The sequence below is a fragment of the Cornus florida genome, unplaced genomic scaffold, assembly GCF_030987335.1.
Source record: "Cornus florida cultivar Cherokee Brave unplaced genomic scaffold, ASM3098733v1 CherokeeBrave_3.0.0_Hap2_Chr08, whole genome shotgun sequence".
In the NCBI taxonomy this organism is placed as follows: domain Eukaryota; kingdom Viridiplantae; phylum Streptophyta; class Magnoliopsida; order Cornales; family Cornaceae; genus Cornus; species Cornus florida.
The window spans coordinates 12,987,298-13,091,968 of record NW_026775578.1 but is presented as its reverse complement, the minus strand read 5'-3'; the positions used below and the strand labels follow the sequence as shown (position 1 = coordinate 13,091,968).

Genomic DNA, 104,671 nt, shown 5'->3' with positions numbered 1-104,671 from the left:
CCAACCAGCATGGGTGTCTTCCATCCTCCAAGCGTCTTAGGAATCACTTCGTGACATTCTCCCCCACCCAAATCCTGCGACGTCCTCGTCGCAGTGCGGCGCTTCACTACTGCGTCCACTCCCTTCCAAAGTCTGCCTCCATGCGGTATGCTCGCCTTCCCACCATCGCTTCCTTGTGCAGCTCCCTGCACTGCACTCGCCCAATGATAGGCCTCGGACCAAGGGGACGTCCACTCCTCAAGGACGTGACTCTTCTCCGTCATGCAGCCTCCGCGGCATCCCGAGCAAGCAATGGCCTTCTGCCGACTTGATGCTCGCCCTTCACCATGGTTTGCATCACCCAAGGACTAAGCACGAACTTTGGTGCGCGCGGCCCTCCGGCCCTTCAATGCGCAACTTCAACGGACGCCTCTTCCTGGGGAGATGGAGGCTCTCCCCCCCAACTGCATTGATTCCTCCACATCGACGCAACTTCAATGCACCGTCTTCATTCTCTGACCCCTCCCGGACCGACAAGGGGGCACCCCACCGTGCTTTACCCCAAGTCCTGCTCTGATACCATTTGTCACGGGCCTAGAGATTTGGCGCAGTGGCACGGCCCGTGCGGCACCAAGGCGTTGCTTCAGCTCGCGCAAGCGCCCTGGTCAGCCACCACGACCTGCCCTCCCAAGGATACATGCTGACTGGTTTCGGCCTGCCATGGCCTCGTCAGGGGAACGGCTCCAGCTCCCGACCAGTTTGTGCAGGGATGGCCAACTCCCTTCTTCATAGTCAAGTCCAAGACTAGCGACAAGCACCTCGAACTGAACCGAGTCGACCTGCCTGAACTCTGAAGAGGTACCATCCTGTGCTCCTGCACGCCCCTTCCCTGGAACCATTCCCAGTCAAACTCTGCTCTTTGCCAACCAGCATGGGTGTCTTCCATCCTCCAAGCGTCTTAGGAATCACTTCGTGACATAAAGCTTACTAAAACAAGCACTATGAAAAGGCAAAAACCAGAAGTTGGGCTCCACCTCAGCTTCTCCAATGAGATTTCTTAGCTCGTCTACATGGACTTTGAGATTCGTTTGACTCTCTTCCAGTTTGGCTTTGACAAAACGAAGACTCGTCGAGCCGACGCACTGGTGCAATGCGTGGACGCTTTGAGAAAGTTGAAATTTAGATAGAGTATATAGCAGCTCTTGTAGGTTGCAAGAAAATATCTACCATGATGGAACAAGACAATCCAATGAAGGTCTCTATGATTCTGGCTGTGGCAATTAAATTCACTTGGAGTACCAAAATTCTTAAGACCCAAGATTAGTACTGCCCCAATTGTTGCTGAAACCCCACCTGCATGTCCATACATACGGCTACGTCGTAAAAAGCTGGTGAAAATGAAGAAGGAAGAAGAGACATGAACCTAATTTGCATGAATTTTTCAAAAAGAAAGCAACCCAATAATCCATAGACTGTTCTTAACACAGTGCTCTGAGCTTTGACATTGGCAACCTTAAATGTAGCTTCTCGTGCTGATGCGAAGCTAATGGCTACTGGCAGTCCTGACCAATACCCATTTTCCTTGTAATACAGCAAACCAAAAACACAGCAAGTCCTACAGAAAGTGAGCATTTAAAGGCTGGTGTGAGCCTTTTCTTGCCTATGTGAATCATCGCCCAATTGCTCCAAATTCCCCTGAAGAACCCCCCTGCCATTTTTAAGTGAGTGATCAATTGAGAAGTGGCTGTTGTCTTGTTCTGAAGGAGTTTGAAGCAAAATAAGAAGAAAAAAGAGGGTAAATCTCTCTGGGTTGGAGGAATGGTCTGAAGGGTACTTAGTAAAGAATTCATCACATTGTTTTCATTTGATAGAGGCAGAGTTAATGAATCAAAAGGCAAACGGCTCTTGATATGATTAAGGGTTTGGTCAATTCTGGTGTAGAGTGAGTAGAGTCCAGCAATATTCCAACTGAATTGAAGAAGAATTATTGGTTAAAGTAATGTTCATACCTCTTAAATTTACCGAAAAAAAAATGTTCATACCTCTTAAAGGTATCTCTAGATCTGCAATCTATCTCCTGGGTTCAGGCAATAATGTCTCAAGAATTTGTAATTGGCGAATTTCGTTATCAAAACAAGTCCAATCGAGTTGTAATTTTAAGTTCAAGTTCGAGATCGGAAGCAGAATTGAAGAGTTGTTCATGATTGATTAATAGTTTGATAACTTCGAAAAAGGTAAGAACAATACCTAAGAAGTTTAGTTAGAAGGTAAGGACACTTACATGCATTGCATGTTTAAAAAAATATAAGCATTTTCGAATTTTTTCTAAGTGTAAAAGTCTTCGGTTCAGGTCTGGCCAACTTGAACAAGTTCAAGAACAGCTGAACCGATTCAAGTGTTAAAGTTTCGTTTTTAAAATAACACAATGGCCAACTTAAACCGGTTCAAAGGTGGCTGAACCGGTTCAAGTTCTACAGCAATTTTTGGTAATTTTGTTTCCTACTATGTTTTTACTTCCTATTATGTATAGAAGTTTTCCTAAGAGCTTATGTACGATATTGACTCGTTTTCCAAGTGCAATTAAGGTTTCAAAAGTTTATAAAAACATATTTTCTCACTTAGGGTTAGGTGGCTTTTTGCATTAAAATTTTGATTTTCATTAAGAACATTTTTGTGAGATTTTTAAGAATAGACACACTATATAAACACGAGTGACTTTAGGGTGGTGTTCAAATCTTGATCGTGTTTAAGTCTATTAAAGATTGCATCTACAACGATCAGAGAAAACAGATTTTACTTCTTCTACAACAAATTCAGATTTGAAAAAGAACAATTTCCAATCACGTACGCTTTAAAGGGATCAAGGCACTTGCAGAGTATTGTTGATCTACCAACAATCCTTCTACAAAGTTCGAAGCACAAGCCTAAAGTCGAAAGCTGTTGGACGGAAAGTCGCAAAGTCAGGGATGTTCAACATATTGAGTCGTGGTAAAGTGATAGAGTTTGAATCTGAGTCAAAATTTGGTGTACTTTGCTTCATACATAGTGGATCATTTTATGCTTGGGATAGTGCACAAAACCTCGAGGTTTTCCAATTGATTTTCTCGCTAAAATCCTGTGTCACTCTAACTTTACTTTCTCATTATTTTATGTGTGATTGTTAATTAACCGGTAATTTTAATAAAATAAAAATTGGATAAAGAAACACGTGCTTAATCCCTATCTAAAACAATTTTTAAAACTCAATTTTTCACAACCTATTCCGTTGTACATGTCACAATCGGTATTAGAGTCAATCTCTATACATTGAGTTGATCCTAATGGAAAGAGGGTGGATCTAATCAACGTGGTCCTTTATTTGAATGAGACAATTACAACTTTTGGAAATAAAATATGAGTGCTTATTTACAAAATTCAGAAGGTAAAATCTAAGGTATTGTACATAATCCAAAAAAATCCCAAAACTAAGAACAATCAAACCATGCTACTCGGTTAGGATTACATCAATTCCTTAAGATAGAATTTAGCTACTCATGGAGAGGAAGGATGTCTTCATTATTGTTGTAGAAAACCAACAAAAATTCCTTAGGATTTTCTTCTTCAATCTTCAATGGTGTTCCCAAACCCTAAGCCGCTAAGAAATTTCTCTTGCCGCCTCCATTTTATTTTATTTTATTTTATTTCCTTCTAATTGGTACTCACACACACATGCCTCCATTGAGGTTCGAACCCCTGACCTCCTTTTGGGAAGTAGGGGCCTGGTACCGCTAGGCCACAGGCTTGTTGGTCCTCCTCCACCTTTCTACTGGACATCTCCCTCTATATATATATATATGTTGTAGGGTTTCTTCCCAAATAAGGGAAATAGAAAAAGCCCGGCAAAAGAAAGAAGTCCAAGCAGTCTTCTATATTTTCGTCTGTTTTGATCTATTTGAAGTACTAATCTAGAAATTTCTATTAGACAAAAAAACAATAGGCTTCGAGCCTTCTTTCCATAGCCACTAAGTTTACCCAATTTCGAGTAAAAAGTTATGTCTAAAATACTAAAGCAAATTCAGAATTTCCTGCTCAAGTTGTTTCCTTATTTGAATATAAAAGCTTTATTTCTTCATGCAATGACCCAAAACGAAATTTTGTTTGTTGTAAACTCTTTTAAAAATCTTCCAGAATTATCCTTGAATGATCTTGGTCATTAGATTACCTTGGATACTTTACCTCTTGCGGTCTCCATCCATTAATTGAACTTAAAAGACCATAAAAGCAATGGAATTGACTGGATTTCTAGAGGTTACTTGAAAAAGACAAAAATCAAGAAAATAGCAGAAGTACTACCATGTATCACTAAGGAGTTATAAAATGCAAGTTTAAGTGATTGAATATGCAACATTTAGCGCTTCTCATCATCTCATCCTTATGGGGTGGAAGGAGTTGTTTTTTTTTTTTTTTTTTTTACTGGCAAAAAAAACAGCCGGCATCTACAAACACATGTACAAAGGCAAACAAATCAAGAAGAAAGACAATAAAAACTGAAGAACAGGCCTCCAATTTGTTGAGAAACAAGCCAAAACACACCAATGGACCACCCAGGGAGAAGAGCAGTAACGGGAGTGACCCAAAGGTCAGGCCATTATCAAGGCAACAGCTCAATTGCTACATTCACAAGGCGCCGCCAACTGGGGAAAAAACCACCCAAACCCAGCACAAAAAGGCGGGGACACCAAAACCCGACATAGATCAGAGATCTAGCCGAAAACAAAACACCAGATCCATACTGTTGAGCCAAAAAAAAGTCAAACAGGAGCAGATCTAACAAAATAATAGCAAAACGGCGTGAAACTCACCCACCAAGCAAAATAATTACACTACGCTGAGTTTATTGAGAAAGCTGTGAGGTGTGACTTCCCAACATTCAATTGAGTTTCTCTCTCATTAGGTAGTAATTTACAGCTGTCAATCCTTCTCTTTTTAAGCATGGGGATTTCTATTTGAGTTAGGCCATGGTCCGATTGGTTCCATTATCATTTTAAGTATTCATATATAGTGAATGAACATAAATGTAATTTTGTTTGGGTCATATTATATTGTTTTTATATATAGTGTGAATAAATATAATGCCATGTTTGACCGCACCGATTATACCTGAATTTGAGACTGGAAAAATTTTAATGCAAATTTTAAACTAATTTCCTTCCATTCCAAATCACAGACACATATTAGGTGCTTCCAAACACATGTAAATTTGAAAATGGAAACCTTTGTTTACAGTACTTTTCCACCATTCCTATTGCATGTTTCAATATATCATGGAAGTTTTTGTCAATCAAAATATTAGGTGACATCTTGATGGAGCTTTCCCAAAATCTCATGAAACCCTTTCTACCATGCCTGCATTCTTCTAAGAATTATCATACATGTCAATGTGGCCTCAATGAGGTAATATATATATATATATATATATATATATATATATATATATTGGAAATATAGGTTTCTATTCAGTTTTCATATATCTACCACCACGATCGAAAAAAAAAAAATCCTACTATGGTCATAACCAGGACATGTTGCCCTGCTCTTGTGTTGCTGTTACTGTCCATATTCCGATGCTATACTAAAACAGAGCCGAAGTGAAGAAATGGTACCTCCCAAGCCTCGTTGTATTTTTTCTTGCCCATTTCCTTTCAACAGGTATGATAACCTCTTACCAACTAAATTTACCACAATATCAGCCTTTGGACAGAACTACCAACAAAATTATGGTGCAGCTATTGTAAATTACGAGGTCTTGAGATTTCATCTCATTAAATACATATGTTTAACAGATATTACCTACAATACTTCACATCTGAAGTTCCTTCAACTCATAGCCATAGCAGGCTCGGAGAAATTAACCTTACAAAACATCTCATCCAATTGTTATGGGGGTTTGTGCTCAAGGATGAACTGAAATTACAAAATTAGTACAGCTTTTACTACTATACAAAAGCAGATTGTATAACACATACACAATACCTTCAAGAACAAAGGTACAAGAGAAATGAGAAGGGTTTTTCCACTTATACCTTGTAGGGTTAATCCAGATAGCTTTCCGGATCATATACTTCAGCAATAAAAGCAATCAGAACACACAAGATTAGGATGCCTAACATGGCGGTTCTCAACAACTGGTCATAGTTACCATTCAAGAGCATATCTGTTAGACACGTTGAATGAGGTGGGGGCAGGTCCTCACCACTATTACTATCTGAATCAGTTTCTGTTCTGTTGGTCTCCTCAATTTGAGTTTGAAGCTGTTGCATCTCTCTGTTGTTGAGGTTTGAACATTTCATGCATGTGCATGTGGCACCAAGATATGATGGGAGTGTCTGAAGGTACTCGCTGACAACCTTCTGGTACATCTCCCCTTCGATTTTCAACTTTTGCTGAGTGACAGGTTTCAGATCCTGAGGAGGAGCCACAAAATAATTTGTACATACAGGGAGATCCAAGCTTTAAGATGAAATTCAAGAGTTGCATGTCTTTCAATAGTTGTAATATGAAAATTAAACAGGAAAGCAAACAGGTAAAACATTTACTCCTCAGAGTAAATAGCTTACTTGAATGAAAGTTTGTGCAATAACTCGAACAACAGGAGGAAGCCGTATAACAAACAAACAGCCAAGACGATTTGGAAAGTGATCTTGAAGAAGAGTAGAACAGGATCTCATTACTTGCATGGGAAATCTTAAAGGGGACAACCCTTCACAATCCACCAAAACAGTAATTTGAGGATTTTTGGAGTCAACTAAATGCAGAACCCCGTGCTCTACCTGAGATACTGCAATTGTAACCCTTCATTGGTTAATTTTTTTTTCGTAGGATAAAAACTGACAGAGCAATTAAAACACAACTAAAAACTCTTCTTTTTTTCAACTACTTTTTTTTTTTCCTTCTTTTTACTGGGACAAGGGTGTCTGGAGGAAGTGGATAAATCACTTGAGATTTAAACCCATATTGCCAATGATGAAAAATAGTTTGTCTTCTCAGTTTGAATTCCACATTCAGTATCCACATACAGTTTTTTATTGAAGATAGCAGCAGGAAATGTTCCATTGCAATGAGAATTAGATGTAATCAATTAAACTAACCGCATTGATAACATAGTTGATGTCCCTTGCAATAACTGTCCTTTCAATTTCTATACTAGTAGTAATATATAAAGGCAAGACAATTCTGAGTATTTGATGCCAAGACAAGTCGGATATGTCAAGCATGGTGATTTTCTTTATGGCCATACAATGGAGTTCATTCTAATGTTCCAATCAGTATATAATGAGATAATATGAAATAAATTGCAGCCTTGTAATTGGATGTTTCAAGTTTTCCACCGATGCTCCCACATTTCTTTGATCAAAGTTGTTGGATTGATGATTATGATGCGACTAAATATAGACATTAGGACCTTTTTTATTTTTTTGTAATTCATTGAAGGTAAGGCCTTATTTTTAAATGACTGGGGGCTATACAATAATAAACAAAGAATTTATTAAAAGGGAAAAATGGCATACCAACAGCTTGAGCAAAGCGAGGTCTGTCATGTGATGGCAAGGCAATGCAAGCAAGCCCAAGGCGAACAATAAGGCATGGTCGATGTTGCACATCGAATCCATGCCAAAAGACCATATCTGACCACATCTCAAGTTCTTGTCTTGAAAGAATGTTGTAAGTCTCCCTCCAACGGATTGTCTTTTTCACTGATGACAGCAAGCATGAAAAATCACCATTCGCAGCAGTATAAAATCTATGGAGTTCATCCTCATTAATTCTGCATAAACACAATTATGTCATGCTCCGCTGCAACAAAAGAAGCCAAGAAATTCAAAGATAAATACAATATCTACAAAAGTAAAAAGTGGAACCTAAATCGCTGCTGCATGGTTACTATGCACAAAAAGTTCCCAATGAAAAATAAGCATACTTAGCAAGCAGATTGCAAAAAGAATTCCACACTGAATTTATCTCAAATAATGCTAAATTCAGGAAATAGCTAGAAGTGAAGAAAGATGGAATATGGATAAGTCGTCAAAACCTAATAAATATTTGAAGGAAAATGAGAGAAAAGACATGCAGAAGCTGCAAATGTGAGGGCCTGACATGATTCGAGTAATTGATGGTCAAAGCACAACCAAGCTTCAAACCTATCGTAGTGTTGTTACTTATATTTATTTTTTAGTCAAGCAATTATTTTCGGTAAACCCTGAGTTCCCATTCAGTTGGTTATCCATTATGAAGTTCAAGATGTAGTGCCAACATTTGCAATAGCTTCTACTTCTATTAAAAATTAGCACAATTGCATAAGTACAATTTCTGACTGGTCAACCTAGAAGCTTCTACTTGAACAGAAGTTTTTGCCAGTAAGTGATGGTCCAATTTTAATATTCCATCAAAAAAATCTACTGTCACAGAAATGATTTGTCTAAATTCTTGAAGAATCTGGTACTTTTAGAAGCTAGTGAAAATTCAATGTTTCTCTCATTGTCATAATGGTGGAAAAAAAAAATACCTTTCCCAACTAATCAATAATCAAGTGTAACTCATATTTTAGTGAGAAATGAACATTTAGGCAGACTTGGATAAGCTGAAAATTAAGTATTGAAAGATTTTAGTGCTTGATTAGTTGGTTTTGAGATTTTAAGCAGCTGAATTTGTAGAACTAAAAACTGCAAGTGGCATGCTTTTCTTGGCTCCTGTGCACAAGTTCAAATTTGGATTGTCTTCTTTTCCCCTCCCTCTGCTTCTTGGGTATTTGTTTCATTTCCGCAAAAGCAATCACAAATACCGTATGACGAGTCATTGCCCATCCATATGGGAAAGTAAAGGCGTAAAACTGATTTTAGTGAGAATGTTCCGCGAAAGAAAAGAACAAATGCCACTTATGGAGTGTAATTCTTTTCTAAAATTTAGATTAAACTCTGAAACCAATATCACTGAACAAATTTAACATTCAGTAAAAAGGCATGTTGCACCACCAAGAGTTGTAGCCTAGTACTTCCTCACCATCTAAAGTAGAAGGTTGAGGGTTCAACTACCCAAAATGGCAAAGTGGGTGTGTGAGTCTTAATTAGGGGGAAAAAACAAAAGGGTCTATCGTACTTAAAATTCAGATTCTTTTTGCATGAATTTTATTTTACCCCAATAATTGATTGTGTGTAATCAATCAAATTCACTTAATAGAGGAACCATAGAAAATTATGAGCTTAAAACTCAGTTTGGGTTAAGAAAATGCCTTAGTAACCTTAGCGGAATCACTGATTGGCATCTAAGCGATAAAGGGTGATATGTAAGGCTTGCAAAGCCAGGGGAAAGTAGGGGAGGACAACAAAGAATAGCCTAGTATTATTAAATATATGCATTACAAGATGGGAGAAAGTGATGTAAAAGATAGATGCCCAAGATCTAAATAATAGAAGTGGACATTATAGAATAAAATAACAGATCTTAAAGATATTTAAGATAAAGATGGAAAATATAATGAAGGAGAAGAAAGCAAAGGACGGAATAAGATGACTGTGTACTCAGCAGAGTAGCAAAAGAAGACCAAAGAGAATTCGATTAAAACAATGTTCATCATAAAAAAGTCTTGATGTTAAAATTGATGAGGTTCAAATGATAGTTTCTGCAACACCAGAGAGTGCAAGAATGCGAGGGAAATCTGTTAGAATAATGAAACTTCTGAAAGATATATGTTAAAGGGAAGAAGAGAAAAAGGAGAATAAAATACATACATAAAGTTGCCAGGTAAAAAAAGGTAATTAGAGACAAAGAATTGGACCAAAAGTTTGATGAAACAAAAATTTAGAAAATGTTGATGAAATTAAGGAAAAAGGAGAAGTGTTTTTTCTGATTAATATTGGGCGACCCAAGCTAGCGCATGACACTTACTAATGGAGGGACTTGAACCAAAGACTTCATCTCATACCACTGTTAGAATACCAATTGCTCCAAGAGCTTAAAGTTAACTTAAGCCTTTATAATCTCTAACCTCATTATGCGCAGTCCAAACTAGAAAATCCATAAGAAAAAATTGAAGTCTCAATTTGACTTTGTGCCTGGGACATCGACAAGGGAAGTCCACTTTCTAATTGGACAATTGATTGAGAAGTGATGGAAAGCTTAAAGAAAAGAATAAGACCTTCATATACTTCTAACGACTTAGAGATAGTATCTGATAGGGTCCCTGAAAAATATTATTATGATTTCAACAAATAAATAAATAATTAGTATCAATTATCAACTGAATACCTGATGCAATAAAATCAAGTGATACAGAGAATTACATAATGCTTCTATCTAGATTAACTAGAAACTTTTTTGCTACATTAACATGTTTTTCATGAACTTCTCTATCACTATATGATTAGAGCTCTTTATAGTGCTTGCATCATGCGTATAAATATATATATATATATATATATATATATACACTTTCATGACTTCATTTTGTTTAATAGTTTTCTTTGACAATAGCTATCAACAGACCAAATGTAACAGCCCTCCCTATCCAGACACAATATTGTCCGCTTTTGGCTCCCCTGTACCAGAGGCTTCCCAGGGGTCACCCATCCTGGTACTACTCTAGAGTAAGCACGCTTAATTCCGAAGTTTTGATGGGTTCATGGCCATCACGGCTTTAAAACACGTTGTGTCATAGAAGGGTAATGAACCTACATATAACACTTCACATTTCCACAACTAGGCGATGTGGGACATGTGAGTACACGTAGCTCGCACCAAAGCCTTGCCTCTCACAGGCCTGCTCCCGCCCACCGAGCCTCACAATTCCACCTCCCTTGGGGGCCCGACGTCCCCGTCGGCACACTTCCGGCTGGGTAAGGCTCTGATACCATTTATAACAGCCCTCACCCTATCCTGACACAATATTGTCCATTTTTTGCTCCCTAGACCAAAGACTTCCCAGGGGTCTTGGTACTACTCCAGAGCAAGCACGCTTAACTCCGAAGTTTTGATAGGTTCATGGTCATCACGGCTTTAAAATGCATTGTGTTATAGAAGGGTGATGAACCTACATATAACACTTCACATTTCCACACCTAGACGATGTGGGACTTGTGAGCACACGTAACTCGCACCAAAGCCTTGCCTCTCACAGACCTGCTCCCGTCCACCGAGCCTCACAACAAATTTCTTAACACAATGCCTTTATGGAGTAATTGTTGAATTACCTTTCTGGCAGACTTATTCCCAGAATTTTCAGCTCTGCATAGAGTTGAAGTAACCAATTTCCAGATGATAGACTTTGGGGAGCTTCATCGGGAATCCTGCAAAGCACATGAAATCAGTAGAAGTAACCAGCTAAGCAAAAAAAAATATGATAAAAGACACCCGATTACCCATACATAAAAGATGACACAAAAAACCTCCGGAGGATAGAGGAGTTAGCATAGAGCATTTTGGCACAACCCAAAGCTATTGTGTCCAATGCCTAAGAGCTTTAAGCCTCTATCGTGGACTAACCTGACACACATGGTTAGGGGTGATTGCAAGTGAGTTTGAGTATGACTAGTCATGAAGATGAAAGCACGGATTAAAAAGCGGATCAGGTGAGGAGTGGATTCGTTGACTAGCAGCAACAATGTTTGAGGAGAGTGTTAGGCGTGAGTTTGGGTCATAGCTAAATGACAATTCTTGGATGTAGAGTCTCCTAACCTAGGTTTGCAAACTATTCTTTTGGTAATGGATTTGATATGCCTAAACTAGGTCACATGGTTTTACCTGTTGAAGTTTTTCACTTAAACTTTTCGTATGGTTGCTTTATTATGATTATTGTTGTTTTTACAATCTTTCTATGTTTGAAAAATCAGTCAGATTTCATAAAGGAACAATTGAGCATTGCGGCATTCAAATCATTAACTACAATAATTAATTTCAAATTTCAAATCCGGTTATTGACACTTAAGGTTTAGTAAGACCCATTCACTACCCTCTAGGTCTAATTGGGTATAGCATACTGTGACGTATCAAAGCCTTGGGTAGCGGTCGGATTTCTTCAAGACACAATGGGGTCCAGAACGCAACTCTCTTGAGTCTTGATATGTCCAGCCCAATGAAAAATGCTGATAACAACACTGTTGTAGCATTGAAAATTATAATTTTTATATGCAGTGCCTATTCTGGACCATTATCTCTAACCAACATGCAACCTCTTCTACTTCTTGCATTTTACTAAAATGGGTGGTTATTTCATTCAGGGAAAAAAAAAAAAAGGGTGGTTATTTATAAACTTTGACATTTAGTGGAAGAAATCCCAAATTCATTGCCCATCACCAATTCTCTATCCATTCTTAAGATGCAAGCAAATTTCTGAAATCCATTTCGCGTACCTTGCATCTAGAGTGGACTCTATAGAAGTTATATCTGTCTGCAACTCTGAAAATTCACAATAATCATTGATGTCATTAATATCTTCAATATCATGTGAGGTGTCGCTGCCACAGCCTGATTGATCAAAGAAAGCGGTGGCAATAGAAAGGACTAATAATGGCCTCGATAATACCTGGCAACATAGAAATACTCCATCAAGAGTATGCAGAATATTACATTTAAAAAAAGAAAAAGTAACAAAAGACAGTTGAAAGGTATCTTTTTCAATCAAGTAACATATTTTATAATTATTTTTGATAAAATATAAAAGTAAACTTAGCAGAAAGATAGTGCATACCATGCAACTCACAAGAACCCATATAGCATTGATTGATTCATCGCCGAGGTGATATAAAAGAATAATGCAAGTCTAGCAATCAAAAGCTGACTGTATTGGTTGTTGAAATAACAGCAAAAGGATCTAACTGTTTCTTTTTACTTCCTCTCTAATAAAAAGTGATTAGTTGTACACCTACTGTATTCTAATAATTGAAAGAACCACTTAACAGGATAAAAATTGAAAGCACCACTTCCATCACAACCCTTGAGTTTCAGATTCAAAATTATAATAAAATCTTTTTACAAAAAAAGAATCAATAACAAGCCTTATGTACCCACTGATGCTACTTTGGATTTAAAAAAAAAAAAATGAGGACAGATAGGCGCATGGACAGGCTGGCAAAGGCCTCGCCTTCTCCTCCACAAAAAACTCCCCCCCAACTCCCAATAAAAAATGAAAAATCGTGTAGGTCTCTTTAAACAATATACATATAGCTTGTAGATACCCTCAAAAAATTAGGACTTGCTCCCCCTCCGCTCAAAATATTATGCAAAAGCTTACATGAGTCCTAGATAAATATAGAGTCCCTTTAAGGGCTACAAGACAACTAAAGTTACTCAGCCTTGGTTTGTGATTGTATAGGTTGGAGGCTCGCTCAAATCACTTGGGTGATAAATGAGACATGGTTGATCATATTTCTCAATTAGGAGAAATATTTATTGAGCTCAGCCCCAACTTGACTCAATAAGGAGGCTCACCTTGAACTATAAAAATCACCTGCTTTCAACAACAGTTATACGACAGTATGACTTATTTGCATTGGCTAATTTATTAAATGCAACACATGTTATGAGCGGAAATGAAGACGTGTGGAATAAACTAAATGCGTGTGTCATGTCAGAAGGTACATCAAACGTAATAGTATTTTAATTCAATAAGAAATAACCTGCATGCCTTTAACCAAACCCTTGAAAGGAGCCCAACTTTGAATCCACTTCAATGGTGGATAGCAAAACATTTGCAATGCCTGAAGACTACACCACAGAATTGGGCATCTAGCCTTTGAGAATCTCCGTAATGCCTCTAAGGCAGCGACCTTGAGTAAAAACAATGTTGCATGAGCAGTCCCCCTTCTGAATTTTCCATGGTTGAAAGAGCATACAAGCCTCAAAGATCTCTGTGAGAAAGAATTGGGGCCAGAAGCAACCGAACAACTTTTAGACACATTTTTACTAGTTGTAATACTTGTAACACGGGAGTTGCTTCTTGAACCAGTACTCTGAAATGAGTCTTCCATCGAGAACAAGTGCTAAACGGTAAGTTTGTATTAATGAATGAACTGCAAGATAATTTTAGGAAAAAGAGAAATGTTCCACCCAAATTATTACTTAAAACTGCTGGAGCACTCGATCTCTTATAAAGCGGTAGTATACAAATGAATATTACACGTGCTTAGAACAACTATTAGGACAATAACAGTATCTGTTCTAATTTCATGAAATGAAGCTCCAAGCCTCCAAGGAACAACAACCTGCAAAAAGCATAAATAAATTCAGCATTTGTTGGGAAAAGGCTTTGTTGAGTTGAATTGAGTTTGAGCTAATTATAAGCCAAGTTTAACATGTAGCATAGGACCTTTGACAACAGCCTACTATGGTAAAAACATATTTCCTTTTGTTTACATAGTGTTTGTCCTGCAACCACAAGGATGCTGGGACAGGTGACTCTGTACAAACCAAATGTTATAATAAATACTGTGGGTCAAATTAATTACAATACTAATGCACAAGCAATGACCCCTGAAAGATGCTATAAAGGTAGCATTTAATATCAATACCATAGAATGCATACTTTTATACAACAAAATAACAACATTTTGTGGTAAGATGTGAGAAGATACTGTCGGCACGTGATCTAATAGAAAGTATAACAAGCAGCATATGTATGCTTTTTATGCATGAACTAATTTGACATGGAGAAGTCCAGACTACTATAAGCTCAATAGATGATCATAACAACCTTCACAATCAGATGATGCAGTGTGTGTGTGTGTGTGTGTGTGTGTCATGAATTCAATTGAGTTATGATCAAGTTAGTTTCTGGTGCGGGAAATGTCTGCACCTGACTCATAGGTACGATGTTTTAATTTGCAAAGCCCGTATAAAGTTTGCACAGTAATTATGCGATAATCAGTAAATAACCCAGCATGCACATTGACAAAACTCACCACCTGTAAACGATCTGTTAGAAAAAAATTCTACTAAGTTTTCGAAGTAGAATGCAAGTCAACCTCAATAAACAAGTTCCTTAACCAATTATTAGGTAAAATATATTTATCCTTCAGTTTTTTTTTTTTTTTGGTAGGATAAAATTAAAATGTCCCCTATATTCCTATAATATTCCCATTCTAGGCATCTTACCGAAACACACCCTATTTCCAACATATTAATGGTCTATACTTGCCGAAGGATCTGCTACCCTGTTTGCTTGGTGATAGTTGAAAATAAGATATGGCATGCCAAACTTTCAGCTTTTTGCATGCATAAATGATTTGAATCACTATATATATATATATATATATATATATATATATAAACGAAATGGCCATAACCATTGAATAACTGAGCAGTTTATATAATGTCACATTACTCATTCTTCTCTCTTTATATATAGACATATATAGTATATGCAATGGCACAAAAAATTCTAGCCCTCCAAAATTCTGAAAGCAATGCTGTCTAGGTGGAGAATTTCCTCATTAAAAATGCAAACTAATCAAATTCAAAGTCTTTGAGTTTCGATATCAGCATCCGAACACCTAAATCTAAACCTTATCCTAGTTCAAATCAGGTAAAAAAAAAAAAAGTGTAGGTTTTATTTAATCTGTACACACATTTATGCATATTGTTTGTTTATCGTTTTGGAAGTGCTTTTCTTGCTTCCGAAATCTAAAATCAAGGCAGAATTTGCTTGCACTAACCAGAGATATGATTTTCACTTTGAAAATCCTACAACAACTATTAAACTTGAAAAAGAAATGAAACAAATCCTCAAATGAAAGTGTTTAAGATGGAAATGAAGTAATCAGAGACGACCAGCATATAGTTAAAATTGAACAAGAAATGTTCAATTCTCACCTCAATTAGATGATCAAGAATCTTGAAAGCATCGAAGAATCTGATCGACTTGCTCGAATCGCAATTGGAAGAGAATTTCAATGTCAATGTTTCATGGAAAGCATCTGGTCATATGAGTGTCCCCAAAACGGAAGAGAGAGAGAGCGAGAGAGAATTATGAGAGAGAGAAGAAGACCCGCCACGTGATATTGGGCCATTGGCACCGTCTATTGACTCAGAGTCTGGGATTTGAACAGTAGGAGTATTTTAGTATGATTAATACATACACCTACTAATACGAACAATAATATAAGTATTTAAATGCCCGAATGCATAGCCGCGTTGCACTATATTGTGAAACTGATACACGTATTCTAAAATATATCTAAAATATATATATGGAGGGAAAAATCTCCCTCTAGTCAAAGATGTCCACGTCACTGCAATACGAAAGGAACCTACATGAAAGGAAAGTTAAACAGAAGAAAAGTCTGGCATAGAAAGAATTATAGAAGGAAAAAACTCTATATGTAAAGAATGATATATGAAATAAATGAGAGGACAAGCAAGGCGAGTCCTATCATAATTCTACCATCTTTTTGTATAATTCTTGCTTATTATTTTATGAATTGTATTATTTCTTTTATAGAGAGAAATTTTGCACTTACAATATATATATATATATATATATATATATAAGTACTTAAATAATAACTTATAAATATAATCATTATGTAATGAGTTGTTCGGGTGTGTATTGAATGATCTTGAGTTAATAAATGAATATTGAAAACTACAAGCAACTAGTTTGTGATGGTATTACCAAATAGATATGTTTTGTCAGCATGCAGCAGATAATTTTGGACTTAAATAAATGAACTCATTGTGACATTAGTACGTAGAGAGTGCGTACAAGTAGCGTTAGTCTCACTTGATTTCAAGTCAATGTGTCATTTTGCTTGAATTGTTAATTTTGTGGGTCTCTGAGGACACGTCTACGAGATTTTTTCTTTTTGTCACTAGGCTATATTCTTTGATGGTTTGTAAGATGCGCTAATTAGCTAATAAACCTTCAAAGCTTTGGATATTATATGTTTTAGTGACTCTTCCAACGTTCAATCGTAACCATTTTGCTTCTGTATTTTATTGGAGTGCTTTCTTACCAGCTACAGATTCAATTATTTGTTTATTTTTTTCGTGGACCACAAACTTGGGATACTTGAGGCTGTTGGGCCAATTAAAGGTAGATAGCTAGGCTATATTAAGCCCAATTCAACCTAAAAGATCATAAGCATACCCAGAAGTGTTTTATCCTTTAACCCGTGGACGGTGCATGCTCGAGCCCACTTGACAGTCTACTCCCCCAGCACCACTGTGCAATAATTTCAAGCGTACACATGCACAGACGAGTAAGTATTGAGTGAGTCACCATTTCATTAGCATACTCATCCAATCACAATACATAAACCATTCATTGAACGAGTCCCACTTCAAATACAAAAACAAAAACTTCACACAAGTACATAAAATGCTGAATCTCACGGCTCACCCAATATCACTTTACTTTTTAATAAATGCCCCTTAATTTTTGTCTTCTTTCAAAAAGAATTTAAAAAGTGTGTCAATTATATCTTACTTTTGAAGTATAATAATGTCATTTAGAGTCTTGATTACCTGCCACCAACAAATGGTCTTGATGTTATATATATATATATATATATATATGAAATCAATCCTCAAACACCAACAGTAGCCCTGTAATGAAGTCAATCCTCAGACCCTGTTGGCCTTATTCATCAATAATAAGCAACGCATGCTGAAAAGAAATCACACCACTATAGATGAATTGCCTATAACACATCGATTGACTTTATAAAGGTGACTTCGTTTGATAACATATCATGCAAGTCATTTCAAATTATATTCTTCCATCACATATACAACTTTTTGGTAGCATATTGCCCAAAATGGGTTAAATAACTGGAAGCCAAAGCTGAGCTAATACAGGGTCACAAGAATCTGCATCTATAAACACAATATACTGACTCAGCAATGTAAAAAGAATGAAAAACAAAAAAAAAAAAATGATCAAAACAAATAAACACAAGACAATGCATCTATAAATACAAAATATGTACTACAAGTCTACAATACACCAATGACCCAATAACCCAATTAAAATATTAATTAAAATTGGGTTGGACAGAGATTAATCACAGGAGCCGTTAAGTATACCAATAATCAATAGTTTCCAAGATCCTTTAAAAATAATAATAATAATAATAATAATTTAAAAAAAGAAAAAGAAAAAGAAAGAATTTAATTTATTGACAACTTCAGCATATTAATGGAGTACAAGTCATTGCATTAGAGTCAAAGTGCTTTTGAGTACCAGCATCATGATGAAGACAGTCAGCTTCCAGTATCACTTTATGAGAAAAATAGAGGATGCCTTGAAAAAGAAAAAATTGTATAAGCAAAATGCACAAAGAAATCGTCTAGACAGTAACAAAGCAACCTTAATAGAGCCGACCCAAAATTTGGGAAACTGTCTGTTGAACTTAGTTTATATCATGTGAACGACAATGCTCCTTTTGGCTGCTAGAAGATAAGAGGAAACGAAGAAAGAATGTAAAGACTACAATTTATCCTTCTCTCTACCACAACTTTTATGACAGCAAAATGGAGAAAACTCAAAGCTTACATTATTTATTTTATTTCTTAATGTAATTTTAGCATCTATATGTATCATCAAACAACTACAAGTATGAGGAAACAAAATAACAGCAAAAAGACAACAATCGCAGCATTTTATAAAATTACATCCCATGCCGACTGCATGCTTCAAGCACTCGACAGAAAATAATGTAAGACTCCGAAATCCATCATATATGGATGCAATGATAACTGAAGAGAAATCAACCCACAATGAGGAGAACACGGATTCCTGATGTTATCACTTCACCAAACAATGGCATAGGATACCGTGCACCATTAACAAACATTCCATGTTTTTCAACTTCGGTTATGATTGCTAAACACATATAAGTGAATTTTTGTCCTTTAAGCTAGAAAAAAAAAAAAGAACATTTATCGACCATCTTCGATATCCACTTCCAAATTTGCACCAGCTCATACTCAAGATGAGGAGATCACAGGCTCTAATCCATCTACTCTTACTATGGCTTCTGCTTTCAGTGTTTCACCATTATTGCATCATTCTAATCAAGGTTCAAGCTACAGACTCAGGCAAGCCACTACTCTTACTTCCCCATTAACTACATAGTTCTTTTGTCCTTCCATTTTTTTTTTTTTTTTTTGGTATGTAGTAACTACACAGTTTCACTCTAGAATACACAAAATCTTCAATTTAAACTTTGTGTTTTTTTATCTTCTTTTAAATTAAGTCTCAACCGTATTTTATATCATCTTTTATTCCCCTACCCGACCGTCCACCCCCCCCCCCCCCCCCCCCCCCAAAAAAAAAAAAAAAAACGCAAGAATAAAAGTTCTAATTAAGCTTACCTTCTCGAATTGCTATCATAGTTGATTTCAAGCTCAGCCCTGTGCAACACAGGCCAAGGCCGACCACCACATACATTCTAAATACTTGGGTAAGTATAAAGAGCACTGTTTCCCTTTCTTATTCCCATAATCACTGCTCTTTCATAAGATGTAAATGGCTTGATACCTGGATGCAAATTTAACCAAATAGATAACATCATGCAGGCTGAAAGGAAGAAGATTCATAAAGCCCCATCTGGACCTAACCCAGTCGGAAATCATCGCCCACCATCAAGGACATGAATTAAAGAATGCAATTGCTCAGCCTAATATGTGGGACAGATTACCTCAAAGTTGATGGAGTTTAGACATATTTATGTAAGGTGGGAATTTTTATGTTTAGGGTAGTATTTTGAACAATAATACAATACATTCAAAGGAATCCACCGGTTCTAAGCAGACTCGTGGAGCTGCAGCTTCGATTATCGTAGAATAAGAGGAACTGTCTTGGGAATTTTTGGTTTGAATGAGGCTTTAAATACTAAATGTCTAAAACTATTGTTCATAAAAACGTCTAAATGGCCCATAAGATGTCTTGTGAAACAAAGTATATTTCCCAGCTACCAACATTTCAAGCAGTAAAGTAGTCAATCTGTTACTAGCAAAAGCATATTTCACTTAGGCTTCATATAGATACGTATACAGAATTCAATATAAGATGAGTTTTACGCAATGCAGCAACTTTGGAAAGACCGGAATCAACTCCTGTCCTTCACCTTCTCAAACCTCCCCCTGTTTGCGGAAATAGTTACCTTCCTCAGATAAGCCACAATAGACGGGCTGTAGAGAGAATAACGTTAACACCAAGTACCAGCAGACCAGAGCTGCTAGGTTCAGGCATCCTTGCAGACTTTGCTGCAATATTTTTCCAGACAATATGTATTTATCCTTAATTCCCTCCCTGCTTTTTTGCCATTTCATGCTAGTTTATGATTCTATAATTTCTAATTTCAGATGATGAATATGGAGCAGATGATTAGATATACAACATTCATTGGGAACTACACAAAACTAAGTACTGCATTTTCATACCACATGCTTCTGCTCTGATCGCTTACTAGTTACTCCTCCTAGGCCCAGAATAATCTGGGAGCTGTTTGCTACCACAAGAAGCATATGCCTCCTCCAGAACATCCTCATCCTGTGAGAAACCTTGAATCAATTTTTAAAAAGGAAAAGCTTTTCTTTTTCCTCGATAAGTAAAGGGAAAAGAATTTATATAACCTCAAAAACTGGAGATCCCAAATTTAGTGTTATTATACTTGGATTGGGATCTAATAATTTGATGGTGCTCTATTTTTAAAATGGTAAAAAATCAGGTCCAGGAGTTAGTGAAGATCTTCTCACCTACATCTTTTAATCTATAAAAACTATAAATCCAATCCACATATACTTTTTGACTATTTGCTCATGAGTTGAGACAATTATCTATTCTACCATTTCCATTACACGCAACAAAATCGGTCAATTGTTGTTAATACAAAAATAAAAGTTAGTTGTGCTGAAAAGCCTTTTTTTTTTTATGGTATCAAAGTAAAACATCCTCCTTTGATATGAATGGGGTGGTGAAAATACCCACGTGCCTTCCACCATTGGTAGAGGTATGATAGGCACAAGCACATAAACAAATATGTGAAAAGCATTTGTATCCATATACTGTTCAATCTATCTTCGAGATGAATGATCCTGCCTACCATTAGCGTCAATGATTAATTGCAATCATGACAATATCTGATTCAGAAACAAGTTAGCCTGAGACAGTGGAACCACTTCCTGACCATGCTCCCACAAAGTTGAACATCCAGTCACGATCATGCTGTAGCGAACACAACTCTGACTCTTATGAAAATAACTATTTACTTGGTCTTCCTATATGCATCACTAATTTTGACAATAACAAAGGGATGCATGCAAGGTAAATCTCAACTGTATCAGGATCATCCGGAGAATTCCAGATTGGCTACATGCTTTGAACCTTCCATTGCAAATTCCCACTATTAGTACACCTTTGTCTCAGCCTGGTGAATTTAAAGATGCAACCATCACAGCTTTTGAAATGAAAACAAAGGTAAGAGTTCAAAAAAGTTGTACTCTCCAAATAGAAAGGATGGTACAACACAGGAATTATTCAACTACAATGGTTCCTTCTACCATATGAACAGGTTTCATGTTTATGGAGCATGAGAAGAGTTCTTGATTTTCGTTGACATGGATAATAGAATGAGAAAACAAATAGTTAACTCTGGATAAATATAGGAACAACAACTTCAAATTTACCTAGGCTTTAGTCTCTTCATCTGAGCCATATTCAGAATCAGATGTAGAAGTGAAGTCTGAACCTGCTCTACAAGCAATGCCTTACTCAATTTTTTCTTCTTCTTTGAACCGCCTAAACCTGTTTCAGTTACCATTCTTGTCAGTAAGGCACCTTCTGAAGCAGATGAAAAACAATGAGCATAAACTCTGATATATTACACCAACCTATCACCAGGCCAAGCTGGCAGAGAAGCTGAATGTTTTGCACATCCCACACTAATGCTGCCACTTCGATTCTCTCTCACAACAGGCTTTGATAAAATTAATACATACTATCCAATTTCAACCTCAAAATAATGGTGCATAATATTGATTATAAATTTCATTGCCTCAAAGAGAGATTGAAGGATCTCTAGTTTGATCACCCACAATCATTAAGATTTGTTAGCTACGTTTAAAGTCTTTTTGGAAGAGAAGAAACAAGGTAACAAAATCCAACTACTTGGGAAGATGACTAAACAATACTATAGAAAATCCAGCTCTAACATCCACACTCTCAATACAAGCACATCCACTAAAAATATTCTGCACAATTTGCATAACTTAATACTGTATCCAACCTGTTTATTTAATTAGTAAGACGGGAATATATATATATATATATATATATTGAGAGGTCAGACAAAAAAATGGTAAAAAAAAAAAAAAAAAAAAAAAAAAAAAAAAAAAAAAAAAAAAACCATCACATGTTTGATGTCTTTTTCTTGTTTCATCTGTTTAACATTACTCCCCATGCTTCAGAAGAATGAAAGGCAAGAAACCATTTGAGATTGAACATTTCCAAAGACCTGGAATATTATAAGATAATGCAATTTTAACTATTAAGTAGATAACAGAAAACTATAGACAAAGTAGATCAACAATGAGGTTCCAATGTCCTTACCATACCACTGACCTTAGCACTTCATATTTAAGCTCAGGAGCAAATCCCAAACTAAAGGTACCCCCAAAAAACTAAAAAAAACAACAAAAAAACAAAAAACAAATCAATCGCTATGAGTCAAAAGTTTGAAAAGTTGTGATTAGCAAGGATGAAAATTTGTCTTAGAAATTTATCTTTTTTGGGACATAGTAAGTGATAAACTGATCATAATAGCTACCCTTACATTTCATTGCCCAAATGCCACATTCAAGACAACACAAAGTCATTGGGAGGACGAAGGGAAACAGGAACCTCATGCTCTTCTGGTCCCACACGGTGTTTTGGCACTTTAATCTCAAGAACTGTTCCACCTTTATCGAAGTATGCTTCTAGCTTGGCATCATCTGGAATTCGGGTGGCAAGCGGGATTTCTCTTTTAAATTCTCCAGGAGGGCAGTGCTCAGGAGATGGATCACTGAGCTTAAACGTTCTATCATTTCTCTGGACAAAGGGCATGCATGCTGTGCTCACGGATGATATCTTCACAACACCATGAGTGAGATTGTTCCACCAATGAACTTTTACCCTTTCAGGATCAGCAAAAGGCAAGGTGATAATGATTAAATATCCTTCTTCATCCTCATAGACAGTTTTTGCTGCTGTAACAGGCCCATATACATTCCTCATTACCCCACTAAACTCACTCATCCAAGGTGGTTCAATGGGGTGGATCTCCATTTCTTGAAGTCTATCAGAATGTGGATTAATGGGCAGACAACAATCTTCATCATTCCCATGTGGGAAGAGGTCCTTCCTCCTCTTGTTGCAAACAGGTAAGAGATCTATTCCACTGCCATTTACCTGGTTAGATGGCAGTGTTGACAAGTTCAAACCAGACCCATTAAGCAATTTCCTTGAAGGGTTATGCGGATTACCCTTTAATGGAGGAAGTGGTCTCTCAAGCTCAAAATCCGTGTTCGGAAGGTTTCTCCATGACGAAAAGTCCCTTGCTTCAGGGGAGAGAGAGAAATTAAGATCTCTGCCAGTAAGTTCCATCCATTTCTTTTGTTCTTCCTCATCAATAGCCATAAGATTTGGTGACGGAACAAGCTCAATCCCATGCACACACTGAGGATTAGAAAGGCCCCTGTAATGTTTCCGCTGCATTCTATGCGATCGAACAAAACCCTTGTCAACACTAAACGGAAATGGACGCTCGCCCTGGCGTGAGTGCCCATTCATGTAACTCCTCAACTGCATCTTACCCAAGGCATTCTCAGGCCTCTCTTTGAATACCCACATATACATATTCTCCATATCATGCTGAACCAAGAAAACATCGAGCTGGAGATCCGACTTATCAAAGCCACAGACCCCATTGCTATCCCGAATTATGTTGCACTTTGACTTCTCTTTCAAAACAGGCTTGAAGTAGAAACTAAAGAAAAACCAAGCCCCCCATACACTATCCAACCTCTTAGCACATTTCCGCCCAATCTTAGTAATATTCAGTAGTGTTTCCGATTCGTTAATTTGATGTCCAAGGCCAACCTCTAGCATATCATAGCTGTCATGGTTCCACAGCTGTGGTGGCCCTGGCGGAGGACTTCTCTCCGCCGATAGCGGAAGATTAATATCAGGTGGCCGAGAAAGGATGACCTGCCTATTCATGTCTCGATCCGATTCCTCGTGAGAAGTGGCAATCGAATCCATAGATAAGAATGTTGATGGATGATATTTCTCAATCGTTAGGGTTGTGAGTAAATCTTCCCCCATTTCTGCTCTAATTTACTATGTGGTTCTCTGCTACTACGAAATTTCAGACCCACCAACATAAAAAATAAAAAAATAAAAAGCACCTTCTCAAATCCCCATATAAATAAATCCCCGAAACATATACTGAATTAACCCCTAAATCAATCACCCCATAAAGGACTCATGTAGCAAAAACGCTTTAGAGGGGAAATAAGGACTTCAAGATCAGAATGTTTCAATTCCTAAATAGAAAAATAGTGAAATTTGAAATAACCCTAGATATATATATGTACAGTAAGAAGAGAATGGCTGAAGAAACGGAAAAAATAAATAAATAAATAAAAATTGAAAAGAGCTACAAAATCTGAAACTATGGAAGAGAAGAAGAAAGTGGATGGATAAAGAGGGTATCTCAGAGATTTACCTTTTGAAGATTGGTTTCGAATCCACAGAGACAGAAGATCTTCACAAGCAATCCTCTCCAATAATCTATCACCTCACCTCTACAGTCCAGAGAAAAATTGAGGACGAAATAAACGGTGACGGATTCTGTTAAATACACCGTCTGATTAAACGGATTTTTTGCGGGAATACTGACGGTAACGCCACAAACAATCTGATAAGAACTCCTCGGGAACACTGAAGAATACTGAAACAGTAATACCCTATATTTTGCCAAAATTGTGAAGCTGTCCTACTTGTTTTTTAGCACTTAACTCCCTATGGTACAGGAGATAAATAGTTGCCTTTTTTTTTGTTTCTCTCTCACAATTAGTATTTTTTTAAAGAAATAATAACACAGTTGTCTTCCAAAAATATTTCATACTTTATAGTTATTTAAACATACTATATCAGTACCTATGAAGCACGGACACTCCTCCCAAGAATCCCGTATCGGTGTCAAACATTTTTCGAACACCGACACCCGTATCCGAGACTCGGACACGTGTCCGACACTTCTGTGAAGTGTCCAGAAATTATTTTTTATTAGACACGGCTCGAACACGAGGAGGACACGGGGCGGCTCGAACACGAGGAGGACACGGGGTGGACACGGCTCGGATACTCTAGGGACACGGCGGGGTATATTTTGTAATTTTTTTTTAAAGATAAATGGGGTACCTAATGTAATTTACTAATTTTAAAAGTTTAAAAGTAAAATTTTGAAAAAATAAAAAAACAACTACAAACAACATAGTATTACACAGAAAATTTATTTTCTCTCACTTCCTCTCTCAGTCTCTCCTCTTCTTCAATTATCTCTCTACATGAACAAGACTTTTTTTTTTCATTTATTTTCTATTTTGTCTTGTCTATATTTTTCTTATAGCAAAGATGAAATTATAAAAATTGGTCATGTTATTTGTTATTGTTTTATTTACAATTTTGTATTTATATATACCTGTTCTAGTAATTATATTTTGAATATATAATTATATATATATATATATATATATATAATTTTATAGGCGTATCCCCGTCGTGTTCGTATCTTATTTTTTTAAAATTTGTCGTGTTACCGTATCCGTGTCGTATCGTACTCGTATTTCGTGTCCGTGTCCGTGATAAGTACACTATTATTATTATTATTATTATTATTATTTTGACAAAAATATTACACGTCAAGTTAGAGAAGAGGAGAAGAGTGTAAGACAACTCAATCACTCGGCACTTTCATTTTAATCCTCTATTGAAAATAATTCTTGTGTTTCATTTTTATTTTCACTCCTTTCAATTTTTCATTCCTACATCAAACAAAAATAAAAATGACTGAATTAAAAGGTTAGTCCTTAAAGTGCTTGAATGGAGACATGCAAACAAGGATATAAAATATTTTCCATCACGGAATAGTAGTATTTAAGGGACTCTTTAAGCAATGGATCCTAGCTTCTTCAATTCAAATAGTCCACCTAGTGAGTTGTCATTCAAAAAATGATTGACTGTACACAATCATGGATCCACGGGTAGAGACTTTCAAATTTCGGCCAGATGCGAGCAATATTCACTATTGGAGAATTTGAATTTACACGTGTTTTTATTTGATTCTTAATTTATTTATAACTCAATTAATCTGGTTAATGTAAGTTTTGATTCGTTTATTAAAAGAGTTACATATGCCGTATTACTATTGAAATTTTTTTTATATAATTAATAATCGTGTCGTATTCGTTACCTGAGTTGCAATCCTGAATTTAAAAGTAGAATGATGGATTGGACTTGGGTTGAGTAATTAAAATTGGGGATATGGTTAATGTTGAGCTTGGATTGAGCATTTCATATGGTGTGGGTTGGGCTTAAGTTATACCTCAAACTTGCCCAACTCGTCCAAGTTGCAGCCCTAAACAGAATATCTATGTCTTAACAAAATACAAATATAATCTAAGAACACGAATTATCACCTGCAATGAATCAGCTTTACTACCTTGTAGAAGTCATGACCATAATAGAAAAAGTTATTTAAATCTGAATAATTAGGTGGATAAAGGAGAGAGATTTATTTATTTATTTACAGGGGAATATATTTTAGATGACATGGATATATAAAACTGAATGAATATGTGCATAATAAAGGGATAAAAAATGATTATGGTTAAAGTAGAAAAATAAAAATAAATAAGTATAATCAAATTGATTAGAAATATAACAAGAAAAATGTCTGTGAACTTTTCAAAAAAAACGATCAAAAATAAAAAAAAAACCTTAATAAGCTTCATGTACAGTACAAGTAGGATGGATGATAATTACGTGCCTCCTTAAAAAAATTGTTAAGTTAATTGATTAGAAGGTAAATTATTGGGTGAGGATGAATGCAGTCTTTGAACATTCATGTACTTAGAAGGGTTGGTGTTAAGCACCGTTTGGAACGATAAAAGAGACCGTTAAGTGAAGGTAACGGTTCAATCGGAGAAAAGAACAAAAATTAGAAAAGGAAAAAGAAGTAACGGCGACGGCACGACGCAGAGGTCTAAATTAGTTGGATTTGTGCCTCTCCCCGTATGGGCTCGAGGCAGATTCTCTCAATGGGCCTCACCCGGATGGGTCGAAAGTCTAAGATGGGTCCATTCCATTTTGTTGGATATGGTCCTAAGTTTCCAACCTAACCCACTTCTAGTTAAAATGTTTGGAACACTTAAAAATTGATTATATAGTTTTACATATCATCTTCATTAATTTGAACACAAGTTATTCAATTTCATAAAAATGCATTTTTGCTTCATAGAGAATTAATTTAGCTAGAGCAATTTGAAGTAAATTTTTTGAAAATGTTCATCACCATACTAATTATAATTAATTTGATTAAGTAATCTCTAGATTGCCTAGTTTTATTAAAGTTCCCTAAGGTGGTCCGTATTTAGTAATGCTAGAGTTGAAAACGTCTTTATGTTACACTTGAAATACATAACTTTGAATCCATTAATTCTTATCATATATCATGGCACATGGATTAATTTTGTGGACTGAAGGGAATCTCGATGGATTATAGTCCTCCAAATTTTATTTTATTTCATAAGTGAAATCTTAAAGGCTGTGTTCAGCTGGCTGTTAAAGTTTTGAAATTTTAATTGGTGGAATTAGATGAAATTTTGGTTCAATTTTCTAAATTTTTTTACCATCAATTTCAATTCTAAAACTCCAATTCTTAATTTAATTTCTGAACTTCAATATTTATAGTTTAACTGTAAACTTGAAATTCAAATGTATGGTTCAACTGTTCAAATATTTTTGAATGATATGAAAACTATTGGGATCCTAATTCGATAGATCTCCTCCTATTTCAGTAAATTCATGTGATATGATAAGATAAAATTCCCCTGTTCATAATTTTTTTTTTCTTTTTGCAACATTAATATCAAACAATTTTCGCTCTCATTAGTATATAATTCCAGCCAATTTTATATTTCTCTACTGTGAAAGGATTTCATGTTTTTTCTTGAAAAACTGTAGCAAGGCAAATTGAGAATTTCTATGATTATATGTCCACTTACTAGAAATACCACGTGTAGGCTCGAACACAGGCCTTCCAGACAAGTCGGGCGAAAAGTGGTAACATGAAAAAATAAAATAAAATTATAACGTAAACTGACCACCAAATCAAACAAAGATATACAGCTAGATAAATCTCTACACACCTCCTTTTCCATACCAAAAAAACATGACTGTCCCCCAAAAAAAAACCTAACTTCCTGAAAAGTCCAATATAAAAATCTTAACCCAAGACCTTAACATTCAATCACTCTCACAGGAGCGATTTCCTCGGGAGAAAAAGTCAATGAATGGTTGGTCATGACCCCAACCTTGTTCAATAATGCCAGTAGTCTCAGAGGAGCTTGAAAGAGTAGTGGAATTAGAAGATGTTTCTGTTCTTGCATGTAAAATCCCAGTAGGCTCCAAAGGAAACAAAGCCAAAGTTTCTTGATCAGAGTCGGTACCATTAATGTTGTTGATGTGTCCCATTTGAGAAGGTTCATATACCACATGACCACAAGTGTTGTCCACTTTCTTTGGTTTTGATGATCTCCTCTTCGTGCCACCAGGTAGAAGCACCTCGGGGTTCTGTGGGTAGAACCCTAAATCGCTACGTGGCATGTAGTATGGGCTACAAACAACTGTAAATTAAACAAAATCACATATTTCAGATATTAATTGGTAATTAATCATATATATATATATATATAAGCAAATTACCATTTGGACAAGGAGGAGGGAAAACAGGCTGAGTAGTAGTGGAAGGATTGTTATGAAGGTAGTGGGTCATGAAATAAGCCATAGTCTCTTGTTTCTGTTTCTGCCTTTGCCTGGCCTTGTGGTTCTGAAACCAGTAAAAGACGTTCTTCCCCTCTATGTGGCCATACGCTTTTAGCCTGCTTGTGATCTGCTGTATCTGCTCAGCGTTGGGTGTCCTTATACCTTGCATATACATGCTCTCAAGCATGTTTATTTGTTCCTTCGTCGGATTCCACCTCGAACTCGCCGGAACTCCACCGGACTTCGACGTGTCCACGCACTTCTCACCCTCCATATATGATGATCACAGACAAGTGTTTGGACTTTGAAGTACTGCTCAACAAAGAAATCAAGAAAAAGAGAGATGGTTTACTTTTTGCATGGTTTTTGTAATCTCATACTTATCTATTTAAAGAGATACAGTGTGTGTGTGTGTATATACATATATATATATTTAGAGAGAGATAGAGTCAAACAAAAAGGTTAGTGGGGCTTGACATGCGTATTGTTTTTGGTGCTGAACATCTCTGAAAACATGGCGGGTAGCGGCTAAGTGAGGCGCGTTTTTGTCCTCGTTGTAAGCAAGCGAAAGTGAAAGGACGATAGTACCCCAGTCTTGTTGCGAAATCACAAAGTAAGTCCCTGTTATAATCTTGGGAATGACAGAAATGCGTGTGACTGAGGAGAAGTAGGGTAGGGGCCAAGGAAGGGTATATATGTGACAAGGGAAAAAGACAGGCGGTTGGGTTGTAAGGTATAGGTGGGAGCTATATGTTTAGGTAGCATAAAGCTAGGGCATTGGGAATTGAAGTGAGAGAAAGAGAGTGCCAGTGCAGAAGAAGTTTAAAGGTCCTGGGTGAGGTGATCGGTGACCCTTTGTGGACCTTGTGGTGCGTCGGGTGGGAATCATAATTTCCAATTTTTTTTTTGGGGTCATGTAACAAAGGTTATGTCTAATCTGCAAAGTTATAAATCTATTAACTGTAACATGTTTTTTACATTTTCAAATTCTAACTTAAATCCACATCTTGAGTTGACAGAAGGACTCAATAGTAGATAACAACTAAAACAGCAGGTATAACTGGCCCCACTTACCTATTCTCATCCTCCAATTTCCCCTCCAAATTCAATTTCGAATTACAGATTTTCGCTTGAGTATTTTTATTTTCTAATTTTAGCAGCGCATTAAATTTAGGATGACAAATTTTAGTTTGAGAAAGTTGTACCATATGAATAGCTATCTGAATTTCCGGTCGCTAACATTACTCACATACCATAGGTCCCACTACCACTAAGCAGTGACATCCATAATTTTTATGTGGGTGGGGCCACATAATTTAAATTATTTTTAGAGTGGTGCAACTCTAATTTGAGAGTATCACTGGACCATTGTACCAAATCGTACTCAGCTCTGCAATGACTGCATTGGGGCTCAATATTGAGTACCATTGCATCCATTAGTGTTCAACTCTAAATTTCATGGGCTAAGGGTTTTTCGGTGCGACAATTGGACCCTCCAATTGAATTAGAGAAGCATTTTTCTTATTTTATACGCATTCACGTACCTAGGCTAAATTTCTTCCATTTATCCGATTGTGTGGATGCATTTGTCTGAAGAGTTGTTTGATGAATTTGGTTGCAGAATAGAGGTTTTGGCGCATAGCTAATAGACGTGTTATATTTGCATTCCCAAAGCCAATGGACAAGGGAGTTCGTGAATGAAAGCAATGTCCAAGCTGGCTTTGTTTTTGGACTTCCACTTCGATACAATTTTATTGGTAGATGTCGCTAGATTTTTTACATGAAAACATTGCAAATGGGAGGAGCACCAAAAGCAAATGATAGATAATCGATGTGCGATTTCATTAGTGTGGCCATGTCTGAATTTGAATTAGATTGTATGAATATAATTTATATATAATCCCAAACAATATTTTAGAAAAAAAAAAGGGAAAATTTGCTTATTTTTGTCGATTCTCCAATTGATAAATTCATGCTTGACTCATTTTCAAATTCGATCTTAAAATTAGATCCAATACTTTGTTAAAAACGGATTTGAATTGAATTGGGTTTCTTAAATTAGCTTGAATCTAATTCAAAAAAAAAAAAAACAAACAAGAAGAAGAAGTTGATACCATGGTCTTAAACCAAAAGGAAAAAAGAAATAGTAGAAACTAGAAAATGTTCACAATTCAAATGATCAAAAAATTCAATATGCAAAATGGACTCATTAGTCATTACACAACAATAAATAATTGAAATAAAAATAGAGAAATACTCTAGTGTCGATTTATTTTATTTTTTCCTTCAAATTAATATCCTAATTACATGTAATGAATATGTAAGTAAGTTTATTCCACCATATGTAAACTCAGGCACTTCCAACTTCATATTTACCGTAAATTAATTAATTCCATTAAGTGGGGCTAAAGAAGCTCACTTCAGTGCCAGTACATAAACCCCAGCTGCATTTATTTCCCACTTAGGCCCAGCCCCTGTAGCCACTTAATTAAATGTTCACATTTTTATGACAGTTTCAAAATAAATATCCCATTTAAAAAATTAAGTACGTTTTTTTATACCATTAGCGATTTAACCTTCTTATATTAAATTTATAAAAAGAAATTATCACATTTTGTAGACCCATTATAGACATATTTAATAATTCATTCATTATCAATATAATAAAAAAGTATTAAAATTTATCATATTAAAGTTAGATTTGAGGGAGAGACATTTACTTTGGAATTGAGAGAGTATTTGACACAAATATTAATAAATAATTTTTATTATATTATTATGGAATATACAGCGCATAGATGATCCAATATAGCCCAACCCAGTTAAATAAATGTATGGTGATGGGTGTAACAGTGCATTTATTTGACAATTCTTAGGTACACTCTTCTGTGAGTGACGTCAATACAGAATGAACTCTCATGTGAGGCTCGTGGACATTCAGACCTGTTGTATTACATCTGATTCACTCACGATAACTAATATATGCATAACATATTCACAATGTATCCGTATTGATACAAATTTTAATAAATTATTATTATTATTCGCAAATTTTAATAAATTATTATTAGGGTACAGTACAAAAAATCCCGAATTATGTTAGAATTTTCAGATACTTCTTGAAATATATTTTGTGCATAAAATCCTCTAAACTATCACATTTAATTATAAAATACCTCTCCAATGTCTTTATTATATTTCATTAAATGACCAAAATACCATTTCTTATTGAATTACACTTAATCTATTTTCTTGTTGAAATAAATTATGAAAAAAAAACATACTAATTTGATAACATATTCTTCATTAAATTTGCATACATTTACTTTTAATTTTTGAAATCAATTTTTTAAATAAATATCTTAAGTAAATTTTTTAAAACAAGTCAAGTAATTTCTTAATTTTTAATGAATATATTGTATTAAAAAGAAGTTTTTCTTTATTTAAGTATTTATTAATTTTTAATTAATATATTGAATGAAAAATAATGTATTTTTATGGTAAAAAAAAAAAGTATAAAGTGAGTATAAAAAGTTTTATTATTAATAATAAAATTTTAATAATAAGTTAATTATTTTAGAAAATGGTAGTTACAAATCTTTTTTTTTTCTTTTCATTTTTATGATAAATTGATACTAATAATAAGATTCAGATAAATGGTATTAATATTTATATAAGAGAAAATATAATAAAAATAATTTAATAAAAAATGACAAATATAATAAAAAAAGGTAGGAATTTATTCTTAATTGTAACAAATTAATAGTCTAGAAGAATAATTTATAATTCAAGTAGATTTTTTTTTTTCCTAATTGGGACTTACACACACTGTCTCCATTAAGGTTCGAACTCCTGATCTCCCTTTGAGAAGTAAGAGCCTTATACCGTTAGGTCACAGACCTGCTGGTCAAGTAGATTATTTATAAATAGGTAATAGTTCAATTATTTACATTTTAGCCTTATGTGTGCGTGTGCGTGTGCGTGTGCGTGTGTCTATATATATATGAGTATATGATCCAAGATAGCCCAAGCCCAGCTAAATCTTCGGGGGGAAATGGGTGTAAGAGTGTGGTCTATAAAGATTGTAACGTGGACAGTCCGCGTGAGCGATGCAATCACAACTCATCGATCTATTATCACTCCTTTTTCGGGTTCAGATTATCTTCGCATGTATAAGCTGTTAGACGCCCTTTCTGTCCTTTATGTATCTCCTCTCTCTATATTTATGACTTCTTTTTGGAATAAATGACAGACGTCTTTGCTTGCCCCATGTGAGCTGCTCTGAGAGGATGTGACCCTCCAACGATTCCACACACGCCCACCTCAGCCGATTATAGTCTTTATATTTACCTCCCTTCTAGTTAAAATTTATTACACTTATTTCTTCTATATTTTAAATAATTGCACCTGCATCCTTTATACTTATATGGATTTAGGGCATCTTTGGCTGGTGCTTTTGCTTCGTGTTTTTTACTTTTGTTTGTGTACTGTAAGTTTATAACGAAGCAAAAGCACGAAACATGTTTGATAATATTCACTGTGTGTTTGAATAGTATTGAAGCACTTACAAAATTGAGGCCAAAATCGAAAGTATCCAAATGATACTTTTGTTTACTTCCGCACTATAACAAAATAATGTTCAAAAAATAAAAAAATTTATTTTCTAAAATAATTTTTTTGACTAACCATTCAAATTTTCAAACTTGCAATATTTTTTACTAAACATGCTTCATGTTTTTACTTCTAAAAATCTTGTAACAAATTTACATTACCAAACACGCTTCTAAATAGTATTGAACACATTCTAAAAGTAAAAATATTAATTCTGCTTCAGCTCAAAGCAAAAGTACAAAATAACTGTGGTTGTCAAACGAACCCTTAACAAACATATCTCTACTTTCAGTTTCATTAATGAGGTGAGAAGTTTTTTTTAACTTCATATACAATGTTACTCGTAACAAAAAAAAAATGAATTGTTGAAAATGTTATGAGTATTGTCTTTTTACATGGACAAAAGTGTCTTCACCGCATTGCAAAAGTCAGAGTTGTCATATGAAGATAAAAAACTTGATACATTAATGTTGATCATCTTTGACTTTAAGTGAAACTAATTAAAGGAGAAGTAAGTGTACTTTACTCTTTAAAATCAGTTTGGTATCCTAACTAAATTTTCAATTATACCAAAATTATCTTTGACGGTATGAAATTAAAATTTTTTAATTAAAATTGAAAAAAATTCTAATTCAATTTTTTTATAACTTTTCTCTAATTTCAACACTCTAATTTCATTATAAAGAAGATAACGGAACTCAAATTTGAATTACACATTTTACTATTGAATTGATGAAATTCAAACCGTAAACCAGCATCGTTTTTGTTAATGAAGGACAACCCTTTTTTGACCGTTGAAGGTGCACAAAGAAATATATTGCAGGCGGAGAAAACTTGGTCCATCATCATATGCCAAGATCCCACTATATAATAAAGAAAGATATCTTATATGTATATTTGATTTTACAAATATTGAGTTTTGATTCCTTTTTTTAGTCTTTATTATTGAATAAAAAAGAATAGTTTGTCAGCCCTATTGGTGTCGTGGGATGTTGAAATTTTGGGCTTAAAAGGTAAGTTAGTGCTTCCAACCAGGTAAATTTCCATAAAGAAAGCACTGTTTTTTTTTTCTCATAGCGTGTGTTTCAGGCAATATATAAGGTCCTTAAAAAAGCTTTGGGAAATTATTGCTTGTGTTTCCGGAGAGTGTTAAGCTTTGTTAGAGAGAGAGAGAGAGAGGGAGTTAGAGAGAGAGAGGGAGTCTTTTTTGTTTCTGAGCGTTCTTCTGGTTCCTTTGATTTCATTGCAAACTTTTGGATTCCTAGGGAGAGAGTCTTTCTGGGTTCAGTGAATTTTATAGGAAAAAGTGGAATCTTTAGCAATTTTCTTTTGCTTTGAGGTGTTGTAGAAGGAGGGTCCTTTCTGGTTTTGTGATTTTCTATGAGTATTGAGAATGATTTTTCATCAATGTTGAAAATTTTTATTTCTGCCCTCTTATTTTCACTAAAAACAATGGAATTGTTCACAAATTTCATGATGGGTTTGTGAAATTTCCTTTTTTGCTCATAGTTTGGTGTGAGTTCTAATAATTTATTTATTTATTTTAATCTCTCTATTTCAACAAAAAAAAAAAATATATATATATATATATATATATATATATATATATATATATATATTGTTTTGTTGGATGTGATTTACCAGGGAAAGATGGGATCTTTTAGTGGTTTAGGAATTGTGTTGAGTTTAGTGTTTGGGTGCATCCTATTTGGTCTTGTTGGAGAAGTCTACTATTTGTTGTGGTGGAAGAAGAAGAACACAAACAGAGAGATGAAAGAGCATTACATAATCAACCATGCCAAACAGATCCTCCACAATTCCTTGTGTTGGAAGAGAACCACTTCTCTTAACAACAGCAGCACTAACAGTACTCAAGAACTCACCAGTTCAGTGAGAAACAACAACCCAGATGTTGTGATTGGGGCCGAACCGCCGGACCTAGAATTGGGGTCAGGCAAGGACTTGCTGCTCAAAGGTTTTGGTGAAGACACCCAGATTTCAGAGCTGATGAGGCTGCACAATCTGTGTGGCCCACCAAGGTTTCTCTTCACCATCAAGGAGGAAACAAAGGAGGATTTGGAGTCTGATGATGGGAAATCAAGAAGCAGGATTGGGTCAAGAACTAGAAGCCTCAGTGACCTAATTCTTGCTGTTGAGAATTTCTCATCTTCTTCACCATCATCAAAGTCTCCTCACCCCACTTTGGATACTTATAACAACCATGGATTCAATCCCCTCTTTGAATCATCAACAGATGCTGAACTCAACAGGGTGAGATCTTCACCCCCACCAAAATTCAAGTTCTTGAGAGATGCAGAGGAGAAGCTGATGAGAAGATTGAAGGAGGAAGCTGAGAAAAAAGCCCTAAAAAATGGTGGGTGTGTTGTGGATTCAACAATGGTGACAGAAGAGAGGTCAGATGGAGGGTCTGTTATTAAAATTGTTGTGGGTAAGAACAGAGAGAGAGAGACTCATCACCAATTGCCACAACATCAGGTACTTCCATTGGCTTCTTCCCCTTCACCATTACAACACCAAACCATGTTGCAATGTTAATTTCGAAATTAACATGAAATGGGTGTTAGATTCCTGTTCTAATTTTTTCCTTCTTTTGTCTGTTAAGATTAAATTTACAAACTCATTACAGATGTGTATTATTTCTAAATTTCTAATAGAGATTAGAGATTTGATATATCTTTGGCTTTTTTTGTTTTTTTTTTTTTGGGTTGGTTTTTGAATTTTTGTTTCTTTGTGGTTTTTCACATCTTTGTGCATATATATTATTTAATTTTTCAGGCAAATTGACATTTTGTGTGCAGAATTATCTTGAAATTTTCAGGCAATTTTTCTTTATTTTTTTTTTACCAAAAAATTGATATTTCTGAAAATTAATGTTATGATGTTGATTAACTTAGTGGGGGAATTAGTGGGGTACTTGTGTTAATTGCCCCCCATCCACTCCTGAGATGTCTAAAAGTGATGATCACTTCTTTGAATTATTTTGTCCTAGTTTTTTTTTTTTTTTTTTTTGTGACACATAGTTTTAGTTGCAATGATTTTTGGATATTGCAGATGCCTCGATAGTCCAGTGGTTAGTATCTTTGGTGAATTTTGAGAGTGCCAGACTTAGACTCTTTACACTCACTAGTTTTTTAAAAAAAATTAGCATAAGTTTGCGTCATTACCAAATTGTAATGTATGTCTGTGACAACACGTGTGTATGTATACACATATATATCCCCCAATAATGGGCCCTTCCATTCAAATTTATACTTGTATCATGACAGTGAAATGAGTAGTCCCCAAACCATCCATGACCAGTTTAATATGGTCAATAGGTTTTGGATAGTGCATGATAATGTACAGAATATTCATTTCATCTCTCAAACATGCTCGAGTGGGGTTTGGCTAATGCCAACCGATGTCAATTTAACATATATTTATTTATTAAAGTAGTTCATTTTTTTACTCGGAGTGCTTAGGAATGTCACGCCGGTGAGTTATGGTGGGTCACTCCTTTTCCAAACTCGTTCCACGAAAAGAAAAAAATCCTCCGTCCATCAAAGTGGTGGGTAGCCGGCCGAGCACACAAAAGAGCTCTTTAACATCAAAATATAAATATATGAACATGCGTGCACGCAGAACTTTTAAATATTTCCTACTTCCATTTTAAACACTTCTCTTTGTGAAGTAGTGTTACCCCATACTTTCATTATTTATAATGGTGGTAGATGAAAAATAAATAATACAATGGATTTGGACCCAAAACGTAACAATTTTAAGAAATCTACTCTTTCTTCTTATGCTAAAACATTTAATAAATAAACTAAAGGCATATTATTTTTTGAAGTGTGTCACTAAATAAAAGGGTAAGAAAAAAGGAGACGTTATTACTTTAAAAAGGGATTATTGGAGATGGGGACAAAGAGGTCAATTGTCATTGGGCAATGGCTATGGACAAAGTTTTAATCAACAAAAAAGGTGTCTTAACTTCGAGAACAGCGATGGTTGTCTTAAGGCTGTGGAGCGTCTTGGAGCTTTTGGCCTAAGCAACAAGAAATGTCGCTTTTATCACGCGATTCCGCCTAAAGTTGAATCTTGAAGCATCAGTATCTTAAGACACTTGATAGTGTTTTGAATTTTGAATGTCCTCCAACGGATCATCATCCTTAAATTTTATATTATTATACTTAATTTTGTTGAAATTTACAGATATAACACAAATACAAAAGTGTTTTATCTTCCAAATAAAATTGTTATATCGTAGCATTTTAATATAATGTGTTTCATGATACATACCGAAGACGAAGTAAATGTGTTGCATGAGTAAATAATATTCGACTTTGTTAATGAGGTTACATTGAAAGAGCTCGCGTCCTTATCCCAACAATTTTCATTTAGAGAACCCTCATTTTCTCATTTAAGCTCACTGAAAAATCAACAACGAATTTGTCATGGAAAAAAAAAAAAAAAAAATTAACTTGTGAACTTCGTACTAATAAGTAATAACTAATAAGTGTGAGGAGGTGGATATTTATGATATGGGCTCCATTTTAATTGTTATTTATTAATATATGACCTATCCTAAAATAAATAAGAACAAATTGATTCTTGTATCTCTAGTTTCTATGCATATATATGTAATCATTATTCAGTTATATAGCACTTTAATGTCGTGTCATAAGAAAAATTGAATAAAGAACTAGCGGTTTAGTAAAATTTTCTATAATATAGACAGTTAATTATTATAATTATTATTTAATTTAACTTTCTAAGTTTTGGGTCCTTTAGAAAAAACTTGTGTCCAACCGGTCATGATTAATGGTCAAACCCGTCATCAATATTTCCCTTTAAGCACTCTATGATGATTATTTCTTTTTCTCTTTTTTTTTTTTTAACTTTAATTTTTATATTTTTGTGTTTGACAAATATCTAAGTTAAAGCTGAGGTTAAGGTCAGTCCATTGAGCAGGACATGTAACATAACTTGTCAATAAATAAATTATTTTTGTTAAATTTTAATATTTTTTTCTTCGTAAATATTTTATGACAACCAAACACAAAAAAATAAAAAATATTTTCTAAAAAATATTTTACCAACCTTAATGTTATATGATAAGAAAATTTAAATAAAGAATCCGTGTTTAAGTAAAATTTTTTACTATAATATAAAAAGTTAATTATTATTACTATGAGTTAATTTAACTTTCTAAGGTTTGGGTCCTTGACTTGTGTTGAACTGGTCATGATTAATGTTCGAACCTGTCATCAATCTTCCCCTTTAAACCCTCCACATAAACCGGATATATAATGATTATTTATCCTTCTTCTTCTTTTTTCCTAACTTTATTTTCAGTATAGATCTGAAATTGAAGAAAAAAAAAAGGACAAGCAATCTCATCCATCCGATTCTCTGATTTCTAAATAGTATTTGGGTGTTGTATGATTAAAGAGAGAGCATGATTGATTCAGAAATGAGGAAGAAGAAGATGGTTTAATTTGATGCATGTGAGACTGTGGAGGAGTGGTCCCGAGTTGGTTGGATAGAAGAGGGCCCATTTTAATAACGCCTAACATAATATGATGATAGTGTGACAATTCAGTAGGGACCACCTGTATTCTGTATTTTGTTTTGACCCTCACAAGTTGCAATCTGCCTACATTTATATTTGAATTTCATTAAAAGCTCAAACTGGCAATGTTCATCTTCTGGGGTTATGACAAATTCTAATTTATGTTATTTTGGCGAAATCTTTTCGACCAGCTAATTTTGAACATGGTAGAATCAATATGCCAGGATTGGACTGTTATGGAATCCAAATATCTTAAAAGAAAAAGGAAAAAGAAAAGTTTAGTCTAGGATATTTCTGTCACTAGAAAACGAACAAATTCCAAGAATTTTCAAACTGAAACCTACTCCAAAGAATTTTCACAACCAAAACCTATTTTCGACTTGCAAAAGAAGACGGGATTGTGTGTGTGTGTGTGTGTGAGAGAGAGAGAGAGAGAGAGAGAGAGTGTGAGAGAGACTAATGCTTTGTTTGGTTGGAGGAATGCAAAAATAGAAACAAGAGATAGGGGAGGGACGGATGAGAAATCATTAGGGAAGGGAAGATGTTTCTTTCATTTTTTGTTTGATTCAATAGATTGGGTAGTAAAAATGATGAATGAGCTCATACTTTTTTTTTGTTTGGTTGGAAGGAAGAAAATAGAATTTTTATATAATTTTTACCAATATACCCTCATTATATAAAATAATAAAAGTTAGATATTCATTTGAATTTGTTTGAAAATGTTAAAATTAGAAATGGATGAATTGCAAAAAATCCACCTCGAGGCCTCGACTATCCCGGGGGGTATTTTTAACTGATGTCCATTTAAGTAATTTTTTGAAGTAATTTTTTGGACAAAATTAACCCTTAACAAATTGTTCCCCAGAAAATGTTTAAAAATAAATAAAGAAAATGTTTAATTTTTATAAAAATAAATAAGGAATAAGAAAATGTTTAATTTTTATGTCATCTTCTCAATCATCTTTCATTTTTGAGGTTTTAAATTTATTTTATTCTAAATTTGTTTTTCCTTTTATTTATTTATTTATACTTTCTCTCACTATAATGACGAATCAAAGAGAAGCAAAACAATTTCAAGCAACTACCAAAAATCAAGATTTGAATTAATAAGCTATATAGCTATTGATGCGAAAATCCTCACGACTCGGAACGACGGCGTTTACTTGTAAAATAAAGGGATGTCACATCGAATGGCACCGGTGGGGTGCTAGCCGAGTACCCTCCGACGGTCAAGTTAGTACTTGTAATCGTATCACATAATCATTATCTAATATTCTGTTTAGGAGTTTTTTCTCATACTTTCTTTAACGGCTCGATGCCCTATTTATGGCTATCGTGTAACGACCCTAGCTGATTCCAAAATTTAAAAAAAAATCGGCATAACCTCCCCTAAAAATGGGCCTTCAACAACCTGTCCCAATACACAAAACACATAAAATCATCAAGCATCCCATTCATCCGTTCATTATACCTTAACATAGTTCCTTTCATGGTGGAACATCCACACACCAATTAATCTAAATTATCATAATTACAGTCCCAAAATACAAGATTAATATTTAAAGTCCCTGTCTTACAACGTTACATGATACAATTGCATGGAAACATATACCATAATTCCACTAGTTTCATTTACATCAAACAAAAGATAAGTTCGTTCTTAAGTTACAAGGCCATGAATACTAACTTAGTTACATTTCCACAACTACGAATATACATAGAACGGTCAAAATACAAAATAGCAAACAACCTTCTAACAATTTTCAAGTTTGAGGTGGATTGTCGTCCACTAGTTCATTTCCAAGACCTGAAAAAAATAATATAAATAGTAGGGTGAGCATAAAGCTCAGTAGGTGACACTTAAGACACACATCTTGTGTCCTTGTGAATCCAAACAAAGTATAGGCCAATGGGAAATGGGGATCATACAATGTCGGGGAATAATACAGCATAACGATTCAACGTTAAGTATATCCAATGCAATGGTATGAGATGCAATGCATGCTAGTGTCGCTCCCCATTTTCATAATCCAAAACATCATTTCCAAACTGTTAATACAGCCCGCCCTTTGGTAGCCCCGCCGCGACACGAGAGGAGGATTGGCTAGTGTCCCTGACCCTTGGTAACCCCGCGGCGTCATTATGGGGCCCAACTAGCTCAACCACGCTAGGGCGACTCCCTAGTCCCCTCTAGGCTATATTAACCTCCGGCCCGTTGGTAACCCCGCAGCGACCGGGTTTCGCATAAAACCATTTCATCAAAAACACTTCCCTGAAATTCCCCATATTTATTTCAAGAACAATTTCTCCCATTTCATGCAAACCCAATGGTATGTGCATGTATATATGTTCCATACATTCAATGTCATGGCATTTAAAATTCTACACCATAAAATTAAACATTTAACATGTTCAACATCTCCCAAGTAATTATTAACACATTAAGATATAACAAAATATATTTAAGCATGCTTTACACATAAAACAACTCACATTCAAATACATTAATTTCTCTAGACAACATTTAAAATAATCATTGATACAATTAACTTCTAATTAAACATGCTTGGCACAACAAATGATTATAACTCACAATGGAACAAGAAAGTAGTGGATTAAGGTGTCCCTACATTAAAAGTGAGTCAAAACCCTTAAAATGGGTCTCTAAATTCGAGCTCCCAAAGAGGACCAAAAGCTGGAATTTCTGGTACTAGCACGTAGAGCTCATCGTGCTCGTCGTTTTGTCTCAAACGGCACCTAAATCCGCCAAGAAATGAGAGAGAAATTAAGCCTTGAAGCTTGAAACCATAAAAAGAAAAAAAAGCCCAGAGAGCTTCTGGAATGAGAGAGAAACTGATACGCAGAGAAGAAAAAACAAGTCATTATATTGGCTTATAAATCATGTGGGCCCCACAGGTGATTAACATTTTATTTAACTTTAACACACACACACACACACACACACACATATATATATATATATATATATATATATATATATATATATATATATATATATATATAAAGTTAAAAACATTACATTCTCCCTAACTTTAAAAGATTTCGTCCCCGAAATCAAGACATACCTGGAGAAGAAAACAATTCTGGATACTTGGAGCGAACCTCCTGTTCGAGCTCCCAAGTAGCCTCTTCGACTCCGTGGTGTCTCCAAAGGACTTTCACCATGGGTATCGTCTTGTTCCTCAACACCTTCTGTTGTGTGTCAAGGATTTGAATTGGTCCTTCCTCGTAGGAAACATCCTCATCAATGTCTACATCAACCCAACTCAAAATGTGAGATGGATCTGGCTCGTACTTCCGTAACATCGATACTTGGAAAACATTGTGGACCCTATCCAACTGTGGTGGCAAAGCAAGTCTGTAGGCAACCTCTCCTACACGGTCCAAAATCTCAAATGGTCCAATGAATCGTGGAGACAACTTGCCACTTTTCCCGAATCTCATCAATCCCTTCCGTGGAGAAACCCGAAGAAAAACGTGGTCTCCCACCTCAAAGGATAACGACCGTCTCCGCTTATCCGCATAACTCTTCTGTCGGCTCTGAGCTATAAGTAACCTCTGTCTTATCAACTTAATCTTCTCAGTAGTCTCGAGTACAATATCAGGTCCTAAGGCAGCTGTCTCGCCTACCTCAGTCCAACAAACAGGAGACCTACAAGGTCTACCATACAACGCCTCAAATGGAGCCATCTGGATACTCGCTTGATAACTGTTGTTGTAGGCAAATTCAATAAGTGGAAGGGGATCCTCCCAACTACCACCCAAGTCAAGCACACATGTCCGAAGCATATCCTCCAAAATCTGGATAGTACGCTCCGACTGACCGTCAGTCTGTGGATGGAATGCCGTACTAAGATGCAACGCTGAACCAAACGCTACTTGAAGTCCTTCCCAGAACTTCGAAGTGAACTTAGCATCCCTATCTGACACAATGGTTACAGGAACTCCATGCAACCTTACAATCTCCTTCACATAAAGAACACCAAGCTTCTCTGCATCATCAGTTGCCTTAATAGGCAAAAAGTGAGCCGTCTTGGTCAATCTGTCAATGATGACCCATACGGCCTCATTGCCCCTTCTTGACCTTGGAAAACCTGTCACAAAATCCATAGCGATATGCTCCCATTTCCATTGCGCTACAGGTAATGGTTGTAACAAACCTGCTGGCCTCTGATGCTCGGCCTTCACCTGCTGACAGGTAAGGCATCTAGCCACAAACTGTGCAACATCATTCTTCATCCCGCTCCACCAATACTGACGTCTCAAATTGTGATACATTTTAGTACTACCTGGATGAACTGCAAAACGGGAAGTGTGAAACTCCCGTAGGACATCCTCACAACATACTGTGGGAACCACCAACAAACCCCTGAACCGTAGACCCCCATCTGTATACAAAGCCCAATCTTTCACTGTCTCACCACTGGAGATCAAAGCGTGAATGGCATCTAAATCCGGGTCCTGTCTCTGTGACTCAATCACTCGTACAACAAGAGTAGGCTGAGCCATAAGACTAAACAAGAATGCCGGCTCACTACAAGCATCATCATCACAACACTGTAATCCCATCTCTGCCAGATCTTCAAGCATCTTCCACTTCCGAATAGCTAAACTGCCCAAAGTTCCACGAGATTTCTGGCTTAAGGCATCCGCTACCACATTTGCCTTGCCCTGATGATACTGCAAGTCAAAATTGTAGTCCTCCAAGAATTCGACCCATCGCCTCTGTCTGTTGTTCAAGTCCTTTTGGGAGAAAAGGTACTTGAGACTTTTGTGATCTGAAAATACCTCGAATCTCTCACCATACAAGTAATGTCTCCAACACTTCAAGGCAAATACAACTGCCGCTAACTCCAGGTCATGAGTAGGGTAGTTGTACTCGTGAGTCTTCAACTGTCGAGACCCATAAGCCACTACTCTACCATCCTGCATCAACACACATCCCAACCCGTCACGTAAAGCATCACAATAGATCACATAACACAAGCCACGCTCAGGTATCACCAACACTGGCGCTGTAGTCAATCTCGTCTTCAACTCCTGAAAAGATGAATCACAGGCCTCATTCCAAACAAACTTGACCCCTTTCCGGGTCAAACGGGTCATAGGAGCTGCCAAACGGGAGAAATCCTTCACAAATCTTCGATAGTAACCCGGTAAACCAAGGAAACTGCGAATCTCAAGCACATTCTTGGGTCGCTCCCAAGTCAAAACTGTTTCAACCTTTGATGGATCAACTGATACTCCACCTTCTGAAACAACATGCCCCAAAAACTTCACCTCCTATAGCCAAAACTCACATTTCTCGTATTTGGCATACAATCGGTGCTCCCGCAAAATCTGTAAAACAATACTCAAATAGACCTCGTGATCTTCCCGAGTCCGTGAGTACATAAGAATGTCATCCACGAAAACTACCACAAACTGGTCCAAGTAATCGTGAAAGACGCGGTTCATCAAGTCCATGAATGCTGTTGGTGCATTAGTTAAGCCAAAAGGCATAACAAGGAACTCATAGTGTCCATACCGTGTACGGAATGCTGTCTTCGGGATATCCTCATCCCTAACCCGCAACTGATAATAGCCAGACCTCAAGTCAATCTTCGAGAAACAACTGGCTCCCCTCAACTGATCAAATAAATCATCTATCTTTGGCAAAGGATACTTGTTCTTGATGGTGGCATGATTCAACTTTCGATAATCAATGCACAACCTCAACGAACCATCTTTCTTCTTAGCAAACAAGACCGGTGCGCCCCACGGTGACACACTCTGTCGGATGAAACCTTTCATCCTCAAATCATCAAGCTGCCTCTTCAATTCTTCCAATTCAACTGGTGCCATACTATACGGTGCCATAGAAATCGGCGCAGTACCATGCATCAAATCAATAATGAACTCCACTTCTCGGTGTGGAGGCAACTCTGTCAAATCTTCTGGAAAAACATCCAAGAAGTCACAAACAATCGTCGGATAAACTTCTCCCACGACATCATCTTCTTCGGCTAGAAGACTAGCTAAGAAATAATCACTATGACTTCGTCCACGAACTCCATAAAACGATGAAATGTGGGAATCACTCCGATCTCCCACGAAAAAGAAACAGTCTCCCTCGGGAGTACAAACTATTACCCTTCCTCTGTAACAGTCGATCGTGGCATGAAAAGAAGCTAACCAATCCATCCCGAGAATGACATCAAAACTAGTCATTTCTAGGAGGATAAGGTCAAACACAAAAGTCCGCCCGGCTATCACAATGGAACAGTCTCTCACGACTCCGCTCAAAGACACTGAAACTCCAACTGGCGTATCAACACATAACGCCCGATCCATAAAATTGACCTTTAACCCCGATACAAGTGCAAATGATGATGAAATGAAAGAATGAGATGCGCCAGAGTCAAACAAAACAAGGGCCCAACAACCAAACACTGGAAATATACCTCGAAGAACTGACGGTCCAGAAGATGCATCGGTCTGTGCCAGTGCAAAAACACGTCCCTGTGGTACCTGTGCCTGAGGACTGCCAACCTGAACACCTGATTGCTGCACTGACATAGTAGGAGTATCCCTCCTAACTGATCGTGAACCTTATGAAGACATAGTAGGCTGTGGTGGTGGTGGTCTGAAACCTGACTGAACTGTAGCCGATTGTGACGGCCTCTGCCGTGACCCTCTGCCACTAGTGGTGCTTGCTCCCTGACTCGGACAATCCCGAATCAAATGGCCCTGCTAGCCACACCCAAACAACTGCATTCCTATCAGACCCAGCTGGAAACGGAGTGGTAGGAGCAGATCGTGCAGACTGCTGTCCCTGAAACTGAGATGAACAGCTCCTGTTCCTTTTCCAAGAAGATCCTTCTGAAGATGGCCCTGCACCCCTCTTTTGCTTCAACTGCTCTCTTCTTGCATCCTTCTCTTTATTATCAGCCTCCAGCATCAAAGCCCTTTCCATTGCTTCAGAGTAAACCTTAATGAACTGTGCTGTGATCAACGGCCTCATCCGATCATTAAGACCAGAAATAAACTTCCGAGTCTTGTTAACTTCATCTCTCACCATTTCTGGAGCAAAGCGAGAAAGGGAAGTGAACTTGTTTTCATATTCTGCCACTAACATGCTCCCTTGGATAAGGTTATGAAACTGCTCTTGTAACTCCCATCTTTTGAAAAGCGGAAAGTACTTTTCATAAAACAATTCCTTGAACTTGTCCCAACTCATCTCTTCTGCCTTGTATCGGCTCGTAACCGACTTACACCATAATTTAGCATCCTTAGCAAACTTATAAGTAGCTAAGATGATCTTCAAATAATCCTCTGTCACATCCATAGAAGTCAATTGAGTTTCAACTTGCTCCATGTAGTCATCTGTTATCATTGGATCCGCACTGCCCTCAAACATAACCAGCATCAGCTGAGAAAACCCCTTAATAATCTTGAGACGCTTCTGAGCTGGCGTCTCCTCAACTTGAACTGTAGGTTGTGGTGCCAACTGCGACTGAGCAGCAATCGTTGCCCTTACGACATTTTGCAACAAACGATTAAACTCTAGTGCCACAGAACCTTCACCCACTTCTACGGGTGCTTCAACATTATCCCTCCTTGTGGGGACAGCTCTCGGGGGAATCAAATCCCTAAGAATTGTGTCCTCATCATTTAGCTCATCCGAATTGGAGCTGGAGCTCTCACCAACATCACCCCTAGTCGGTCTAGGGCCAACTTCCCTGATTTCCTCACGCCGTGACATCGTTCTATAAAACAAAGGAAACAATTCAATAACGATAACACTAAGGTCCAACCGTGAACAACCCAACGCAAAAACATACTGTACAAACATTTAGCATGTAATACTATGCAATGAACACAATAATGTAAGCATATAAACACATAAGCACGTAAGTAAGTAAGCAGTTAAGCATACTTTTTCACATAGCAAAACACTTTTCCAAACAAGGAAATAACAATGCAAATGACTTCCCAGACAACCCTAGGCAAGCCTCTACCCGTCGTCCTAATGGTATTCGAACCATCGCTCTGATACCAAATTTGTAACGACCCTAGCTGATGCCAAAATTTAAAAAAAAAATCGGCATAACCTCCCCTAAAAATGGGCCTTCAACAACCTGTCCCAATACACAAAACACATAAAATCATCAAGCATCCAATTCATCCGTTCATTATACCTTAACATAGTTCCTTTCATGGTGGAACATCCACACACCAATTAATCTAAATTATCATAATTACAGTCCCAAAATACAAGATTAATATTTAAAGTCCCTGTCTTACAACGTTACATGATACAATTGCATGGAAACATATACCATAATTCCACTAGTTTCATTTACATCAAACAAAAGATAAGTTCGTTCTTAAGTTACAAGGCCATGAATACTAACTTAGTTACATTTCCACAACTACGAATATACATAGAACGGTCAAAATACAAAATAGCAAACAACCTTCTAACAATTTTCAAGTTTGAGGTGGATTGTCGTCCACTAGTTCATTTCCAAGACCTGAAAAAAATAATATAAATAGTAGGGTGAGCATAAAGCTCAGTAGGTGACACTTAAGACACACATCTTGTGTCCTTGTGAATCCAAACAAAGTATAGGCCAATGGGAAATGGGGATCATACAATGTCGGGGAATAATACAGCATAACGATTCAACGTTAAGTATATCCAATGCAATGGTATGAGATGCAATGCATGCTAGTGTCGCTCCCCATTTTCATAATCCAAAACATCATTTCCAAACTGTTAATACAGCCCGCCCTTTGGTAGCCCCGCCGCGACACGAGAGGAGGATTGGCTAGTGTCCCTGACCCTTGGTAACCCCGCGGCGTCATTATGGGGCCCAACTAGCTCAACCACGCTAGGGCGACTCCCTAGTCCCCTCTAGGCTATATTAACCTCCAGCCCGTTGGTAACCCCGCAGCAACCGGGTTTCGCATAAAACCATTTCATCAAAAACACTTCCCTGAAATTCCCCATATTTATTTCAAGAACAATTTCTCCCATTTCATGCAAACCCAATGGTATGTGCATGTATATATGTTCCATACATTCAATGTCATGGCATTTAAAATTCTACACCATAAAATTAAACATTTAACTTGTTCAACATCTCCCAAGTAATTATTAACACATTAAGATATAACAAAATATATTTAAGCATGCTTTACACATAAAACAACTCACATTCAAATACATTAATTTCTCTAGACAACATTTAAAATAATCATTGATACAATTAACTTCTAATTAAACATGCTTGGCACAACAAATGATTATAACTCACAATGGAACAAGAAAGTAGTGGATTAAGGTGTCCCTACATTAAAAGTAAGCCAAAACCCTTAAAATGGGTCTCTAAATTCGAGCTCCCAAAGAGGACCAAAAGCTGGAATTTCTGGTACTAGCACGTAGAGCTCGTCGTACTCGTCGTTTTGCCTCAAACAGCACCTAAATCCTCCAAGAAATGAGAGAGAAATTAAGCCTTGAAGCTTGAAACCATAAAAAGAAAAAAAAGCCCAGAGAGCTTCTGGAATGAGAGAGAAACTGATACGCAGAGAAGAAGAAACAAGTCATTATATTGGCTTATAAATCATGTGGGCCCCACAGGTGAATAACATTTTATTTAACTTTAACACACACACACACATATATATATATATATATATATAAAGTTAAAAACATTACATATCGATTGGAATCAAATTGGTTATGCAGGAGATCCGCTTGTGCGAGATCAAAGGAGATCGTTTGTTGCCAGATTTGTCGAGGATATAATTTACCCCTTTGACTTTCTCAAATTGTGCCTAGGTTATCCATACCCTGTTGAACCATGTCGTCATTCATTATCCTGGATTAGAAATGTCATCATTCTTATCCGATGGAAATCTTTATCTCTGATAACGAAATATGTCGAAGAGGTCTGGCGGCTGGTCAAGGTAGGTTAGGTTTACTTATCCCCATCAGTTGTCCCCCATTCCCAAGCTTGCTCATCTAGCTTTGGGAATGTGAATTTTTTTTTTTTTTGCCCTGGTCACTGTTCCCTTGGGAATAGTGCACGCGGGTACTGTTCACTTGAACAGTAGAGTTTTATTTTATTTTTTGCTACCCTTGGGTTACCGTGGGTAATCTTCCCTCGGGTAATGTTCCCGTGGGTACTATTTTTAGTACCCTTGGGTACTCTGCTCCTGGGTACTATTTTTTGGTACCCTTGTGTACTCTTCTCCTGGGTACTATATTTGGTACCCTTGGGTACTCTACCCCTGAGTACTATTTTTGGTACCCTATCTTCCCTTGGGTACTATTTTTAGTACTCCTGGGAACTCTGCCCCTGGGTACTATTTTTGGTACCCTTGGCTAATCTTCCCCTGGGTACTATTTTTAGTACCTTCGGTACTTTGCCCCTGGGTACTATTTTTTGTACATTTCGGTACTTTCTCCCTGGGTACTATTTTTGGTACCCTTAGGTAATCTCCCCCTGGGTACTATTTTTAGTACCCTTGGGTAATATGCCCATGGGTATTATTTTTAGTACCCTTGGGTACTCTGCCCCTGGGTACTATTTTTGATACCCTTGGGTACTCTTCCCTTGGTAAGGAAATAAATTGTACAAGTTTCACTATGGTCGTCACTCGTTTAATAAAGGAATTAAATTTTATGAGCTTTACTCAGCTCGTCCCTTTAGTAAGGAATTTTTATTTACTATACCTCATAGTAAGAAGATATTGATTACGGGAATCATTCAGCCTGGGTCCTTATAGTACAAGACACTTATTTACTATCCCTTATAGTATGGGGATATTAATTACGGGATTCATTCAGTTCGGGTCCTTATAGTACATGACATTTATTTACTATCCCTTATAGTATGGGGATATTGATTATGGTATTCATTCAGTCCGAGTCCTTGTAGTACATGACACTTATTTACTATCCTTTATAGTACGAGAATATTAATTACGGGATTCATTCAGCCCGGGTCCTTGTAGTACATGACACTTATTTACTATCCCTTATAGTACGGGGATATTAATTATAGGATTCATTCAACCCAGGTCCTTTTAATACAGGACACTCATTATCATCCCTTGTATCCCTTTAATAAGGGAATTAGATTTTTGTCAAGCGTCGGGAATGCCAAGTCCTAATGAGCTAAGCATGTTTGATGATTACTTTCTTGCCCCTTTTAATAAGGGAAATGGATTTGCTCGAGTGTTATGAGCTCTCACTTTAATAAGGGAGTAGTTAACCTGTCGTCTCTTTACCGAGGGAAGAAGATGAAGTTGACCCTTCGTTCTTTTATGGGGAAAGAGGTGCAGTCTGAAGAAGGGTAATCCCTTTAATACGAGAGGTAGTCATCTCGTCTTTCTAGTAAATGAAGGAAGCTTTAATTATCTCACCCTTCTGTATAGAAGGAGTAGTCAGCTTCTTGTCCCTTTAATGAGGGAAGAATGTGTTGTTAGCCTCTCGTCCTGGACGACTAGTGCCCCCGAGGGGTCGCTAAAGGAGAGAGACTAGAAACCCGACTAGCTTGATGTACCAAGGTTGGTATGTCAATTTTCAAGACATTGTCATCATATGCAGATCGACGATTGATATCGTGTGATCCACTATTCTGCCCCCGATGGTGGGATCTTGGGCGATGACCCATTCTATAGATGTTTATACAGCGGACGGGGTGCCTGGTGCTGCAACCAATTACAGTTGTCTAAAAATATTAAATTGTGTTAGAAATGATTACTGAAAATTAACCTGCCATGGATTATCAATCCAAAATTCTGCATAATCTGAAATCGATAGGCAATTCCTACAAAGGAAGAGAGGTGACGACTGTCGTCTGGTAGGTGGAGGCTTGGTGTCTAGCGATTGGCGTGATGGGGGCGTGGTACCCAACGGCTGACAGATGATGGTCTGGTGGCTAGTACCTCGTTGAGTCCAATGATCGCCCTTCACTTAGGAACCTCATTGGAAATACAGACCTCATGGGATCTGGAGGGACATTAGACCTCCTTAGACCTAAAGGCCTCGATACATTCTTAGGTGTAGAAGGCCACCCTGATTGCACGAACGGACGGAGTAACAAGACTCCATTACCAGAGACATCCTCAGTGGTAAAGGCTTTACTAGTAGGTAAAAACCTCCTTGTTGGTAGTGATCCTCTTGAGGAGTGGAGACCAACTCACTTATGTAGGCGCAGAAGGACCAGGCCTTAGTCTTCAACGATCTGGTTTTGGTAGTTGGCTGCTGCCAGATATGATATAGAGTTTGGTCTTAGATGACCTAACCTCAGTAGTGAGGGGACCAAGCATCACTAGATGGAAAATACCACACTGGACTGCCTGGGTCGACGTGCCAAATTTTGATTATTGTCATCGTACACTGGGTGACATCACGCAACCCACCGTTTTTGCCCCCAATATGATGGATGGGTAATCATAATATAGAGATCTGTCGTTATATAAGAACATGGAAATCCGTTGTCAACTGATGACTTTGGGTTGGTTTCCATGATCGGAAACTTTCGTCTTGCCGTCTGAGCCAAGTCGCGTCAGAATTATTATTTTTTCAGAGAACTAATCGGTTCCCACAGACAGCGTCAGTTGTTGATGAGAAAATCCTCGCGACTCGGAACGACGGCGTTTACCTGCAAAATAAAGGGACGTCACCTTGAATGATACCGGTGGGTTGCTAGCCGAGGACCCTCCGACAATCAAGTTAATACTTGTAATCGTATCACATAATTATTATGTAATATCTGTTTAGGGGTTTTTTCTCGTACCTTCTTTAACGGCTCGGTGCCCTATTTATGATTGTCGATTGGAATCAAATTGGTCTCGCAGGAGATCCACTTGTGCGAGATAAGAGGAGATCGTTTGTTACTAGATTTGTCGAGGATATGATTTACTCATTTGACTTTATCAAATTGTGCCTAGGTTATCCTTATCTTGTTGAACCACGTCGTCATTCATTATCTTGGATAAGAAATGTCGTTATTCTTATCTGATGAAAATCTTTATCTCTGATAACGAACTATGTCAAAGAGGTCTGGCGGCTGGTCAAGGTAGGTTAGGTTTATTTTTCCCCGAGAAAATGTTTAAAAATAAATAAGGAAAATGTTTAATTTTTATAAAAATAAATAAGGAATAAGAAAATGTTTGATTTTTTATCTCATTTTCTTGATCATCTTTCATTTTTGAGGTTTTAAATTTATTTTATTCTAAAGTTGTTTTTCCTTTTATTTATTTATTTATACTTTCTCTCACTATAATGACAAATCAAAGAGAAGCAAAACAATTTTAAGCAACTACCAAAAATCAAGATTTGAATTAATAAGCTATATAGCAAAAGCAATATTCAAGCTCAGGAGAAAGTTAGTAATGTCTTCATTGCATATATATTGACATAAGCAACTACCAAAATTAAAGCATCAGCATAAGATTCATAACAGTTACAATCACCAAAAGAGAGGCGCATGCACCCCCATTTGAACATACATAATCTTTTGAATATTGAATTTGGAAGATGCCATATATGTCACACTCTCTGCAGCATCCATTTGCTTTCACTGGATCCATAAATGTAATGATAAAGATTTGAATTGATAAGCCTGTTGAATATGATAATAATAAATTGTCAAAAGAATAATATGTTAAGGGGTAATTTTGTCAGAAAAATTACTTTAAAAAATCACTTAAACGGACATAAGTTAAAAACACCCCCTTGGGATAGTCAAAGGAGACTTTTTTGCCAAAAATATTCATAATGGAGGTTTTTTGCAACAGGGTAATAATTAAGGGTTTTTTTTTTTTTTTTTTTTTTTGGTTGCAATTTGCCCATTAGAAATTGAATATTTATAGGTTATTCATTTTCTCTTTCCTCACAAATTGGACTGATAGAAAAACATTCCTCCTTATTTCCTCCATTTATTCCCTTTCCTCCAATCAAACACGAAAAGCTTTATCCATCTTTCCAACCAAACATGGCATAAAGTTTTTTTTTTTTTTGGGAAATTTAAGCAACTAATATGGCATAAAGTTTGTTAAAGAGTTAATTTTCATAGATGAAATAAAATCTGAATGAGAGCATATTATAACTTTTATTATGTAGAATTTTGGGGCATTGTTTCTTGTAGTGGTAAAAGCTCGAACTTTCACAATAACTTTGTGCAAATAATGTCAAATGTCAAGGCCTTATTTGACAATCATTTTCACTTCGTGGATTTTTTAATTATTTTTTTGGCAGATGGTATATTATAACGAAGTAAAATACGAAAATGTGTTTGATAACTTTTGCTGCGATTTGAATAATATTGTATTTATAGCGTAAAAAAAAAAAAAAAAAAAAAAAAAAAAAAAAAAAACTCTTAATGACCTTTTCCACTAGCTATTTTATTTTTAAAATTTGCAACACATTTTTTACCAAACACATTTTCCTCCGTTTGCTTCCAAATATCTTGTAATAAATTTTATTTTGTCAAATATTTATCCATTCACTATTAAACACCCTTCACAATAAAAAAATTGTTTCCGTTTTAAATAAAAATAAAAATGTAAAACATTTCCGATGGTGAAATAGCCCCTTAGTGTCTGCTTCCACGATCTCACTTAATAATATCATTTCTTTTCTTTTAAAAACTAAAAATAAGATAAGAGATAATGGGTGGGCGTTTGCTCATTTACTTAGAAGCTCAAGCTATTATTGGGTAATGCTTGTTCTACTTGTAACATTCTCTCCCACTTAAACCTTTCGCGCGATGCCCTCGTTGTGGTCGAGCCACCTTGTCTACCCGGGTCTAGACCCGGACGCTCTCTGGACCGGGTGCTTGACGTGATACCGGATTAAAGACTGAGTTTGGTTCTGATACCAACTGTAATGGTTAGGCGCTTGCCCATTTACCCAAAAATTCTAACTATTAGGTAGTATTGCATACCTACTTATTTATACATACTTCAACTCCTTCCAAATTTGATATGAGAAAAGCCCCACTTATAACGTCTAGCCATAAGGTAAGAGGAGCAAGCCATGGCTAGATGTATATAATTGATTGGTGAGATATATATATATGGCTTTATACCAAAAATCACTCAAACCAATTGGAATAAAATCAATCAGAATGAAAACTACGCGTGATTGTTCTATGTGAAACACTTTTTAGGCTGGGTGAAGATGAAAGGAGGACTTTAGCAATGCAGGTTGACTAGTGTAGGGTGCCAGTTGGAATTAGGTTGGAAAGATGAGAGCAGACAGCTTGCTTAGTTGAAAATAGCCCAACTTAGAGTTGGATTTTGATAACCTTGCTTTCAAACTGGTCTCACCCCACTTTTCGTACTATCTGAAAAAAGTTCCAAGAACTATAGCTTCATAACGCGTCTACCATATTTTATTATCTAACTAACCAATGTCAGAATTAGTTTTCAACTTTGAAACACGTGTACGGATTGTAATTAAAGAAGAAATAAATAGATTTCATGGCTAGTTTAAGTGTGGTGGAATAGAATATGAATGGACGTAGAAATTGAATGATAATGAAATGAAATGGTTATTCATTTTGTTTAAAGGTGGAATAATTTTGATAGAATGACCATTCTCAAAAAATAGAAATGATATTTTTAACTTTAAAATTGATATCAAACACAAAAATGAAAAAAAACCTATTCCATTCCACTATTTTTTATTTTTTTTTTCACTGCACCAAACTAAATCTTAATGAAAATATAAGTTGCAGATGAAGGGATTGTTACGCAAATATGTCCCATTTTTTACACTGCCTGTGTTAATTTAACACGTCACATAACACGCGCTCCCCTCACGAAGAGACTTTCTTACTAGTTGTCCCGGCTGGGTGGGGGTAGTTTTGGCAGAATTTGTTATTTATTTATTTATTTTTCTAATTAAATAAACAGTATAGTTAGTGGGGATGTTTTGTTTTGTAAAACACCTATGTTTTTGTTTAAAAAAGAATTTTTATTTTTATTTTTATTTTTGAAAGCTAAATGGGGATTTTCCTTCCTCTCGAATTTTTTATTTATTTTTCTAATTAAATTAACAGTATAGTTAGTCGGGATGTTTTGTTTTGTAAAACACCTACATTTTTGTTTAAAAAAGAATTTTTATTTTTATTTTTTATTTTTGAAAGCTAAATGGGGAGTTTCCTTTGGCTCGAATTTGAATATTGAAAAGGTAGAAAGGTGATAAATACACTCCACTTATTTAAAGACTCATTTTATTTTTAATGTGAAATGATATTATTAATTTTAATTTAATTCATGAGAATTAAGTATAAGAGGCATTTATGTCATTTGATTAAGGAAAAAAAAGGTGCATTTCTAAATAATAAAAAAAGTGAAGTGCATTTATTATTTCCCTAGTTTTAGAATTAAAAACTTCAAATTTTAAAATCCAGCCTAATTGGTCTAAGACTTGACTTAATTTTTTTTTATTGTGTTTTCACATGAAAAAATTATTTTAAAATTATATACAATGTAGTACAAAATAATATTAGAATACATAGATTCCCTTACAAGTTTGGTATTGGACTCTTATGTACCTTTTGGATTTGGGATAATGTTTAATAGATTCTTTAAAAATTAAAATAGATTTCTTTACAATATTATGACTTTAATCTAGAATCTCGGGTTGACATGGCTAAAAAAATATATATAATGATGTGAAAGAAAGTAAACATTACTAGTGGGTCGTTAAGCCAATGATATAAAACATCCTTATGTTCAAGAGAGGGAGAAATTCGAACCAAGTACCTCCAATGTGCGTATATATAAGTACTTACCTAATAAAAAAAGAAATATATATATTCGCTTTAAACGAGTCATTCAAAAAAAATTTCCCAACAAAACACTCACTTTTTTAAGACCAAAGCTAACACACTATGGTAAAATAAAAACAAAAGCAAAAACAAAAAGCTTTTTTTCATTTTAAATAAAGAAGTTTATATATATATATATATATATATATATATATATATAATGCGAAAAGAAAATTTATCTCTTATCTTCCCTAAGATAATTTAAAAATTATTAGAAGATGATATTCCCACTTTTTTCTCCATTTCGACAGTATTTATTCTTTTATAAAATAAAATGACGCAATCACCTTTTAAACACACTTAGAGCATCTCTGATCGATACATCAAATCTTTCGTGGCATTTGCAAGAATTATTTTTTGACATCAAGAACTCCTTCAACCGATACCTCAAAATGCCTACTTGGCATACCATCAAATATGTCAAATTTAGCATATCAAAAAGTTTTACGTCAAATAAAATTTTCTCATTATTTTAATCTAGATCTCACAAATAATTCAAATTTGGCATATTGAATATCTCCACCCGAAACTTCAAATATTAATAAATTTGACATATTGATTGGAGAATGCTAAAATGCCATATGTCAATTTATCACATCATATCTCAAATAAAATTGAGGTATGAAATTTGAAGTATCAATTGTAGATACTCTTACATTTTATAATTATATATGTAGGGACGGATCTACTAGGCATTCGCCCGCACTGAAATATTTTATTATTATATTTTATATCCCTGAATTTATACTTTTTGGCATCTTTTGAAGTTCCTGTTATTGGCATATTCAGTGATTGCTAGGGCCTTTTCTTTGCACACCAATTATACATTTGATCCTTAGAATCCACTGCAAAAACAAACGTCGTTTTCAGAGGTATGCTTCTAAGTTTTTGGTGTGGTTGCGCCTATATTTGGAGCTATTGATTTTTGCTGCGAGTTTTGTTTGTGCATATGTATGGTCTCTTATAACTATATCTATTCTAGTTATTTCGGTATAGCATTGCTTTTTGTATCTAAGAAATGATAAGCTTTTTTTTTTTTTTTTTTGGTAGTTTTGTGCTATTAACATGTTGGGTACTGTCTTTTTATTTTTTAATTAATTAATTAATTTATTTTTCGAGCACTCTTATACCATCTAGTTCATACCAAATAAAAGACAACATCTATGACTTCTCCAATCAAATATTCTTCAAAAATGTTCCTTTGCGATGGACACTTGTTGAAGATCTTAGAACCTTTTATTTAAAGCCCTTCAATTTTTTTTTTTTTACTTTTTGTTATATTTAATTTGTGTGTGTCATGTTTTAGAATATATTTCTAGATTTTGAATTTGTTTATTCAATTCTCTTCTGTTCTGGATTTATTATGGCAATGCATGGGCTAACTAACAACACCAGGAGGGATTGCAAAGGTATCAAAGAAATTTGAAGAAAAGTAAAAGTGAAAGGAAATGAAGAATTGGAGACAGATTCAGAAAAGGCGATATTTTTATTTTTTATTTTTTATTTAAAAATCAAACAGAAAAGGCGAATTTTAAGGGGTCATTTTGTAACATGGCATAATTTATTTTTATTTATTTATAAATAAATAAAACTAAATAAAAAATAATTAAGGAGCCAGTTCCAAGTATCCAAGCGGGAGCATGAAGTGCAATCTGATATTAGAAATATTTGCTGAAAAGATTTAGCGTTCATCAAAGAAAATTATATTATTTCCCAGTAAAAAAAAAAATCCCTATTGACAAAGAAAAAGGCACACTCACGAAAGAAAAGCAAGCTTTGTTTAAGTCATTTTCTGGAATAATCTCCAAATGGAATATAAAATGGCAAACAGAAAGGATAAGAACCAAAGTTGTTTGCCAGTAGATAATTTCCGACTGATAATCCAAGCTCTCTCTTCTTTCTACGTACTGATCAAAAGATTAGTTCCACCTCAGTTGGGTTGAGTCAGAGTAATCATTCAAAGAGGTAGAAAACGAGATTTGTAAAAAACCATATAGATTGAGTCAGGGTGAATGCTTTAGCTTCAAAAGGTAGAGAAAGGAACTTACTACCGAAAAGGTAAAAGAGAAGCAATGTCAAAAAAAAGATCCCATAAAAATTCAGAGACCCAATATCACAAGGGCCATTAGGATCCAAAATAGTAGTTCTAAATCGGACTATTTACCATAAGAGTACTAGAAACAATAAAATGAGAAATTCCAGTTTCAATGCTTTAATCAACCTCCTCGATCTTGGGCCCAGCACCACTTGCACTAGCTGGAGGAGCATCATCCTCCATGGAACCACCCATGTCTGCACCAGCACCTTGGTACATTTTTGCAATAATAGGGTTGCAAATGCCCTCGAGTTCCTTCATCTTGTCCTCGAACTCATCAGCTTCTGCAAGTTGGTTGCTGTCAAGCCAATTAATGGCCTCATCAATTGCATCCTCAATCTTCTTCTTGTCAGCTGGGTTGAGCTTAGAACCAATCTTTTCATCCTTCACTGTGTTCCTCATGTTATAGGCGTAGTTCTCAAGCGCATTCTTGGCCTCCACTTTCTTTTTGTGTTCCTCATCCTCTGCCTTGTACTTCTCTGCTTCCTGGACCAGCTTCTCAATTTCCTCCTTCGATAGCCTGCCCTTGTCATTGGTGATTGTGATTTTGTTTTTCTGCCCTGTTGTTTTGTCCTCGGCAGAGACATTCAATATACCGTTAGCATCAATATCAAAGCAGACAGTGATTTGAGGCACACCCCTGGGGGCTGGAGGGATGCCCGAAAGCTCGAATTTACCCAACAAGTTATTGTCCCTTGTTCTCGTCCTCTCTCCCTCGTATACCTGAATCAGCACACCAGGTTGGTTATCAGAGTAGGTAGAGAATATCTGTTCCTTCTTGGTGGGAATGGTGGTATTCCTTGGGATTAAAACAGTCATGACTCCTCCAGCAGTTTCCAACCCAAGGGAGAGAGGAGTAACGTCTAACAGCAACAAGTCCTGAACCTTTTCGTTGCCCTCCCCACTCAGAATGGCAGCTTGAACAGCAGCACCATAGGCGACTGCCTCATCAGGGTTGATGCTCTTGCACAGCTCCTTTCCGTTAAAGAAGTCCTGCAACAGTTGCTGTACCTTTGGAATTCTGGTAGATCCACCAACAAGAACAACATCATGTACAGTGCTCTTGTCCATCTTGGCATCTCTCAGACATTTTTCGACAGGCTCCATACACTTCCTGAAGAGATCCATATTCAGCTCCTCAAACCTAGCGCGAGTTATGGTGGAGTAAAAGTCGACGCCCTCAAATAGAGAATCAATTTCAATGGTGGTCTGCGCGGTGGAAGAGAGAGTCCTCTTTGCCCTCTCACAAGAGGTCCTCAGTCTCCTCAGTGCTCTGGGGTTACCACTGATGTCCTTCTTGTGCTTCCTCTTAAACTCCTGAACAAAATGGTTCACCATTCTGTTATCAAAATCCTCTCCACCAAGATGAGTATCTCCAGCTGTAGATTTCACCTCAAAAATACCCTCCTCGATGGTGAGAATGGAAACATCAAAAGTTCCACCACCAAGATCAAAGATAAGGACGTTCTTCTCCCCAACACTGGTAGCCTTTTTGTCAAGACCATATGCAATGGCAGCAGCTGTTGGCTCATTGATAATGCGCATGACATTGAGTCCAGAAATGACACCAGCATCCTTGGTAGCCTGGCGCTGTGAGTCATTGAAGTAAGCAGGAACAGTGACAACGGCATTCTTCACAATTGATCCAAGGTATGCCTCTGCAATCTCCTTCATCTTGGTAAGAATCATAGAGGATATTTCCTCAGCAGCAAACTGCTTTTCCTCAGCCTTGTAGTTTACAACAATCATTGGCTTGTCACCAGGACCAGGAATGACTTTGAAGGGCCACAACTTGATATCACTCTGAACAGGGGCATCACTAAATCTCCTCCCAATGAGACGTTTTGCATCTGAAAATATTAGATACAAAAGCATGAGCACACTTGTAAAGTTGAAAAAAACAAGCTAACTATTCAATGAAAAGCATGCCTCAAGAAAATAGAAATTACAGAATACTATCGTAACATGAAATATGCTAGAATGAGAACATAACACATATAAGCCCCGGATACAAATATGCTAGATTTCACCATCACAATGAAATCAACTAATCGATATAGAAATCATGAAGTTGCAAGAATTTTACTGCACTTAAAGGTACAATACTGTCCGCATTATAAAACAATATGTATTGCTATGCTGAATTAGTCATTGCAACCAAGTCAGTATTGGACCTTGCACGATTCAAACCATGTGAACAACAATATGCACTAGTAGTTTCGATAAGTAACATTATCTAAACCATGAACAACAATATGCATGCACTCGTGGTTTGATAAGTAACATTATCAAAAGCTCTCTAATTGGTCATTGCAACAAAGTCAGTACTGGACCTTGCACATTGATCACACCACGTGAACACAACATGAACTATTTGACCCGATGCCTTTCCATTATGTAAAGATTTAAGTGATTAGAAATATTGCATGTATTTCCATCTCAGACACCTCGCTCAAGGGTGAAAGAAAGAAAGCCCAACAGAAAGGGCCTACCATTTACAAAGGCACAGGGAGGGTAAAAAATAAAAAAAGCGCTAACTTGATTGTGTTTGAATGAGTAATTTAAAGTTGCAAAAACCACAATTTCACAGGAAATAATCCATAAGATCAAACCTCACCAAATATATTACTTTAATGGAACTTTAATGCTATGATATGTTTCAATAAAGAAAAAAAAAAAAAAAAAAAGATTACCAAGAATTTCACCAAAAACCAATATATTTGTTGGCTGACCTGACTATATATTAGTTCTACTTGAATACCAAAAAAGAAAAAATAAACACCAAATTATGGTCAATCAAAAGGTTGACACAGCCCATATCCAAATTATCATCTATGCAGAAAGCCATAAAATGCAAACTGTTGCATGAGACATAATTAAGTATGCCCAAGAGAATTGAATCCTTATAATACATTGCCTCAATATAGTAAAATTATATATATATATATATATATAGTAAAATTCTTTGCGCAGAAAATAAAGATCTTCAGACACACATTCGATCAGATCAAGCTCGACTCAACCAAATTGGATTAGCACAATTTCACTGATTTAGTAATAGTATAAACTAACTTTGAAAAAAAAAAAAAAAAAAAAAATACCACGAACCACAATAAATATCACGATATATAAGCAACTGAGTTAAATTGAGAGAAATCTTTACAGATCAAAGCTACATTAGTCTTTATTTATATAGAGTATAAGTTTATATTTCAAGATTTGAGATAAAAAAAGGAAAGTAGATTGGTGTAGAGAGCTAACCGAAGACGGTGTTTATGGGGTTCATGGCGACCTGGTTCTTCGCAGCATCGCCGATCAAACGCTCAGTATCAGTGAAAGCGACGTAAGACGGAGTCGTCCTGTTGCCTTGATCGTTGGCTATGATCTCAACACGATCGTGTTGCCAAACACCGACGCACGAGTATGTCGTTCCGAGATCGATTCCGATCGCCGGACCTTCACCTTTTCCAGCCATTGTTTGATCTTAGCTACGAATCAGCGGAAAATTAAACAAAGATTCAAAGAGAGCGGCTGTGTGACGAAAGATTAGGGTTAGGGTTAGTGAGGTAGAGAGATTTCAGAGACTAGAGATGAAGGCAGAGTGAGAGAAGGAATGGTTTATATTGGCCTTCCGTACGTCCTTTTCAGGTTCCAGAATGTTCCTCCAACGGTTTGGTGAAAGATTTACGTGCTCGACGGTTTGAGATTCTATTTTGTCTCGCTGCATGACTAGGTCTTTGCGGGCCATTGTAACGGGCCAGCCCACGTAGTCAAAAACGTCGGCCCAATCGCAGTCTATGCTGAGTCCGGGCCTAAATTGTCCAACTCAAGCTTGGTCTTCAACAGCAATAATGGTTAATTCAGTTCCATTAAATTAATTTTACTATCACAATACATTCACAATTAAAAATCAAATAGATTTACCATATAAAACTAATATGTAACGAAATTATTAAAATTGATTTTAAATTTTTTAATAAATTTGATTTAGTAACAAGATTGTTATAAAAATTTGATCACACTCCAATCAGGGTTCAATAAGGGCTGGGTATTCTGGAGAGAGCTTAATCTTAGAGACGTGTCCAAGCCTTTAATTGATAGTGGGCTGTCTGGCAGGCGTCTATGTCCCTTTCAGAATCAGCGTGTAGTTAAGGCTGACCAGGACCTACATATGACGTATGAAAAGTGAAAACCAGAGTCTATTCCCTTTTCTTCTTTGTATTATATTACTTATATTTGTTCCATAGTTCGTCGTATTTTCGATATGCGATTCTTTTTAAAATTCAATATATGACTCGTATTGATTAATTTACACTGATTTTGTCCGAATTTATTATACCGCGACCGATATTTCGAACCATGATTTGTTCCTATCAATATGTTCGGTAGTGGTAAATTATATAAGGTATTCTAAAATATCGAACATCGCTATGATGGACAAAAATGAATAACAGATAAATTTCAAAGTTGTAAATAGGGGGCTTCATTAATGAACGTCCAACAAGAAGTGATCAAAGCTTAGAGACTGCACCTTTGGTACAATTTTGCACTTATATGGAACAGATCGAATGGCATGTAAAAAATTGGGTATCGTGTGCAACGTACACTTTGGGCTTAATTGTTGGTGTAACAATAAATAGGGGGAGGGGGTACGTAGTAAAAAGCTTAGTTTTGTGGCACAAAAAGTGATGGCGTGGGGCTTACGGATATGGAATCTATTTGATGTCGGATAGCATGTGCAATTATTATCAAAAAGTCAATAGTATACCACCAGTCCACTTTTTTTAAGTAAATTATCTGTGACACACATCTTACATGGTGGCTCCATCAACTGGCAGCCCGCGCGGGAATCATGTTTCTTTTTGTTGACCCACATTATCTCCAGTACATATCACTACTACTGTATCTTACCCTCATCCAGAAATTTGTATTCAGGTAGATAAATCCAAATTAATCAAGATTGTCTATTAGAGTATTTGGTCACAATAATACTGTCCTTTCAAAATATAGCATTACTCCTTAGAGTATCTTCAATGACATTTTAAATGTACTCTTAAACTCAAAATATAATAGGCTAATGAAAATAAGGTATTTTAATAATTTCTTAAAAGATTTCTCATATTTTGAGATTTTTAAATATTTTCTCAAATTCAAATGACCTCTCAAACTCAAAATATAATAAGTAGATGAAAATAGGCACTCCAATGGGCTCTCTAAAAAAACTTCTCATATTTTGAGATTGTCAAAAGTTGCTAAAATGAAAAATAAGGTACTCTAATGAGCTCTCAAAATATGGAATGGTTGTTGCGTCAAAAATTAGCATTTTGAATAAAATGCACCATTGGAGCAGAATTGCAAAAATATAACATTTTGATACTGTATCTCCTCTCAAAATATAAATTTGGTATGGAAATATAGCATTTTGCATTGGAAATGCTCTCTCTCAAATGGTCTATCAAACTCAAAATATACCAAATTGATGAAAATAATACACTCTAATGGTCTCTCAAAAAACCTCTCATATTTTGATATTGTTAAAAGTATTGCCAAATTTAGCAACTCAAATGACCTCTCAAACTCAAAATATAGCAAGTGGATGAAAATAAGGCACTCCAATGGACTCTTAAAACATAGAATGGTTGTTATATAAAAAAATAACATTTTGGATGAAATGCACCATTGGAATATAATTGTAAAAATATAATATCTTGACACTATAACTCTTCTCAAAATATAAATTTGGCATGAAAATATAGCATTTTGCATTAGAGATGCTCTAAGGTGTGTTAGGTTGTATATGTAATTGAAGTATTGAAATTAAAATTTGTGAAATTTTAGAAAAACAATTAAGAAAATTGAATTAAATTTTTTTTTTTCAAATTATACCAATTTCAATTTCAATTTTAAAATTTTAATTTTATGCAGCCAAACACACCCTTAAAATAGTGATATTGGCATTGCAAAATAGTACTCTAACACTCCATTACCATTCTCAATAAAGTAAAATGTCAAAAAAAATCTTGTTAAGCTTTAATAGAATTCTACCAAGTTGTCTCACTTTTCTCTCCCTCTTTCCTGATCCCCATCCTTCTTGGCAAACCTCTATAACTTTTATTATATATTTTTTTGCCCTTCCGGTCGACAATATCTGGTTCCTCTCCTACGGAGTCTTGTTTCTCTTTATCTTATTTTTTAAAAAATTAAATAAATAAAAGGAACTTGTTCATTTAACACTGATTAATTTGTTAGTGTGAAATGGTGGAAAGACTAAACTTGACAAAGATGTAAGCCAAAATTTTATAATTTTTTTTCATATCTTTTCTTTAACCTATATTATCCTATCGTCATAAAAAATTTAGAATTCCATTTAGTTAATAAAATTTCAAATAAGAAAATATCAATGAAAATAAAGCTACAAGATTTTAATTGTTGAGAGGAAAAAAGTTGCAAAATCTTTGGTATGCTCTTTAAAACTTGAAAAGATAAGAGAGTTAGATGAGGAATCAGATTGTCGAAAAAATAAGAACTCCAGAGATTTGAGATGAAGAATGGGAGAAAGGATAGAGAAGTGAAATGCCTTGAGAAAAAAACAAAAAACAAAACAAAAAAAAAAAAACTTGAAAGAGAATTTTTTGAAAATTTTATTTTAGGTATGGAGTCTTAGAGTATTATTTTGGAGTGCCAATATCACTGCTCCATCTTAGAGAAATTGTTAAATGATTCTGGATTACATGGTCCAGTTCAATCCAACCTTACATCCAGGGACGGATTTAGAAATTCATATGAGGGGGGACAAATTTATATAAAGAGGTTTTTTCATAATTTTAGTACGGGCAATTTTAAAATTTTATAATTATAAATACAAAAAATTATAAATCTAGAAGTGTAAAATGTAATAATAAAATTTTCCAGTGGAGACGGATATCCCACTGAGCCCTTCACATATCCGTCACCGCCTACATCTAAGAAAGTGGATAAAAAAATTTTAAAAAGCTAGTGGCATATAGAAATTCTGAACATGAGTTTGAACTGGATCAAGATGACCAAATGACTAGTGGTCATGGTCCACTGTTCAAATTCAAAGTCTATATTGTAACCCAACCAGAAATATTCATTAGGTGACTAAACTAATATTGATATGAATGGCTGACATGAAAGATGAACATTTTATATTAATTTTCTGTATATTTGAAATTATAAAAGTAAAAAATAAAAAAGATTTATAAAATTTAAATGTGCCACATGTGATTTTCTTTTATTAGTATAAACTTAGTAACTAATAAACCAGTTGACATTAATGGAGGATGCATGCAAAACTGTAAAATAAGCGGAAGGGAGGGGGAGAGAGATGAGGACAAATACATCGATCATGTTACTAAAGCTGCAATGGGGGGTAGCTTTCCTTTACAACTATATATATATATATATAACTCTCTCTTCCTGATCGATCAGATGAGGAGGGATTGCTTTTGGCATGAAAATGAGCAAAAGCTTTTGTCTTTCAAGATATATATAGACTTCGGGAATCAGATTCCTACCACCACCAACATTTATTCTACATCCATCACATTCCATGATTAAATAATTAATTAATGAAACTTCCGCGTATAACATGCATGACCGATTAGTGCAAAATATAAGTGACACTAATCTTAAATAATGCATTAGAGAAGCTAATATAAGTTATATGTATGCAAGTTAATTGTAATGAATTGGACGTCTTGCCAATGATTCAAAAATTTAAGTTGTTAAATAGTTTTGGGATTCATATTATTACCCATGGATGCAATGGAGAAGCTAAAAATTTCAATGCATGTCCATTAACAACAAATATTATTGTCTCTTCTGAGGAAATTGTAAAACATTTTCGACTTTAATTTCCACTGCCTCTTTAAATTTTAATATAAATTTAAAAAATATAAGATTATAAAATCATAGTTCATTATAAAATGGTCCTCACATTAAGATTCTTAGTTTAAATTAATTTATGATATTTGTTCAAGAATGTTGACCTTGAGGAATAGTACCCTTAACGAAAAATAGACATCAAGGGATATACCAAAAAAAAAAAAAAAATCATTTTGCGAATCACTTCGAAATATATATATATATATATATATATATAATTGAAAATTCTTACTCGGAATTAAGGACATATGTATATTCTTACTCGGAATTAAGCACATATGTATGTAGTACATATAATATATATATATAATGGGTGTGGTTAATAAAAGATTGTGCATGCTTTTGCACCGCCCGAATAATCCGTATATATTCCGTAGGCTAAGCCAAGGTTGGGGATGGGACTGGGGTATTCTTCTTATGGTGGGACCTGCCGAAAGGTCTAACGCGGCTGCTACAAATCCCGACCATGAGAATCTGATTGATTGACGGACCACTCTCTCCATCTCTGTATATATATATACATATATATATACACACACACACCATCCCTACTTCTCCTAGGGTCCCCAACTACACGGAGCCGTGGCTCCATCTCCGTACGTACTCCTAGCAACGTAAGCCCTTATAGCTAGACCTTGTATATATAATTATATACATATATATATATATATATAATTATAGAAGATCAAAGTGGAATCAATGAATGGATTTGGTGACAAGCCCAAATATTAGTTACTGCTTAATTGTAAATTGTAATGTAGTTTACAGAAAGAAATTAAGGAAATATGCTGGCTGATTTTGGGTTTGAAAACCATAAGGATAAGAGAGTATGTATATTTTTAAGAGAAGATTTTGGAAGACTTAGGGTACGTAGTTTGTTTTTGTAGAGCAGTTAAGCCAGTTTTCTCAAACAATATTCTAAGAAATGTTTTTATTTTCATTTTTATTTTTTGACATTTTACATTGCTGATTCTGTGTTTTCTTAAAAATTAATCCCAATTAATATTAGAATTGACAGAGTATTCAATTTTAATTCTCTTCCTTGTAAGAAAAAGAATTGGCAAAATTGGGCAACCTACATGTTAGCCAGTCTTCATATATATATATATATATATATAGGGAACAAGCTAGCTAGCTTGGTAAGTCGCATTCAAGAAAGCGATAAAGGATATTTGAGGTTTGGAAGGAAATTTGATAAGATTGAATTAAACTCGAACAATTATAGGATATTACATAGTTGATTATAAAGTTGTCCATTCAAATCTGCGAAGACATGTAGAAATGTAATAAAGCTAGTCCTTTCAAAAAAAAAAAAAAAATTCCAAGTCATAAAGCAAGAGTTGAAGAAGCATAGGAGTAATACTCATGGTAGTCCCATGCAATTGAGGTCAGAGACGACTAGCTCATTAATTGGTAGGCAAATTGAGTTTCAGTCTTACTAAAAACTTATTGACTCCTAATTGTCCAAAAATATAGAAACAAGAGAAGAAAAAGAAGATTAGAAACATACTTTAATGTAAGAAAAGAAGAATAAAGAGGAAAAGAAGCTATATAAAACAAGTGCTCATGTGTAAGAGTTCCATAAAGATGGAGTTTATTCATTATGTGGCAATTAAAATTATTGGTCCTGATCAACTATGTGATCTGTGTGCGCTAGCTATACCCCATTTCCAACTTTAATTACGTGGGTTGATCCACCACCAAGGCCAGATACACACTCATATTATGCTCTTTCTCTATCTACATCTCTCTCTCTTCCATGCATGCATGAGTCACTATTGTTCTTTTTAATTACCTTTTTTTTTTTTTTTTTTTTTTTTTTTTTCCTTTCTCGAGCACTAAATCACAGTCCACAACATCAGAGAGAAGCTTAAAGGCTAAGAAACTTCGACCGGCCACTCAAAACCCTAGAAATATAATAAAACAAAAAGAGAGATATAGAGAATGAGAGAAAAATAAGGAAAAGCCTCTCCCATCTTTCCCTTCTTCTTCTTTCTCCTTTTCTCTGGCCTGTATTCTCCTCTTATTGTGATTCTCCACCATATATTTCCAAAAAACCCATCAACACCTTTAATAAAGAAAAAGATCATCAAATTTAAACCATGGTTTTCCAATCTTTTCCGGCCTATTTGGATCATCCCAACTGGCACCAGGTAAGGTTTTTTTCTTCTTCAAATTCTTTCCACATCTTCTTCACCAAAAAGCAGTAATCAAAAAGACATACATGTAATCTCTTAGTGAATATACCAGATATTGATATAGTTTTCTTAATTTCATGTTTTTTTGGGGTTTTTTTTTTTTTAGTTACAGCAACCAAACTATCAGCAAGGGAGTGGAAGTGAAAATCCTAATGTTTCGCCGCCTCAACCACGGCCTCCACCTCAGGTGGGTGTCGGTGGTAGTAGTGGTGGTGCTAGTGGTAGCAGCAGCAGCTCAATCAGACCAGGTTCAATGGTTGATCGAGCCCGGGTAGCCAAGCTACCACAGCCAGAGCCAGGACTGAAGTGTCCGCGATGTGATTCCACCAATACTAAGTTCTGCTACTTCAACAATTACAGCCTGTCCCAGCCCCGGCACTTCTGCAAGACATGCCGGCGCTACTGGACTAGAGGGGGTTCCCTGAGGAATGTTCCCGTGGGTGGAGGGTGCCGGAGAAACAAGAGAAGCAAAAGCAGCAGCTCGAAATCTCATCAAGCCGCCTCCCAGCAGCAGAAGGGTCCTATGTCCACAAGTGCAAGTCCATCCAGCACTGATATTTCAAGTCATTTTGCTCAACCATCGCCACAATTGCCCTTCATGACCAATTTACAAAATCTTATTCACTATAGCGGTGGAAATGTTGGCGGACTTCAACCACAGATGGCGGCAACAGGTGGTGCTGGACAGAATGATATGGGGTTTCAGATGGGAAGTACTAATTCTACCAATAACATTTTATTTGCTGGTGGTGGTGGTGGTGGAGCGGATCAGTGGCGATTGCCTTTCTTGACTGGCTTTGAGCAACCCTCTAATTTGTACCAATATAATTATCCGAGTGAAGGTCATGTCGAACCACCACCCTCTTCTGTGGTTGGAGGCAGCCACCTTGGGTCCATGACATTGAGTTCTGGTGTTAGTACTCCGGTGGCTCCAGTGAAAATGGAAGACAACAACCGAAGGCTCAACTTGTCAAGGCAGTTGAATGGAACTTCAGAAATTAATCAGTATAATTTGGTTGGAAATACATGGACTGAATTTTCTGGTCTCAATTCTTCTTCCCATTTATAATTTCAGCCCATAACCTTGTCATGCCCAAAACTTCCCTTCGAAGCATCCTTAATTTTCCATCCCTAGATATAGTTTCAATTGAAGCCGAGTGAGGTGAATTAGCATGTTCTACTGAAGTTCTGAACCACAGCTTGATTTCAAAATCCAAGAATATGTTGGGGAAATTGCAAGTGTTGATGGAGAGAGACTTGTCGATCAACATGATGATTTAACTGAAGAAGCAAGAACTGGTAGTGTTTGTGTGTTTTAATATATAATTCTTATACATAAGCTACCTTTTTGTGTTTATTAATTTATGTTTTAATTGCATGTATGAGCTTGTTATCGGAGTGTGTGAAGATATGTGAGTTTGTTGTCTGAATGACCTAATGTTCATGAATACTTTAGCTAGTAACTTATTGTTTGATATTGATCTGATCTTTATGCGTTAGCATTGGCACTGGTTGCTAGTATGAAAAATTACAAAAATTGGATTTGATCATTAGATTGAGAGAAGATCAAATTAATTATTGCTAATTGTTGATTCAATATGTATATATGTGCAGCCTAGCTAGCTAGTAGTACATGCAGTTCATGCTTAAATTCAAGTTGCAGTACCAAAACTTCATCCATCAGCAATAACTCACCATTATGTAGCCCAGACAAAGTAGATTAATTTTACTGAAATTCCCTCTGTATATTATTCACGAAAATGAAACTATATGGTACTAGCAGTGAAGATGACTCATGTCTGTGTTTTTGCTCGTCAATGATAGCTTCGTCATCTCCAAAAGTAGGGCAAGGGCACTGACTGTTATATATATTAATATAGAAGAGGAGTGTACTGGTACTGAAACTTATGAAGTTGCAGTAGATAGACATGAATTCTAGCTCCAGTGTTTTCCGTTATATATATGTTAATTAATCTTGTATGTAAATAGAAGAAGCTAAGCACATCATGCACTTCCTCTCTCTCGCTCTCTCTCTCTCACACACACACACACATAGATCCACCATGGTTCTTAGAAGCTAGAGTTGACTGCATCAAGTTAATTCTATGATAGTAACTAGTATTTTTTATCTCATGCCATGCAAAAACTTGATTTGCTAGCTCATTTTCTGCAACTGTCTATGTTTATGCACCATACACACACATAAATACATATATAAACATTCGGCTTCACACACACACACGTATATGCATAAACACATTCAGCCACAGACACAGAGAGAGAGAGAGAGAGAGAGAGAGAGAGAGTGATAATACAGTTAGTATTATGATTTTGTAGGAATAAGAGCAACAATTGAGGTTTGCTTAGTGTGTTGGTGGTGAGTCGAAAGTCGAAGAAAGGTAGAAGAAAACGCCAAAGTGTCACTCAAAACCATGCAATTTCAAGGAAAGCCAGATGAGAAGAATTGTTGTCATATTTCGTTACAAGATGGAATAATACGAGTCCAAAGAACTTGTATAGCCTTCACATTCTGAAAAGTCCTCTCTCCCTCGTTGTCACGATCCGCGCCATTGTCCATCCTGTGAAAATATTGTTTGCACATTGCCACTAATAATTTTCAAAATAATCTCTCCCCCTGTTGTGCAAGTGAGACTTTCCTGCAAATGTCATTAGTTACATATTATTAATATTGTTATTCTAAGAATTAAAACAGGAACTGTTGGTCTAAAAAGAAAGGAATCCAGAGGATTTGCTTTTCCAAAGACCAATGCTACCTCGCAAAAACGAATAAAGCAATAGAAACCAGCATACAATAAAGCAACTCACACACACACACACTCACACACTCTCTCTCTCTCTCTCTTAATGATAATAGTGGTCAAATATGGGGTCAGGGTGAGTTAAGAAGTGAAAACAGTTGATGCAAAAAAATTTGTGTGATGATAAATGGGTAGAAAAAGGAAAAATAAAGATAGAGAAAAAAAGAGATCAGTTGTTGCTGTTGTTGGTCCTACTGGTACTTTGTGTGGGTACGAAGAAGAGCAATCAGAGGAGGCTCGGAATACCAAGTTTCACACACACACACACATATATATATGTTGATGCCTCCAGTCCCCACATGACATATCTTCCATAGGCGTGAAATCGTCTGTGTTTTTGAATCTGCTTCCCAACCAGCTTTAGCTTTTCTAGTCTCTCTCTCTATCAAATGTTGAGCCCCAAATGATCGATTTTGCTACTCAATCTGTGCATCCTTTCTTGGTTGATTGGCTAATCCAACCCTCCGGCCTCTAACTTACTCTGGGAGACATATATGTATTTATTATTCAACAGCAAATGTATGTGTTTACAGTTCATTATTATTATACATCAATATTCAATACAGTATACAATTTGCTTTACTTTGATCAAACAAAACAAAAAGTGTATCTGCATTTTTTGCACGGCTTTCTACAAGGCTGTGTACTTTAGGAAATTAACTGTTTTTTTTTTTTTTTTTTTTCCTAATTCATTTATATATTGAGCTATTTTTTTTTACCAACTTATTAAATCAATACAATCTTACAATATGCAAAACGCCCTCCAAGCAACTAATGTGGCCCAAATAATCATTTAAATGTTCTCCCAGTTCACTTCAATTCTTTGTCAAAATATTGGTTCTTTAAGGTACGTAGGTTAGGTTGTATAGTGTATATTAAGCTTTGATCCTCTGTTGTTAAGGTAGTAGTGTATATTAAGCTTGGATACTATGCTGTTATACATATGTGTTTGTAATAGTCAGACGGCTACATTCATTCACATGTGTGGCAATCACACTCTATTTATAGGTGTTGTAATAGTCAGATGACTACGTTCAGTCATATATATGACACGATCACACGTGTGAGTGATCATGGTCGTCCGCTATAATACAACTAAAGTTCAATCTATATTATAGAGAAATTTTTTTTAAATTAAGGATTTCGGTGCAAATCATGGGCAACACAAGTCTATATATATATAATTTTTTTTTGTTAAATATTAAATTTAGAGATGATTTGTTATAAAAATAAAAAAATAAAAAATAAGGAGAATTAATGCATGTGAGAATAAGGATGATAACCTTCCTCAAAATGGTGTTGCTACCGTTAACAAGCTTGTATTGGGTAGATGTGACTATAGTATTTGGAAAGAAAGAAATTATAGGGTTTTCAATTTTTGCCAAGAAATTTTTTGGCTCAATTAGAAACAGGGTGCTGTGGATGAAGTTGAAGAATTTTTTGCTCTCCTCTTTTGTTGTTGATTGCTTTGTTGGTATAGAGTTGTGGTTTTCTTTGTTGCTTTGTGTGGCTTTTTGGTCTTGTCTCTTGTTGTCTTTTGGCTATTTGAGATCAGTCGTACATAGGATTCTCCTTCTATTTAATTTTTACCTTTTATTTATGAAAAAAAGAAAAAAAGAAAAAGAAAAATGAGAAGACTTGAGAAGTTATTAAGCTGCCACAGTGGCACTGACAGAGACCTCGGTGGATGCATGTCATAAAGGGCTCAGGATATCCGCCGCCTGTATATATAATTTATGAGCAGTGATACTAACACCTCGAATACTATTACTTAATCGAATAATTTTAATTGATTATTTATACCCTATATAACTAAATGAATGGCTTAACTTTCTTATTTGTTACACAATTGACCAATTAAAAGAATAAGTTTAGTAATTCATTACAACTATTCGATACAAGAATTATTTTTCGTAATTTATACTTGATGTTTATATATAACCTTATGAGAGAAAAACAGTTCATTTATTATAAACTATAGTTATTGATTATTACCATATATAGAATCAAGTATGATTTTCCAAAAACTGTCAATTATTAAAATTATTTACTTTTTATTATTTGAGGGTCCATTTGCGTATATGCTTTTATAAAATTGTTGACACCGGACATAAATATCCAATCAACCCCTTTTAAGAACCAACCAAATAGTCAATGATAAGAAATAATAATGAGTAGAAGCAGCGGAAATATATGCGTTACTTTCACTGTTTTAAAAACATTTCATATGGTTTAGGCATTTTAGTATTCAAGCTGTTTTTCGAAGGTAGGAGCTGTTTATATGACGACAAGAAGGAAAATTAGTGTTTACTAAGGAACAGAATAATGCTTAAGGAGCACAATACAATAAACCGACCTAGCATAAAATTTTCAAACTCGATAACTGAAGTAACTTCAGTAATACATTACTTGGGTATTAACCAATATAGACTTGAAACTGATTAAGTCTTTATTTTTTTTTACTAGGGCAAACCATTTTCTTCTTTTTTCTTTCATTCGTTTTTGGCTGGATCACACAGAATTTAAAAAATGAATCAGTTTGACATGGATACAGAAAACAAACTCGTTCAATTGAAAAAAAAACCTCTGTATAATTACAGTTTTTACATCTTACAGTAATAAACAAACATGTAAAAAGGTCGTACCAGTAGCACCAAGCTCCCACATTAAGCAGGGTTTGGGAGAGGTAGATGGTAGGTTGATTCCAGGACTTGAACCCGCCGCCACTTCGGAAGACGGATGAGCACTTGATCATCGCGTCAGCTCTGACACTCAATATAGATGGCCCTTTTCTCTTTGCCCCATTGATGGCTCTTTCAACAATCTCTTGGAAGTTTAGGTCCTCCAACAAGTAAAAATAGAAATTTGAATAACTTAAGAGATGGGGCTAGTGATCTTCCACCTCCCCCTTCTATTCAAGCAGACCAACCACAACAGTAAAAAGAAACAGAGTAACAAAGCCAAAAAATATATAGAAATAAAAAAAAGAGAATAAAAGTTCTCAACTATCAACAGCATTTGCCAAACAGGGTGGTGATGGTGACGGCTGGTTCTGAGCCTCAGACTCAGCATCAGCCTCAGCCACTGCCTCTGCCTCTGCCTCTGCTTGGGCCTGCTTCTGCAGCTCAATTAATCTGTTCATCCGCTCAAGCAACTGGGCAGCCTTTCGCTTTCCCCTGTCCGTGCCATTTTGTGCTAAATCCACCAGAGGATCCATCACTCCAAGTTCCTGAGCCTCTACCAGATGGTGCTGATCTCCAGCACAAAGCTGCACCAAAACTGCAGCAGCATTCTCTTTGTTCCTTGGAGAACCATTCCCGATAAATTCTACTAAAACTGGCACTGCTTCTGCAACTCCAATGGCAGTCTTCCCTTCATGATGGCTAGCCAGTATTGCTAGAATGGCTAGCGTCTCGTCAACCATCCCACCTTGAGGTTCTGTGAGCAGTTGCATCAGTGTGGGCACAACTCCAGCCCTCACTGCCTTTCCCTTGTTCCCTTGATATATGCAAAGGTTGAAGAGTGCTGTTGCGGCATCCTTCTTACCCCTTTGGGTGCCTTCATTAAGCAGTGCCACAAGTGGTGGTATTGCCCCACAAGCACCAATCATCACCTTATTTTCATCCACAACTGAGAGGCTAAATAGGGTGGCTGCTGCATTTTCCCGCGCTTCCATGCTCCCTTTCTTGAGCACTTGGACTATACCAGGCACTGCCCTAGAGGATATGATGCTTCCTTTGTTATTTTCACATATGGAAAGGTTAAGAAGTGCCGTAACAGCATGCTCTTGGACACGGGAATCAGGTGTTGAAAGGAGGCCCACAAGAAGAGGAATGGCACCAGCTTCAGCAATGGCCAAACGATTATCAGCATTGCGCTTGGCAAGAAGGCGTATTTCACCAGCAGCAGATCGCTGATCTTCAGGATTGCCCGATTTAAGCTTACGGAGAACAGTTTCTATCTTGTAACGTTCTGCAGGTGAATTTGCAGATGTTGTCTTACTGGGTTGAGAGCTCCGTTTAGGTGGTTCAATCCCGTTAGCCTCACACCACTGGGCTATGAGGCTACGCAAAACATAGTTGGGTGTGAGGACGGTGTTAGTGAGTGGTTGTTGTGTCTTCGGACAAGTGCCATGCCCTGCTTCTAGCCATTTCTCAATACAGGACCGCTCATATGTCTGCAGCAGAGAAAAAATGGGACCTCTTAAAGCACTGTATTACAAGGATGGAGAAAAAAGTAAATCTTTCATCTGTAAGATCCAGATATAAGAATGGCTGTTGTACCCAAAATCAGATAAGGAAAAAGGAAAGAAGGATCTTTAGATGATTATAAACATTTGCCTTGAAGACGATTTTTATCCAAAGCTTTCTAGCATGGCTGAGCAACATAGCGTTGAACTTGATGCCAAGTATTGTCTTTATAATAAGCCTATGCAATTTCACATGGGTGGGCATGTAATGGCAAATCCTCAACTACTGTGATCTTTTAGCAGATGGTGCATTCTTTTGACAATCAATGAATAAATATATACGTATACTTAAAAATTAAAAAGATAAGAAATGATGTAGAGGCATAGCTAATGGACAAAGGGAAAAGAAAAATGGATGTCATGCAACTGACTTTATGAAATCAAAGACCAAGAGGTCCAGGACGCGGTACCTGCCCTGTTGAGACAATGACAGGATCCTTCATCAATTCAAGGGATACTGGACAGCGGAAATCATCTGGTATAAGTGGGGAATTCTGTTTTCCTTCCATGAATCCTTGCCCAGGGCAACTTGAAGGAATAGACTTATCCCTTGCAGGAGGCTCCATATTGGGATTTTCTGTTTGCACAAAATCCTTTATTTTCTTCAATAGCATTGACATCTTCTCTATTCTCTCCCCTGGATCTCCACCACTAGCAAAAACCATCTCATGCAAAGCTAGTGATTCTTGAGTGAGGTCAGCTATTCCCAGTAGTTGCAACTTTTCAGCCAATCTCCTTAAGACAGCTGGATCTGCAGCTGTGACGCTGCTCTTGTTGTAAAGGGATAACAGGTTCTCATACAGCTCAACGTCAGGTGCATCAACCCTTCCTTTGGCTCTTCTGAACTGAGCAAGAACAAGCTCAACCTGGATATAGGACGAGTTACAGAAAGGAACAAAGAAGTTAATATATAAAAGGTAACATAATCTGCTTTTGTGGCCTGCTCTATTTATTGGTAACCTACATACTAAGAGTGGATGAATATAGTTTTTGGACCCTCCTAAAGTCTGTATAAAAAAAAATTGATAATATATTAGGACCTTCGAGCTATTTCCAACTCCGAGATGATCAGAAGAGACGTTGGTATCTAATTAAGGAAATGGTTGACGCATTTCTGTAACAATTAGGGTTTCTATATAATCATCTTATAGTCTTGCCCAGCAAACAAATTAACTTTGTTTATCGAATAAGGAAAGAAAATGATTTCGTTGGGATCCTTAATAATATAATGTTTGGACCTTCGAGCTATTTCCAACTCCGAGATGATCAGAAGAGACTTTGGTATCTAATTAAGGAAATGGTTGACGCATCTCTGTAACAATTATGTATAATCATCTTATAGTCTTGCCCAGCAAACAAATTAACTTTGTTTATCGAATAAGGAAAGAAAATGATTTTGTTGGGATCCTTAAATAATATAATGTTTGCACGAAACGCCAGAAGGAAACTTCAAAAAATAAATTTCTACCTGTTCCTTAACTTCGTCTGTTATGTCAATTTCTTCATATGAAATATCACCCAGAGCTTGTTCCAAATGAGCTGTCACTTCTTGGAACCTATGCAAAATTTGATCCCCCTCTAGAACCTGCAAATAAAGTCAAACACAAGTTTAATTTTGTGTGCGTGTGAGAGACAGAGAAAGAGATTCAAGTCAACAAATCCTTGAATCCAAATTACAAGATGCCAACAACAAAGTTGGATGTGATTTATGCAAATCAAAAGTCATGAAAAACTGACATAAATGGCTTTGTGAACTAATTGTTAATTTGGATTTTCTTCGACAAACCTTGCAAAATTAATTAGAAAATGCAATATAAAAGCTAAGCAGCCAGGGCGCAAACCAAGGATATGAGAATATCAATTATATTTTGATTTTTGGGTTAAAATCTTATTTCTCAAATGCCTATTGAGCTGAACACCTCAAAGTTTATAAAACAGGGTATATTAACGTCCGCAACTATGTGTGTAAATGTAATTCAAATTTTCCTTCAAATATAAAATCATGAATACGGTGACATAACAGTCCATGATTCAACAAATTGCAACAGAAGAATCTGATCGAAAGCCAAGATTGAGATTATTCGGTTAAAAAGCATATGATCCCTACCATGTTAAGATACAAATAGTTGTGCAATAACAAAACAATAACAAACAATAATGGAATTTTTTATGTAGCATAAAATATACTTAAGTTCCAAAATAATTAAAAATAGACAAGAAATAAACATATAGTTAAGATATTGGCAGCTTTCCTCCTGTCCTCAATGTGGCAGAGGAGGAGGTGGAAGGAAGAAAATAAGTAGTCAGTTCCAATTAGACTATAATATTGTCTTTTATACCTATAAAATGTAAGTTATTATTAATAAATCTTTTGAGTTCCCAGCTCCAATTTATAGAATGTTTTACCAAAATCAATCTTTTTTTTTTTTTTTTGTATTTCCTTATTTATTTACTCATGCATATACATATATGTGTGTGTGTGTATATATATAGGGGAAAGCTAACATCCCCACCTTCATGGGGATGATAAGCTTGTTCCCATATTTTTTTGGACAAAAATAGCCTTGTTAAAATTTGTCTACTCATAAAAAAAATGGGTATTCATGTAATTTCATAAACAAATGCCTAAACCCTCCTCTTCTCTATCATGTCCTCTCTCTCTCACTCTCTCTCAACGACATTAAAGGGACCTCGCCGCCCCCAGAGACCATGTCGTTACCGGCCGTCGCAAACCCTGGCCGCCGACGCCGCATATCGTTGTCGTCGCTGCAGATCCGGCCACCACCAGCAAAATCGGTAGCGCCACCATCATTTCTGCCACACAACCACCAACAACAACAATATTTCCCACGTATGAACAAACACCGACACCACCACAACCTGTGTCGGCGTCACCACCGCCATCCCCGCCACACAACCGCCATCACCATCCCAACCCCACAACCGCCACCACCATCCCCATAGTCGACAACAACCGCCACCATCCCCGTAGCCGACAACCACCGCCACCATCCCTATAGCCGAGAGAGAGAGAGAGAGAGAGAGAGAGAGAGAGAACATTGAAAAAGAGAGACAGGTTTTCGGAGTGTAAATTGGGGGGCTTTGTTTTAGAATTACATCAATTCCCATATGTTTTATGATGTGGCATGTTTTGATGCGATTATTTTTGTCCAAAAAAAATGGGGACAATCTTATCATCCCCATGAAGGTGGGGATGTTAGCTTTTCCCGTCTTATATATATATATATATATATATATTTGTTTGTGCTTGGGTGGCAGGGGCTTCTGCCTCCAAACTTCCAATTTTATTTCTGGAAAGTAATCCTGCACAGGATGCTTCTAAATATTACAAATAGGAAGCGTAGGATTTCAGCTTCAAAAGTGTAGTCAACCCCAAATAGATGGACAAAAGGTTTTGTTATTGAGTTACTTTATAATCTTATAAGTATATGCTAGTCACACAAAATAATACAAGCACTTGTTGATCTAACCCATCCCACTTTAATTCTACAAGTAACATCATCTCATATATCTACCTCTCTATGAATAGTCTTAAAACAACATCATCAGCAGATACCATTCACCATGTAGACTGAATTAAGTAGTTTCTTAATATTGAATACTTAGTTTTCAGGGCATAGACACGTTATGAACTTTTAAGACCGATTCACTATCTTTTTCTGCTCCAACCTTGCAATTTTACTTTAGTGTTGATGTTCATATAGTTTCTGTCGCATGAGTAAAGCATTAATTTTCAGTTAATGACAGAGATTTTCAACAGAAAAAAACATTACTATAGCAGCTGAATAATCAACTGTGAAAATAATTTGAGAGAAGAGAACAAAAGCGAGATCCACTACAACAATCCTAAACCCCATCGTGAAAATTGCTTTTCATTGCTCAGAAAATATAGGGGAAAAAAATGAACTAAACCTATTAATCTTAGATTCTTACTTGAAATACAAAAATCTCCTCCACTCAGCTGAGCTACTTTAATATATATATTAAGTTCTAATCTGTTTCTAAATAACTTTTAATTAATTGAATGAGATTCTCATCTTCTTATCAAAACACATACACCTATAATGATTTAATTAGTTGCACGCCATTTCATTTTTTCACATACATTACTTAAACTTGAAGTAAACACCCCTTTTGTATCTAAGATTCTAAAAACAGAGGCACCGCCGTCATACAAATCATACTGTGCCAGAATATCACACCACACTCAAAGAATACATCTAATACATTCAATATAAAGAAACAGATGAAAACAAAAAGATCAATCAAGGCAGTAATTCGGGGTTAATAATGTATGCATGAAAGGAAAGGTAAAAGATACTCTTATATAGAAATAAATCAATCAATCAATTCAGTGCCGGCTGGCATATTCCAATTCCTACATTTAACTAACACTAGATTACTCTTTCTGGCAATGCCAGAGATTACAAGGACCTAAAATCTTGATAGTAAGAACACTTGCCCAAAGATGATGAATTTCCAAATAGAATTTTTATTTTTATTTTTTTTATTTTTAAGACTACCGATATCTTTCTCTGCTCTTAAAATTTTACTTTAAATTGATGTTCGCATAATTTCTGCTGCCGCATGAGTCAAAGAATTAATTATCAATTGATGACAAAGATTTCCAACAAAAAAACCAGCACAATCTGCGCTGAATAATCAATTATAAAATAAAAATAACCAGAGCAGAGAAGAGAACAAATCAGAACGATAAACTGATAATTGTGTTTGGTTGCTGCGAAAATATAGGAGGAAAAAACTCTCTAATTTTCAAGAAACCAGAGAATAATACAGAAAAATATCCTTATTTTCCGTTCTCAGTAACCAAACTGAATCAAGAAGTGCCCATTTTCAAACAATAGCGAAAAAGAAAACAGCGAAAAATCTAAAGCATGTGATGTTAATAGATCAATCAAGCAGTTTGTTCTAAAAGCAGATTAATAAACAAACCGGTTACAAATGTATTGCACGTGAGGATCGAATAGGCACACCAGGTAAATCTTGCTTCCTTCGCTTCCCAATCTGAGCAACTCTCTAGCCGATTCCAAAGCTTCCTTCAACGAATTTAGGGCTTTTAAGGACTGTACAGAGAGCGGCTCTTTGCTCTCTCGAATCTCCTCAAACATTGGAGTCAACAGCTTCAACCTTCTAGCTAGATTACAGTATTGCTTCTTGACCGTACACCTATAGTCTGAAATTGCCGATATTTCGTTTACGATATCAATTAGCTTCTGTATCACAACTCCTTTCTCGTCTTCCATGGCTCGAGCTTAGAGATCTGACTCAAAAATCTGTGATAAATTAATACGGAGATTTTGCTAATTTAGGTTGAGTTCGACAGCTTCTGCTAAAACTGATGGAGGTTGATTGAGCGGTGACCCGAGTAGCAGACCGGAGTCGTCTCCATTAGATAGAGAGAGAGAGAGAGAGAGAGGGGAGAGACTTTTTATTGCTGCTGAGTGTCGAGTCATGGGCTTGCTTAACCAGGGTTCAGATTTAACCCGTGGTTTTGTGGTTCGCAGGACGGAGAGGCGGGGAAGAAAAATCTTTTTTTTGCATCGGCGCGGCTAGTTGTGGCGCTGGTCAACTCGGCTGAGTTCTAATAAAATGTGATTAATGGATTCCTAAAAAATCTTCTAAAAGATGTCGCTTCCTATGATAAAATGGGACCCGTAAATAAGCAAAAGAAAACGTTACAGTACATTTGGATGCAGTACATTTGGATGGATGATTGGGAGGGATATGGAAAGAATTGATGCGCTTAAGTGTTTTAAGTGATTTAAAATAAGAGAAAATAAAGAAAAAGGAGTGTTAGGCACCCCTCCTTATCTCTCATTATTATTATTATTTTTTTTCTCTTTCTTTTCAAAAATGAAAAGATAAAAATAATAATATTTAAGTAATATTTTCATAATTTCGAAAGTGTCCTCAACAATTAAAAAGAGATAATTATTATTCTACTCGTTATATTTAAAATGATATGATAATAATTTAATTGTTATTATTTCTTTTCTTTTCTACCTTCTATCGTATCCAAACAGGAATACTATCATTTCTTTTTCTTTTTTTCTATTTATCCAACTATAAATAGAGATTATTGATATATTTTCTTTTCTCTCATAATTAATATTATTCTTTATTTTATCTCTTGTGTATCCAAACAAAGCCTTAGTCTCTAAACTATTAATCCTATCATCTAATAAAAGCTATTCCACATAACTTAAATTGTTAAATTTTCATTGTTATAATTCCGACTCATTTTATACCTAATTCACATGGATCCAAATTCGCATTGCTTAACCATCGGGAAAAAACAAAATTTCTTATTGCTTAACAAATAAGTTTATGACTTCTCATCAAGTACATATGAGTCTAAGGTTGATACGTTGAACGTATAATTTAGATTTAATTCGTCGTATATAATGTTATGAGTCTAAGGTGTAACGTTGGCATGTTCAACATATAACCCGTCGCATATAATGTTCGGTATTAAATCCACATTCGTGACATTCATATTGAGCTAATCATCCTAAGTTCAATTCATTCTTAAATTTATTTTAATTTGAATTAAGTTCAAACTTATAACTGGGTCTAAGATTTTGAATTAAACTTTTAGTTGTCATGCTTAATTTATAGACTCATTAAAAGTGGCATAATATGTATCCTAAGCTTTTGAATTGGATTACAAATGTCTTGCCTTTGCAACTTGGCTCCACCGCGAGTAAATAGGATGACCCCATGCTAATGAGTTTGACTAAGATAATATAAAAATAAATAGGGTAAATAAATAAATAAAAGGGACGTATTTGTAATTCTCACACCCTGTCATTTCAATCCAATGTGCTAATACAATTATAACACACGATAACTTTATAGTATTATTTAGATAATAACATGCGTGAGTTAAGTCAAGCGGAGGAGACCTATTTAGGAAGATGGACAGTCAGTCACTCCGATAATGATGGACGACAGTCACTCCGATAATGGGGTGTCATATTTCCATCGATTGTCAAAAGAATAAATTTATAGCCTAAAAACAAAAAAAAGAAGGAAAAAGACACCACTTCAAGCCGCGCCGGTTAGCCAAATACGTAGTTGAGAACCGTCAGACAGTGCCAGCTAAGTAATTGGTACTAGTAAATTAAATGAATTTACTATATAAATTACCTGCATAAGGAATGTTTCTGGTTGATTATATATGATGGGTCATTCTCTAATTTGTTGTATATATTACTAATTAAATAAAGTAAGTCTGATAATTTATTATAATAAATCAATACAAGTATCATTTAAAAAAAAAAAAAAATTAAAATATCTGAAAACCCCAAATTAAATCACATTAATTAACTAAAGAAAATAATAATTTTATTTTATCAAAACTTGATAGATGTTAAAATGCAAAAAGTTCCTCTTCAGGGCCTCTATAGAAATAAATTGATGTTGCAACAACTATGAAAATATGTAATATTATTAATTTAATGCTATTGTAATATTTTATTGCTATTGTATTTTCATATTAAATGTTTTGCATAAGTATATGTATAATGCATGAGTATTCCATGTAATACACTGTGTCCTCAATTTAAAGTGATTCAGTGCACTACATAAATTGCTAATTCAAAATTTGGGATGATTACATGATTTAAAGCAAGTAATTTTTACTTAAATAAAAATCTTTATAATTCAATCTGTCCATATAAACTTTACCCAAAAAACAGTCTGTCCATAGATTATAGGAAATTGGTAGCGCATATATGTGTGTATATATATAGCATTTTTTTTTATTTTTTTGTATAAAATATAGAGTGTAATTTTTTTTTTTTTTTGGTTAATTACTTAAAAATGGAATTTTAGAGGTCAAATGACAAAAGAATGAAGTTAAAATCAAAATTTTTAGATTAATGAAATTTTCTCAAAATTTGACGTAGATATAGAAATTTATTGTACATCATATTTTTATTCATAAAATGTCATTCTATTATTATTATGAAATTATGTTATTATCCCTCATATCTAGAAAGAGAAATTCATCTATGGCAACCCTTCTCCCCTAATGAACAACTAACAAATCTGATAAATTCATCCAAAATTTCTGATCATTTGCACTTTTCGAATGATAAAATGGATTTGCTGTTTTTTGTTTTTTTTTTAAATGGATTTGCTAGTGAAGTGGGTGAAAGAGAGAGATGGTCAATAATAAAAAAAAAATATTTATTTTTGCCATTGCAAATGAACATATTTAGAAGGGGCTGGTTTAGTGGTTTAGGGGTGTCAGAGAGATGGAGGTTGAAATGGGTTTGTTGTAAATATTCCACTAAATTGGAGAGAGGACCTTTCACCAAAGAAAAAAAAAAGCTCGAGGGACAGGACCCCCATTCAAGCACAGGCCTCAAATGCAGAGGCCGAAAGACATTCATAACAACAATAGTAGGGTATTTTGGAAATAAAAAAATGATTATAGTAAATTTTCATGTCCACCCGAGACTTTGAAACAATTCCATTGGAAAACTTAATTTTAACTTTTTTTTTTTGTCTTGTGGCCCACAAAACTTCATTTTTATGGGATTATCCCTTCTTCTTTTTTTTAATCTTTAATAGTGTTAAAATAAACTGTCATATTACTAATGCGTAAAATTATTGTGTATTTTACCCAATCTTTTTATACAGTCACATCAGCATATTTTCTTTCTCTTTCCCATTTCTCATTATATTAAAGAATCAACTCTATATTAAGCAGGTTTATAAAAATTATATGGAGTCCAAACATATTAATATTTTTACACAAAAAATATAAAACAATAGCTAAAGTTAAAATATATATATATATATATATATATATATATATACACACACAGTTGGAGATGCTCTAAGAGATTTAGGTAGTTTAAAAGCTGTTTTTTTCTTTCTTCCTTTCCTTTCTTTTCTTTTCTTTTTTTATTTTTTATTTTTTATTTGTTTTATTTTAATCCTAACGTTTCGTTGATACTCCTGTTAATTTCTGTCAACAACATCTAAAGATTTTGCCGACAAAGAAACAACTGAATATGACAAAGTAATTGACCTAATTAGTACCAACAAAATAAATATATAAATAAATAACAAATGTTAAAACTTCAGGATTCATTCAACTCTTTCGATTTTATTGATAATTGTTATTATTTTTATTTTCATTTCATATATGACTAGGGTTTATATTGTTATTATTTTTTCTTCTAGTGGTTTTTAATTATTGATTTATGAATATTTTTTAATCTTGAAGTTTGGTTTGTTAATAATAAAAATTCCATTGTTTTTGACAATATAATCGCATGAACAGAATTTGATAAAAATAATATAATCGTCGTACACACATTCAGTTAATTTTTTTTTACCATCTTAATTAACTTACCGAGAAGTGATACGTCTTTTGAACTTAATTACAAATTCATTATACGAATATAACGTGGTTGGGAATAAGTCGAAAAAAATGAGATGTTTACGGGATTTTGTTTTAAGAGTTTCAACGTGATCCAACCACGTTGTATTCGAAAAATAAATTGATAATTAAAATCGAAAGACCTATCATTTTTCTTACCTTCAATTCTTATGTAGCAATAGAAATTTTATTATCCAATTTCTATTTATTTAATCAACTATTATACGATTTCTGAATGGGGAAAAATCGTCTCCGGACACCCTCTCACTGGAGGGTGTCCATTGTTGACGTGGCAAGGTATGTACATATAGTATTTACCTCGTATGTATATAATAGTACCCTATGTATCTGTACAGAATTCTCCTGCCCGGAGATCATTGTCTTCCACTTCCTCGCCGCCCATCGCCGCGCCGACCTCCGCTGCACCATCCTCACAACCTTCCCTTACCTCACCTTCCGCCTCTACCACTTCGACACCAACCTCGTCCACGACAAGATCTCCGCCTGTTTCCACCATCTCCTCAGCCTTTTTCGGCTGGGAAGAGTCTTTTTCCGGTGAACCCATAGAAGAGGAAAAACTCTTCTCAATCTCCGGCACGGTTGCGTCAGGCACATCGGCTGTCTTTTCGACGGACTGGTGACCCAATTTCTCTCTCTTCTTGGACTACTCGCCGTTAGCCAAGTGTTCCTCAAAGGCCCCAATCGCTTGGTGGATGAGCTCACGGTTCGGTGACAATCCCACTGGAACCAGTAGCTCGTGTAGCAGTCAAAACAGCCACAATCGAAGACCGAAGGCTTGTGGGCATCAGATTTCTTGGCCGATTTATTCTTCTTGTCGTCGGCGCCGATCAAGGACAGGTTCAGAGCTTCAACACAAAGAAAAACATCTCTGTTTGTCGCAGAGTGAGAGGGCACAGATGAAGAAGAGATGGGTATACTTTACCTTCGTTTCTCATCTTCATGATTTTCTTGTGATGAGTGAAGGGAATAGTTGCTAATTTGTGGTGGTGCAGTGGTGCTGTCGACGGTTGCGGTGGTGGTGGAGGAGGACCGGTGGTGAGGATGGTTTTGGTATATTGTATTCGTATCTGGTAAGTATGTATATTGTCTGTAGTATTCGTATATAATAAAAAAAGTAAGATTTAAAAGTTATTGCTGGCTTAGCGCTTGGTCGATGCTGACAAAGCAATGACACGGCAAAGTAGACCCACATGGCTTCATTCCGACCATAATGTCACGCCCCACCTATGGAGGTTGTGCCACGTAGGCGACACGCAGACGCTGAGGAGGACGCTGCATGGCGACTACATGGCATGGGAGTTTCTAGAATCTTCCGGAGTAGTCTAGAGTTATGTGGAAGATTCTAGATATGTGTAGAAATGTGTAGAACATTATAGAAGTGTGTGGAAGGTTCTAGAGTTCTCCAGAGTTGTGTGGAGTAGTATGGAGAGTTCTACAATGTTGTATATATGTATGGAGATGTGTAGAAGGTGGAAGAAGATTCTAGAGAATCAATTTCCACCGTTGGTTAGAATGCATCCTAGCCATCCATTAGGGATGGGGATGCCTATAAATAGGAGTAGGACTTCATTTTGCAACCAACAAGTCCTGGAGTGAGTTTTGAGAGCCTTGTAGAGAGCTTGAGTGTTAGCCTTGTACAAAGCATTCTTTGAAGTAATAGAAGTGTTCTTTCCTTGCCAACTTAAGTACCTTAGTGTGTATGAGTGTGTAAGCCTAGTGAGGAGAGGGCGAGGGCAACTACAACACTAGTAAGTGCACGAAGGGAGTGTGTTGGCTAAGGTGTGCATGGGAGTTAGGCTGACCAAGTACTTGCGAGAGTGGAAACAACGTCTTGGTGCCGCACGGGAGCAGCTAGAGTGGTGCTGAAACTCTAAGCCCGTGACAGTTGGTATCAGAGCAGGTTCGTCAAGGGAGCTTTGTTGGAGTAGACATGGCTAGCGGAGGAGACCACCAAGTCCACGTCTTGGAGCAGAGCTTGGAGGAGAAGCTTGCCACACATTTGGTCTACACGGAGACCAAGTTTAACAGGCTCGAGAGAAAGATGGCGGAACTCTACGAGCTGATTGACGGCATTGCCAACAAGGCGCGAGAGAAGGAAAGGGACTTGTATGATCAGTTAGACGACTTGCGCGTGGAGATTGCTGAGTGCAAGAAGGAGTTCTCCCAGGCGCGCGAGGTCGTGGTGAAGCCAAGGAAGAAGAAGGTGCCGGAGCCCAAGGAGTACGATGGGGCAAGGAATGCGCGCCAGATTGACAACTTCTTTTGGCACATGGAGCGGTACTTCGAGTGCATGGAGATCGAGGATGATGAGGAGAATGTGCAGACAGGCACTATGTACCTCACGGACACTGCCGTTCTATGGTGGAGACAGCGCTTCACCGGTAGAGGCGCAAGAGCAGTTGATACATGGGAGGAGTTCAAGAGGCAGCTCAAGAGGCAGTTCTACCCTGAGTGCGTTGAGGACCTCGCCATGATCAACCTAAGGCGCCTGAAGCAGAAGGGCAGCATAAGGGAGTATGTGAAGGAGTACTCCAACTTGATGCTGGAGATCCTAGAGATGCCGGAGCGGCAACGTGTGTGTTTGTTCATTGATGGGTTGCAGTCTTGGGTAGCCACAGAGCTGAGAAGGAGGGAGCCTAGAGATTTGGCATCCGCAATGGCTATAGCGGAGCGCCTTGAAGACTTTAGGGGCGATGACAAGAGGGCCACGTCTCCCAGAAGGGACCACGGCAAAGGTGGGGGAGACCGTCGCTTCAAGAAAAGGGGCTCGCCCAAGTCAAGTGATGATGAGCACAGCGATGAGGAGAGACGCCCACGCCATGATAAGGGCAAGGACCATGGAGAGAGGTCTAAGGCTAGTGGCAAAGGGGAGCACCGCGATAAGGGCAAGTGGGAACCGAAGTGCTACTTGTGCGAAGGGCCGCACATATTGCGACACTGCCCCAACAAGAAGACCATGAGCGCCCTTGTGAAGGATAAGGGCAAGGGCAGGGTGGACGATGCGGGCAGGGTGGACGATGCAGGCAGCGATGAAGATAGGTGCATGGGGGTTATGCAGATGCTGAGTAGCATGGTACATGACACCAAGAAAAAGGGCAAGGCAAAGAAGGTAGCTGGGGTGCGCTATGTAGATGCGCAGGTTGGTGGCAAAGCCGTGCAAGCGTTGGTAGACACGAGTGCTACACACAACTTCATTACCCCTGAGGAGGCGCAACGACTTAGCTTGGAGATGTGCAAGACGGAGGGCTGGATCAAGGCCGTTAACTCCGAGGAGGCACGCGTGAGTAGAGTGTGCAAGGAGGTGGAGCTATGCATGTAAGGATGGAAGGGCAAGGCTGACTTCCAAGTTGCGGAGATGGACGACCACGACATGGTGCTGGGGCTGGAGTTCATGGACAGGAACAACGTCGTGCCACTACCATGCCTTGGTGCGTTAATGATACTTGGAGGCGAGGAAGGCAAGGCCGCATGCATGGTGCCGCTCGTGGGCAGGAAGGAGAGTCCAGAGGTGGCAGTCAACACGATGGAGCTCGTGAGGACTTCACATCTCCCGAAGGGCGCTCGTACGTTTGGGCCAAGGACATATGCGCAAGTGCTGATGACCTGCGAGAGGCTGGGTCAGCTGAAGAAACCGTGACGAGGGCGTCACGGAAATGGGTGGGGGAGAATGTCACGCCCCACCTATGGAGGTTGTGCCACGTAGGCGACACGCAGACGCTGAGGAGGACGCTGCATGGCGACTACATGGCATGGGAGTTTCTAGAATCTTCCGGAGTAGTCTAGAGTTATGTGGAAGATTTTAGATATATGTAGAAATGTGTAGAACATTATAGAAGTGTGTGGAAGGTTCTAGAGTTCTCCAGAGTTGTGTGGAGTAGTATGGAGAGTTCTACAATGTTGTAGATATGTATGGAGATGTGTAGAAGGTGGAAGAAGATTCTAGAGAATCAATCTCCACTGTTGGTTAGAATGCATCCTAGCCATCCATTAGGGATGGGGATGCCTATAAATAGGAGTAGGACTTCATTTTGCAACCAACAAGTCCTGGAGTGAGTTTTGAGAGCCTTGTAGAGAGCTTGAGTGTTAGCCTTGTACAAAGCATTCTTTGAAGTAATAGAAGCGTTCTTTCCTTGCCAACTTAAGTGCCTTAGTGTGTGTGAGTGTGTAAACCTAGTGAGGAGAGGGCGAGGGCAACTACAACACTAGTAAGTGCACGAAAGGAGTGTGTTGGCTAAGGTGTGCACGGGAGTTAGGCTGACCAAGTACTTGCGAGAGTGGAAGCAACGTCTTGGTGCCGCACGGGAGCAACTAGAGTGGTGCTGAAACTCTAAACCCGTGACAATAAGCTCTGCCATGGACACCCTTTAGTGAAAGGTGTCATGGAGAGGATTACTGCCTGAATGAATTAGCCTATTTAATAACAGAAAATCAATTACTATCCAAGAATATGTCACTGTCTTTCTAATAGTTAGTAAGATTTGGTATTTTTGTGGAATTTTTTATTGGTTGGATTTTTTTGTATGTATTATGTGTCTATAAATTATCATCATATTTTTTTAAATGGTATTATATTTTCTTAATAGGTTTACAATGTTTATTATAAAAAATTTAATACGGAAAATTAAACATGTGACCTATGCAAATGAAAAAATAAAAAATAAGCAGAAAATAAAAAGCAATCGCAGTTGGGTGTAACAAGTTGCAATTAGGGTCAAACCCTAAACCCTGGTATGAGTATCAAGTTGGGGCATGTTTGGTTAGTTTGTGCTGTCTGTTTGGCGCTGAAATGGTAGAATCAGACGATGAGAGCGAACGGAGAGTTATATGGAAATGGGGTCGTTGTGTCGTCTCGTTCGTTACTGTATTCCTCTCTCAATTTGCCCTATTTATGCTTCCTTGCTTTTTTCCCAACTCCTCTCTTTTCATCCTCCTTTGCTTCTCAGGTTCTCTCTCTCTCTCTCTCTCTATTTATATATATATATCTTTTCATCCACCTTTCCTTCTCAGGTTCTATATATACATATATATATAATTGATTTGAAGCTCGAAATGGTTGTTTCAACGCAGCTATAGTTACGCTAGCAGTGGCGGGTTTCGGGAGATGCTGCAAGAGACTTCTCGGATTCCGCGCATCAGCTCCCGCGTTCGTTTTCTTCAATATATTGTTCATCTGGGGTGTTTATATTGCTGTAATTCGACCAGGTACCTATTCATTCTCAATCTCTGTGTTTAATATCAACTAACTGTTTTGATTCAAGTTCCAAATTGTAGATAGGACTTTTGATTACCATTCTATTATATATTGTGCTAATTTGTTTACTTAGTTGTGGAGATGTTGTGATGTCCTTATAGCTATATTAACGGAATGGTGGAAGATAAATACATAAAAAAAAAAAAATTAAAGATAAAATATTGTAGGAAGAGAGAGTACGCACACATATGTTGAAATTGGTTCATTGTATTATCTAGTGAAGGTCAGAAAAATGTTAATTAAGTCTCTTTTAATTCCTTCTATGGTTCCACATGAGAAACTAGTTGAATATAACCTAAATGTCCAATTGAACTATGAGTTACAAGTCTTTTGACTTTCGTTTGGGCCATGGCGGCCAGTGCTCCTAAGATCATATAGGAGCAATGCTGCAGGAATGGAAGATTTGTTGCAATTTAGCTCAATTAGGTTCCGGAAAATATATCTTCTTATGCTTAAGACTTCATTTTTATTCAGAAAATTTTCTCTTGAAATATTTTCTTTGAAACAAGTGGAGGCTAACTGGTTACAGTAAGGGGATCGGAGGTTGGGGTTTGCTGTATGTTGTATATCTTAAACTGCATTTCTCATCATCATAAATGATGAGCCCATATATTACTATCTAACTGGAAATTCTATTATTTGTTGAATCAGTTTCTTTTTACATTGTTACATGAATTTAGTTCTTGGCTTCTAGCTTAACAACCTTAAATTGTTTTTCCTTCTTCGCAGTCATTTCACTTTTGGTGGACATTGTATTCAATGCAGAGATTGTTCTGCTTGTGATTGGTCTATATAGGTCAGATTCTCTTTGCACTTCCAGTATTTACTTCCTTGGTTGTTGCTCATACACAAAGGAAGGTTTTATGTTTAGGGCTATGTGTGCATTATGCTAACATGCATGTTCTTGATGTCAGTATCGTGTCAAGTGACCCCGGTTACATTACATATGGATCTTCCTGTCTTGACGACGTTGTTGATGGCACTATCACTGACGTTGAAGCCTATTCAGAGGTTGCAAATGTTGAAAAGCCCTTCCTTTTAGATAGCATCACATGCAATATATATAGACTTCAAATTGTGGCATGTATAAATAAACTCATTTCTTTTTCTTTTATTTTATTTTATGTTATTTTATTTTATTTTTTACATTCTTGAAAGAGGACCTTGTTTAAGTATGGTGTTCATTTAATTTATCCTTTAAATTTTATTTTTTAAGACTTGCTTCTCTAGTTTTATTTATCTATTTATTAATTATTATTTTTTAAATAGCTTTTATGTGTTTCATGTTTGCCTCTCATATTTGTTGTTCTGTGTGTGTTTGTTGGGTTGTTAAACACAACTGATTTTATGAATGCTTAATATCCACAGAAACATGTTGTCCTAATTTTTTAGTTCTTGGTTTCTTTAAGATGTGCATTCTGCATTCTGAAATGAAGCATCTTGATTAAATATGGGGGGATTCTACTTATCAAAAAAATATATATATATGGAGGGATTCTATTTTTGTTAAGCTTCTATTTTGTTACTTTGATGATATTAATCCTAGCACGTTTATTATTTAATTAAGGTATCTTAGCTTTCATTTACTATCAAATTCTCAATTTAGCCATACAATGAGAATGCATTATCGATTTATTTTACTGTCTTCGTTGAACTTTTATGTGCTAAAAAGTCTTCAGTGTTACTATCAAATTAACAGAGTCCTGTTTCTGCCTGGAGGATACGATATTGTAGGCACTGCAAGGCTTATGTAAAGGGATTTGACCACCATTGCCCTGCTTTTGGAAACTGTATAGGTAGTGACGACTTGTGTGAGTTATATAGTATTTGCCTTCTTAACTACCCTTGGACATATTAGAACATTAACATTTCATTTTTCTGATGAATTCTTATTTCTGTACTGCTTTTAGATTTGGTAGTACTTTTAGCTTTCCATGCATCTATATGCTTTATAGATACTAAGTTGATATTCATCTAATCCAGGTCAAGAAAATCATGTCCTCTTCATAATTCTCCTAATTGGCTTTGTTACTGCTGAGGCTTCTTATGTTTTGTGCTCATCTCAGTGTAAGTTGGAATTCTTCATGCCTAACATAGTAACATGGTTTACTGTATACACCTGTTATGATATAGCATTAAATCAGAAACACTTTTCTTTTCCAAAATCTCTACCAGTCCTCAAACACCTATCCAAAGTGTTGAAGTACAAATAAACTGATTCAAACAATATTTGAGAAATCATATTTTAAAAACGGTGCCAAAGAACCGTAAATATCTAGAATGGACTTTTAAATAATGCATGATGTATCCATGTTGGACACCCGTCAATCCGAACGTGGGTATGAGATATGTGAGCAATACTTATGACATACTAATATTATATTACAAATTTATTATATAATTGCACATAAGCTAGGAGAAATACTTTAATGCTCCTATTATTTTGATGACACGGTATCACCGACCAATTGAATGCTGACACGTAGTGGTAGGACCCACTAAATAAATGCACTTTTGTTTATGTGACGTGATATAATTGGTTGATAACATCGATGACATGGTATCATCTGTGCAGGGAAATCTTTCTCATAAGCTAGCCCTTTATTATCGTTCTAAAATGAGTGAAATTGTTATTTTACTCTAAAAATAAATGAAAAATATAAACTAATATGAATATTTAGTCGTGTCTACGTGTTCTTGACTTTGAAGATGTAACAAATCCGACGCTTGAACACATACCTGACACCTGTGTTCAAGTCAGTGTAACGTAGCTTTTTGGCCATCCATTTATCTTTTATTTATTTTTTTGATGAGGAAGACATTCAAATGTTTTGAAATTAAAAACTTAAGCAAGATCTGGATCTTGATTTGCACAATTATCATTTTTATGTTTTTCAAGTTTCTAGTTCTTAATTATTATTATTTTTTTCTTGTTGAAGTTATAATTTCACTTTTGCATTCTTATCCTGGATTTCAGTTGCCACAAAATCTCAGATCTTTGATATAAGTAGGTGGGAGGTATGTCATTGCTTCCTGATGATCCCTTTTGCAATGATGGTTGTTAGTATCTTTTGGACTCAAATTATTTTAGCATCACAATTTCTACTATTCCATATTTGCATCTTTATTTTATATGAGAATATATATATATATATATTTTTCAGACCTCTAAAAAATTGGCTATTAGCACAATGTTATTTTCTCTTCTCCAAATGCTATGGCAGGTATGTATTGTTTCCAACTATTTGTATCCTTTTGAATAATATGTTGATAACTGATTGGAAATGAATAAAATGATAGATAATTTGATTATCTAACAAGTGATTCTTGCACGCGCGTAGGGGGTGTTCCTGACATGGCATATATATTGTGTATGCTTCAACATCAGAACTGATGAGTGGGTAAGTTGCAAAATCTCTTTATCTATATATTGAAACAATAAATGCGGACCTCTTTTAGTTTGTTTGAATGTGAAAAAGATATAATTAGAACCTATTTGATCATTGGTTTCTCAAACCATTATCTTTTCTTTTCTTTTTGTCTTCTTGAACTTTTCTTTTCCATTAATAAGTTGGTCCATATTGGAGGGAGGGAGGGAGGGAGGGAGGGATATTTATGCCGTCAATTTGTCCTATGGAACTTATGTTCTGCCTAGTTCTAATGCCTTGATATCTACATGTTAAAACGTCTCCTCTTTAAAATAAATCTTCCCTCCAGTTTGCAATAGGAGTAACTACAAAATATCTCTTGCTTGGATGTTTCAAGGATGTGCTGAGAAACCTCCAGTCTTGGAAAATAATTTTAAAAATTAGGTTGCACAAATTAGACAGCGTCCAACCAGCACCACTAGCTTTGTGGAGTCAAATCAAGTGATTGTTTATGAGGGGAAATGAAAAATAAGAAGAAAAAAACTGCAGTTTTGCAACTAAACATCAATGTTTCTGCAGATAAACTGGAAGAGGTATCCAGAGTTCCAACTTATTAACCAGTCTCAACCAGGTATGTCTATTACTTGGCTCCAATAGTTCTTTTTACCCAATTTATGATAGAAATTGTTCAATAGTTTTTTATTTTTTATTTTTATTTTCTGTTCAGGGGAAACCATAAATCATATGAGGTTTAGAAATCCATATGATAAAGGAATTTTGTGTAATATAAAGGAGTTTTTGGCACCATAAGAATAGTACTCAATTATATTTGTCTGTGCCTGTGAGCTTTTACCATTTCACCAAGAGATGGCTCCTGTTAACACACTGCATCAGGGAAACCAACATTAATTTTTGTAGCTCCTGTAAATGTTTTGCTCTGCAAGCCATATATGATCATCGCCTTCCCAACATTCCAGACCAAGAATATGGCTATGTATATTGCATTGGTTTAATGGAAACATGGAATTTGCGGGAAATCCTACACGTAAGCATTTAGCCAACATCAACCGCAGGGTGGCAAATGAGAGTATTCTGATGGTGCTGGAGGGTTACATTTTCGAAGATTCCTAATTTACTAACTTGGAGCTTGCATTTTAGCTGTACCAGAGGATTTTCCTTCCCATCCAAGATGCAATTCTTAAATCATAGGAGTAAGCTTCCAATTTTACCGAACTTGTAAAATCCTGGCCTTGGTATATATACATTTTCTCTGACTGACTTGCAAGCTCTTAACGAAAAGTGAATGGTATTATGAATATTGTGTTGCCAACCTGAATACTTTCCGGGGAGCGTAAATAATAGATAATGATCTGTTTAATGTGATATGCTGGTACCTTCAAGTAGTTCCTTTAATCTTACAATTCGGGATTAAATTGAATGAGTTTAGTTACATTTGAAGGACTAATTCAAGGTGTGGCTTATCGATGCGACAATGTGCATTTCTCCCACTCCCTTCTTTCCTTGGCATCCTCCCAGAAGAGCCAAAAAGGGAAGATTCAAGCAGATTGAAAGATTTTCTAGGGAACCAAACAGCCTGGTTTATAGTTACCTGATTTTAAGGTATAGGGAAGGCTTTTCCCTTGCTTTTCTTGAGGTAGTGTTAAGCTTAAGAACAAGTTAAAAGAGACTGAAGCACTTGCTTATCTGAATAATTTAAGTAACATGAGTAATTTGATTTGGAAAGGAATAAATAAGCATCATTATGATCACAACTTAATTTGGAGAATTTGTTAATGCATTTTAGGGTTTCTCAAAGAAGATATTGATTGGTTATTATAGCAAAATACACTTGCATTCATTTATTGGAAAACAAGTTACACACAACAAAGGTCTTTCAGTCACCAAACTGAGAAACAAAACACAGCACACAACACACTCACACACAAACAGACTATTGGAATGATGGAATCACATTTATTCATGGATGACTTGTCTAAAGAGACGGCAATTTTTAAAAGTTAGCCAGAGATGTCAACAGCCTTGACTTCAGGCTTCTTCACTTCCTCCTTGGGCACAGTGACAGTGAGCACACCATTCTCCATGCTGGCTTTCACCTGATCCATCTTTGCACTCTCCGGCAACCGGAACCTCCTGAGGAACTTGCCACTGCTCCTCTCGACGCGGTGCCATTTGTCATTCTTCTCCTCCTGCTCTTTGCTCCTCTCTCCACTTATCTGGAGAATCCTTCCTTCCTCCACCTCAACCTTCACTTCCTCTTTCTTCAACCCCGGAAGATCAGCTTTGAAAATATGAGCTTCCGGGGTTTCTTTCCAATCGATTCTGGTGTTGGCAAACGCAGAGGTTTCGCGTGCTGAAGCAGGAATGTTGGCGACTGAGGAGGTGAAGAAGGGATCCCAAATGTCTAGAGAAGAGAATGGATCAAATACATTGGTTCGAAGGCCACCAAAGATGCTTGGAACGAGCGACATTTTTGAGGATTTTGAAACTGAAATCAAACAGCAGAGTAGAATTCACGAAAGGATTGGAAGAGAGCTTTGAAGTATTGGATGATGAACTTGAAGGGACGTGAATACCTTATTTATAGTCATCAGAAGAGTGGGTTCTGGTGGAAGAGATGAGAGAGAGAGAGAGAGAGAGTGTTCTCGTAGCTTCATGGACCATCTCTCATGATGCCCTTTCACATCATTAATTTGATTGCCCTCTTCCGTAAGCTTCTACCACATTCATCAGCATATATATTGTTTATTTCTTTTTATAACGTCTTTCAATTGTTACAGTTTGATAAGGTAATACAATTGTGTGTAATTCTGGGCCCACCATATCTATGGGTTAGACCGAAATTAGCGGTGGAAAGACCAAAACTGGCGATGAAAAGTGAAAGTAAAAATAAAAGAAGGTGAAGTAAAAAAAAAAAAAAAAAAATTGTTGTTCTTTTTCACGAGCATTACCTATTCCACACCTTCTACTTCATCTACTCCTCAAAATTTGAAGGCTTCCTGGTTCGTATTTGTAATGGTTTGATGTATTCAAGTCCATTACAAGCAATCATAGGCCCTAAAATATTCCCAATAGTAAAGTCATACAAGTTTGCAATTTTTTTATAGAGCAAAATGGTGAGACGAATTCGTATTTTTCAATCTTAAAGTAAACTTTTCCACCCAACTTTTCTCTTGCTTCTCTCTGCCCTAGCCGCCGCTCCTCACCTTCTTCCATCTGCTTCCTCCCCACTCCCTCCCATGGGAGTGGAGAGGTCCCGATCCCAGTCACTCACTGATTAATAATATCGGTGTGTTGTACATAGCCTATTCGGTGGGTGGATTCATGCCCTTTTTGTTGTATCTCCTCGCTGTCGTAGAGGTTTTGCTGTGAGCAGCGTCTCTCACGTTTCATCACGAGTTTTTGTTCCCGATCTTCTGATCTGCGCTGTTTTTGAGGGTAGCTGGTTGCTGGGTCGCCGGAGTTGGGTTTGTTTGTCTGCTCCTCTATGGAGCTTTTTGGTGTTTTGCGCTGAGAGTGGATCTGATGCATCTGCGTCCTTTGCCGACGTCCACCGTGTCTGATGCCTGTGCTAGTGTGTTTGGTTTTCTCGTCGGTGGTTTTTTTCGATGGGTTCATTACTGACGTCATGGGGTCTTTCTTTAGGACTGTGTTTTTTTTTTTTGTTGTGGTGATTTTCCTTCTCTTGCTGGCACCTTTTCTTTGGCTTGTCAAGACTGTTGATCTTGACTATAAGAGATGTTCGTTTTGGGAAGGTGTTTTATGTGTTTTTGATCCTCTGTCTTTGCCTGATAATCTTGTTGTAGATGCTGTATGGTATCTGGCTTGTTTTCTTACCAGGGTAAAAAAAAAAAAAAAAAAAAAAACCCAGATATGGTGAAAAAAAAAGTTAGCTGATTGTTATTCTTCTATATTTAAAATGTCAAAATTCTTATTTACGAAAAAAGGAAAAAAAAGAGTCAAAATCGTTGTAAATTATGCCCAATACTTATAAAGGACCCCGGTTTATCAAGTAATTATATATATATATATATATATATATATATATATATATATATTTTATCCTTACAAATTAAGGAGGGTGAGACTCGAATACGAGCACACCTGCTCACAAGGCAATCGAGTAATGCCCCTAGATAATTTCCTAATCATCAAAATGATTTAAACAGTAAACTTGTATTTCTAGGTTATTGTAACTTAAGTTATACAATCCTTCTCAACACGTGTCGTTCTCACGCTCCGAGCGTACTCTCATTCTCATGCTCCGCATTCACTCTCCCTCTCGCTCCCGCTTTATATGACTTAGATAGTAACTCAAAACTGGCTTCCTTTTTCTTTTTTCTTTTTCTTTTTTTTTTTTTATTTTTATCCCAGGCAACAAGATAAAAGAAATAGAAAAATCAATACAAATCCCCCAACAAAGCTTCTTCAACAGAAGCATGAACCGAGGACCATACAGGCTCAAAAAAGTTTGGAAAGAAAAGACCATTTACATATTTCACGAGCCACCCTATTACAGTGTCTTGGAACCCAATTTAACGAGAAATCTTCTCCATGCTGAAGAAGAACCTTGATATCGCGAATAATCGTGGCCAAAACTTCTTCTGATGAGCACAACTTCATAATTGTTAGACAATCCCCTTCAAAAATAATTCTAGGCCAGCCCCATTGTAAACAAACTTGTATAGCCGCTCGGAGTGAAAGACCTTCAACGACCACGTGAATAACCATCTTGAAATAGCCAAGAGCCCAGACTAAGAACACATCCTTCATGATTTCTAGCAATGTAGCCACCCCCACATAATTTTGAAGATAAACTGAACGTTGCATCAACATTAACTTTGACAAAATCATTAGGAGGAAAACACCACTGAGGACTTTGAAGCGGAGTATGACGAGGAACAATGGATAACAATTTATTTTGTCTCTGGACTTTAGAAAATTCATGATAGTCAAAAATGGCCTTTTCAACCAGAGTTTGAGGATCCACCATTTTGGACGAGAAAATGAAATTGTTACTGTTCTTCCACAAATGCCAGCAAATGTATGCTGCTAGACTTGCGCATTCCATATAACAGTCACCATTCTTCCAGAGTTCAACCAAGGCAAGCCATCTCATCTACCAAATTGTCAAATTGGACTTTAAAAAATCCAACCGCAAATGCCTTAATTTCCATACCCTTTGAGCAAAACTACAGCAACATAAAAGATGGTCCATTGTTTCCTCTGCTAAACCACATAACTTAAACATAACCTCTGTTTTAAATTTTTTTTTTTTTTCAAGTTGTAATTGACAGCAATTTTTTCGTGGACACATTGCCATATAAAGAACTGCACTTTCCTGGTAGTTTGCAAACGCCAAATCTCTTTCCAATTTTTTTCCAACTTAGATGAATAGCTACAACCCTCCCCTGGTGGGGTAAAAGTATAATTTGACATTTTCAACACATCTAAGGCTAAAAAGTAAGCACTTTTGACTGAAAATTTCTCATCAGCAGTCAATCCTCATATCTTTTTGTCCTGAGCATCTTCAAAAGAGATGGGAATTTGGAGAATTCTTTCACCATCCAAAGGGGTAAACGAATTTAAAACCAAATCGCGCTTCCAACGTCTAGTTTTTCCCTCTATAAGATCTCCCACCAATTGAATATCATTACCAGAAGGAAGGGATGACATGTTGAAATTCTTTTTCCCTAGTAACCAATGATCTTTCCACACATTAACTGATTTACCATTTCCAATCTGCCATTTCATACCTTTCTTAATCACTTCTTTTGTAGCTGCCAAACTTCTCCATAACCATGAACATCCAGCATTACATGGAGAATTGATAAAATGACAATTGCGAAAATATTTCTCTTTAAAGATTTTAAAAAGCATGGAATCATCATCCACTTTAAGACGCCAAGCCAATTTCGCAAGCAATGTAACATTAAAAGCTTCTAGGTCATGAAATCCAAATCCACCCTCTTTTTTATGCTCACATAATTTCTTCCAACTCACCCAATGAATCTTCTTGGAATCAATCTTGCCTCCCCACCAAAATTTCATCATCATACTTTTCAGAAAATCCAGAATTGAGAGAGGAATCTTAAAGCACTGCATAGACTAATTAGGGAGAGCAGAGAAAACAGATTTCAGGAGAGTTTCATGCCATGCTTTAGACATATATTCCCCTTTAAGTGATTTAGCTTTTGCAGAGACCTTTTCTTTCAAGTAATTGAAAGTATCAGTTTTTGATTTCCTAATAATTAAAGGGAGGCCCAAATAACTGTTGATCCAATCGACATTTCAAATTCTCAAGATCCTTCTAAGATTGTCTCTTGTGTCTAAGGGTGTGTCGAACTAAAGAAAAAGCTAGATTTGTTAAAGTTGACCAATTGGCCTGTTAATAGACCATATCTTATGAGAATGTCCTTCAACGACTCTGCTTGCGATGAAATGGCTTGACAAAACAAAATGGCATCGTCGGCAAAAAGCAAATGAGAAATAGCAGAGCAACAACTTCCTAAGCTGCACCCTTGAATTTGTTTTTTCCTTTCTACTTCTTGTAAAAGAAGAGACAACCTTTTCGTGCAAAACAAAAACAGGTATGGAGAAATGGATCACCTTGCCTCAAGCCTCTTGATAGTTGAAAAACAAACCCACACTCCCCATTTATCTTTAAAGAGTATGAGACTGAACTGATGCATTCCCCAATAATCTTCACCCACTGATCTGCAAAGCCCATTTTGTTCATCATACAACATAAAAAGTTCTATTCAACACGATCATATGCCTTCGCCATATCAAGTTTTAGAGCTAGAAAATTAAATTTCCTTTTCTTGGTTTTAAGAACATGCAACATCTCATGAGCAATGGCAATATTATTGTGAATTAAGCGATTTGGAACAAAAGCCGTTTGATTTTCAGTGATGAGTGCGGGAGGAAATTTCTTCAACCGATGGCAAATGTTTTTGAAAAAATCTTATAAATAACATTACATAATGCAATGGGTCGAAAGTTGGCTACTTTTGTAGGGTGCCTAATTTTAGGAATCAACACAAGATTTGTGTGATTCAAGGATTTTAGCAAATAGCCAGTTCTAAGAAACGAATTAAAAACTGCAACCACATCCTCCTGGACCAGGTTCCAATTGGATTGAAAAAATAAAGGGGTAAGGCCATCAGGCCCGGGTGCTTTGAAAGCTCCCATGGATGCTAAAACTAAATAAAGTTCATCAGAAGTACCTGGCTTAAGGAGCTCCGAATTCATCGCTGCAGTCATCTTTCTTTCCACCAAGGACCAAAATTTAATATCATTAGCAATCGGAGTGGAGCTGTACAAGTCTTTGAAGTATGTTGTTGATATATTTCGAATGTCTTCCTTAGAGTCACACCAAATGTCCGATGCGTCTTCTAAATCCATAATGGTGTTTTTTGGCCGACGAATCTGGGCTTTTCTGTGAAAAAATCTAGTATTGTTATCTCCATGTGAAAGCCAATCGATTTGAGATTTCTGTTTCCAATAAAGTTCCTCATCTCTTCATGCTTCTCCAAGCTCCTTTTCTAATTGCCATAATTCCTCTCTGGTACCTTCTGCCCCTCTCTCCCTTAACATTTCCATTCTGTATTGAGAGGATCTGATTTGTTCTTTGGAATTTGGACGTTTAAGCACACTCCATTTCTTTAAATTTCATTTGCAATTACGTAGTTTCTCTTGCACAAAAAATTGTTTAGGACTAACTACTGGGGCCTCCCATGCTTCCTTCACAATTCTATTGTAGTCATCTAACTTAACCCATCTTGCATCGAAATGCCATTGTTTTGTGATTTTGGACAGGGTGCATTTAGACAGATGAATAAAGCACAGTGATCAGACCCCAAGACAAAAGTATGGGTTACAGAGCTATTTGGAAATTTAGAAAGCCAAGCTCGCGTACATAGAGCTCGATCAAGCCTTGCCACAATGAAACCATTTCGTTCTTTGTTATTTCGCCAGGCATACGGATACCCTTTATACCCCAAGTCATGGAGTGCACAATCTTTAATTAACTCTCTAAAATTCTTTAGCATCCAGTTCTTCTTACGTAATCCTCCAAAGTGCAGCAGTGCTCATCCGCATACAACATTGAATTAAAATCTCCTGCTATCAGCCAACTTGGACCCAACTGAAATTGCAAACTACAAATATAATTCCACTGAGATGCTCTCTCTCCTTCCGAGCATGAGGCATAAACCTCTGTGAAAAACCACGGGGACTCACCACAAGCGCCAATGACTTTGCATGTGATTTGGAACTCGGTGAAGTCAATTATGTTAATTTCTCACTCATTCGAAAAGAAAAGGGCGATTCCACCCGACCTTCCCGTGGATGGAACAACAAATATATCGTAAGAATCCAAAACTCGCTTCACCCTCATCATCTTATTTTCTGAATTCTTTGTTTCCAATAAGCATATTATAGGTGGAGAATGAAGGTTGATTAGCCTTCTCAACTGGGAAATTGTCACGGGGTTCCCGCACCCTGACAATTCCACACCAATACATTCATTGCTGGGGTTGGGGCCACTTTAGGCTGGCTTCCTTCACCTTTTCCAGAGATGATTGAATTAACGTGACAAAAAAAATTTCTTGCTGCATTGACCCGTCCATAAAAGAGTCACTAACCTCATTGTTTTCCTTCTAAAAGACATAAAGAATTAGGACAGGCAAAGAGAAAAAGAGAAAAACAAAAAGTTTAAGCAATTACCCCCTTAATGGCTCATACACATCCCTCCTATGGTCCTCCATACAATACAATTATTTCACAAAAAGTAGTGAAATTTCAACCGAAATAAATTTTGATTAGTTATCTTTACAAATTATAAAATGCCAATCAAAATTTATAAGTTAGACAATTCACTTTGGCTATGTTTGGACTAAGATTACATTGGAATTACCATGAATCCAATTCAAAATTCACTGTTTGGATAACTTTGAAATTCAAGTGTTTAAATTCCAATTTCAATTTTATTGTTTGGATAAATCATTAATTTGAGAATTAATTTAAAAATAATTAAATAGTGTGAACACATATGCATAAAGGTATGTATATATAAAATTATACGCATACATATATAATATATAAGCACATAAACTTGTATGGTTTTACACTTCTATAAAACTAACATATATACACATATATAGATATATAAACACTTAAATTATAGACATTTGTATATACCTACATGTTTTTAAGAGAAAGAAGTGTCTACCTTTTTTCTTCATTTTTGTTATAAAAAGAGACGCAACATTACATGGATATTTTTGTTATATAGTTTTTATATCATGCATTATATTTTATGCATTATAGAATTACATAAATTTCATTGGGCTATATATCCACTCTGAATTTGATACGCATTCGATATATTTTCAAAATAATTGGGACCAAAGAGCAACCAAAAACCATTCCATATGCATTTTGATTTTTAAAAGGCATGCCAATCAGCTAATTTAATTATCCTGCCTCAGGCACACCCAATCTGCAAATGATGTTCTTTTTAAGAAAGATGACCAAACAAGAGCTAGCAACCACCAACCTCATCAAAATGAAACAAAATACAACTAAAACTAAAACTAATATCCCCAACACATAACTTGAACAAAAGGCAAGGATGTAATGAATTACACCAAAATGCAGACTAAATAAACAAAGCAACTTCAAAATGATCAAAACTTGCATTTTTTTTTTTTTTTTTTTAAGCTATGGTAATGAGCAAAACAATTTCAAGCAGCAGTGATGTAATGAATTACACCAAAAGCTAATCAGCCAGGAATCCCAGCAACACAAAGCAGACGAGATGGAATGAACTTCAAGTACTCAAGCAGAGCTAATAACCATGTAAAAAACACTAATCCAAATTCTTTTCAAAAGAGAGAAGAAAAAAACCAAGTGAGATCAATGAAGAAAGTCAGAGCATCATTACAAACGAAGGCTCACAAAGTGATCAATATAAAAATTCCATTACAAGGTAAACCCAGAAAATTAAACCTATAATTTTAAAGCTTTTCCCTAATAATGGGCTTCTTGGAATCGGATGGGCTCCTTCACGGCCCAAGTCTCTTCAAAAAGTGATTGAGTAGTATGGTGTCTGATCTCATGATCTGCAAGGCAAGCCCACAACTGAAGAAATTATTGTACACCCTAATACACCGAATCACATCCTCGCCTTCAAAACCCTGAACCCTAGCTTCTTCTACCACTACTAGCCTCCCCCATTTTAACTCATCAAAACTAAATGCCCCCAAAAAAAACCCTAACCCTATCAACCTTAATACTCACTTAGGCAAAAGCCTGAAAACGAAGCAACGAACTCTCTCTCTCTCTGCCTCTCTCAGCCATGACCGACGTCGAGCTCTCTCGTTCCGAGAAAAAGAAGAAGAAGAGCAACAAATCCAAAGATGAGGCTCAACCACAAGACCAGTCACAGACCGACTTCGATTACCTGATCAAGCCCCAGAGCTTCACTCCCTCCGTCGACACCTCTCAGTGGCCGATCCTTCTCAAGAACTACGACCGCCTCAATGTACGCACCGGACACTACACTCCTCTTCCCTCCGGTTACTCCCCTCTCAAGCGTCCTCTCGCCGAGTACATCAGGTACGGTGTTCTCAATCTCGACAAACCCGCTAACCCTTCGTCTCACGAGGTCGTCGCTTGGATCAAACGGATCCTCCGGGTCGAGAAAACGGGTCACAGTGGTACCTTAGACCCGAAAGTCACTGGAAATCTCATCGTCTGTATCGACCGAGCCACCCGTCTTGTGAAATCGCAACAGGGTGCCGGAAAAGAGTATGTCTGTGTTGCCCGGTTGCATTCGGCGGTGCCGGAGGTCGCCAAGGTGGCTCGGGCGCTGGAGACTCTGACCGGGGCGGTGTTTCAGAGGCCGCCGTTGATTTCGGCGGTGAAGAGACAGCTTAGGATTAGGACTATATATGAGAGTAAGCTATTAGAGTATGACGCAGATAAGCATTTGGTTGTTTTCTGGATATCTTGTGAGGCGGGAACGTATGTGAGGACTTTGTGTGTTCATTTGGGGTTGATTCTTGGTGTTGGAGGGCATATGCAGGAGTTGCGTCGAGTGAGGTCTGGTATTATGGGGGAGAAGGATAACATGGTGACGATGCACGATGTGATGGATGCACAATGGGTTTATGATAATTACAGGGATGAGACTTATTTGAGGAGGGTAATAATGCCAC

The 104,671-nt window shown here is 36.4% G+C and overlaps 10 protein-coding genes across 18 annotated transcripts in view; 4 read left to right on the top strand and 6 right to left on the bottom strand.

Annotated features, from left to right (window-relative positions):
- Nucleotides 1-5,722: 5,722 nt before the first annotated feature.
- LOC132269461 (uncharacterized) lies at nucleotides 5,723-16,024 on the bottom strand. The gene is made up of 7 exons (XM_059770652.1): nucleotides 15,817-16,024; nucleotides 13,626-14,210; nucleotides 12,360-12,532; nucleotides 11,202-11,297; nucleotides 7,527-7,783; nucleotides 6,576-6,796; nucleotides 5,723-6,422 (listed from the first exon to the last, which is right to left on the bottom strand). The coding sequence occupies exons 2-7, from the start codon at nucleotides 13,974-13,976 to the stop codon at nucleotides 6,051-6,053; spliced, it is 1,470 nt and encodes a 489-aa protein (XP_059626635.1). The 5' UTR covers nucleotides 13,977-14,210; nucleotides 15,817-16,024; the 3' UTR covers nucleotides 5,723-6,050.
- Nucleotides 16,025-22,185: 6,161 nt separating this feature from the next.
- On the bottom strand, nucleotides 22,186-24,895 carry LOC132269460 (uncharacterized). Of its 5 annotated transcripts, XR_009469504.1 has the most exons (4): nucleotides 24,717-24,893; nucleotides 22,782-24,534; nucleotides 22,559-22,629; nucleotides 22,186-22,463 (listed from the first exon to the last, which is right to left on the bottom strand). XR_009469504.1 is itself a non-coding variant. In XM_059770650.1 (2 exons), exon 1 carries the CDS (start codon nucleotides 24,311-24,313, stop codon nucleotides 22,805-22,807), a length of 1,509 nt encoding a protein of 502 aa, XP_059626633.1. In that variant the 5' UTR covers nucleotides 24,314-24,893; the 3' UTR covers nucleotides 22,470-22,629; nucleotides 22,782-22,804. The 5 variants fall into 5 exon arrangements, 1 of the variants encoding a protein (XP_059626633.1); XR_009469502.1 differs by having other exon boundaries at nucleotides 22,782-24,893; XR_009469505.1 differs by having other exon boundaries at nucleotides 22,571-22,629; nucleotides 22,782-24,893.
- Nucleotides 24,896-28,519: 3,624 nt separating this feature from the next.
- Nucleotides 28,520-29,312, bottom strand: LOC132269737 (WUSCHEL-related homeobox 2). The gene is made up of 2 exons (XM_059770990.1): nucleotides 28,979-29,312; nucleotides 28,520-28,899 (listed from the first exon to the last, which is right to left on the bottom strand). The coding sequence occupies exons 1-2, from the start codon at nucleotides 29,310-29,312 to the stop codon at nucleotides 28,520-28,522; spliced, it is 714 nt and encodes a 237-aa protein (XP_059626973.1).
- A 5,344-nt stretch (nucleotides 29,313-34,656) lies between these two features.
- LOC132269459 (uncharacterized) lies at nucleotides 34,657-36,341 on the top strand. Its single transcript, XM_059770649.1, has one exon. The coding sequence runs from the start codon at nucleotides 35,300-35,302 to the stop codon at nucleotides 36,203-36,205; it is 906 nt and encodes a 301-aa protein (XP_059626632.1). The 5' UTR covers nucleotides 34,657-35,299; the 3' UTR covers nucleotides 36,206-36,341.
- A 21,339-nt stretch (nucleotides 36,342-57,680) lies between these two features.
- On the bottom strand, nucleotides 57,681-61,844 carry LOC132269458 (heat shock cognate 70 kDa protein 2-like). Its single transcript, XM_059770648.1, has 2 exons — nucleotides 61,437-61,844; nucleotides 57,681-60,025 (listed from the first exon to the last, which is right to left on the bottom strand). The coding sequence occupies exons 1-2, from the start codon at nucleotides 61,648-61,650 to the stop codon at nucleotides 58,293-58,295; spliced, it is 1,947 nt and encodes a 648-aa protein (XP_059626631.1). The 5' UTR covers nucleotides 61,651-61,844; the 3' UTR covers nucleotides 57,681-58,292.
- Nucleotides 61,845-67,938: 6,094 nt separating this feature from the next.
- LOC132269456 (dof zinc finger protein DOF5.1-like) lies at nucleotides 67,939-69,760 on the top strand. 2 transcript variants are annotated; one of them, XM_059770647.1, is made up of 2 exons: nucleotides 67,939-68,236; nucleotides 68,394-69,760. In XM_059770647.1, the coding sequence occupies exons 1-2, from the start codon at nucleotides 68,186-68,188 to the stop codon at nucleotides 69,348-69,350; spliced, it is 1,008 nt and encodes a 335-aa protein (XP_059626630.1). In that variant the 5' UTR covers nucleotides 67,939-68,185; the 3' UTR covers nucleotides 69,351-69,760. The 2 variants fall into 2 exon arrangements, with proteins under 2 accessions (XP_059626630.1, XP_059626629.1); XM_059770646.1 differs by having other exon boundaries at nucleotides 67,941-68,236; nucleotides 68,388-69,760.
- A 3,887-nt stretch (nucleotides 69,761-73,647) lies between these two features.
- LOC132269455 (U-box domain-containing protein 13-like) lies at nucleotides 73,648-80,834 on the bottom strand. The gene is made up of 4 exons (XM_059770645.1): nucleotides 80,365-80,834; nucleotides 76,818-76,934; nucleotides 75,760-76,215; nucleotides 73,648-75,277 (listed from the first exon to the last, which is right to left on the bottom strand). Exons 1-4 carry the CDS (start codon nucleotides 80,632-80,634, stop codon nucleotides 74,102-74,104), a joined length of 2,019 nt encoding a protein of 672 aa, XP_059626628.1. The 5' UTR covers nucleotides 80,635-80,834; the 3' UTR covers nucleotides 73,648-74,101.
- An 8,559-nt stretch (nucleotides 80,835-89,393) lies between these two features.
- On the top strand, nucleotides 89,394-94,831 carry LOC132269453 (uncharacterized). 4 transcript variants are annotated; one of them, XM_059770642.1, is made up of 11 exons: nucleotides 89,417-89,752; nucleotides 89,877-90,011; nucleotides 90,790-90,856; nucleotides 90,975-91,071; nucleotides 91,760-91,871; nucleotides 92,044-92,127; nucleotides 93,038-93,078; nucleotides 93,225-93,284; nucleotides 93,402-93,461; nucleotides 94,008-94,059; nucleotides 94,156-94,831. In XM_059770642.1, exons 1-11 carry the CDS (start codon nucleotides 89,596-89,598, stop codon nucleotides 94,236-94,238), a joined length of 948 nt encoding a protein of 315 aa, XP_059626625.1. In that variant the 5' UTR covers nucleotides 89,417-89,595; the 3' UTR covers nucleotides 94,239-94,831. The 4 variants fall into 4 exon arrangements, 2 of the variants coding, with proteins under 2 accessions (XP_059626625.1, XP_059626626.1); XM_059770643.1 differs by having other exon boundaries at nucleotides 89,423-89,752; nucleotides 91,760-91,856; XR_009469500.1 differs by having other exon boundaries at nucleotides 89,394-89,752; nucleotides 93,038-93,461; nucleotides 94,156-94,180.
- A 428-nt stretch (nucleotides 94,832-95,259) lies between these two features.
- Nucleotides 95,260-96,123, bottom strand: LOC132269454 (18.2 kDa class I heat shock protein-like). Its single transcript, XM_059770644.1, has one exon. It carries the CDS (start codon nucleotides 95,915-95,917, stop codon nucleotides 95,447-95,449), a length of 471 nt encoding a protein of 156 aa, XP_059626627.1. The 5' UTR covers nucleotides 95,918-96,123; the 3' UTR covers nucleotides 95,260-95,446.
- A 7,538-nt stretch (nucleotides 96,124-103,661) lies between these two features.
- Nucleotides 103,662-104,671, top strand: part of LOC132269452 (H/ACA ribonucleoprotein complex subunit 4) — a 5,622-nt gene continuing 4,612 nt past the window's right edge. The window contains exon 1 of the mRNA XM_059770641.1: nucleotides 103,662-104,671. This exon is cut by the window's right edge and continues 978 nt beyond it. Within this exon, the coding sequence (XP_059626624.1) occupies nucleotides 103,810-104,671 (862 nt within the window). The 5' untranslated portion in view covers nucleotides 103,662-103,809.

What these genes read in the sequence shown, in the direction of transcription:
- LOC132269461 (XM_059770652.1), bottom strand. Translation starts at nt 13,976, where the DNA reads ATGGAAGACTCATTTCAGAGTACTGGTTCAAGAAGCAACTCCCGTGTT. An exon ending in GAGTCCACTCTAGATGCAAG is followed by an intron (nt 11,298 to 12,359) that starts GTACGCGAAATG and finishes TGTGCTTTGCAG; the next exon opens with GATTCCCGATGAAGCTCCCC. An exon ending in TTGCACAAACTTTCATTCAA is followed by an intron (nt 6,423 to 6,575) that starts GTAAGCTATTTA and finishes GCTCCTCCTCAG; the next exon opens with GATCTGAAACCTGTCACTCA.
- LOC132269460 (XM_059770650.1), bottom strand. Translation starts at nt 24,313, where the DNA reads ATGGGGGAAGATTTACTCACAACCCTAACGATTGAGAAATATCATCCA.
- LOC132269737 (XM_059770990.1), bottom strand. Translation starts at nt 29,312, where the DNA reads ATGGAGGGTGAGAAGTGCGTGGACACGTCGAAGTCCGGTGGAGTTCCG. An exon ending in CCCTCCTCCTTGTCCAAATG is followed by an intron (nt 28,900 to 28,978) that starts GTAATTTGCTTA and finishes TTTAATTTACAG; the next exon opens with TTGTTTGTAGCCCATACTAC.
- LOC132269459 (XM_059770649.1), top strand. Translation starts at nt 35,300, where the DNA reads ATGGGATCTTTTAGTGGTTTAGGAATTGTGTTGAGTTTAGTGTTTGGG.
- LOC132269458 (XM_059770648.1), bottom strand. Translation starts at nt 61,650, where the DNA reads ATGGCTGGAAAAGGTGAAGGTCCGGCGATCGGAATCGATCTCGGAACG. An exon ending in CCCCATAAACACCGTCTTCG is followed by an intron (nt 60,026 to 61,436) that starts GTTAGCTCTCTA and finishes TAATATTTTCAG; the next exon opens with ATGCAAAACGTCTCATTGGG.
- LOC132269456 (XM_059770646.1), top strand. Translation starts at nt 68,186, where the DNA reads ATGGTTTTCCAATCTTTTCCGGCCTATTTGGATCATCCCAACTGGCAC. An exon ending in ATCATCCCAACTGGCACCAG is followed by an intron (nt 68,237 to 68,387) that starts GTAAGGTTTTTT and finishes TTTTTTTTTTAG; the next exon opens with TTACAGCAACCAAACTATCA.
- LOC132269455 (XM_059770645.1), bottom strand. Translation starts at nt 80,634, where the DNA reads ATGGAAGACGAGAAAGGAGTTGTGATACAGAAGCTAATTGATATCGTA. An exon ending in AAGGAAGCAAGATTTACCTG is followed by an intron (nt 76,935 to 80,364) that starts GTGTGCCTATTC and finishes CTTTATTTGCAG; the next exon opens with GTTCTAGAGGGGGATCAAAT. An exon ending in TCATTGTCTCAACAGGGCAG is followed by an intron (nt 75,278 to 75,759) that starts GTACCGCGTCCT and finishes TCTCTGCTGCAG; the next exon opens with ACATATGAGCGGTCCTGTAT.
- LOC132269453 (XM_059770642.1), top strand. Translation starts at nt 89,596, where the DNA reads ATGGTAGAATCAGACGATGAGAGCGAACGGAGAGTTATATGGAAATGG. An exon ending in ACGTTGAAGCCTATTCAGAG is followed by an intron (nt 91,072 to 91,759) that starts GTTGCAAATGTT and finishes TCAAATTAACAG; the next exon opens with AGTCCTGTTTCTGCCTGGAG. An exon ending in TGTTTTGTGCTCATCTCAGT is followed by an intron (nt 92,128 to 93,037) that starts GTAAGTTGGAAT and finishes CCTGGATTTCAG; the next exon opens with TTGCCACAAAATCTCAGATC.
- LOC132269454 (XM_059770644.1), bottom strand. Translation starts at nt 95,917, where the DNA reads ATGTCGCTCGTTCCAAGCATCTTTGGTGGCCTTCGAACCAATGTATTT.